Consider the following 144,179-nt stretch of genomic DNA (forward strand, 5'->3'; position numbering starts at 1 on the left):
GAATTTAATTTTAAAAAATGAGCATTCACTACAGCAAGACTTTATTGTGTTTCCCAATCCAGCTCTATTAAAAGATTTTTGGGGTGTGTGTATTTGTGTGTGTTGTTGTTGTTGTTGTTATTGTTTATCTTTTTGAGACAAGGCCTCCCTATGCAGTCCAAGCTACCCTTGAGCTCATTTTGCAGCCCAGGCTGGTCTCGAACTCACTGCAGTCCTCTTGCCTCAACCTCCCAAGTGCTGGGATTACAAGTGTGCACCACCAAAAGTATCTTGTAGACCTAAGAGGTATTCAGTGAGGATCTACTGTATATAAGATGGTGTGCTAGCTCAGCATAACACCAAAACGGGCAGTTAACAAAATAACAACTCATACTTCCGGCATATTAGATTGGTCACATGGTACTGATTCATTCAAAAATCAAATTTACTGAATCAACACATTGCTCTGGGATCTGATAAACAAAATCACAACAATGCAATCGGCACATAGCTCACCAAATTGTCTTTCAGGCATTTTTTAAAATACAACCCATGTATATCAGGGATCCCCAAAAGAGAAAGCTATCTACTAAGCTCTCTTTTACCTCCCATCAAATTTGCTTTTGGTTTTATTTTATACTGTTTTTTATAAAGCTCCTTCTTTTATTTATTTCTAAGCTTTTGATTGGGGGGGGCCAGGGATTGAACTCATGACCTCATGATTACCAAGCAAGTGCTTAAACCACTGAACTGAATCCCTAGCCCCTTCCTTACATTTATATTAAAATATTGGAACTTGATTTTAAGGTCAAATGTTAGATGTTTAAAAGAGGGAGTTACACTTTCATAAAAGTCCCAGTGTTTAAGAATGACCAATTGGCAGTATCCAGTATAGCAAGACAGCCACGCAGGGTCTTACGGGGAATGTCCATTCCTGGAACTGTTTTTTCAATGCCATCATTTCTGATTGCACTGCCAAACGATGTTCAGTATCTGCTCATCATTCAGTGAAACAGAATCTCTTTGAGTGTCTGCCACATCCAAGATTGTGAAACACTTGAGAATGCCAGAGAACTAGGACTCTTGGAGGATATGACACAGACACTGAAATATGGGGTGACAGAAACCCAGCTCTCCAGATAGTGCTGAAATGTCGTGGGTGCCTCTGCCCACTGAGAAGGAACTCCCTGAAAAACACAAACAGAAGTAACTACATTTTTTCTTATATTCGTCACCTGATTTCAGGAGAGAATATTTTAAATTTGTGCCCCGCAGGAAACATTTTAGGAGAGGGCTGCCAATCTTTGTTAATTGCAAAGTAAACAGAGCTTTCCAGCAGAACTGGGGCCTGCCCTGGTGTTATGTGCTCCTCTTCTGAGCATGCACATTCGCTCTGGTCTCCAGGCTGAGCTTAAACTGGAGAGAGAAATGCAAGATGAGGTGGAAAGGGAGAAAGTGGCCAGGCGTCAACTGAAAACATGCACTTCATTCTAGGCAGGAAAACAGGCTTCAGTAATGTTTAGTGTGTAGAAAGCAGACCACGATGTAATTGAATTAGAAGTCAGCAGCAAAGAGGTGTTTTTAAAGTAACCACCTAGAAAATACCTATTAGAAATTAAGCACATTTTCTGTATAATACAGATTTTTTTTAAAAGGAAGGAACAATTGGGGAACTAGAAAATCTTTCAACCTTAAAAATACAAGCTTAACATGTCAAAAAATTGTAGGATGCAATTGATACATTCCTGGCAGAGAAACAAATTCCCTTCAATGGCCTACTACAATACAAAAACAGCCAGAGATACAGCTCAGTGGCACAGGGCCTGCCCGGCAAGCATGAGATCGTGAGTTTGATTCCCAGCACACACACACACACAAACACACAAAGTTTACAAAAAAGAAAAAGAAAAAATGTTTAAACTCAATTATCCCAGCTTGTATCTTATCAAGCTAGAGTAAGAAGAGCAAATGAAACCCACAGTAGAAAGAAAGAACATAAATACACATAAAAATAGAAATCAAAGAAATAAAAAATAAACAATTAGAAAATAACAAAGCCAATTGTTGGTGGTTTGAAAAGCTTAATTTAAGAAAAATAAAAAGCACTCACACATTTATACATATATTAGACATTCTATTCTTATGCTTGTTAGAAAATAAATTACTTTAAGAAAATTTGAAGCCACTAACACTTATTCCATCAACAAGTTAGAAAAGAATACATTTATGCATGAGGTAGACATTGTCTTCATGTGTCTGGTCAGAGTGGTCACCCAAGAAGGCCTGACCGTAGTTCAAATCATGCAACAGAGACATGACGTGGGAATTTTCCAAAAGCATTGCTACTTTTATTATTAGAAAACATAAAACCCAAACAGCTTTTTAAAAATCAGACAATTATTAGTTCGTTTCTGTGTTAGTTTGCTGCATCGCTGCAACAGAGCTGTTTAGAGCCATTTGCAAGCTGCCCCAGCCATCCCAGCATGGACCTCACACTGCATCAGTTTTTGGTGAAATGCGGCTGCCTAACTATAAATGCTTCCGGCCTCTGCTCTGCCCATGGCCTCTTTGTTGTGCATAATGAATGCGTTTAATGCTATATATGTAAATTTAAAACCTAGACTGTGCAAGCTCCTTAGAATTCACTGATGGAACGCTGCCCGAATCCACTCCTGGGAACAAGAGATCTCATCCCTGGGGCTTTCCAAAAACGCAATCTAACTGCAGGCCAGTAGCAATTGCTCAGCTCCATGGGAGGTCACTGTCATCACTGTAAGCTGGCTGGATGCCCAGGGCAGGCAGAAAGACAGAGGAGGAGGGACAAGAGTTCTGAGGAGTTGGGCCACTGATGAATCATGAGAGAATGGGTACCCTGGAGCCCAGGCCCTGCTACACTCCCACTACTCAGTTCAAAGAATCAGGCAATGCTACGGCACAGAAGGCTGCAGAGAGATAAAACACCCAGGGGCCAGAGCAACCAGGGACACGTTCCCAGGCCAAAGTGAGCCTAGAACTTGCTGCTGGATTGCTTGACATGAGCAGGAGCATCCAGATTTGTATTGGTAATCCCAAATTTAGGATAGAAAAGCCATTAGCTGAAAAGGTTGTGCGCCACTTTCCATGAGACAGCAGGTTTACTTAAAGTTGTGCCCAATAAATTCCCATTTACGTTTATTTATTCATTCAACAAATATTTATTGACGGTCTACACATACCAGCTTCTACACCAGGCATGGAGATAATTAAGACAAGCTTGCATGAAGTTTACGTTTTCCTGTTGGAGACAGACAACAGACAACAGATTAAAGGGAGACTTCCAGACTGTAGCATTGCTCCGAGGGACACAAAATGGGGCAGGGTAATAGGGTATGACTTGTGCAAGGTGACAGGAGGGGACCCCTTTGGAGACAGGGGTTATATCAGATCCTGAGACAGAGCTGGCTTCATAGGAGTGCAGCCAGTGTGATCACATAAGGCTCTGTGCTCTAAAGGGGTCTTGCCCTTGGAGATGAATGCTTTGAATTTGTTACCATTTTCTTTTAATGTGTGTTTTACAAGCGGCATCTGATGGAACAGTGGAGCCCGCTCCCGGATGCTCAGGACGAGCGCTTGGCCACCTGCTGCATGTTCTTGCCAGCACTTGCTCCTGTCTTGAGCTGACCAAGGCTTCAATGCCAGCGCAGGAGGAGTGCGGTCCCAGGAGTTTATGAACATCAACATTTGCCCCGAACTTTCCTGTGCGCTCATTAGCAAGGCAAAAATCACCTTCACAGGCCAGAGAGAGACTGCAGAAGGAAAGAACCAGCTGCTGCTTAAACAGGGGATTCCATTTTTACTTTGCACAGTGTCCCACAAGTGACCCAGAAGGTTTCGCTCTGAGAGGGTGGCCTTTAGAGAAGAAGCCAGAGCATTCCAGGCAGGAGGACTCCAAGTGTAAAGGCCCTAGGCTGGAATTGAGTTTGGTCTGTTTAGAGAGCAGAAAAAAAGACCTCAGAGGAAGTTAATGAGCAGAGCCCAGTTTGGAGCAAAATGGAGAGCAGAGAGAGAAGAGCCGGGGAGTGGGGGGGTGTAGACGTGTCCTTGGAACCCCAGAGCAATGTACATGAACAGGATGATTTAGGTGTTGGCGCAGAGGAGAAAAGTGAAGGCACAAGCCTGAGGGGGCAGAGGAATGGGATTGGGGAGGAACACGGGTGAAGATTCACCCACTTCCCTCCCCAAGTTTCCCTTCAGTCCTGGAGCTCCCACACGTCTGAGGTCTACCACACCCCGGCTCACTCCTGAAGCTGGAGTTCCTTACTCTACCCCCAGGCCACCTCGAGCTGTGGGTGTCTGATCTCCCACCTCTGTCGCCCTGGAACACACACGAGATGGTTTGCTTACGCGTCTGCATTCGAGCAGGTTTGCATCTCACTTGGGCTTCTCCTCAGGTGTCCTTCCAGCCTTGCAGGAATTCTTTCCATCCTCACTCAGGCCCACAGCCCTCTTATCTTGGGCATCCTTCTGCCCAACTAACTCTGCTCCCCTCTCAAAACTCTGCAATGAACATCCCTTCCTCTATGTCTGTGTCCAAACCCAGATGAGCTTTGGTGTCCCCACCACTGGGCCACTTGGTTCCAATGGCATATTTCTTTGTCTGGCCTGTTGGTTAGTATCTATCTTGCTGAATGGACAGTGAGATCTTGGAAGGCAGGGGACAGGTGTCTTCAGCTTAGTGGTGTCCTTCTCACCTACCCAGGGCCTGACACAGGTCAGACTCACAGTCAGCAAGAGCAAGGGGCATGCGGGCAAGAGAGGCACAAGGCCTAGCCCAGAGCAGGCGAGGCCCAAGCTGGACCTTCCGAAGTGCAGGCTGTAGTCTTAGGCATGAAGAAGCCCTGCTGAGTATAGACTTTTCTGCCATGTGGAGGCAGAGGGAGGGAAGTGAGGAACAAGGAAAGTCCTCATGGCAGTTGGGATCACCGAGTATGAGAAGAAGCTACCAACTGGGGCCAGCTGTGTGCCCTCCTCCCCTGCATCCACACCCACCAAGAGCTCATCTCAAGAGGATTTCTGTTATCATCTTGTATTACCATCAAAGATAGACTACTAAGTCTCTACTCTGAGCATTGGAGTACAATTCAGCACTCTAGGCTGTTCTGAGAAAAGTTAGTAAAAAGTTGCTTGTTAAATATTGTTTCATTCTGATAAGAGCACAAATGAAGAAGGAAATAATAGTGTCAAAAGCAGACTCCAAGATGAACTTCCTAGTTTCCACTTGTAAGTATCCACATCCTTGTGTCATCTCCTCCCCCCGAATATGGAGCAAATTTGGTTACTTGCTTCTGAAAAAGTAGCTTCTGTCAGAGGGATGAGGGGTTAAGTTATAAAAAGACTGTGGCGCCTGCTCTAGGCACACACTTTCTTTCTCTTGGATGGCTCACTCCGGGTCTGGAGAGACCGCCGTGGCAATGGCCCGAGGTTTGCCAGCAACCATGCGACTGAGCCTGGAAACAAACTGAGAGCCTAAGTTGAGCCTTGACATGATACCACAGACCCAAGTGGTCTGTGATGGAACCTCGCAAAGACTTTAAATCAGAGACAACCAGTTCAATCAAACCCAGATTCCTGATCCACTGAAACTGTGAGACAGGAAGTGCAAAGTCATTAAATATGGGAAGAGTTTGTTATCCAAAACAGACCATGTACACCATCACATGCTGTTTTCCAACTCTACACCTGTACTGAGATTTGACACTTGAGCAACGGCAATATGGCAGACACATTGGCAACAGCACGGTATGCAGCTGGAATTCCCACCCAGTAGGGCTTAATAAATAACAAAAACAAACAAAAGAAACATCTTGCTGTGAAGTTTTTATAGCACAATTCTTCTTTCCTTTCCTTTCCTTTTCCTTTTTTTTTAAAGCAACATTTATAAATTCATAATCACCACCAATGTCCCCTTCCTTAAAAAGAAACTCATGTAAAAAAAGTTATTTGGGAGTTTTGATTCCTTTCAAAGCCTATATTGAAGCATGTGCCTACAATATGTAAGCCAAATTGATGTGACCAGCTCTTTCTCAACCCTTTTTCAAAAACTGTTAGTAAAACATTAGATGTATACAGTCTGAGGATTCTTTCTTCCTCACGTCTATTTCTTTCATCTTTATTTCTGTCTTTCGTTTCTCTCTTTCTTTCTTTTTTCTTCCTCCCTTTCTTCATTTCTTTTTTTCCTCCCTTTTTTCCTCTCTTCCTTAATTTACCTTTGTCCATTGAACAATGGACTCCAAAGCATGGCAGTCCTACAGTTACTTTTCCAACTTAGGGATCATTCTTAACCCAAATATACAGAAAATGTTTAAGAAAAACACTGACCTTGAATCTATGTTGAACTTAGTGCTAAGTCTACTATGCAACTTATTAATTTCATGATACAGTGTTTTTCCAATTTTAATTATACAAATCTTAGAAACTTATTGAATGTATATTCTGATTTAGTAGAGCAGGGAAGACCCAAGATATTGCACATCTAAAAAGCTCCCGTTCTTCAAGGAGAAAGGCCTGAGATGGAATTACTTCTTATTTATGGCTCTAAGCATATGGCAAAGTGAAATTTGGATTCACTGATCTCTAAAATTGCACAATATCACAAGCTTCCCCTCAATTCTGCTTTTTACTTCTCCTCTTCTGTATTCCCTGCTTCAGTATAGGCATCACCATCTACCCCAGTTTTCTTATAAAAATCTTCAAGTTGCTTTCTCCCATCTGCTCCCCACTAGCACCCTCACATCAGACCCACTTGCAGGCTTTGTCACCATTCATGTGACATCGCCCATCTCCGTCCTTTTACAGCTGTTGCCCTGGACTTCCAGCCTCCATGCCGGGCCAAGTTCTGTTGCTGTTCTCAAACCAATGTCACCAACCTCCAGGCCCCTTGACAACGCAAAGTCAACTGCTTCATTTCTCTAACTAAATGCTTCAGTGAGTCCTCAAGGAATCATGCTTGCACATCTTTCCTTTTCTTAAAAATTGCAAGGTATTTCTCACCTTAAAAACCACCTTAGCAGACTTGGTGGCACCTAACTATAATCCCAGCATTGGGAAGCAAAAGCAGGAGGATTGACATGAGTTTGAGGCCACCCTGGGCTACATAGAAATCTCAAGTTCAGCTAGAACTACATGCTAAGAACCTGTCTCAAAAGCAAGCAAAATATCTCCTGGGCAATCCAGTCAGTCCAAAAATGCTGATCTCCAAGCTTGTCACCCTGTGGACACGACTTGCCTTTAAAAGCCTGACTTAACTAGCAGAGTAGGTTAGATATTTTTATTATGTATCTTTTCCTTCACTGCACTGATTACAATGGGTTAATTAAATTTTATTGCAAGTGTTTGGTTTATGCTGAGTTGACAATTTATTTTTGGTCATCAATATATGCTCAGTGTCCAGTGTGAGGGAGGCATGTTCAGTCACTCAATAAAGATCTTATGAATGAATGAATGAATGCTTTTTCCCCTTCATTCAAAATTCTTCATAGATTTCTCTACATTGTATCTGCAAGATTTTAATGGAAACTAAGGTCTTTAAGACTTAAGGTTGTCTCCTTATAAGTGACCCACAGTGTCATGTCATCCTATAATTATTGTAGCAATTTCCTTGCTAGGAAGACTTGTTGTTAAGTGTGATAATAATTACCGGATTGATGCAAGAGACGTATGGCTCATGCAGTGAAGTTCCAGATGATCAACACTGGAATTCTAAATATTGACATGAATAGCACATAGAGAACACGTGGTTTCCAGACCTACCCCTCACAACTTTAATTTGCTTCAGCATCTTTTAAAAACAACGAATTTAAAAAGTAAAATCTTCTCTATCAAAACCTGGACCAATCTTAGAAACACAAAATTCACGCCCTTATGTGTCTATCTAGGAAGTGGGAATGGAAGGTTGAGGGCCTTAAACCTACAATGCCTTCTTAGTCATTTGAATGCCACCCAAAGAAAAATATTTCCCTAGAACTGGGAAGGCTGTGTTAAAATACAAATGCCCTTTGGTCAGCTGATCCATCCAAGATTTAAGAAACACCCTGTACTCAAATCAGGATATGTGTGTGTGTGTGCAGTCAAAGAAAAAATAAGGGTATTTTCTTAAGGTATCATTTTTTTCTATAATAATTATCTTTAACATAATTTATGTTTTAAGCAAATATATAAATATTATAGAATAGTTTCAAATTTCACATGAACCTTCAAATGAAAAAAGAGATCCTAGAAAAAACTATGATTGTGGAAGGTATTCTCTAGGCGTATGAATTCAGTCTTGTTTTAAGGCTTCCTCTCTGGAATATTTAAAAAACACAGTTGTAGTGTGTTTCTAACTGAGCCACGCAGCCTATGGGGTTATTGGAAAGCAGTATGCATTTGCTGAATGATGTGTTGTAAGAACTGCTTTTTATGGACTTTCCTCTTTCAGAGAAATAAAATTATTCATTTTAACCTTTGTCCATCACAGTTGTGACTGAGACTATATTCTCCAGCCTCCCTTGCAGCTAGATGTAGTCCTGTGACTAAACTATGCCTAAGGTGATATAAGTTAAAATGTGATACGCAATTCATGGAAATTTTCTTATAATACAGCTGGAGCACAAATAATCATATTAATAGATGCATAGGAAGAATTCAACAAAATCCAGCACCCATTCATAATTTTTTTAAAAAAAAATTATCAGTAAACTAGGAATGGAGGAAATACCCTTAACTCAATGAAGAATATCTACAGAAACCTACAGTGAACATTGTGCTTAGCGATGAGAGACTTAAAGCTCTCTCACAAGATTAGGAAAGAAGCATGTCCCTTCTTACCACTGCTTTTAAATACTGTACTAAAAGTCCTAGGTAATGCAATGACATAAAGAGGGAAAATAAAAGTATACAGACTAGGGAGGAAGAAATAAATCCATCATTGGTTGCATATGGTATGACTGTCTTTGTAAAAAAAAAAATGTCTGAAAGAATCATTTTTTAAAAACTTCCAGGAACTGAGAAACAAAGTATGGGGGTGCAAGGTAATATGTAACACATCCCCTTTTAATATACCATTAGTGAATGAGTGGAATTTTAAATTAAAAGCACAATACTATTTACATTATCACCACAAAGGTGAAGTATTTAAGTATAAATCTAGCATGTACAATATCTACGTGATGAAAACTTCAAAACCTGAATGAAAGAAATCAGAGAACTAAATTAATGGAGGGATATTCATGTCCACAAATAAAAAGACTCAACATTATCAAGATATCAGTTCTTACCCAAGTTTATTTGTGGGTTCAATTCAATTCCAGTCAAAATTCTAGCAAGTTATTTTGTGTAAACTGAGACACTAATTCTAAAGTTTATGAAGAAAAACAACTGGGAACTAGTCTAGTTCCCAGACTAGCAAACAAAATATTAAAGAATGAAGTTGGTCAGCTAATATCTCCTGACATCCAGACTTAGTGTAAAGCTACAGTAATCAAAAATATGATACTGACAAAAGAATTGACAAATATGTCCATAGGATATTGAAACTAGAAACAGACACATACAAATGCAGTCAACTGATCTTTGACAAGTAGGAAAGGCAATAGGTAGAGAAGGTAGTTATTTCAACAAATGATCTTGGAACTACCACTTTCACATTCAAAAGCAAGAAAGAAAACAAACAAAAACCAAATTTAAACATAGACCTTACACCTTTCGCAAAAATTTATCACAAACCTAAATATAAAACAGAAAACTGTGGTGCAACATAAGGGGAAATCTAGATGAGCTTGGGTGTGGTGAAGACTTTTTGCTGCTGTAAAAAAGGTAGGGTCCATGAAAGAAAAACTGGGCTTCACTAAAATTAAAGTGCTCTTTTCTGAAAGTTACTGTCAGCAGAGCAGAAAGCCACAGACTAGGAGAAAATATTTCAAAGTGCCTGTCTGATATGAGTGTATTATCCAAAAATATATAAAACTCAACAATAAGAAACCAAGGCAGCTATAAAGTGAGCCAGACAGATTTCCAAAGAAGATATATGAATGACAAATAGCCATGTGAAAAATGCATGTCATCAGAGCAAGGCAAGTAGTAGTCCTCATTACCTAACTGTTAAAATGGTCAAAATCCAAAACACTGCAAATTGCAAATACAAGAATATGGAGCTAGAGGAACTCTCATCTGTTGTTAGTGGGATGTAAAATGGTATGATCACTTGGGAAGACAGTCTGTCCATGTTTCCCAAAACTAAATGAACTCTTACTAAATGATCTAGCTGTCACACTCTAGGATATTTATCCAGGAGAGTTGAAAGTTTATGTTCACACAAAAACCTGAACAGGGATGTTTATAGTTTATTTATAACTGCCCTAACTCAGAAATGACCAAGAGATCTTCAGAAGGGGAGTGCATAGAAAAATCTGTGGTATAATCAGTCACTGGAATAGTATTCAGAGCTTTAAAAAATGAACTATCAAACCATGCAAAGACATTGAGGAAAGTTAAATATATAATAAAAAGAACGCAGTCTTAAAAGGTTATATACTGTATGAGTCCAACTACCTGACATTCTGGGAAAAGGGACACTACAGAGTAAGTATAAAGATCAGAGGTTACCAATGATTAGAGGGAGGGGAGAATGAATAGATGGAATCCTAGAAAGAGAAAGACATACTAGACAGAGAAAAATTACCACAATTTGCAGAACAACAGCAGACAAAAACCACCAGGCAGGACAAGCAATTAAGGGGAAAAATCAGTGAACCAAAAACAGGAAAATAACACGACAAAGTTAACCCAATACATATTTGTTTTAACCTTCAATGTAAAGGGGCTCAATCGATCAATTAAAAGAAATACACTGTCAGAATGGATCAAGAAACAGGATCCAACAATATGCTGTATACAAGAAACACATCTGACTTGAAAGGAAGCTCATAGGCTGAAAGTCAAATGATATAAAACAATACTCTATGCATCAGGAACCCAGAAAAAAATAGGAGTAGCTATTCTATTTGCAAACAATATGAACTTCAAGCTAAGACTGATCAAAAGGGACAAAGAGGTCACTACATACTTGTTAAGGAAAAATTCCAAGAGGAAGAAACAACTATAAATACTTATAAACCAACCACTGCTGCACTGTACCCAACTACATAGAACAAATATTAACAGATATAACAAATAAAATAAGCACTAACAATTGTAATAGAGGACTTTAATATTCTGCTATCACAATTAGATAGATCAACTAGAAAATAACTCAATGAAGAAATATCAGAACTAAGCCAAACCTGTGAACAATGGACTTAATAGATGTCTATAGAATGTTCTACACTACAACATCATAATACACATTCTTCTTGGCTGCATATGAGATATTCTTCAAAATAAACCATATACTAGCCCATTGGACATGCTTCAGTAAATTCAGAGAAATTGAAATTATCTTATGTACATTATCTGATCATAATGCAATGACAATGGAAACCTACAACAAAAGGAATCTACATAAAGCACGTGGAAATTAAACAATTCCCTCTTGAACAACCAATGGGTCACTGAAGAAATTTTAAAAAGAAGTTAAACAGTATCTACCATTAAACAATAATGCTGATACAATGAAAGCAGTCCTATAAGGGAAATTTATAGTGGTGGAGTCTCACATTAGGGAAACAGAATGAGTTCAATTAAACAATTTAATGTTCCATCTCAAACTTTTAGAAAAAGAAAAACAAATCAAACCCAAACCTTGCACAAGAGAAAAAATTGTAAGAGCAGAAATTAATAAATTGAGACTAAGAAAGCAATACAAAGAATCAAGAAATCAAAGAGTTGATTCTTTGAAAGATTAAATAAAATTGATAAACCCTTAGCCAATCTTATCAAAAAATGAAAAAGACTCTAAGCCAAGCAATTAGGAAAAAAAAGGTTGAGATCATAATGGACCCTCCAGAAGTCCAGAAGGTCATCAATCCCTACTTGAGGAACCTGAACTCTATTAGATGGAACACAGAAGAAATGAAACACATAAAAATTGTCAAAACTGAATCAATAATATATAAAACTCTAACCTAGTATCAGTCAATGAAATTGAAAATATAATTAAAAGCTTACCAACAAAGAAAAGTCCATGCATGTCCTGATGGATTAACTCTTGAATTCTACAAAAAAAAAAAAAAAAAAAGAAAGAAAGAAAAATCTAATGTCACTAATGCTGAAATTCTTCAATGAGATTGAAAGGAAAGCAGTACTTCCAAAATCATTCCTGGAGGTATTACCCAGATACCAAAAGCAGAGAAAGATCTAACAAAAAAAAAACTACAAACAATTTCCTTAATGAAAACAGACACACATATCTTCAATAAGATACTGGCAAACAGATGGTAGCAAATAATCAAGAAGATTATTCACCATGACCATGTAGGAGTCATCCCAAGCATGCAGAGATGGTTTAACATACACAAATCTATAAATGTAATATACTAGATTAACAGAGTCAAAGACAAAAATCACATGATCCTTTCAATAGTGCAGAAAATCATTTGACAAAGTCCAACATCCATTCGAGATTTAAAAAAAAAATACTCTACAAAAAGTTGGACTGGATGGTCTTTACCTCAGTCTGATGAAAGCCATCTATGACAAACCAACAGCCAACATTTTACTAAATGGTCAAGAACTGAAAGCTTTCACTTTAAAATCTGGAACAAAGAAAGGATGCCCACTGTCTCCATTCAACATAGTTCTGGAAACATTAGCCAGAGCAATTAGACAACAAAAAGAAATACGAGGAATAACGATAGGAAAGGAAGAAGTTCAATTATCATTATTTGCAGACAACATGATAGGCTACATAGAAGACCCCCAATACTCCACCAACAGACTCACAGATTAATAACCAAATTCGGTAGTGTAGTTGTATACAAAATCTCACTCAAAAATCAATAGCATTCCTGTACCCAGACAACAAACTCACTGAGAGAGAAATTCAGGAAACCATACCTTTCATAATAGCATTGCAAAAAGCGAAGTACTTAGGAATTGATCTAAGAAAGGAAGTAAAAGATCTATACATTGAAAATTATAGTATGTAAAGGAGACAAAGAAGAAATCAGAAAAAGGAAAATACTCCTTGCTCTTGGAGTAGGAAGAACCAATATAGTAAATGACCATACTCCCAAAATTGTTGTACAGATTTAACACAATCCCAATCAAAATACCATTAAGTATATCTCCAGAAGCAGAGAAAACTTTCCTGAAATTCATTTGGAATCAGAAGAAATCTAGAAGAGTAAAAGAATTCTTGGCAGCAAAGGCAACTCAGGAGGCATCACAATCCCTGATTTGAAATTATATTACAGAGCTATTGTGATAAAAAACAGCATGTACTGGCAAAATAAAACAGATCTGAAGATCCATTTAACAGACTACAAGATGCCGAAACACCTGCAAACACACTCAGCTACCTTATCTTTAACAAAGGAGTCAAATATGTTTACGCAAGAAAGACAGCCTCTTTGATAAATGGTGTTAGAAAAAAATGCCTTTCCATATGTCAAAAACTAAAACTAGACCTATGTCTATCACCAGGCACTAAATTAAAATCAAAGTGGACCAAAGATCTAAATATTTAAAAATGTGCTAGAAGAGAGTATAGGCAGAACTCTTTAGGGCATAGATACAGGCAAGGTTGTATGCAAAGATTTCATGAACAAAACCCTGAACGTATAGGCAATCGGGTCTCATCTTTTTAAAAAGCTTCTGCACAGAAAAAAAATTACAAATAGAGTGAAAAGACAACCCACAGAATGGAAAAAAATTTTAGCCAATTGTCAGGTAAAGGACTTATATCTAAATCATATAAAGAAGAATATCATACCTGCCTAAATTAAAGACCCAGTCCAAAAATGGGTATCTGAAATAGATACACACACCTCAGATGAGGAAATACAAATGACAAATAAATATATGAAAAAATGTTCAACATCACTGGTTATTTGGAAGATGTAAATTAAATCAAGTTTTTTTGAGAACCTAAAACTACTCCAGAGGCCAGATATAAGGCTCAGCAGCACAGTGCCTGACTGGCAGTGAGCTTGTGAGTTTAATTCCTGGTACCAAAAGATAAATAAATAAAACTACTCTAAAAAACAAAGTCTATTGTAAAAAAAAAAAAAAAGGTAATAATAACTGGTAATAGAACCTTAGTCTGTTCTTTTGTTCCTGTCTTCTTTCCTACTGACTGCAAATTTTCTGAAATATCACTGAATGTTTGACATGTAGCTGTGGCTTAACCATCTACCAACTGCAGATCAAAAATATTCAGAAAAAATAGAGACTTTTTTTTCTAGTCATTGTTCCCTAAACCATACAGCAGAGCAACTATTGATATAGCATTTACATTGTATGAGTTATTAAATGCAATATAGAGAGTATTTAATGTGTATGGGAGGCTGTGCATAGATTATATGTAAATAGTTTGCCATTTTATGTGTAGAACCTCAGCATCTATGGATGTGGGCATCCTTGAGCGGGTGTCTTAGAGCCAATTCCCTTACACATACCAAGAACAACTCTAAGCAGCCACAGGTTTGCCCTGTATAATGAATAATAAATATGACCACATTTTTCAGACTCAACAGATTAGCTCCCCCTCTGTTTCTTCCCTATACTTCACATACGGTTAACAATTTCCCATGCTGTCTTGGACACTGAAGATGGAAAGCCAGGATGGTCATGCATCTTGCAACCTCAGCAGACTGTAGTCCTTTGGACTGCAAAGGCCATATGGTCCCCAGGACACATCATCAAATGCTTCTCCTGCTCAAAATCAAAAGGCGCTATCTTTACTACTTGGCTTCTGAGACCATTGTGCATTAATTGATAGGAACCCAACATGTGTTTTATGAAAAGGAGGTGTTATTCCTACATCTGGAAAAGGTCAGGAAAAGAGGCTTGTTCTTATTTTTCAGATCTAAATAAGGGGATTTTTGAAAGATATGGTGAATGTTAAATTTTTAAGAAATTATTATAGCAAAGATATATTGCCAAGAACAGTGTGCTCCAAGTAAGGGCAAGTATTTTGAGGGGGATCAATGATAAGGTGTCTTTTACTGCAATAAATATCTTAATCCAAACATTCACCATATAGTTAACATACCCCATTGATCCAATGTTTACAGCAATTTCTGTCAAGTAAAAACAATGTAATGTGTCTTGTATTCACTGAGTCCAGCACTGTGTGACTTCCGGCTCTTCTGCAAAGTCAAAGGGACCATGAAAGGCAACGGGTTGAATCAATTCAGGACATTAAAGCAGTCACAAAATGTAACTGAGGACCCTCATGAAAGAAGACGTCCAGAACTGCTTCAGAAAGTAGAAAGAATGATGAATAAGTATTCCAAAACCATGGGCATTTTTAGGTAAGTTAATGACAATATGTTTTTTATCTGTGATACATATTTTTTAAAAATTCTAACCATTAACCATGTATTTTTAATCACATTGCATGTGTGTTAAAGTAGGTGTGTTATTTTCTAATTATGTGTGTCACATTCTACCTGGTAAGACCCTATTAGAAGCAGGAAATATGAAGCAGACCATACCATACCCAGATCATTTTAAGACAACCATTAATAAAATCTAGGACCTCAGTGTAACAAAATTATAATGAAACTATCCAGGGTGAGCAAGAATTTTATACCCTGCATAAGGGAAAAGATAAAAAAAAATTGGACCTGCTCATTTTAAAATGAATCCTAAAAGGAAATATCAAAATTGTCCTTTTCTATAAGTCTCTTACCATGCACAAATTTTTTCACATACTAATTTTTCAAGAATTTTAATGTTCTACCAAATGAACTCCAACAGTTACCTAAAACATTTCAAATCTCACTATTAATTTTGTATTGCATTTCCTTCATCTTTGCATTTGAGCTAATAATACCACATTGAATACCACATTAATTATTGAAAAATCATATACATTGGTCATCAAACCTAGAAAATAAATACATTATAGAAGTTGCTTCCTCAGAAAACAACAGAAATGAAAGTAATTTTGAACACAGGGTAAACTGTAAAGTGAGGCTACTTCTGGAAATAATTCAATAGACGTTGGATAGGGTGCAAGATTTGCTGATTTACTTTGTTGAAGATGGACAATGGTGATTGGAGAGCTAGTGGGGTGAGTTCTGCTGCACAAGGGAATGTAAAACAAAACTTTCTAGAAACATCCTAATTTATAACTCTGCCTTTGAAATAGTTAACCAAGTCCAGTTGTCAAATTGCTTTGACAAATTATTTCTCAGGATTAGGTTCAAGGTGACCTAACTGACTTGCTTTTGCATCAGATGGACTGAAATGCAAAAAAAACTGGAGTGTTCTGTGTAATGAAACTGCATTAAACTGTATCATGTGTGTCTGCAAGCTTTCTGCACTGCCTACAGAAAGCACACATTAAAATCCTCTGGCCAGCTCTTCACAGCACTATGGTTTGGATTCTGAGACCTCTCTGTTAGACTTGGCCTCCACTCTGGTGCTGTTGGGAGGTGGTGCAAAGTTGCTGGGTGTGGCCTGTTTTTGAATCACTGAGGTTGTTCCCTCAAAAAAGATTTCCTTTGTTTTCTTCCTTTTTCTCTTTTCTTTTCATTCATTCTTTTTTTTCCTTTCCTGGCCGTTAGTTAAATAGTTTTGCCCCACCATGCACTGCTACCGTGATATGCTGCCTCATCAAAGGCCCCAAAGCAATGAGGCCAACTCACCATGGACCAGTCCTCCAAAACCGTGAGCCAAAATAAACCTGCACTCTTTGTAAGCGGACTTTCTTGGGTGTTTGTTACAGTAACTGGAAGCAGAGGCACATAACGAGTTACACCCTCTCCCAGCTTCCCATCTCTTCTCTCCTTAGCCCCACCACACCACAAAAGTTGCTCCTCTGATCTGCACCTCAGAGCTCCTCTATTCTACACCTGCGAGCTTCCCTATCTCTAAGGCCCTTCTTTATTTGTACCCTGATGGTTAACTCCCCCTTGACCTTTATAAAGATCTAGGCTATGGCATACTTCACCTCAAAAACGGCTTCACGTGCCTTTTGTCCATCTCAGCCTTCCCTGGCAGTGACCTGTATCTCCAGGCCTTCTCTGCATCCTGTGGCCTGTGGTGTGGCCCTGTTCACAGCCTGTATCACATAGTATTAGGTGGTGATCTTGCCTGTCACTCCTAAACTGGCAGGAAAACATCAGGACTGGGACCCTGAAACCAAACACAAGAGTCTTGTCTAACATAGAAACACACAGGCAGTGTTTGGTAGATGGAAGAATTTTAACCATGACTCTGACCCAGCTTCAAATGTATTCCAGCTCAAAGAACTGGTCATATTTTATCCCAAGAATCACCTATCATTTAACCTTCAGGGTCAGATTTCATCAATGCCTGAGGCTGCACCTGGTAATTTACACTCTAGTTTAAACAATGGTTTTACGCACAGTGCCCGAGATTCTTACCAATGAACCAGTATCATCTACTAGTGAGGAATCAGTACACCTAGCTCCTGCCTTTCCGTTGCCTTTTAATGTATTTGAAACGCGGTCACCTGGGAAAGTGGAATGAGAGAAATTTTCCTTCCTTTTCAGCAGCTGTCTCTGACTGCTGTGTGTTATTGTAACAGGAGACAATGAAAGATGAGACTACACGCTAAAGCTACACTCTTCTGATCTGAAATTGTGCATAGACGTTGGTGTTTCTGGATGACACAGAACCCACCTACATGAGGCTGAGGAATGGATGCTTGCACACAAAGGAAAATTTGTTTCTCTGCAGACCACAATGGAAAACAAAAACTTTACAACTCATCCGTAAGAACACAAATCAGATATCAGGCTTTGACTGCAATAAAGGGATGTATGAGCACGCAGAACAAAACTAGAAGATTCCTACTCCCACCCATAAGCAAAAGAAAGCACAAAAACAAAGCCCAAGAGTCGTTTTTCCTCATACGTCATATCCTGGTAAAAATTCTCAGCTCGTAAGAGGAAACCTCTAAGACCACATAAAAAAAAAAAATTTTTTTTTTTAAATTTCACTCGTTTTTCAATGAGTCCGAACTAAAACAGAGATTCTGTGACTCTCTCAGTCTGCCATGTGGATTCCCACTTCTGACGAATGTCAGGAATCCCTGTGGCTATGTTAGATGTTCAACTCACTTTTTAAGAAGAATGAAAGAGAACAGTGCCAGTTCAGAAATCAGCAGTAACCACCGCTTCATACACAGCCAGAAGAAGGCTTCTTGGCACTGAGGTGGGCCATTTCAGGAATTCCACAATCCTTTCAACGCCCTGTACAATTTAACAGCAGTGTTTTCTATGGCAAGAGATTCCACAGCGCTGCAAATACAGGGGAAAGGATTCCCTCCAGATAACCGTAGTATGTTGAAAGTGAAAACTAAAACCGAACAGAGAGGAGCTGCTCTCAGAAAAGGATCATCGGGCCTCTAGGTAAGAGGGAGAAGAACTTGGGCCTACATTTTGAAGAATACATGCTTATCGATTTTGTATTTAGTTGGTGTAGGACTTCTGGTGGAGAAGGAGATCGTGCTCTGAGTCTGATTTGATGATCAGGCAAGGAGAAGATTATCTCTTGATATGTGTGAGCTAAAGGTTGAATGTTGCTCGAATGCCTTTGGGTGAAGAAAAGAAGAGGAAAAAATAGAAATAAGGTACTATGATTGGCTCTCAGAGGAGGAAATACAGATGGGGGAAACACCAGGGATGGAGCCATGCATCCATCTAGAAATCTACTCATTGGGTCCATTACAGTGCCTGAAACATATTCTTACATGAAACAAAAGGCTCATTTGGCTAAAAGTAAGACATCTTTTGAAACATGTGTGCATAAACCAGTGCAAGCCAAATGAAGACTGAATTGATGGTATTATACTATGCAGGCATGTAGCTCAGTGATAGAGCACTTGCTAGCATGCATGAAGCCCCGAAATCCATCCCAGCACCACTAAAGAAAAACAATGAATATGGTATCCATGTCAGTTTCCAGAGCTTGACAGCACACTATGGTTACATAAGAATCATCATGGAGGAAGTATGGGAACTCTCTGTATTATTTTTTGAAACTTTCAAAAATCTTAAGCTCTTTTAAAAATAAACATTGATCACTTAAAAAGAGAAAGGTGAGGTGCACTCTTGACATGCCGCAGGTTGATAGAAACTGTCAGCCTGGATTGAGAAGAGCCCAGACGAGGATTCTCCAGCCTGTTCAGCTGACCAGGAGAGCCACGCGGGTGAGAAATACGTGTGGCTGCCATGCAGCTGTCATTTCGTGCTGGGGTATCCAGTTACCACAGCCTCACTGACCCAGACTAATGGGGTCCCACTCACTTTTCTTCCACTAGTCCACCAGGGACCTTCATTAAGTAGTTTGAGAACTTCTTTAACAAAACTATCAATGAGTTATACGAAGAGACGAAAGGTATCGAGTTTTCAAATGAATTAAGCTTGCAATTTAAATGGCTGCCTCTAGTTAAGCTCAAGTGGTAGGTGCTAGAATCAGTGAAAATTTAGCTAGAAAAACTACAACTAAAAAGTTTGCTTTAAACTAAAGGTAGTAGCACGTGCCTATAATTCCAGCATTCTGGGAGGTAAGAGGGTTTTGAGTTTGAGCCCAGCGTGGACAATTTTAGTGCCTTAACAAGACCCCATTTTGAGCTAATATGAAGAAGGGGTAGGGATGTAGTGCAGAGGCCCTGGATTCAATCCCCAGGACTGAAAGAAAATTCTTTCATGTAGAGACAGAAGGACCTTTAAAACAAGAAAGACTGGCTGCCATGCAAATTTAACAACTCTTATTTCTTTGACCTGAGAGAGAGATCCCTGGGGCCTTTGTGGCCTGATAGAGACTGCCTTTCATCACCTGGTTTTAGAGCCAAGGAAAGTTAAAAAGCTTCAGTGGGTGACCAAGGAGCCTGCCATTAGGAAAGCGATAAAGGCAGACTCACTTTTCATAGTTTTCACATTGCAGGGACCACCTTCCTGGATTTAGCATGCTCCCGCTGGGATCTGCAGTCCTAAACAGCAGCAAGACCCACAAAGGAGAACCCTACCGGAGGGAAGTGGGGTATGGCTGGTGGCCTGGTCTCACATCTGGGTTTGGACGATCTTAAGAGGAGTTCTCTGTCAGGGTTCAATCAATGTAGCTAAGCCTAGACTTCACCTCTCACCCAGCCACGCTGACACTCATTGGCAGATGACTATGGGACAGTATGTGACTCAGGACTGTGACTGGGGGCTCTTACTTTGGAATCTGGGGATGGAGAACAGTACATAAGGAGCTGCAGGGTGACCCCTATCTTGGAGAGAGCAGACCAGCAGAAGCATCATCACAGTCATGGAAAGAGCCATGCAGGATTTACAAGTGAATAAATCTGATTCTCTGACATTGTCTACACCAAACAAGAGTAACGCCCTTGAAATTTGTAAAAGTATGGAAACCTTTAAAAACTGACATGGGAGAGGTGAGATGGGGAGCTGTTTCAGAGAACCTGTATGTCCTGTTAATTTAATATTCATTTGACTTTTTAAAATAGCCATGATGGGGCCAGGGATATTGCTCAGTGCCTGCCTGGCAAGCATAAGGTCCTAGTTCGATTCCCAGTACCAAAGGGGGAAAAAAACAAAATGAAAATAGCCACGATCACTGTTTTACCTCCAAGCTATAGAGCGGACCATAGCAACTTTCCTGGGAAAACACGAAAGGAAACGAGACTCACACCATGAAAATGCAAAACTGGTGGGTGGCAAAAAGCAAGCAGAAAACTTATATCTTCTTTTTGAAAGATATGGATATGTGAGTTTTTAAAGGGTGAAATGAATATTAGTGAGAAGATCCAACTGGACCCTGATATAGAGATAAGATTAGCACGTAGAAGGATGTAAATGGGTTTTAATGAGAGACTGCTGTAAGTGTAAACATGTTACACCCAAGGCCAACAACCCTACTCGGGAACTCAAAGGGTGAGGCAGAGTGGGAGAGAAGACTAAAGACAAGAGATGAGTAGATGCTGTTTCAATTTGGGGGGAAAAGGGAAGGGCAGCTTCTGAAAACCATACTATTTTAATCTCAGGCAAATTTCCAGCCTACAGGGCTAGGGATTGTGATGAGCACTGCTGGGCTCTCAGGACCCGGGCTCTGTGTATTATCGGCCTCATTGCTTGTTAGCTTAGCAGCTCAGAGAAGCAAGTCGATGGAGCAAACGTTGATATCAAATAAATATTGGACAAAATCGTGATTGATAAAACACAAGAAGGATGGAGGAGTTCACTAGGACCGAATCCAACAGGTGATTCAGTTCCACGTTTTCTAATGATGTAAATGCAAATACCAGTTATGTGTTTAGTAAGATTTCACAGAGGGTCAGAATCAAAAATCATCTTAAGTTGGACCAGAGAACTAGCACCAGGGAGGTTAAAAAAAAAAGAAAAAAACAGAACAGCAAAGCCATCCTTCCCCTTAACAGTTAAGCTGTCATCATCTTTAGCATCACTTTTCCTTCCTAATAACCAGAGCCAAGGCTGAAAACTCAAACTATTTTGTCAACTTAATGAATCATTTCCAAATTACTCTGGAAAGGATGCATTTCAGACAGCACAACTATACATGATCGGAAATCACATTCTTTTTAAAAAGCCAGTGGGTTCCTAAATCTTTTCAAATTCAGGGCACATCTGATTTTTTGTTTGTTTGTTTGTTCGTTTTGTTTTGTTTTAGCAACTTATACAAGTGAAAACAACCTGTGTTTGCTTTTTCTAGTTCCTCTCAGCAGAAGAGACTTTTGTGTTAAACCACCATTTCCAACCTGGATAATTCATGGAACCCTGGTCCTGAGCGTTAATAGCATGGCAGGATGAATACTCTCAAGAAGACTGACAAACCCCATGTCCAACTCAGCTGCTGACTTCACTTCTGCAGGGCTTCTTAAAGTCTCCAAGAACCTTCCAGTGCTCCAACCTGGGAGGGACACGCACAGAAGGCTACTGCAGGGGGCCAAGCTACGCCTCCTCTTCCAGCCAATAAGCTTTGTGGGGAACACACTCATCCTTTGCACTGCGACTGAGAATCCTCCCGCCTTGAAGCAAGCCAGCTCCTGCTTTTCCAGGCTCTGCGGTTAGGGGGCTGAGTGAAGCCCTCAGAAACCTCAGGGCTGGCCCTGACGGACCCCTCCAGCATCCCCACTCAGCTCTCCCAGGACTCTGCTGTGCAGTGACCACCTCAAGCCTGCCTGTCACTCCTTCATCACCCTCCTGCTGAGCACCATTCTTCCCAGTCCTCAGAGATCAGGCCCAGCAGAGGGGAGCTCCTAGGGCTGCCTCCCACTCTCCTAACTCCCAGTGTGTCTCTAGCTCGGCCCCTCTGCCTCCACAGAGGCTGCAGCTCTGGAGGGGATGAACCACACTACACCTTCTCTACTGTCCCCACCCATCCAGGTCTCCGTGACCAGTGTCAGCATCAGTGAGCAATGCCCCTGGAAAAGAGGACAGCCATGCAGGTGTCTGTCCCCAAACACCCAACCAGGTTCCTCCACTGGTGTCTGCCTGTGCTGTGGGAAGGGATAAGAGATGGATAGGTCTGCAGAGGAGGAGCTGGGCAGATCTGGGGTGCCCTCACCGGCCTCTCTGCGTGTCTGGAGGACTCTGGATATCTCCGCCCAGACTGCTGGAGTTCACCCAGACTTCCAGGTGCAGTAAAGGGGAGAGGTGGGTTTGAGGCTTCCACATCAGCCTCCCCATTCCGCCTTCACTTGGAGACCTGCTGAGCTGCCTGTGGATGGGCGGGCCCACACTATCAGCCTAGCCCAGCCTGTTTAGCTGCCGCACCTGGCCATAGGTCTGCAGAGGAGGAGCTGGGCAGATCTGGGGTGCCCTCACCGGCCTCTCTGCATGTCTGGAGGACTCTGGATATCTCTGCAACCAGGGAGGGTCCACAGGTTCCTGAAGCACTGCGGCCTGTGGTGAGTATCCTAACCCGGCTGCGATTGAAGAACTGTGGAGCTTCCAAGGGGCAGGTGGGCGCACAGTGTCCCTGAGGCCCAGCTTGTCTGGAACTGCGGAGTTCTGAGGAGGCAGAGGAGAGACACCGGTTCTGTAGGCCCAATGACTTGGGGTAGCGCGGTGCCAGAGTCTCAGTAGCTCCAAACATAGAAGGGGATTTTCAACAGATCCTGAGGAAGCTTTCAAATAACACTTGAAACACAGAAATATAGGAAAATGACAAAACGAAAGACCAAATTACAACCTCAAACCTCCAGCCCATCTCAAGAAACCCTAGGAGCGAGGTATATAGAAGAAAATATATCCCATCCACCTCATATATTGGACATAATAGCCACTGAAATTGACAAGCAACTCCAGGAAGCTTTAAAGAAATTCAAACTCGAAATAATCTCCCAGATAAAAGAAGAAATGATAAAAGAAATGAAAGAGATTCTAAATATATCTAAAGAAAACACAGATAAAAAATTGGAGGAACTAAACAAAAAGATAGAATCCCTAGACGAGCAATATAAGAAACAAACAGAATACATAATGCAGATGCACAGAGATATACAGGAAATAAAAAACTCCACTGAAAGTTGTAAAAACCGCCTTAATGAAAGTGAAGATAGAATTTCAGACCTTGAAGACAGGATTGCAGCTAGTGAACAGGAAAGGAAAGATCTTTTGAAAATAACAAGGAATCAGGAAACAACAATTCAACAACTGCAAGACGATGCAAAGTAGAATAACATAAGAATGATAGGGATTAATGAAAGAGAGGGAGACAACATGAAGGATGCGAGGAGGATATTTAGAGAAGTAATAGCTGAAAATTTCCCAAGCATGAGATCAGAAACTGACATCAGGATCAGTGAAGCATATAGAACTCCAAACAGTCATAACCAAAATAAAACTACACCCAGACATATAATAATCACCATCCCAGAAATCCAACACAAGAATAGATTATTAAAAGCTTTCAGGGAGAAAAGACAGGTCACTTATAAAGGAAAACCTATCAGAATCACAGCAGACTTCTCAGCACAAACGATAAAGTCAAGAAGAGCATGGAGTGAAGTATTCCAGATCCTAAAGCAAAATGATTTCCAACCGAGACTGATATATCCTGCAAAACTATCATTCAAAATAGATGGTGCAATACGATACTTCCATGACAAAGAACAGCTGAAGAACTTCATGAACACCAAACCAACCCTGCAAAAAATATTGAAAGACAGTTTAGATACACAAAGGAAAAAACCACTAAGCAAAGCAAATAATTAAACAGAACAGAAAGATAAAGATGCAACAGCAGAGAGATAACATTCCTACAATTAACCAGCATTTAACGGTAATAACCATTAATGTAAATGGTCTCAATGCACCAATCAAAAGAAACAGACTAGCAGAATGGATCAAGAAACAAAATCCAACCATATGCTGTTTACAGGAAACCCATCTAACCCAGAAGGATACTCACAGACTGAAAGTCAAAGGATGGAAAACAATTCTCCATGCAGCAGGAATCCAAAAAAAGGCAGGAGTAGCCATTCTGTTTGCAGACAACGTGAACTTTAAACCAACAATGACCATAAAGGACAAAGAAGGTCACTACATACTCGTAAGGGGAAAACTCCAAGAGGAAGAGATAACTATCTTAAATATATACGCACCAAACTCCAGAGCACCCAGTTATATAAAACAATTATTAACAGAAATGAAAACTCAAATTATCAGTAACACAATTGTAACAGGAGACCTTAATACACCACTGACACCAAGGGACAGATCAACCAGACAGAAAATGAGCAAAGAAATAACAGAACTGAATCACACCTGTGAACAAATGGGTTTGATAGACATATACAGAATGTTCCACCCAACAACATCAGAATACACATTCTTCTCAGCAGTACATGGATCATTTTCTAAAATAGACCATATATTAGCTCACAGAACATATTTAAGCAAATGCAAAAAAGTTGAAATCATCCCTTGCATATTATCGGATCATAGCGCTCTGAAATTAGAAATTAATGACAAAAGATACTGCAAAAATTCCACAAACACATGGAAACTAAATAACACACTCTTGAGTAATCAGTGGGTCACAGAAGAAATTAAAGAAGAAATTAAACAATACCTAAAAGAAAATGAAAATGCAGATACAACTTACCGGAATCTGTGGGATGCAATGAAAGCCGTTCTGAGAGGAAAATTTATTGCACTGAGTTCCCACATCAGGAAAATAGAACGAATACAAATAAATAACTTGATGCTACACCTCAAACAGCTAGAAAAAGAAGAGCAAGTCAAGCCCAAAGCCAAAAGAAGAGAGGAAATTATAAAAATCAGAGCAGAAATCAATGCAATAGAGACTAAGAAAACAATCCAAAGAATCAACGAATCAAAGAGTTGGTTCTTTGAAAGAATAAATAAAATCGATAAGCCCCTAGCCAACCTTATTAAAAAAAGGGAAGAAAAAGCTCAAATTCATGCAATAAGAAATGAAAAAGGAGAAATCACTACAGACCCAATAGAAATACAGAGGATCATCAACACCTATTTTGAAAACCTCTACTCTCAAAAGTTTGATAACACAGAAGAAATAGACAGATTCTTAGAAGCATATGAAGTACCAAAGCTAGATCAAGAGGATATAAAACTGTTGAATAACCCAATCTCTGCTAATGAACTTGAAAATGTAATGAAGGCCTTACCCACCAAGCAGAGCCCAGGCCCAGATGGATTCACTGCAGAATTCTACAAGAAATATAAAGAAGACCTAATGCCGACACTCCTCAAACTATTCAATGAAATTGAAAGGGAAGCAATCCTTCCTAAGTCATTCCTGGAAGCAAATATTACTCTAGTACCAAAACCTGAGAAAGACCCAACTATAAAAGAGAACTATAGACCGATCTCCCTAATGAACACAGATGCAAAAATCCTCAATAAAATATTGGCAAATAGGATCCAGCAAATCATCAAGAAGATTATACACCATGACCAAGTGGGATTCATCCCAGGAATGCAAGGATGGTTCAACATACGCAAATCAATAAATGTAATCCACCATATCAATAAAGCCAAAAATAAGAATCACATGATCATTTCTATAGATGCAGAAAAAGCCTTCGATAAGGTCCAACACTTATTCATGATAAGAACTTTACAGAAAATTGGAATAAATGGTCTTTACCTCAATATAATAAAGGCCATTTATGACAAACCAACAGCCAGCATCATACTAAATGGCCAAAAATTGAAAGCCTTTACTTTAAAATCGGGCACAAGACAAGGATGTCCTTTATCACCACTCCTATTTAATATAGTACTGGAAGTACTAGCCAGAGCAATTAGGCAAGAAAGAGAAATAAAAGGGGTAAAGATAGGAAAAGAAGAAGTTAAATTATCATTGTTTGCAGATGACATGATACTCTACATAGAAGACCCCCTAAACTCCATTGAAATACTCTTAGATACAATAAATAAATTCAGTAATGTGGCTGGATACAAAATCAATACTCAGAAATCAATAGCATTCCTATACACGAACAACAAAATTACAGAGAGGGAAATAAGAGAAACTGGACTATTCACATTAGCAAGCAAAAAAATGAAATATTTAGGAATTACTCTTACGAAAGAAGTGAAAGACTTATACAGTGAAAATTATAATACACTGAAAAAGGAAATTGAAGATGATCTTAGAAAATGGAAAGACATCCCTTGCTCATAGATAGGAAGAACAAACATTGTGAAAATGGCCATTCTCCCAAAACTGTTATACAGATTCAATGCAATCCCAATAGAAATTCCATCAACATACCTTATAGATCTAGAGAAATCACTCCTAAATTTCATCTGGAACCAGAAGAGACCTAGAATCGCAAAGGCAATTCTAAGCAGCAAAGACAAAGCAGGAGGCATCACAATCCCTGACTTGAAGTTATACTACAAAGCAACAGTAGTAAAATCAACATGGTATTGGAATCAAAACAGAGCCGAAGATCAGTGGAATAGATTAGAAGATACAACCACAACTACGAACACACTCAACCACCTTATCTTTGATAAAGGAGCCAAGCAGGTTCACTGGAAGAACGACAGTCTCTTTAATAAATGGTGCTGGTAAAACTGGCTCTCCATTTGTCGAAAACTAAAGCTAGACCCATGTCTATCACCATGTACTAAATTAAAATCTAAATGGGTCAAAGATCTGAATATTAAAACAGAAACACTAAATCTATTGGAAGACAAATTAGGTAGGAACCTTGGAGACATAGGAGTAGGTAAAGAATTCATGAACAGGACTCAAACCGCACGGGAAATACTTCCCAGAATCAATAACTGGGACCACTTCTTATTAAAAAGTTTCTGCATGTCAAAAGAAATCTCCAGCATAGTGAAAAGAAAACCCACAAACTGGGAAAAGATTTTAGTGAACTCTCTCTCAGACAAGGGCCTCTTGTCTAAAACATATAAAGAATTAAAGAAACTCAGACCTCCAAAATTCAAAGATCCAATCCAAAAATGGGCATCTGAGATGAATACGCAATTCTCAGATGAAGAAATGCAAATGGCAAATAAATACATGAAAAAATGCTCATCATCATTGGTCATTAGAGAAATGCAAATTAAAACCACACTGAGATACCATCTCACTCCTGAAAGAATGGCCAGGATCAAGAAAACCGACAACAAATGCTGGAGAGGCTGTGGGGAAAAAGGAACTCTCCTGCACTGCTGGTGGGAGTGTAGACTGGTACAGCCTTTGTGGAGATCTGTCTGGAGATTTCTCAAAAAGTTGGGACTGGAAATCCCATTTATTCCAGCTATTCCACTTCTAGGCATATTCCCAGAAGAACTGAAAGCATCATACCACAGTGATATATGTGCACCTATGTTTATAGCAGCACAATTTGTAATCGCCAGATCTTGGAAACAACCCAAGTGTCCATCAACTGAGGAATGGATAAAAAAGTTGTGGTATTTCTATACAATGGAGTATTATTCAGCTATAAAGAAGGATCACATTGAGATATTTATCAATAAATGGGTGCAGCTTGAGACCATACTCATAAGTGAAATAAATCAATCTCGCATGTGTGAATACCGAATAGTTTCCCTAATGTAAGTAATGAATCAAATATATAAAAATATGTGGTAATCATGATTCCCCATTAGGTGGCCTTGGAGCCTTATAAAGTTTTCACTCATTAATTAGAAAGGCTTTATTCTGGGCTTCTTGATTTGAAAATATTTGAAGCTAGAGTATATGAAGTTTTATCCAAATATTTCAAGGAAAAAGACACTATGGTAACTACTATTAAGTCAGGTTATATGGTGGTGAAGTACTAGGTTGTTGAAACAGTCATGCTGGGACCTCTATTGTTATATTGTTATGTCCTGTTTTATCTCAATCTCCCCCTTATTGTTTTAAAAAAAATTATTTAGTCATTTCTTATGTTTGTCTTAATTAAAGAAAAAATTCAAAAAATTAGGATATATAAATAGTAACTCTTTTTGATTTCCTATTAACTTGTTTTGAAGTCCTGTAGTACTCCCACAATCTTGTTTTGACTGATTAGACTCTGTTCCATTCTATATGGTAGTATCAAGTTTGAAGACATAGGCAACTACTTTGAAGACAATAAGATTCACTAAGATACCCATTCTGGTTTGACTATTGTCTTCTTTGGAAGTCCTGTAATGTTTACAATGCCTAAGTTTTATTGGTCTTGTTCTCTACTGTTTTGTCCAACTTTATAATATCTAATGAGATAGACAATTCTTTTTAAGGAAACAAGGGACAACGTTGATAACCATTGTTGATAAACTTGTACTCTGTTCTACACCATGTGCTATGTCTATCCTTGGTATTGACTGACAGCTTTGTTTTGCCATATTTGACTGTATTCTTCCCCCCCCCCAAAAAAAAGTAATAAGCACTAAGGAGTAATGAAATCTAAAGTGTGTGAATTTTGTTGTAAAAAAGAGAGGGAAAAAAAAAAGAGCTCTAACGGATATAACAGCAAGTGTGTTTAGGGGTGTTAAATAGCTGACTGTATCAATGTTTTTGGATCATTGAACACAGCTGTTTGCAGTCTACCTGTTTGAATGTCCACCTTGTATTCTTTGATACTGTGATTTGAGGAACTATTTTCAAGATGATAATATGTAATATACTAACAGGTGATTTCTTACTGTTATGTTTTTTTTTGGTTGTTTGTTTTGTTTTTTTTGTTTGTTTGTTTTGTTTTGTTTTGTAGTTCTGTATTACGTGTACCCTTACACCGCTTTGGTTTGTTTTGTGTATTTCTCTTTTTCCTCTTAAATAAAAAAAAAAAAAAAAAAAAAAAAGGGATAAGAGATGACCACCCAGCAACCATTTCACAGGTGTTTAGAGAGGCTGGATAAGAATAAGGAGCCTTCAACCTGGCGTGTAATCCCAGCACTCAGGAGGCTGAGGCAGGAGGATCATTGCAAGTTTGAGACCAGCCTGGACCACAAAGTGCTCAAGGCCAGCCTGAACTGCGCAATGAAACCTTGTGTCAAAAAGACAAAAAACAAATAATAAAGCACCTTCCCATCTCTAGCCTTGAGGATGGAATATTACACTCCACTGTGTGTAGCCCTTTTGGGGCATCCTGAATCCAAGCCTCCCACCAACACACACACACACACACACACACACACACACACATACACATACACACACACACACACATATGTCTAAAGCACTATACTAAACTCCCTGGCAGCCAGCAATGCCATGTGAGCCGTGAGAAGCAAGTAGATATCCCTGAAATCGTCTTCTCTCCTCTTCCGCAATAAAATGCCAAGGCCTTGTAAGGAAACAGCATTTGCTCACCCACCTTTCCAAATCCCTGTAACCAGGAGGGTGAGAGCAGCACAGCAGGCAGAGCAGGACAGCCCTCGTCGCCCTCTTTCATCACACTCAACACCAGCCAGTGGCCAGCTACCCACAGACTTCGAGTCAGAGAAGGAAACAACCCCTTGCTTGTTATGGTTAGTCAGCTGCCCTTCGCATCTGTAACTTACACCCAAATTTCCAGATTCACCCTGCGATGAATGAAGTGTATTCAAGAGGAAAACTGTCCCTGCTGAGCACATAGACCATTTTTCCTATCATTATTCCCTGAGCAATGTAGCATAACAACTACTTACACAGCATTTCCGTTATAAGTAATGCAGAGATGATTGGAAATGTATAGGAGGATGTGCCAAGATTATTTTGCAAATACGACACTATTTTATATAAGGGACCAGAGCACACAAGGACTCTGTACCTGGTTAAGGATCTCTTTCAATCAGTCCATCACAGATGAGTACATTTCTAACTGAGTCTCTGATGTAACAATTTGCACTCAAATGCATGCTGACATCCCATCCTCAGCTGTCACTGAGAGATCCTCTGCGGAACTAACTGTCACAGTGTTACTACGTCATATTTGTTGCACAGTCCTACGGCTGACCTCCTTATACCCGGCCTTGGCCCTCCCCGCCGGTCTCCATCCTGCAGCCAGGATGGTCTTCTTTTAACATTCTGCTGACAGCTGAGATAACCAGAGGCCCCCTATGCATGCCCTTTTCCTGAGTGGGGTTACTGCTGTGAAGCAGGTGTCCAGTCAGGGACTATATTTCCAACTCACTGTTTCTAGGCAGGGCACAGTGACAACTGCTGGCCAGTGGGTTCTGTGGAAACCATGTAAGTCATTCTGGTCATTACTCATGTTAGGGCAGCCTGATGTGAGTACGAACCACTTAGCAGATTGGTAAAGTTCTAGACGCGTCTATGGACAGGGGCACTTCCGTCCAGTTCACGCCCATCTCCGCATCATTAGCACAGTGCCAGACATGTAGAAGGCAACCAGGGAACATCTGTGGGGTGAAGGAATAAGCTGAGATTGTAAAATAATCTTGTACCCCTGGTTAGGGAACTATCGCTCATGCTGTAGGGAGTCGTAGCATTTCGTCTCAAAATTTTATTAACAGAGTTATTCTTCCACAATTATCTTTGTCTCTCTGCTTCTTCCACTGGGAAAATTTCAGGCAGAGTCACAGCTCCTCTTTGAGACCAGCACAGTATCTGAGAACATGTCTTTTAGACATTCTCTTACCTCCACTGAATAATTCAGCCCTCCCTCTCTCATCTTCCTGAGCTTCTTATTCTTCGTCTTTAATCTGTACAAGAATTTTTATGAGATTCTCAATCCTCTTACATACAGAGTGGCACAGCAAAGCTTTAAAATTTCATTCTTAATACGAAATCTGGCCTATAATTCCTCATGCCTATATTAACTTTCAAATAGTTAAAATTCATCTCTTTTTCATTTTGCTTTTAAATATTGATCTTCTTTGATGCAGCTCATGGACAGCTGCTTATAATTTATGGCAAAAGTCACTATGAATTGAAGATAGGTATTTAAAAAAATATTCTTTATCAAAATGAGAAAATTTATAACTTGAAATCCAGCCTGGGCAAACCTAGGAAGATCCTATGTTTAAATAAAAAATAAGATAGGGCTGGGGATATAGATGAGACCAAAAGTTCAGGGTGTAGTCCGCAGTTGCAGAAGACGGGAACCAGAGGGAGGAGAGTGAGAGAGGGAGACAGAGACAGAGATAGAGAGAGACAAAGACAGGGAGAAAACAAAAGAGGGAACCAAAGAGAGAATTTAAAGAGCTAAAAAAGAGTTGGGAGATCATAGCACCTAATTCTTTCACATCACAGATGAGGAAAGCTAAAAGCCAAAGAGGTAAAACAACTCTCCCAGAACCATGACACTACTGCTGGAGCTGGACCTCCAATTTAGGTGTCTGCTCCTAAACCAATGTTCTTTACAAAGAGCCCTCTTGTTGCTTTATACCAGGTTGTAGTAAGATGGATAATGAACTCTCTCCCCATTTGCATCCCAGTCTCTGGAACCTATAAATGTTACCTCTTATGACAAAAGGAGCCTCACAGATGTGATTAAATTAAGGTCTTAGGAGGGGAAGGTGATTCTCAATTGGGTAGATGCTCAGTGTAACCACAAGTGTCCTTATAGGACAGAAGCAGAAGGAAATCTGGTTATGGAGGAGATGGCAGTGTAATTACAGAAGCGGAGAGTGTAGAGAGTGGCCACAAGCCAAGGAGTGCCGGCAACCTTAAAACCTAAAAGAGACATATTATTTCCTGGAACTTCCACAGGGCATGCAGCCTGCAGATAACTAGATTTTACCCTAGAGTCATGATTTCAGATTTCTATACTTCTATGCTCCTGGACTGTGAGGAAATACATCTATACCACTAATCTAAGCAACCAATGTGTGATCATTTGTAACAGCGACTACAGAAAACTGACAAAGATTGGTAAACTGTAGCCCATGACAGTGTGTGGCCCACTGCCTGTTTTTGTAAATGAAAATTTATTGGAATACAGTCCCGCTCCTTGCTCTATGCAACACTGTGGCTGCCTTTGCATGACCTTGGCAGAGCTGAGTGATGCAGCTGAGCAACTGCCATACAGACCATATGGCCTGCAAAGCTGAGATTATTTACAGTCTGGCCCTTTGCAGAAAAAAAAAATCTGCTGACCTTGCTTCAAGCTGTGAATTAATTCCACCCTTTGTCACATTCTTTCATTGTCTTTTCAGACTAAAAATAATACATGTTCATTACATAAAATTGAAACATTACAAGATGACATTACCTAGAAAACATCCCCTACAACTATTGTTTAAAATTTTGAATATGTTCACCAATTGGTTCTTTGTCCTCTTATAAATATGATCACATTTACTCTTGTGATTGTCATTAACCTATGTTTATTAAGTATCTAGGTATTCATTACAAAGGACAAATACTTCAGGAAGACAATACATTTGGGACTCTTTAGTCAGTGAATAAGGGCAAAGAGGGTAGTGTGAAACTCAAGGGTCCATGGTAACACCAAGGCCAGCGGGGGGTGCAGGGGGCGAACTGTGTGTCCAACGCCTGAGCATCCTCTGGGCTCCGTCCAACCACTTTCTTTGGAACAATTGTTCTTAGTCTCTCTGGGCACCAGTTCCTTGCCTGTCAAATGGGGACAAGAAGACACACAGAACAAAGTTATGGAGCAACAATTTCCAGAGATGACCGTGTGACGAGTTCCATACAGTGCCTGGTACCATAGTCCAAACAGACAGAAAACGGTTGCCCTCATTTTTAATCCAACAGAAATTTTGGTTTAAAGTGTCTAGAAAAATGATTTTTTAAATAAATGCACAAAAATTTAAGTTCTTTTTTTCTAATATAAAAACAATGCCTGGCGATTATGGATAATGTGGATGTAATTGAAATCACAAATTAAAAAATTAAAACTACCTTTTAATCTTACCACCTCGAAATTGCCTTGTTTGCTATTGTTGTATATGTCTTTCCAATCTCTTTTTTATATGCAAATTTATGTGCTCATTTATAATAAAAGTTAAATCTTATTATGTGCCAAGTTTGTGTCTCTCTTATGTAAAGCCATATATCTCTTGCCATTAACATTAAATTTTTTTGGAACATGCATTAACACTTATATATATTGCAAGCATTTACTTCCACAAATACACCTCAGGCATCTATACTCATGAGATACTCTGGTTGACACTTAAAAGGTGAAAGACAATTAAATATTTCCCCGCCATCCAGGAGCTCATAATTTTGTAAGGAAAAAAATGGCAAGTATATTTGTAGTTTGTAATACATTTATAGTTCATGAGACTCCAATAAGCATTGCTCTTCAAAACTGCAGTGAGCTAAGGAATGCATATGAAATTGTTTTTCTCCCATTGCTTTGAATTTTCTGCTCTCTAGTTCCTTAATAAAATTTCCAAATGTTATCATTTGAAAGGTAACAGAGATAGCAAGGAACATACTTTGCTAAGGAAGGAAAACTCTTTTCTGAGTGTGCCCTCCCTGGGAGGTACTATTTAAACACCACACGTACCTTTAAAGAGACTAGAAATGAGGTGCTTGTGTGTCTGCCTCACCTTAGATAGTTCTGGGTTGGCATCAGAACTGGGAACCACGTTCTAGGAAAATCTCTCTAAAATTTCCACAAGGTGATCCAATTAAGATATGCCTGGCAGCCATATAAAACTTCAGTACTGCCAAACCACAGAGAAATTTTAGATGTAGAAACACAAGAAATATCTTGCTGGATAACCAAATATTTTTTAAAAGGGCCATATAGCATAGTCTTAAACTTCCAAGACATCCTGGATTATTTTTCTTGCCCTGCTGCCAAAGATAACCTAAAACAAGGGAAAACACTGGCTATCCCACGAAAGCCAGACAAGTCAACAGAAATTTGCAATGAATCTTTCTTAGCCTCAGCGAAGGCCAAGCCTAAAATCCATCTTCAGCACACTGGAGTGGAATCTCTTAGGTCAACTAACAAGACCCTCCTCGCAGGGTGCTGACACCAAACCAATCCTGAATCTCCCGTGATATGTGGTCCGCTCAAAGCACTGTGTAAGTGGAGCCCCTGACAGTGGTTTGAGTGTCTCTAAAGGCTACCAGCTCCCCTGATCTCAGAGAACTGGCTCCCATTCGAACTGCCGCTGGCCCTGTGTATGGGGGAGCCAGCAGGACTAGGCCCAGTGTACTGTAGGTCACAGCCTTATGAGGCCAAAGGAAGAAGTCATCAGGTATAACCTGCAAGGCTTAAATGAGAGCCCTGAAACAGTCAGGCTTCTCCTGACTCCTTTCTATTATTAAATAAGTATATGGAAGATCAAGGTAAGTGGGATACCCTGGGAACCTTGAAAATTTCCCAAAATAGGCTATTCAAATTGATAGCATAATCAAACCTCTTCTTAAAAGACATCACTGTTTACAACATTTCCATTGTATTCTCAAACTTGCTCCTTCAGTTGGAGTGCCATGGAGCAGAATTAAAGTTTTCTGGAATGAGATTATGGTATTACTAAACCAGGGACACGTAGTATGTACTCTCTACCCAGGACCTCCTCAAGAATTGCTGGTGTTGGTCCTTTCAAGTTGGTGTATAATTGTTTCTTATTATTACTTTCCTTGATGATGAACGATGTTGAACATATTTTCATATGGTTAGTAACCACTCATTTATTTGTTTGTTAAATTGTCTTCTCTTTTACCCACTTTTTAAAAACTGGTTTCTTTTTATTATTAAGTTACTGGAGTTCCTTGTGTGTTACTGACACGAGTCCAGTTCAGATATATGGCTTGTGAATATTTTTTCCCTAGTCTATAGCCTGTCCATTTCTTTGTCTTGACCATCTTATTTTTTTACAAGCAGAAATTTAAAGTTTTAAGGAAGTTCAACTTAACGTTCTTTCTTTAACTTACATTATCTTCTTTTATGATTTGTGTTTTCCGTGCTCTGTATAAATTGTTAATCTTCTCAAAATTCATAAAAATATTCCCCTAGATTTTCTTCTAGTAGTTTTATTGTTCTAGATAATATACCAATCTTGAATTATTTTTTGTACCAAGAATCAACTCAGGAGCTCCTGCTTACCAAGCAGGTGCTGCATTACCGTGCCTTAAGTTTTTATACATAACATAAACTAAGGCTTGAGATTAAATAGACACACAAACAGATAACGAATATATGGATAATGCTTTGTTCCATAACCATGTAATAAAGAGATTTGGCCTATCTGTAGAATATTTTTTCATGTGTGTGTGTGCCTGTGTGTGTCCTGGACATTCTGTTCTGTTCCATTAACGTACAGGACCTTTGGTAATGTGGCACTGACCTCATTAGAAGAGTTAAATCAAGCACTATGAGTCTAGCAAGCTTGATCATTTTTTTAAAGATTGTTCAGGCTGTTCTTGGTCCTTGGCTTCCCCAATAAGCTTTTAAACTGAATTATTAATTTCTGGATACAAAAAAAAAAAACCACTGCATTAAAGGTGATGGAATAAGATTTTGCCACAGAAAACGTGTCAGAGACACTGAGACCACCATCCTGACAGGAGCGTACCAGGAAGAGAACCAAGGGAGATAAGCCAGTATGGTCCCGGCCCCAGGCTGGCTTACAGCCCTCCAGAGGCACAGTGCCAACACCCAGAGTGACAGTGTTTGGGTCAGTGTGGGGAGATGGAGCTCCGGGAGGTGACCAGCTTTAGAGAGGTCATGAGGAAGGGGCTTTCAGGATACAATTTGTGCCCTTGAAGTAAGAGACCAGAAAGCTGGCCTCCTCTGTCTCTCCTCACCACCATATGACCATACAGCAAGCCAAGAAAAGAGCCCTCATCGGGAATTGAGGGTAACAGCTGGCACCTTGATCTTGAACTTTCCGTCTTCCAGAGCTGTAAGAACTAAGTTCCTGCTGTTTAAACCACCGAGCCTGTGGTATGTGGTCATGGCAGCCCATGTAGCCAACACAGAGTCTCTAAGCATGAAAGGGAAATTGTCATGGACCTTAAAGCTGACAATTTAATTTGATTCAAGGGGCCATTAGAACCTACCAATGGCAGATTAATCGTATGCATTTATCTCCATTCCTCTTCAAAATCCCTCTAAAATGACAGTAAAGGAAAAATATTAAACTCATAAATCCTAAGGAAATGGAAGTAGAGATACATCAATCAACTTCTTGAAAGTAGAAAGCAGATGGGGAGTTGATAGCTGCCCTCAACTGAACAGGGAAAGTTAAAACCAATAAGAAGTAAGCAATTTGTCCCGCTGAGCCCAAGAAGGATCGGAAAGGAGAGGCAGCACCTCCAACAGACAGGCAGGCCTGCACCAAGAGCTGCGGGGCTGCAGGAGCTCGGCCCTACGGCCAAAGTGGAGCAGCCCCATCAGACAAAAGTACGATGTATGTGATTCAGAGTTCCCAGTGGCCACAATAAGAAAGGTAAAATCAATTTTAATAGACAATATATAAATGCCTCATATAAAATGCCACAGTATATGTGTGTGCCTTTGTGTGTCTTCTTGTATACCTTACATCACTTTAAATCTCTTATCAAACATTCATAAGCATGAATCACATAGAATCAATACTATAACAGTTGAATGCACCGGTATGGAACCCATGAATAAAAGGCGGATTGCATGTCCAATATATTATCATTTTTACATGTAATCCCATTTTAAAAAATACTAATAGGTACTTCACCTTTTAATGTAGTCTTCACAGACCAGTATTTCCTATCCATAGCAAGTCTCCATTCTGATTAGCCACCTTCCAAATACTCAATGATTCCAGCATGAGGGGCTTTGGGACTAGACCACGTGAGCCAGGGGCAACAGAACTGGGGAGACACTGAACACAAGGAAGCTCAGACACAGGGAAGACAGAACTGAAAACAGGGGTACGTAAATCCCGCATGCTAACAATGAAACCTACCTCTTCCTGTCGCCCCAAAACCCGAACCAGCCCTCGTTGGCCCTCAGTTCAGGAGGCTAAGCTCTTTTCAGGACTCCAAAGTGGGAAAAGCCACTGAGAGGGAGATGAAATCTTCAGAAATCCTTAACTCCAGAGAACTAATAGAAGTATTGTACCCATAAAACAACGTCAGGATATCCTAACCATGAAGGCATTTTGAAAATTTAAAATATCATAGCTAAGTAAAGATGTCAAGAGAGGATTGGGTAATAAAGACAAAGTAATCCTTCAGTCAGGCAAAAGGATCCAGAATGACAAAAAAGATAGAAGGTAAGCAATTAGAGGCTCGATCTGGGAGATGTCACCTGTAAAGAAGTTTAAGAAAAAGAATACAAAAAGTCATTTGTAGGAAAATGAATGCACCTTGAGACTATAATGTTAAGTGAAAGACCTCAGGCACCTAAGCTTCCATATGATATGAGAAGTCCAACATATAAATAATTTAGAGAGCAGAATAAAAGACAGACAGTAGGAAAGAGAGATGATCTTTGGCAAATGGAAAGAGGATCTGTAGATGATTGAAGGGGGAAGAGAAGGAGAAATAAAAATCATTAAGATGTGTTATGTATATGTACCAACTCCCCACAATAAATGTGGTTGTTATGTATTGCAAGTATATATTTAAAAAAATAAATTATAAAGATGAGTCAAGAAACTTTCTAGGGGGCCGGGGATTTAGCTCAGCGGCATAAGTACCTGCCTTGCAAGCAGGCGGTCGTGAGTTCGATCCCCGGTACCGATAAAAATGAAAAAGACCAAAAAAAAAAAAAAAAGAAACTTTCTAGGAGATGCTACTAAAAAGTATCTTTAGGGCAACTTTTTTGTCAATAGTATTGTGCTATTCAATTTTTAAATACGCTATATGTACATATATTACCTGATAAAATTGCAATTTGCTCAAAAGTAAAAACTGTCCTGAAAAGGGAGAAAAGAAAGCATTAGATTTTGCCTAGATATCTGAGTATAAGCATGACGGGGTTTTCAGTCATTCTTGATGAGCATAACTTCTGTTTCTGATAAGCAGAAGTGGGCCAGAGTTACTAAAGCCTTTCCCTCCCCTACACTTCATGTATATCATTGGTTTAGTGCAAACAACAAAAGCTTCTGGGCTTCACAGGGTGGAAAATCATGTTTGCATTTCAAGACATTTTTGTTTAAATTCAGAATGTGCGGTCTAGACATTTCTTTGGCACCTGTCACCATGGCCCCAGATAAATGAAAGGAAAGAGGGGAAATGCTTTAGAAGAATCTCTTGAAAGAGACTCTGCAGATACGGCCACTGCAGGCAGGGCTGCTCCTATACTGGCAGTGCAGGCTGGGACAGGCACAGTGTGAGCAAGGTTCCAGGGAAGGGAGATGGCTTCTCCACCTCCACAACAAGGAGAAGCAGAGAGAGAGTCCATGAGGGCCATAAATGGATCTCTGTGTTCGTCTGTTTTCGGTTATTGTAACAGAATACCCAAGACAGTAATCTATAGAGAAAAGAGGTACATCCATTGGTTCTGGAGGCTAGGAAGACACTGTTTCTGGTGAGGGCCTGGCACAGCTTCAATTCACAGCAAAAAGTAGATGAGCAAAAGGATGCTTGAGAAAGAACGGGAGGCCACGCCTGCACAATCACTAACCCATTCCTACAAGGAAAGCACCAACCCATTTCTAGGGCTCTGCTGCCACGACCCCCAATGCCTCTTAAAGTCCCCCTACTCCAGTTCTCAATACCGCTGTATTTGGGACTGTATTTTGGTGGCAACAATTTGCAAACCATAGGTCAGTCTTTTTGCTTCAAGAACCCAGGGCCACATCAGAGGATGCAGCATATGTTGTTAATTGGATTCCTGGGCCCCCTTCAGACTTGCTGTTTTGGAGGTGAAGAACTGGCACCCACATTTTAAGGAGAGCCCCACCCCCAACAAAAATGGGAAAACCACTGAGACCCATGGCAGTGCTGCTCCAGTGGAACCACTGTGGGATTTTTAACAGGTACAGAAGTCTGGGAATCACCCTCAAATATTCTGAATCAAAATAGAAGAGAGTTTTGAAAGTGAATTTTTTTTTTGGTACTAGGGATCAAACCTGGGGTGCTGTATCACTGTGCTACATTCCTAGGCCTTTCTTATTCTTTGTTTTGAAATAGGTCTTGCTGAGTTTCCTGGGTTGGGCTCAAATTTGTGATCCTGCTGCCTCAGTCTCTGGAGTAGGTGGGATCACAGGATGCACCACTGTGCCTGTCCCAGCCTGTACAGCCAAGGGCCCAGCTTGAGGGTGATTTTACTTCATAACCTTTAGACAAACAGTTCTCAAATGTATATGTGTTTTTAAATCTCCTGGGAAGCGTTGTGATAATGCAAATTCTTGGGTTTGTTGCTTCTAGGATCTAGTCTGAGGCCTAGGTATCTGCACTTTGACTGGCTCCACAGGGCACCCAGAGGGTTCACCGTGGAATAAACTGTCACTAGCCCTTAGATTGACCTCAAGCTCCATGTCTATGAGACCCCTCTGGTGGAAGCCATCCTACTTCATGAGCTGGAAGAAATCCTCACATGGGAATCCACGTTCAAATATCCAGATATTTCCTAAGCAAACACTCATCCATTGTGTCTACACTCACAAGTTTAAAAAAAACTATGTCTGGAATGGGGTTTGCCTTGGGCTTAACACTCAACTCTTGATTTTTTAAATCCCATTTCTTCTTGGTGAGTGACCTTGAACATGTGCAGCCGGGAGAGGCTGTATTTATTTTATTCATGTATTTAAACCATCTCTGTTGCAAAAGCAGGCTCATCGCATGCTTGGGACCTTGGTGCTATGCCGGTGGGTGGCATAGCCATGTGTGTGCTACACAATGCCTCTAGGCTGGAGGACTCAGGCCTGGCCCTGGGCCAGGGACAAATAGTGATGAGACATTTAACAAAGATCACGCTTTGCCCACTCATTTGAAGTGCACATTAACAGAGAGTTAAGGAAAAGGATCCAAGCACCAGTTCCCCAGAAACATGTTGGGGACAGTTCTAGCCTGTGTGGAGGCAAATATCATTCACATTTCCAACCACTGGTGACCAGATGACAGGGGCCAGTGTGACACCATAGCTTCAGGCGCAAAGAAAGGAGCCATCTCCGGGCCTTCTGAGGCCAGCACAGAAAATGCAGCTCTCCCTCAAGGCAAGCATCCCCTGGGACACTCTCACTAACAGCAATTGTAAAAGTGACTAAATGAGGCTGTTCCCTGGTCCTCCGGACAAGACAGGGCTGCCTGTGCCCACCATGCCTGACTGTCCTTCTTCCTCCAAAAACTGGGCTCTGAATTAATCCTCATGTCTATGGTACTCTCAATGTGAAGAGCTGGCAAGCACCACGGAGAAGTAGTCACACACAGGACATCTGTGGGCTCTGCCACACGCAGGAAGAACTCAGGAGCTGGCACTGTCCAGGTCCATGTGCACGTGGCCTGTAAGGAAGGCTGTAGAGAGAAGGGGAGGGGTCCAGGAGAAGAAGAAAACATCCCTGCTAAGGTGATCTGGCACCTGGGGGTCAGCATAAAACTCTCCAAGACAGAAGGGACGCAGCAATGTGAAAAACTCACCCCACCCAACTAGGATTTTGCACTGCACCTAGGACATCATGTAGCAAGATGATGCTGATAATGATGTGACAAGGACATGCCCACCCTTCTATCCTTCCCTGAATATTTACTTAGGGGGAAGCCCTGAGCATTTTACGTAAGTTCATTTCACTTATCCTTAAAAAATATTTTACTGATGTGGAAGAGGAGGGCCAGAGAGGTTACTTGTTGGAGGCCACGTGACTAACAATTAGAACTCAAGACCACCTCACCATCAAAGCTTTCCACTGCCAGTCAGTCAATGGGATGGACAGTCTAAAATTTCTCAGTTCTGTTCTTTCTGGAAGAAAATGGGAATAAAAATGGGAAGGGTAAGGATAACTTCAAAGAAAACATGAGAAGGATTTCTAGCCTGAAGCAAATGTAATAAGTGAGCTAGACGGTTCTAAAGAACACGACTCTTGCAAGCCTTGTCTTCCCGGTAAAGGAAATACTGCCCAGGAGCCCTCAGGGTACTCAGCACAGCCAGAGGACCCTTCCCTCTGGGGTCCCACCTGCACTGGGGCATCACCACAGACCTCAAGACAGGTTTACCGTGCAGCAGACTCACCAGGACCAACACAGTGGGTGGAAATCCCCTCCACACATGGAGGCAGGTGCTTGTCAGCCCTGTAAGCTGTCAGCAAAGGTAGGGATCCCCTTTCCTGGGGGTCATTTTGGGGTGTTGACTGATGACTCTGTGCTGGCCCTTCCTGATCATTTTTTTTACAAGACATCAATTTAAATATTATGGAAGTGTATGATATTCCATATGAGGAGAAGCCACACACCCGTCTAGGGGTTGCTGGTAACAACAAATGCAAAACAGCCTCTTCCTTCAGGGACCCTACATTTATGTTTCTGAGACAGGATCAGCTCCCATCAAACTAGAGAACAAATAAGGAGCATCTGTTTTAGCCTCTAGGACTCCGCACAAACTTAAAGCGGTGAGGCTGACCAGCACAGAGGAAGGCAATGCACTGGGAATAAGAGGGCCTCATGTCAGGGCTGCAGAAGGGCTAGGGAGGGACCATCGTCCACTGAAAGGGACAACCACATTTCCGTCGGAAGGGGCAACCGTGGCCTTGTTTGGCCGGTTACTGCCTTGCTGGAATACAGACTTAAGGTCGTTCCAAATTTTGATTTTTCAACAGTTGGCAGAAGTCTGGATTTTTATGTGAAATCTCCAGGTATTTTAATGTTGGCTCCTAACTCGCATTTTCTTCAAAATATTGTGTGGACTAACAAACCAGAAGCCAATCAAAATCCATACGGGTCCTGGAGCTGGCCCCACAGGCCTGCAGCCTACAACCCTGCCCTTATGTTTTCATCCTGAGTTCAACCTCCCTTTGATTATTTCTCCCAAATTCCCTATGATTTTTATTATTTCCTCTTCATGCATTCAAGCTCTTTTCTTGGTTCTTGGAAATTAGAACCAGGAGATGGATGGACAGAGAACAATATCTTTTTCCCATGCATTGAATTTAGAGCTTCATTACTGATCCACATTACAACTGAGTCAGGCAGGCTTTCTTTTTTTCTCCTCATCTTCTTTCTTCAACTTGCTTCTGTTCTAAATCAGAGCACAAAGAACAAAATTCCAGGGTCACCCACCAGATGACAGAGCTACCCGATGGAAATCACCCACATTGTTTGTGAGCAGAAAAGCCCCAAGCATAAATCTGAACAGAATATTAAAAGGCAAATGGACCAGCACTGAGCTAACAGAAACCTTCCCAGTGAACATGGGATTTCCAGGAAGATTTCCTCTGTGTTTGGCCCTTCTAAGTGTGCTGTCTGTTGGAGCCAGGGCTGAGCCCTGGGGCTGTGTGTGGGCTCTGTGTGGGATTCAGCCCTCAATACCGCTGTCTGCACATTACTCACCTAAATCTCAGAGTCCTGGACATTAGCAAAATTCTAGTGTCACCCACTCAAAGTTTATCTTTTTGCCTAAAAGTAGCTTTAAAAATTTCCTTTGTTCTTCTTCGAGTGTTCAGTCTGCCTGACATCGTACATTCCTGAGGAAGAGAACACTTCTCTCTCTTTTGTGCTTTACTTTCACCCTAGTATTTTTAAAAGGTTCAAACCTTCCCCATAAGACTTTGCAGAACACCCTGAGCTCACTGATCCCTGGAGCTTCCTTGCTATGGCCCAGATGCCTTTGCGGTAAAGCTGACCACATGACTGGCTTTAGCCAAGGGAGTAGCACTTCTGCTTGAAGCTCTTTTGTATCCAGTGCCTCTTTGGCCCTCTCCCTTTGGTCCACAAGACTAGAGGCATTTGGCTCTGATGGACAGGCCACACAGTGGTCCTCAGGTCACTGCGGAGAGGAGAACTGTGAGTACAGATGTTTAGCTCTCAGCTAAGTTTCCACAGATGACAAACTTGTATTAAGTCACTGGAATTTGGAGGACATTTGTTACAGCAGCTTGCATTAATTACTATGACTAAGACAAAAGAGAAATTGGAAAAACTAGTAAAAGCATATCTATAGACCTTTCCGTGGCCACTAGGTCCAATTACAGGAAGTGGAAGTTGTTACGATTTCAACAGCTCAGGCACGGGCAGGTGCTGAGATAACAACCACCTATTCCCTGGCATCACATGGCCCAGAAGTCCAGCTCTTAGGGACCCATCTGCAGCCCTCACCCTCTACTGAAGAACCCACGTGGTTGTCACAGTTTCCTTTGTTGTTAGCACTGTAACAGGTAAGTCCTGTTTGGGAAATATAGCTCACCTCAAGGTTGCCTGTGAGCTCAGCAGTGAAAAGTTGTCCTGAAAGGAAACGTGTCTTACTGAAGACCAGTGGAACATAAGAAGACTTGTGCCTGCTTGCAAAGAAACCCACTTTGGCTGCTACTAGGGAGGAAGAAAGAGAGAGGCACTGTGACATTTGCCCTTGGCTTGTTAAACCTTGGAGGCGCAAGTTCAGTTCCGAAGAAGCTGTCTCAGAACTGACAAACTCAATTTCAGACTTCAGTTATGGACCCAGAATGTCTGGTCATCCAGCCACAAAGAATGAAGACACAGATTCAGTAAGAGATGCAGATTTAACCAGTCTCTATCCAACAAAGGGCCCTCTTTTTTCCACTGTAAGAAAGAAAACCAAAAGAAAAAGAAACTGGAGGTGTAGCTTAGCAGTAGAAAACATGCTTAGTATGCCTGAGGCCCTGGACTCCATTCCAGCCCCAAAAGAAGGACGAGGAGGAAGATAAGGAGGAAGAGGAGGAGGAAGATGATATTGACAGGAAGAGATAGAAGACATGAAGTGATGCAGGTTCATCTTTACTTGGCACAGACACACAAAGATGCGCAGTATATGCTTGGCCATCCTGGACTACAGTGTTTTATTATTTGCAAAGAGTTGTTAGAGCATTTCTAAGTTCCATTCTCACTCGGTATTCATGGATTAATTTCTTATCCCCAGAGTGACGTTAGGCACCCTGTGGTTTGACCTCTGTGTTCACCAGCTCAGGTAGGCGAGAAGAAATTTATTTCCTGCTCATTTGGCAGTAGACTGGTAGGAAACATTAACTTCAATCTTTCTTGGAGCTGCCACTGTCCCAGGTCAGAAGACACCAGATGACGGGGGGGGGGGGGGTGTCTTGCTGCAGGCCTGAGGTGACTGTATCCTGCATCCTGAGGCTGCTCCAGGGGGGAATCCAGTGGCCTGCTTTGGTAGCGTGCCCACGGCTTGGCCAGGAGAGTGCGGTGCCTTGACTGACAATCTACCCTGAGGGTGAGCTAATTCCCTGGAATGCACAGAACAGGGATGAGGTAATTTCCTGGAAAGGAAATGGGGTGCTATTAGCATGAATGGGGAGTAGCAAAATCAACAAATGGCCACTCCAACTCCTCCCTAAGTTCATATATTTGATTTTAACTCAAGACTTCTGGAGACAGACACCTTAATTCAAAGGACTGACATCCATATTAAGGCCAAAAAGCGTCCCTTGGTCCAGTCGTAAAGAGAGAGCACCATTCCATAAAACATCCCGACAGTGGAAACTTACAGTGGGCCCAAATGTAACGTTTCCTCCTGAGAAGTCATTTCTCTCTTATTTCAGAAGTGAGGAAAGAGAATCAGAGATGACAATACTGCCCAAGGTCATCACTGAGCAGATGGCCAACCTCGCACCAAGGGATTCTGTCCAGCTTCCATCACCTGACTCTGGGCATTTCTCTCAACCTCCTTCCCTTGCTGACAGGCAGGTTTGGAGGGGCGCCCCTTGCCGCCACTGGAACCCCTTCTCACAGTGCACATCATCCAAGTCTGAGGCCTTTTCACTGGCTACTCCTGCCCTGGGTGGAGACGAGGAGGGGAAGGAACCCCAGCAGCCGGATCTCAAAGGTGAAAATATTTCCCTGCAAATACACCGTCTGTGTGCCATAGGTGTCGGTATAACTGGCCTTCTGTCTTGAGCTGGAGTTGGGAATGAATTTTTTATAGGAAAACGGAAATGCATGGGTGTGGAGCTGCCAGCAGCATAGGAAGTTCCCAGGCGACGTGTCACTGTGCAATTTATAGACCCAGGTCTCAGAAGGGCTAGAGTGAGCTGGGGAGGGGGTGTGATTTGCCGGTGGGAGAGCCTGGCACCTGGCCCCTGGCCCTGACTTAGCTCCCCGTGTGCAGTCCATGGGACCTAGGGCCCCCTCAGCCTGATCAGGGCAGCTGAGATGAAGAGAGCAGGAAGCAAACATGCTCATCCAGAAAGGGAAATACAAACAGTAATTGTGGGGAAAGGGAGCCAGAGGAAAGGGCTGGAGGTTGACCGGCCTCCAGGGCTCTCTCAGACACAGCTTGAAGCTGCTAATTGAACCTTGCCATCCACCCAAAGGATGCTATGGAGCTTGTTCTTTGGAACTGAAGACAGGTCCCACTTAGCTGTTAGGCTAGGTCACCCAAGAAATGGACAAATGGACTTTAAGCAATGGAACTAAAGAACTTCTCTCCCATTGCCATTCCTGAAAGCTTTCCCCTCCCACAAACAAGAGGGACCAGAAAGAAGCAGCCCTCACTCACCCTCAGCGAGAGCCAATTAGGCAGTAAGGCATGACAGTCAACACGGCGTCCTGGGGGCGAGGACCACAGCGCTGTTTACAGAGCCCGGCAGCCGCTGCCAGAGCTAACAACCCACACGCACGGTCCATCTGGGCAGGCTGGAAAAAGTAAACTATTTTCCTCTGGATCTCGGTGGCTGCGGCTCAGAACATTCTGCACAGCCACATTTGCTTCCCTCCTCCCAGATCCCCTCCAGAAAACCCACACATCTGGATACACATTTGAAAATAAATATGCATAACAGCGGAATCCACACTGAAGGTGGGGGGCAGGCACCCCTCTCCCCCAAGGTCTTATCTGGATGGACACTGCCCAGAAGCTGCCTTGGGACAGCCCACCCTTGATGCGGGCACCCAATGTGGCATTTTCGAGAAGTCCAAGAACTCTTTCAGAGCACCCGTGATTGCTTTGTGGCTCCCCGTACAACACAAACACAGTTCTGAGGTCTGTAGCTCACATTCTCTTCCCCAAAGACATCTACAGACTTTTGAACTCAGAAGCCCAGAGGGTGAAAAGGCCTGAGTTGCTTTTCAAGTTCGCTGGAAACTGCTACCCAAGACTGCATCCTCACCTGACCCGCCCACCCCAACCTTACCAAAGACTTTCTTTCTCGCTAAGATGACAGAAAACAAAGACTGCTTCTGCTCGTCCCAAATTTATTCCTGTCCATTTTCCAGCTCCAATCTCATAGTATTGACTCCATGGGTTACAGGGATGGAAAATGCCAGGCCAACTTCTGGGAAGCTGAGAATGAACAGGCTGTGCTGTTCTCCTAGGCCCTGAGATTGTAATTGGGGGCAAAGGAGGGGAGCGGGGTTTGGAGCCAAGCTAATTCAGGATGCGGCGGGATAATGACAGAGGTGCTACGGACTTGGCCGACAGGAGGAGAAAGCAGAGAGTAATTCACAGAGCATAGCCGTGGTCAGCAAATGGCCAGGTCATCTTAAAGCAGACTGCTGAGGTCCTGCTGCATTGCTCCCTTGCCCAGGTCCCATGGTGTCAGTTGCCACATGCATGAGGTTCAAGGTTATGATAATGAGCATGCCAGGGAGTGCCAGCACCTAGCCTTGGTCCTAAAGCATCAGCCTCCCCAGGCTGGCAGCAGCAAGGGCTCCCTTCACCTGGCAGACACCTTCCTGCATCTGTCAAGGTGCGGCTCAGTCACCTCCTCTGGAAGCTGTACCCACCCAGCAGAGTCAGTCGCCCTCCTGGAGTCCCCTGTCAGTGGCCTCTAATATTTTTGGTGTGTTTGCCTCTAAAAGTAGTTCCAAAATTCATAGACCCATTGCACCATGTTCAGGATGACATTAAAAACAAATTCATTGTAATTGTAAATAGTTGCAGAAGATACCACTAATATTGCAAGTATTAGCATTAGAGCATTCTCCTAAATGTTCCAGTGGAAACAAAGTAACAGAGCGATTTTGCAGCGTTGTATGCATCACTATCAATTTTTAAAATTGTGTAGGGTAGTTGGGGGTATAGCTCAGTGTAAGATTACTTGCTAGCGTATGTGAGGCCCTGGGTTCAATCCCAGCACTCCTCCAAAAATAACAAAAAGCATTAAAATACTTCTTTATTAACTAATTATTCCATTTCTTTCTGAGTTCATATTTTCATTCTATCTGGGATTTTTTTTTTACTTCTTAGTAACATAAACGGTCATCACTACATACAAACAAAGTGAAATTTTAATTTATTATCACTATAAGCCTACAAACTTTAAACAGCTTTTACTAGGCCAACTTATAATTTTGATAATTATCAGAATATAATTGTTCAAAATAATACAGATATACATTTTTATAAATAATTGAAAAGGTACTTTTTCATTGATAAAAAATTATAGGGCTGAAAATCAATTCTTCTACTCCTACTTGACATATCAAGAGAGAAAACTGTAAGAAACTTTGTTCTCTCAAAATGCAAAATGGGAAGGAAAGAAGTACCACCACGCCAAAATTCATGTAGTAATTTATTATCAAAAATTGGTAATGGCCAACCAGCTGGCAAATCAATTTGGCACTCCTTCCGTTTTATCAAAAGGAAAAAAAATGGAAACCATGAGACATGAAATCCTATGTGTTACCAAGTCATATAGTCATTCTCTGTCCTGTTTCTGGGAAATGCACCAAAAAAGACTGTACCAAACTTCTCAGATGACTGGTAATCAGACCTGCTACCCATTTACTGAGAGACCCCTCCTTTAAACTGAAAGGGTTGGGAAGGTTTAAATGTCTTCTACTTTTAATATGACTTTACCAATATATGTTTTTTTACTTTCCACATTGAAATGCAATTCACATACAATAAAAGTCATTCATTTACAGTGTACAGTTTACTGGGTGTTAGTATTTTTATAAAGTTGTGCAACCATCGCCAACACTATCTAATTGCAGAACATTTTCAACACTGTCATAAGAAATCCTGCATCCATTAGCAGTAACTCCTCACTTGCCCTTCCAGCTAACACAATTTTTAATAAAACTATTTTATATCATCACATGTTTCAAATGTATTCTCATCAAAACCTTGGCCTTTGAGCTAAAGATCATTCGGTTCAGAAAAATGTCTGCCATGTAACCCATTTGGCTGGACAGCCAACATTGTCAAGACAAGTAGCCAAACCAGATCTAGTTTCAATTAGGGTGGGGGAAAAACTGGCTTCATCGTATCTTTCCCCAGTAATCTTACTTTTGAATTCTAATCCCAAAATGAGAGATTGACATGTAGACCAGTAGTGAGTAGACCAGCTGTCCGTCTTCGAGGTAAACTGAGAATTCACAGCACTGGGTTGTGCGTTAGTTGACTCTAGAATGAAGAAGTCTTTATTCTTGCTTAGAAATGCCCTCTTTTCTTTGGGAGACTGCTTTTTGTAGGAGGCACGCAATCTTTGACATTATGTGAGAGATAAAACCAGAGAGGTTGGTGAACAGAAATTCTTGATTTATAAAACATCTTGAATTCATAACACCTCAATGCAGGGCAAAATAGGTCGTTTCTGAACACTGCATTTCACTCTCAGCAGACCCATGTACTGTACAGGACACGGGATGGTGGAGAAATGCACCACATGGATCCCCTTCAAGGAAACTTTTACTCCCCAGCTGTGGGCATGATATCTATAGATACAACTGTCCACATCCAGGGTCAGCCTCAGCAGCTGTGGGGCCAGCTTGTCTGCTCTTCTGCCCTATGAGGACAACTCCAGGGGGCAGGACTTGCTCCAGTGCTTCCCACAGGCCAGCTATGCCTTTGTAGGGTCTGCACTGTGGCTTAACTTCTCCCCAACTATGCTTCCTCCCTTTTCCCTTGACAGGTGTTGATCTCCAATACATATCTGGCACCCCAAATTCTGAGTCACCTTCTGCTTCTAGAGAACCCAGCCTCTAACAGAAAGACATTAGTTTCTGATGTCCATTTACAGAGGTTCGCCAGCACAGATGTGTCAAAACCACAACTTTTTGCTCCAAACACCAGCAGGGCAAGCTTCCACGGTGAGACACAGAATGAGCAGGAGGTGCTGTGACTTTCCCTGGCCAACTGAGGGCAAGGAACAAAGGGTGCTCTGGATGAACAATCTTAGGTAGCTCTTCTCAGGGAGAGAGTCAGTGTGGGACTTGAGCACTGGAATTTGACTCTCGTAAAATCAGCTCAGCCCATGTCCCCTTAGGGAGCCTCCAAGGACTTCTTAGAGGGTTCACATCCGATTCAAAACTCCTGCCTGCACATAGTCTTATCAGACACAGTAATGCCACACTGTGTCTTCACTGATCAGTGTGATTGCTCGCCTTCTCCGTCTCCCTAGGGCTCTTCTTTCAAGAAAGGCGAGTTTCATTCAGGTATTCACCCCTCAGTAGGTAGGACATCAGTGACATTTCTTTCAACAAGCCCTGAATGCTCACTGCATACTAAGGTACAGGGATGAGCAGGACCTGACCTCTGCCCTCAACAAGTTCCCAGTCTTACAAGACAAACAGGAGGGAGCTGGAATGGCAAAAAGGAGTCAAAGACAGTGAATACTCAGAAAGACCCAGCCTCAGCCACGCTGGAGAAGAAAGCCATCTATCTGTTCTAATTTATCTCTGTTGAAATCTCCTTGAGGCAGAGTACCAGCTGCAGTCTGGTAATTAAATAAAACTTTATTCTAGTAACATAATAGTAGAAAAATAGTGACACAGCTGAGATTTGCCCCTTTAATTTTTGTGTTTTCAAGGGCAGCTCTAACAAATAGTATATTTACATTGAACAATCGAGAACTTTGGTCTTTGTAAGTTGGTAAAATGTGGCATTTATTGGACTCAAATTCCAACTAGTTAATGGCACTATTCTTGGCCAGGTTTTACTCCAAACCTCAATGTGTAGAATTTTTTTTTTTTTTTTTTTTTTTTTTTTGTCTTTTTCATTTTTATCGGTACCGGGGATCGAACTCACGACCGCCTGCTTACAAGGCAGGTACTTATGCCACTGAGCTAAATCCCCAGCCCCAATGTGTAGAATTCTGAAGATAACAACAAATAACAGCAGCTGTAACAACCTGATATCTATTGAGCACTTACTCAGGGTAGACACTCAGCTAAGAGCTTTTAATTTACATTACTATTTGAAATAATCCCACGACTAAAATACTGGTACTGTCTTAACTTTATAGATGTTTGGGGCATTCCAGGAACTGCCTTTGCCAGCAGGTTACAGAGTACAGAATGGAACCAAGACCTGGCTATGACTCACTGATCAAGCCCCCTGTGTCCCATGACACTGCCTGCAATTTCAGATGACAGAATCCCTGGGACCTTCAAAGCCACCTGGAGCGCCATGCTGCCCCAGTAGAATTAAAAGCTTCAAGCCGGCATCACCAGCAAAGTCCCAGCCCAGAAGCAACCACATCTACGCACAGATGATTAAAAGTAGATTTTTAAAATAGTTGTAGCTCTCTCGAGACAAAGCCATCTGTAACATAATGGAAAAGATTCTGCTGTGTGATCTCAGCACTGGAGGCTCTAGGCTGATTTTCTAGTCTGTTATTCCTAGGATGTCTGTATGTCCAATGCTTCCTTTTGGCAGAGTAACAAATACCTGAGATAATCCATTTAAGAGGAGAAAAGGTTGATGTGGTTCAGTTTCAGAGGTTTCTGTGCATGGCCTTGTTGCTTTGGGCCTGTGGCAGCACAGTAGATCATGACCAGAGCGTATGGCAGAAACCTGATCGCTTCAAGGCAGGCAGGAGAGAGAGAAAGAGAGAGCGCCAGCCAGGGTCGCAATAGCCCCCTTGTCGCCGCCTAACTTCTTCCCCACCAGGTCCCGATTCCAGTAGCACCACAGGCTGGTGACCAAGCTTTTAGCACATGGGTCTTTGGGAGACATTCAAGACCCAAACTGTAACAGGGCTCACGCTATTCCACCTCTGGCTGGACCTCATCCCTAGACTCTGGCTCAGTATATCCGCTTTTTATACCCCCGCTCGAGTGATTTACAGGCTTCTCACATTACACACGCTCCGAAGGGTGTTCCTGAGTGTACCCTACTCAAAGCCCCATCAACAAAGTCTTCCCTGTTTTGATTAATGGGAATTTCCTCCTTCTAGTCCCTTCAAAGAAAGTTGAGCGCCTGGTCCCAGCCACTATGTCTCTGTGCCAGACCAAGACCCAGTTTCCTGTCTCCCTTTTCTTCCCATTCCTGCCTCTCTCTGTTCTCAAACACTCAGCCAGAAGGGCCACATTAAACCATGAGCCTGAATATATGACTTCACTTCTCAGGGCCTCGATGGCTTCACGTGGCTCAGAAAAGCAGCCACACTGCTCACAGTTGGTCACTGAGCTCTAAGCAATAAACATCACCTTCCCCCTGGACTCCTGGGACCTCACCCGCTGCCCCAGCCAAGTGGGCTCCTTGCTGTCTTTTAAGGCACTCACTGGCTGCAACAGCTTCTCTCGGGTACCTGCCTGGCTCACCCCTCACACGGCACCTCCCAGGGGATCCCCTTTCTGGCCACACTGTTGAGGTTCAAATCTAAAATGACCCCCAAGCTTCCTGTGTTTACAGGGGCTTGTTGTGGAGAGGTGGTGTCTCCTCAGAAGAAATGGGCCACAGGGGGCACAAGCGGGAAAGGTGCCTCTCCCTGCCCGGCTGGTCTCCTTATTTGCTCTGCTTCTGGGCTTCCAGGAAGTGAGCAGCTTTGCTCCCCAAGACCCTTCCACTGTGCCTCTTCCGCTCTGTAACTAATGAACTATAACTGAAATCTCTAAAAACAAAAAAGTAGGAGCCGCAAGAAACTTTCTCTCCTTTAATTTGTCGGTGTCAGGCATTGAGCCTGGGCAGTGAGGAAGTAACTGAGAGTCGCGCAGTCCAAAATGCCAACGTCTGCTCTTCCCTGTTCTTCCTGGTGTCTCCCACAGCACTTGCTGCTCTCAAACCACCCATGCTCCTACTCACCCGTCCTCTTCCCTGACCCATGTGAATGTCCACTGCAGGAGAATAACGCTACTCTAAATACTTAGACTGACTACGTAAGAAATAAAGTGGCAGGAGAGTTTGAGAAGATTCAGGGAGAAAGCCACGTGCCATGGTCTAAGTTTTGGGATTTGTTCCCCAAGCCAGCACACCTTGGGCTGACACATGTGTGTTGAGTTTGTGGTCCCTGAGAGCTGCGCAAGCCAATTCCTTACCCTTGGGATGGACCTATCACAACGGGTGCTCAAAATGCGACACTGTTTTTCAAGTAGTCACAATTCCCTAGCAATATAAACGATAAAGGAGATGAGAATTGGGTGCTCAAAAAGATAGTCAGACCTTTGGGTTGATGCCAAATCTCTCTGCACTTTGCTCTCGCCATATAGTAATAATTGAAAATACATCACAACAGAGAGAGAGACAGAGAGACTGCAACAGAGTCACAGACCAAGAGACCTGCCTAACTCGTTTATCCCAAGAGGTATTATGGGGTCAGCAGAGCCAGGTCTATAAACACATTCAGCAAGCTGGGCGTGGTGGTGCACACCTGTAATCCCCGGACTGCAGGGAGGTGACAGGAGGATCACAAGTTCAAGCCCAGTCTGGACAACATAGAGACTCAGTGAAACCCTGTCTCGAAATTTTTAAAAAGTGCTGGGGATGTGGCTCAGTGTGAGGGCCCTGGGTTCCAACCTCAGGACTACAGAACAAAGCAAAAAACATTCAACAAGTTTCCCTCACTATCTGCAGTGCTCCCCGTACCTTCAGTATGTGGTTTCTCCAACTTTGAGTCCTGGAAATGAGAGGACTCACCAAATACTTTAGGAAGCTATGACTTTGTCATCCCAATGTTATGTGTCCCCACAAATAAGGCAGGGGAAAACCACTGCAGTTCATTCATTAACTGCAAAGAAATTCATGTCTCCCCCTCAATGCACACATGCACACACACTCCAGAAGACCAAAGAGAAATGGTATTCTGCACCCTTGTTTTCTTTCCTGATATGCTCTCATTCCAACCCTGTCTGCAGAAATGCCCTAGTGGGCTTCTCCCAGGGGAAAGCATCTCCCAGGGAGTCCTCCTTCAACTGGACGAAGCAACCAGGACGGGTCAGGTTAGCATCCTCCTTGCCTGGGGTGTCCCTGGGCAGCCTGCCCCCACACAGGCCACCCCATCCCTCCACTCCTAACTCTGCCAGCAGGAGAAGTGACAAGAAGCAGAGCCCAGAGATGCTGATTCTAGACCCCCTGCCCCTCCCGTCACCAGCTCTTACTTTTCCTCCAGCAATTTCTTCGCCAGGCACCTTCTTGTGGCTACAGCTCTCAGGGTGCATACCCACACACAGAGCATCCTGCTTTTGCCTTTCTCTCCTGTTAAATGTGTCCAAATATCAGGAGGTCTGTAATCCTTCTCGTTTAGGTTGGTGGCTTTCATAGGAGTATGTGTGGGATCTCTATATAAAAAGTATTTAGGTTGGCACAGTTGCAAGTGGTATGCCAGAAATCTGGGCTGTAGAGTCAGCTCTCCCCTTTTGGGTGGTAAGAGGGTCCCTGAGTTCAGAGATACTGCTTTCATGCACTGGACAGCAGTCCCTGCTCCCCTGTGACCTGCCACCCACTCATCTGACAGGATAATCAGAGTGGGAGAGGGACCCTGCACCTGGATAGTAAAAGAGAGAAGAGAAAAGACTTGATAAAGACTGGCGGGGGCAGTTGGTGGGAGGTTGGCCAAAACTTACATTTCATTTAAGGAGGAGAAATAGATTTAGGTGGCCTATTATACAACACGATGACTATATTAACAGCACTGGAAAGCCGTCCTGTGGTATCCACAGGGGAATGGTTCTAAGCAATCTCATGGTTAATCAGACCCAAGAATGCTCAAGTTCTTTAAATAAAATAATGTAGTGTTTGCATCAAACCTGCAACATCCTCCCCTTACTCTAAATCATCCTTACTTATAATATGTAATAAATTATAACAACAAGTTGTGTAATTATTAGAGCACATTGTTTAGGGAATATTAGCATGAAAATTCTGTGCACGGTCAGAACAAACACAGGTTTTAAAAGTTTCTTAAAGCCACAGGCACAGAAAGCCAAGACAAAGATCACACTTGAAAATAACTAAGGGAGACTTTAAGTGAACTCACCACCAAAAAATGACAAGCATGTGCAGCAATACATATTTTAATTCGCTAGATTTAAGATCCCAAAATGCATATGTATTTCAAAGCATCACATTGGACACTGTAACTGTACACAACATTTGGCAACTGAAAGATTCATTTTTATAAAGACTGATGTCAGAGATGCACGGAGAAGACTAGAGGGGCCCCCCAGGTCACCACTAACCTGGTAGGGGGTTCTTTGGTCCCACCTCTTCTGAACTAAGCCTTTTTTAAAAATTTTATTTAAGGAGAAAAAAGAAAAAAAAAGGGTACAAGTTATACAGAATTTCAGAAAAAATAAACAGTAGGAAATCACTAGTTAATTACATATTGTCATCTTAGAAATTGTTGTTGAAGTTACAAAATTAAAGCATATAGAGGGGACTTTCAAACAGTGAGACTGCAAACAGTTCTGTTCAATGATCCAACAAAACTCAGTACTATGGTTATCTATCTTATATACTTATATATGCAGTTATATCTTTTAGAGAACTTTCTTTTCCTTTCTTTTGTACAATGACAATTACACATTTTGGGTTTTATTGCTCCCACAGTTCTTATTACTTTTTTTTTTGAAGAAAGTAAAACCAAAGGTGACATACCAGGACAGAGTCAGTCAAATCAAAAGGATGGACATAATACATAATGTAAAAACAAAATACAAGGTGATCAACAATGGTTACCATAATGCCTCTTGTTATCTTAAAAAAAAATTGCCTATATCATCAGTTATAATAAAATTGAGCAAAACAGTAAAGAATAAGACCAATAAAACCAAAACATTGGAGACATTAGAGGACTTCAAAAGAAGATAATAGTCAACCAGAATGGGCATCACAATGAATCTTATTGTTTTCATAGTTGTTGCCTAGACTTTCAAACTTGGTACTATCAAGCATAACAGAATAGAGGAAAATCAGTCAAAACAAGATAGTGAAAGCAATACAGAGTTTCAAATCAAGTTAATAAAAAATCAAAGTGGGTTACTATAACATATCCTGCTATTTTTTATTTATTTTTCCTTTAATCAAAAGGATAAAAATTTAAAAGTAGATAATAAAAAGGAGATTGAGATAAAAAAAAAAAAGGGCATAACAACAAAACAGCACAGGTCAAAACATAGCCATTTAAGCAAAATAGTGTTTCACCACAAGATAATCTCAACATAATAGTAGTTACCATAGTGTCTCTTCCCTTAAAATCTTTGGGTATAACTTTGTATACTGTAGCATCAAACATATCAAGACAATGTAAAACTGTTCAAGAGAATGACAGTATTACAGGGTATTTAGAATCAACTAACAGAAAATGAACAATGGTTTCTGTATAATCTCCTTGTCTATAAAAGTTTTTGTTTATATTATCACATATAATAAAATCCAATAAGATACAACACGTTAAAACTGATGGAGACAAAAGAACAAAAGCTTGATGGGACTTCAAAACAAGAGGATATTAAATCAGCACTACCTATTATGATGTCTTGTTTTCTCCAAAATGGCTGTTCCTACCATCTGAACTAAACCTTAAGATGACCCAAGTCCCCTGCCTCAAGCACAGGGTCAGAGGATGGGGAGACTTAGCAGAAAAGCGTGTCCCTGTCCAGGAAGGACTTCATGTTTTCCAGAAACAGAGAGGTCATAGCCAAGAGAGCAAAAACACCTGACTAAACCCAGAGCAGCAGCTGTGTCATAGAGAAATTAGTCCCCAATGGCCCCAGAACTCCAGGTCCACGCTCTAGCCTGGACAATCCTCTACTGTCTGGGTTGCCTTTCTTTCAATCAAGAGATAAGGAAAGTATTTTTAAAAATTTTTTTAAATAGTGAAAAGGCACAAACAAATGTGCCAATGATAAAAGTACACAGAGTGGAGGAAGCAGGCTCAGAGACTGTCACAAATCCCAGTCCACATGATCGTGAGGGATCGGATACAGTGGCAGAACCATGCTGAGCACCGAGCTCCCATCAGCTGGGAGAAGTGGGAAGCCTTGTCTTACAGTGTTTTGCTAATGAGCTATGATCCATTTCTTGTAAGAAATGCTAAAAGTGCAGAGCGCGATGGGTAGGGAGAATGAAACCTGCGACACCTTCTATCCAACTCCTAGAGCAAGCCGCGAAATCCAGCACACCCAGCTCAAGGGAGGTTGGGAAGCAGGAAAGCCAGGGAACAGAGGTGCATTCATTAGAAGGCAGGTCACCCCTCTGCACTGAGTCCCGAGTCAGTAGCCAGCAACTGGGAGAAGGTGAGTACTCTGCTAAAAAATGTTTGTGAGAACATTTTAGGAGATCCAAAACATGCTATGAAATTCTGTAGCTCGTCTTTTGAAGCTGTGAAAAGAAATTCTTTGCCTATTTGAACCCCCAAATCAGATTCATTCTGCTAAGAAAATGCCCACCAACCCAATCACACCCTTCCAAGCCCATTTGAATACACTCCTTTTCATGAAGGGAGATAAGCTTCCGAGATGCTTAGTATCCTTTTCTGAATCTTCCATAGCACTTTGCACATCTTCCATAGCGTCTGCATTCTGCTTTGTACTGGCTAATTGTGGACTTGATGCTCTTCGATATCCTTTGGGTGGGTCTGCCCCCCCCCCATTCAAAACATGCTGCTTAGAAAGTCACTGGTGAAGACAGCAAATCAAATCCATTGATGGCAAAGTAATCTTCTGATATTTTAGGAAGTTCCACCCTCAAAGGTACCCAATTGATAAACAATGAGTATCAAATGTCTTAGGGAAATATACCTTAAAGCAGGTTGGGGATATGAGGTGTCTACTAAGTCCCCTCCCTCCCCACACTGATCATAAGAGTTGAAAACCTTTTCTAGAATGCACTCTACTTTTGAAATTCCAATTTGACTAATCCCATGGTAATTTAGGACAAATGATATTCTTGCGTGCCTGTTAGAAAGTACGTATTTACTCAGTCACTTCTTTGTATTTCTGAAAAACTACAAAATCAGAAGACTTAAAAGCAGCTAAAGAAATTAATAGCAAGGGGCTAGAGATATAACTCAGCGGTATGGTGTGTATGCTTAGGGTGTCCAAGGCTCTGGGCTCAATCGCCAGCACACGGGGAAGAGGAAAAGCAAGAGGGGGAGGGGAGGAAGAGGAGAAATTGATGGCAGCTTTTACTGATCAATAGTCTTATAATCTTTCAAGATTGCTCAACTTACATAATCAATTAAAGACATGCCCTAGTCCTAGTCATGACAGTATATTGATTTTGCCTGCGTAAAGTATGCCTCCTTCTAATAATAGCACCTAAACCACATTTCCTTAGGATTCTGATAATTCTCTCCTTCATTCACATGGAGTTCACCTCAGTCTCTGGTTGAAAGAATAGACATAAAACCAACACATGACCTTAATATACCAATTCTCAGACATAATGATAGTCTTAGGGACAAAAAGATGCTCTTAACACTTAAACATTTCCAATTAGCCTAATCTAATCATTTGCTTCAGCTGTTGGCAAATGTATCCTTTTTTTCTCTTAGGATTGTTCAACAGAATTATGGTTCAGTTGGGAGCACCTACACTAAAGCATGCCTAAGGTTCCCAGACTTTCTGTTACATAAAAGAATAAATTCCCTTTTATTATTAAATCTTATTCTAATTGGGTTTTCCTTACTTGTAACTATGGCTCCTGACTGATGTAGCATGACTATTAGTATAATGGTAGTTGCCATTTACTGAGCACCCAGTGTATGCCAAATCAATCGATATCTACATCATCTATATCTATATGTAGTTTCTTAACTTCATAACTATGGAGACACTTATTATAGGCTGACTTTTCTGGTGAGCAAAGCAAGGCTCAAACAGAGGACTGTTTTCTCCAAGGAAGTGGCAGAGCTGAGATTTGAACTCCCATCATCCAGCCTCTGGAATGTACATCCTGGTCTCGGTACTGGGCTGTCTTGTCAAAGAAGGGTTATCTGCTACCTATTTATACCAGGAAATAAAGAGTCTTCCCAGGCATGCCTGGATTGTCATCAATTATATCAAAATAAAATGTCATTCTCTCCAAAGGAACCATCCTTTTAATCTTCCAACTTCTTCCTCAAACTTGTCCAGCAGGTTGGTTTATCACCAAATCCTCGGCTGAGTTACGTGACTTTGGTGTCTGGGAAGGAAGTCACATAAGGAAGGAATAAGGAAGTCTGGGCTTCCTTGACACTCCAGTGGGAGATCAAGAAGGAAAGTGACAAGTGACATGCTCTGATGGCTGTGTGGACTGGTACCCTTGGAATACGGGGGTCAAGGTTCTATCACATGGCCGAGAGAGACAAGGATTACCTTCTGATATCAGGCCCATGCAGCAGGTCAGGAGCTCCATGCAGACTCTGGAGCTGACATCCAAGGAGACTGTGCTCAGGCAAACACCTGGCTGCCGGAGTAGGGGTAAGTGTGAGTCAGCCTCATTGCAGATTTGGCTATGTTCAGCAGGGAGATTATCAGGGATTACTGGAGATTATGGTAAAGGGAAAACACAGTGTCTTTAATCCCATGTCTCATGAATGAGAAGCAGTGCCCTGTTAGAAAGATCCACCTGCTTTGCAAGATTGAGCACAACTTACAAAACAGTCTACCACTGCCTTGGGGCAGTGCACAGTGGAAGCAGGTGGCAGGAGCAGAGGCTAAAGGCGTCCCGCTCTCTAGACTGTCAACCTTATTCTCTGGTCAAATTCAGATGGGTCTGGAGTGAAGAAGCTCCAAGGCTTTGCTGCTCTGGCTTGCTGCCTCAGAAGTAGTGGATTAAAGAGATATAAAAGAAAGAGATCACCAGCCCTGACTCAAAATCAAGGGCATTGGGAACTTAGCAGAGCTTCCACCTGTGCTGCTCCTGAAAATCAAGTCCCAGAGCTGCTGGGAGAAGCCCTGAACCTCGGGTATTCAGAGGATATAAATGTGATTTGTCAAACGGCAACCCTCAGGGGGCTGTATAGAAATAAATGGCCTTTACTTTTGTAACTGTCAGGTTGTTTGTTATTTAATTGCAATAATCACCTCAAAATCTATTTTGTTTGGAGATGGAGATGCAGCTCAGTGACAGAGTGCCTGACCAGCATAGTCAAATCCCCGATTCTGTCCCCAGCACTACCAAAAAGTGAAAATATATGAATGAAAATATATTTGCATCAGGCCCAAGTGTTCCTTGGTCAAGTCCGGTTCCACCTTCCCAAGTAGCCCCAGGGAGGCGCTTCATCTTCCAGACGTGTATGTGCCCCTAAATGCCCATGGGGACTTTATGGTGCTTTAGGGTGAATATTCTGCTTCATATACATGGTATGCTATCGGCTGATGAATTGTCTTTTTCATTTAAAAATGACATCTTGGGATGAAAAATTGCTCCACATCTTTAGTCATCTGGGAAATGCAAATCAAAAGTACGCTGAGATTCCATCTCACCCCAGTCAGAATGGCTATCATCAAGAGTACAAAACCAGTGAATGCTGGCAAGGAGACAGGGGAAAGGAACTCTTCTGCACTGTTGGTGGGAATGTAAATTAGTACGGCCACTATGCAAATCATGCACTAATTTAAAAATAAAGACATTTCAGGGATCCGTTCATGTGAAAGAACTCTGATACCTTCCTCCTGAGCCTTCTGAAATAGAATCATGGAGAGGGCTTGTCCTCAGTACTCACATTTTTAAACAACCTTGGATCAAAAAAAAAATTTTAAATTGCATTTAAGGACTGGAGGTGTAGCTCAAGAGCAGAAAGCTTGCCTAATATGTGCAAAGCCCCTGAGTTGAAGTCCTGAGCTGAAGCCTTAGTGAAACAAAACAAAACAAAACAAAAAAATCGCATCTCTATGGAGCTGGTATGTAGCTTAGTGGTAGAATGCTCACCTCGTAGGTTTAAGATCCTGGATTCAATCCCAAATTTGAAAAAAAAAAATGCACCTGCACTGAATTTGTGCAGATCTTTGTTCTTGTCATTATTCCCTAAACAATATAAATAAAATAAGTATTTACATTACATTTATACAGCATTCGGTATTGTAAGCAATCTATACATGATTTAAAGAGCAGGATGGGATTGCGTAAGTTATATATAAATACTGCAGAGCTATTTCATACAAGGAATCTGAGTGTCTTCATATTTTGTTATCCTTCTGACTGACCGGGTCCTGGAACAGACCTCCACACTCTTCCACAGACACCAGGGGGTGACGGGTCATGAAACTGAGCAGCACTGGGCAGGCTTTCCACCCACCTATCCAGTTTCTGCACTAGCTTTCTCCCCCGGATAGACCGGCATTCCTTCACCAGGCTGGGTCCTCCAGGAGGTGCCAGCTGTAGACTTAGGTAGAGATAGAGGAACATGCCTGCGGTGGCCCATCAGTGCCCACTCCCTAGCACCTATCAAAATCCCCCAGCCTCGCTGTCAGGTGGCCCGGGGTAAAGACATATTCAAGACCACAACCACTCGTCAGGGACTTCTCTCCCCACCAACACCAGAGGCTGGCGGCCCTGTCTGCACCTCCTGAGAAGACAGCACAGAGCGGTGAATTGGATGTGGAGCTTAGAGCTAGCTGACTTAGATTCAGCCCAAAACACTTATTTCCTGTGTATCTTTGGGCACGTTCCTGAACCTCTTTTTTTTTTCTTTCTTTCTTTCTTTGCTTCCTTTCTTCTTTCTTCTTTCTCTTTCTTTCTTCCTTCTCTCTCTCTCTCTCTCTCTCTCTCTCTCTCTCTCTCTGTCTCTCTGTGTCCCTGTCTGTCTATCTCTCTCTCACTCTCTCCCCTACGGAAATAGAACTCAGGAACTTGGGCTTGCCAAGTAGGCCCTTGTGCCAGCAAGCTATATTCTTGGGTCCTCCCGAGCCTTTTTAAGCCTCAGTTTCCACTCAGGAAACATTTCTCTCATGTTAGCGATCTCCCAGAGTGCCCACGTATGCAAGGAGCTAAAAAGGATACTTGGTCTCAGGATGACATCCTGAGCTATTGCCCTAGCAGGACGGTTCAAGGTTAAGCAGCTGAGGGGTCACCCCTGAGGGTGATTCAGACAGAGGCAATCCAAGACAGAGGGATGTGAGCCAGTACAGCCCCCTGAGGTCAGGGCAGGGGGAAGAGTTCAGAAAATCCATACTGGGATGACCCCAGGAACACTCTCTGTCTCTGTCTCTGTCTCTGTCTCTGTCTCTGTCTCTGTCTCTCTGTCTCTCTGTCTCTCTCTCTCTGTCTCTCTGTCTCTCTCTCTGTCTCTCTCTGTCTCTCTCTGTCTCTCTCTCTCTGTCTCTCTCTCTCTCTCTCTCTCTCTCTCTCTCTCTCTCTCTCTCTGGGCTCCTAACAGCCACACTGCAGGCTAACGATGCTGGGCTGAGGGCACCTCACACTCTTTTTTCCTGTTTCTATCTCAAGGCTCCCCTCTCCTCTGCCCTCTTTCCTCCAGTCTTTGGATATATCACACTGTTGTGCTTTGAAGGATAGGAAAGCAGAAAAAAATGAAAAATAATCAAAGCTCCAGTGAGAAAAGAGAAAGAAGGTCCTTTTTCCAAATTTAGAATTTTTCAAATTAGCGCTAGATCTTAATTTTTGATTGAGGGGAGAGTGATACATCAGAGTGGCTATGAAAGCTGGCTTTGGAGGCTACAGAACTTTGAGGGCAAGCAGTGCAGGTTCCCTTCTCAGCCTCAGTTTCCGCACATGTCACACCTCCTCGGGCAATGGTTCTGACGGGCACACATTAAGGGCTTCACAAACAGATCCTGCTATGATTTTTCTCTGACCATCCCTGTTGTCTATTCAGCATGCCAATCTGTGATTTGCCTCAACAGCCAATTTCTTAAACTCACTCTTTCTTTCTGTCTTTCTTTCTTTCTTTTGAGTGAAAGGAACAAAAGAAGCAAAATGACCCATAACCATGTTAGTATGATTTGAATGTGAGCATTCAAAGTTTATTTAATTCCCAATTTTTTTGTTTTAATTCACTTTCATTTTAATTTTTCACTTCAATTCATCCAATCCCCAAAGCTCATATTACTGTTATTTGGTGGTCAGGCCTTTGGAGATAATTGGGGTTAGATGAGGTCCTAAAGGTAGAGTCTTCTTGGTGGCATTGCTGGCTTTATAAGAAGAGGAAGAGAGACTCAAGCTGGCAGGCTCGCTCTGGGTCACGGATGACATCTGTCTTTCATGATGCAGCAAGAGGCCTCCATCAGATGCCAGGCTGGGCTCTGGGCTCTTCCCAGTCTCCAGAGCCAGGAGCTATACAACCATCTATACTTTGTAGATTACCCAGCCTGTGGCATTCAGTTTTAGCAACAGAAAATGAACAGACGCACACCATAGGCTACAAACAGCATAAGCAGTTTGCAGTTAAGCAAAAATCACCAAGGCCTATGGAACATCTGCAGTCAGCATGAGCAGTAGTTTCACTGTCGCAGTACCTTCTAATATCCTCCCTGACTCTCTAGGAATACTAGAAAGTAACAACGACTCTAGGACATACAACTCTCCACATAAGCCTATTAGACTGAATACAACACTACTTCCATTTAATGCACAGGGAAATGGGTGCTGACTCAATGTTTAGACCTCAAGCTCTCAACCTCTGTTCTAGGATTTTTTTCCCCATATGCATGTACTCTGCTGATTATAGGATGGAGACAACGCTTTCATAATGGAAACAGAGATAGATAACTTGGTGGCATAAACAGGAAATGGCTCATCATCCCTATGCCACCCTTGAGCCATAGGTAAATCAGCATTCTGGACCCCTTTTCTTAATTTGTGAAATGGGGCAAACCACACCCCACTGAGCCAGAAAGCAGGTAACGTGATGTATGTAAATTATAAGCCATCCCACAAACAACACAATGCACGTAAATTGTAAACACTCCATACATATGAGACTTGCCAAACCCCTCGGCAAAAGAGTGAAACAAGAAAATTGGATACCATGAAGTATCTCAGTGAACGCCTGCTGAATCCACAAAAGAAATCCACACTTACAACAGTGATGCTTCTGGATCTCAAAGTCGGGACCAGGGTGAAGCATTGAAACCTGAGCTGCTCCCACAGGCTGCCTGTGACCAGCAGCAATGTTTCAGTGCTTGTTAAAATCATAGACCCCTGGACCTCAATGCCCGTAGTCCCTCGGTGTGGGGCTTGGGTATCTACCTATTAATGAGGACTCAAGGTGACGGGGACATGCACAGTTAGATCTGAGCAGAGTGCTTCTCAGGTGACCCAATCCAGTATACTGAGTCATAACTGCTGCTTTGGGTCACTGCTGCCAGGTAACTTAGCATCACAACTATTACAGGCCCAAAAGTGTCTTGGAGTCCAAATCTGACCCAGTGTGAAAGTGAGACATTGCTAAGTATGCGACCAGACACTATGGTTAGGACACATGTCCTCTCAAAGGCCCACATGGGGAAGGTGTGATGGCCAGACTCTGATGCTTTAAGAGGTGGGAGCTTAGTAGGAGGGAGGTAAGCCCCTGGGGAGCGTCTTTGGAAAGATATCAGAGATGTTAGGCCTTTCCTGTCTTTGCTTCCTGCCTGCCATGCAGCAAGCAGCTTCCTCCACCACATGCTCCACCATGATTTGCTGCCTCACTGCAGGCCCAAAGCAACAGAGTATGTACTGAAACTTTCAAAACTGTGATCTAAAACAAACCTTTCCTTTCTTTAAGTTGATTGTCTCAGCTATTTTGCTGTAGTTGTAGAAAGCTGGCTAGTCCACTAGGGCAGTTGGGTTGGAGGTCATGTACTATTAGACACTGGACTGAGCTTAGCTGAGCAGTGGGGGGAAGTGGGGACAGCTAGTGGGAGACACTGATTCACTGTTAGAACAGCTGTGACTGGGCCCTTAGCTGATGACACATGGCTAAAGATCATACTGAGAGTTGAGCAAGATCACACACATAAAACACACAGTAAGTGGTCAATTAGCCTCTGTGACCACCATCATTACCTTTATCATAGCCTCCAGGTGTCCAGGTTGGGCTAGATACACACATATCTGTATGAGTGAACTTCTCTTCCCCTTCCTGTCTCCCCACGTTGAGCAAGAGGTCAGGAAGGGGCATTTAAATGTTTTAAAACAAGCCCTTTGATTACTCATAGAAAATTCCTATAGTCAATAGGGAACCTCAGAGGAAAATTGGGGTACTGTTTTGTGCCTTCCAGGCCTCTGCTAATGCTGACCCCATCATCAAAGGGGTCGTGGTAAACCAACTGCAAACCGAATGAAATCAGTTTCTAAAATGAGAAGTGATTCAGAGTGCATAGCAGCTCATTAAAAAAAAAAAAAAAAAAAAAAAAGCATTTGCTAATGAGTGCAGAAAATTCCAGTAAATAAGAGAGACTCGCTCTGTGACAGTCCCGGAGTCACACATTTGCAGCTCCCACAAATTTGCAGCAGCGAGCAGCGAGAGAATAAAAATGTCCAGAGCTGGTTGTTCCCTGATGCACAGACAGGATAATCTCGAAGAAACATTTTACGGTGCATCGCTTGAAGAAAAGTGCATTAGTCTTTCCTGAAAAAAAAATTTGGTTGACCTTGAAAATAAAAAGCATTCATGAGAAGTATGAGCAGAAGTTTTCATTATTCCTTAAGCCCTCACTTCAGAGAGACAAAAAAAAAAAAAAAAAAAAAAAAAATCCCACCCTCCACTGCAGCTCCACAATGCCAAGTTGCCAAGCAGCTGATCTTTTATGGCGGGTCACCATGGAGACTGATGTAAACAAAATCATAAATCCCATTACCCTGCTAAATACTGGGTCTGGGTTAGAAAGAGAGCAAAAAAGCTGCTTTTCAGGTTAAAAGAGATAATATAGAATGGTGAGTGGCAGGATTTTAAGCAGAGTAACTTGTCATGGGTGAGACTATAATTAATGTACCTCTTCTTTTTTTATTTTCTTCCTCTCTCTTTCAGTGGATGGTGGCCTTGGTTCTCCTGTATCAAGGAAAGCAATGCTAGGTGGAAGAATCATTTCCGACTGAAAACTTCACTTCAGTGCCTCAGGGCCCTGGCTCAGCAACCCAAGCAAGACCCTTCCCATTTTGCTGCCAAGTGGACTTCTGCTAGCACCCGTTCAGCTACTCTAGTCAAGGTCACACAGGACACAGAGCCTAGAAGGAGGCACTGGGAAACAACTTTCCTTACTTACATGCATTTGAGACAAAAGAGAAAGATGATCTTTGGGGGACCCATCTCTACTGGACCCAGGATGAGGATACCTTATTCAGTGTCGCACAGTTAAGAAATGGAAAAATTAAATGGATTAAGACACAGTATAGTTCCCACCAGGATGGACCGGTGGCCTGTAAGACCCCCTCTTCAAAGTAGATGACAAATCTCATGTCAGGGACGTTGACAGCTCCCATCCCGGTGTGCGGGGAGTTTAGCAATGGGTTGTACAGGCCTATTCCTCCTGGCTGTCGACAACAGAGGCACACCACGACTCTCCAGAGGGTGCCAGCCAGCCCATGAGCCAACTCCAGACCTGTAAAATGAGAATTCCTGGGGCCCAAGTCTTGGTCATTCTAAAAAGCAGGCCAGGGATTGAGAATCGCTGGACTCAAAACTTTATATCCAGACACCTGTCAACCTTTTTGACTTTGTCCTGGTAAGAAAGTAGTAAGTATGACCATTGGAAAGGCACTGTGGGTCCTTCCTGAGTGTGGGCAGCCAGCCGGTCTGAAACCCTGGCCCCAATACCAGCAATATCTTACCCGACTCTTATTCCTTCCAGTAAATCCAACATACTGGTCATTATCTTTGCCCCAGTTCCAGGGTTCCAACAGGCAGATCTAGCACATCACAAAACCTAATGCCCACCGGTCCCATCGTGACAAGGAAGCAAGGAAAGCCAGGTGAATGGAGACCAGGACACACAGGCCCCATCCAAAGGGGCAGAAGCTCTCCATTTGGATAGATGCACCCTGTGAGAAAGGGTGGCTGCCAGCACTGCCACGCATCTGCAGCGCCTACATCCAGATCCTTTCCTTCATCCCTTGCCCCACACTCCTCCTCAGGCACCTGTGGAATGTGACACCATTCTGACAATGGTACCACAGATCCACATGTCCACCCCACCCCCGGGGAGCTTTCATCCATCCACAGACCTGAACAAGGGAGGGAACCTCTTCTAGCTCCTGGAAGATCTTAAACAAGCATTCCATGGCCTTGCTTCACTAGGGAAGGAATTCCAAGAAATAACCAGTGTGGGGTGTAAAGACAGAAGGGAAGGCAATGAAGGAGGGTTTCCAAAACAGTTGTTTCAGAGGACGGCCCCAGTGCAGCAGGAAGTCACCCAGCCAAGAGGCCCCAAGATGAGCCAGTTACCTAACCCTCAGTCCATCATGGGGGAGGGGGGCCTGCTCTGGGACTTTGACCCTAGAGCCTTTCTGGCTGGCTCAGGAGTCAGGTCAAGTGTCTTCCAGACTAGAAAGACTCTCACTGGGGTTTGCAAGGGGCATCCTCACTGACACAGAGGACACTGCTAGAGAGATGTGGGCAGGGAACCAAAACACCAGTGCCCAAACCAGAAAGCCAAGTAAGTAGCTCTCCACAGGAGACACAGCTTAGGGAGCTTCGGGTAGTACAGGATGGAGGACAAGTCAAAACAACAGAGGAGTTGGAATTGGTGGGGTCAGCAGTCAAAATGTGTGTGGCCTCCCCAGGCTGACTGATGGTTCAAGCTTCTAAACTCGCCTTTCTCTGGCTTCTTGGGTGGGCTTCCCCAGGGGCCCAGGATGCTGCACCTGAGAGAAGAGAGGGGAAAACTGACAAACAGCCAAATGTGTCTCTGTCTCTGTCTCTCTCTCTCTCTCTTTCTCTCTCTCTCTGTGTGTCTTTCTGTCTCTGTCTCTGTCTCTGTCTGTCTCTGTCTCTCTCTCTCTCTATCTCTCTCTCTCTGTCTCTATTTCTATCTCTCTGCTTTCTACTCCCTACCCACAACCTTTGAAAAAGCCAATTCCTCTTCCCAGAATGCTCCAGCTAGGGCAGGAGCCAGAATGGCCAGAGGTAGCCACAAGTCATTAGTGCAGGAGCAGCGGGGACCCCCTAGGAGACTGCAAACTCGAAGCAAGAAGTGCATGGTAAGACAGGACGAAACATGTAAGGATTTTATTAGGAGAAATGCCTGACTGGAGACAGGAGGAAAGCTGGAGGAGGCTGGGGAGCCGGCAGAGGGGAAGCTGCTCTGACCCCAAGCCAGGGCAGAATAGGGAGGAGGGCTGGGTGACATTGTCATGCCGCGGAGAGAGGCTCGGCCAGGCTGCTAGGAGTCCTCAAGCCAGAGTCAGCTCTCAGGTGCTCTGGCACCGAGGGTGGCAGCCCAGAGCCATTGGCTGGAAGCTCGTCCTCGGCACAGATGCTGTAACTGTACCATCACTGATCAGCTGATTTAGAGTCCAGCAGAGGAGGCCTTTGGTCAGTTATGCTTGCCTTCACCCCAGTGGCCAATGATTAGAAATATTGAAAAGGCACTTGGACCCCCATCATCTGGGGAGTGAGGGGGTCACATCATTTTAATGCAGAATTAAAGGGAAGAAGAAAGGATAATTTGGTGCACTATGGGACGAGTAACAATTTTTTTCCTTAACCTTTTGTGTAATGTTGAGTTCCTTTCTAATGAGCATCAGTTGCTTCTATAACTGGAGGCAGGGAGTCGGGTAACTACCATGCACACCCTATTCCATGGTGACTGTGAAGCCAGTGGGTCCAACACCAAGGGCCCACCCTGAGTGGGACCCCCATGCGCAGCCTGAATGTTTCCACATCCCCAGCCACATGGAGTGGGCCCGCATCATGGTATGATTCAAGATCCAGGCCCCCTCAGGGTCAATGGGAGGCCACCCCTGGCCTCCCTCCCTCTGCTTCCCCTGGGAACACCAACTTCATAAACCCCTTGCACGAAAATCCTTGGCTTGGGCTCAACTTCCAGAAAACCCAACCTAGGACAAGGAGAGTTTTTTCATTCTTGCAGACTATCGAGACATTATTCTCAGGTTTATTGCCCTTGGTCTGCTCTACAGTTTATTTGTGCAATGAAGCAACTGCTTAACTTTCACATTCCCATGCCTACTTCTTGAAATCAAAGTTCGCTTTGTGTTAAGAGTGGCAAATTCAAATTTTCCTGGAATAAGACAATTAACTTCCTTATGGGAGGCCAACCTGGTATAGACCAAAGTAACCCAGGAACAAGCACCTCATCTAAAAAGGAGTGGCATTTTTAGAACATCCTCAAAATTCAGATTTTCTTATGAGATCTCCCAAGTTTTAGATGTTGGCTCAGATTTTGCTAAAAACGCTGCCTGGGCCAAGCAAAACATGTCTGTGAGTGAATTTGGCCCAGGGGTTGCCATTTCTAGGCTTTTGTTTTCTTGAACAACTTGATAAAAAGAAAAAAAAAATGATTCCCTCTTCCACCAGCTCCCACATGCATGCTGATAAAGGAGATCCTTCTTTGTCATTGTCTCTTCCCGCCCCAAAAGTGACTAAAAACTTTGGGGGACACGGACAGCCTGATCCTCATGAGAGGGATCCAAGGTAAAACTCCATCTCCTTTCCAAGGTGGGTTGAGGGTCACGCTGACCCCAAGATTGAACTCTTTTTTTAACCACAGTGCTACAGATTGGGTATGATTTGGGTATGGTATAGTATGGTATGTCCCCAAGAACTCCATGTGCTGGAATAAGGGTCCCAGTGGTGTGTTTGGGTGGTGGAATTTTGAACAGTGTGAGCATAAAAGGTTAATTAGGTTATGGGATCACAGGGGCCCCACCCTCAGATGGGATTAATGCCAATCTTTTGAGCAAACTCCCACCAAAACGAGACATTAGGAGGGAGCATGGCCTTTCCACTTGAGTCTCAGTTCTGCACATGACAACTTGCTCATGACAATTCTCACTTTCCTCTGCCACAGTGATGCTGTCTGCTACAAGGTCCCCAGCAGAGTTGAGCAACACTGGTGTTATGGTCCAGAATTTGCAGAACTATAAACTGATTACAACTGTTTTCTTTATAAAGCACTAAGCCTCAGACATTTTGTTGTAGCAATAGAAAACAGACTAGCACATACACTGTGGACCGATGAAGGTTGTTCTTATGGACTCAAAGTAGCCCAGGACTCGATACCAGTCTTCCAGGTGAGAGGATCTGCCTCTTGCCGTGAGTAGAGATGTGACCTGGGCTTTCAGAAAAGAAGTGGACACCAGCCTTGTGCCGGCTGTGGGGGTGGCTGGGTTCTTCTTGGAAAATGAATCAGTTAACAGGCTGCAAACCAGGGGAGAAAATTCACAAGACATTCTTTCCCTGGGCCATTTGGCTCTTTGAATCATTTGACAGTTATTCGTGGAGCATCTTCCTTACTGGAAATACCATTTTTAAAAATCATTCTTTTTTATGCAGTGCAGTATGATATTTCAGTTATGCATACATTATGTACTAATTCATCAGGGTAATCAGCATATCCGTCTCACCTTAATAACTTACCATTTCTCTGTAGTGAGATCAAAGTCCTCTCTTCTTGGACAGAGGGGAGATGGAGGGCTTGGGGAGGGAAAATAAAAAAAGAATTGTTATATATATGGACCAACTCCCCACGATGAATATAACCACTGTGTACTACAAATATGTATTAATTAATAAACATTTTTAGAAATGTTTTTTAAAATCCTCTCTTCTAGCTATTCTGAAATATGAGCTACAGTACTATCAAGTATTGTCTCCCTGCTGTGCAGCTGAATGCTAAGGCTCACTTCTGCACTCTGACAAGCCCTTTGGACCTACTGACCAGTCTCTCCTGTCTCCCTTCCCCTCTTTCCTCCCTGACTTCTGAAAGCCACCATGCTGCTCTCCACTCCTGTGAGGTCAACACCTTAAGCGGCCACATGTGAGTCAGCTCACACTCATCTTCCTGTGTGTATGGCTGATTGCACTAAACAGATGCCCTCTTGTTCACCCTCATTGTCACAAGCAACAGGATTTCGGTCTTTTTATGGCTACATAGTTGGAATATGATTTCTGCATGAAGATCTGGAAAGAGAAGGGAGTGAGCCATCCTGAGCCTTTGGGAGAAAGCCTATTCCACAAAGGGGAGGAGGCACAGAGTTGAGGATCTCCTGGATACCTCAGGGGCCCAGGGCTCCAGAGAGCCACAGGAGGTGAGCAGAAGGACCTCCAGCCTGGGTGCTGCATGCATGTCGGAGCAGGATCTTGTCTGACTGGTGGGGCACATCTAATAAACATTCTAACTGCTGCGTTCTGGCCACTTATAGGGAACAGAGGAAGAGGGTCAAGTTTAAACAGAAAGATCTCTTAGGAAGTTACTTAGGAGAACTGCCTTTGGCAGCACATATACTAAAAACTGGAAGCTACTGAAAAGCCCCAGGGAGACGTGGTGGCCTGAGCTGGTGATGTCACTCTGTGGGAGCTTGTCGCCTTCTCTTAAGTGCATAGTGAGTACAGACCAGGTGATTTTCTGAAAGACTGAGCACAGAGAAAAAGACTAGGAGATATCAGAATGACTCTGGAGTCTGGCCTGAAAAATAGAAGTGATAGAGTTTCTATTTATCAAGGTGCAAAGGAGGAATTGTTGGGAGGGGTAAGCGTCAGTACAATTTCAGACAAGTGTATTAGGTGGTAACTACTGAGGTGACCACTGGGTAAGAAATCAGAGTTTGAGGACCAGTGTGAGCTCAGCATGTGCGGGACCCCCGGTTCGAACCCCAGCAGGGGAGAATCAGAGACAGAAACAGCCCAGGAGAAACCCTGACTGGAGACAGATACATTCTCAGTCTTCAGGATCAAGAGGAGATCTGCAGACAGATGGAATCAGCTGAAAAGTAAGTGAACAAAAAAAGATGTGTGAAAGGTCCGAGAGGAAAGGCCAGATGCAAGGTCTCAAGGCAGCTCCGAAAAGTTGCACACACACCAGCTTGCAATACCCTCTGTCTTCCTGAAAGTAAGACCTAGCAAGAAAATAAGCCACCTGGAAAATGAGAGATCAGAAACACTAGCCCTGGCTGGCTGTCCTTGCCTTACCTGGCTTACAGAGAAGCCACAGAGCAGAACAGTGACCACTGGTGAGGCAAGGACAGGCTGAAAGGGTTGGCATTTTTTTAAAATCGGTACCAGGGATTGAACTCACAACTGTGTGCTTGCAAGGCAGGCGTTTATGCCGCTGAGCTAAATCCCCAGTCCCAGGGTTAGCATTTTTGATCTCCAGTTTTGGGGGCTGATTATTTTCCAGTGAGGTCTTGTTTTCAGGGGAACACGGTCCTTTCTAACGAATCCACAGCCAGGGTGTCCAACACACAATGTCCTATCTTCCCATCCCCACCCACAATAGTTATTTCACGGTTTACATGAACCGTGAACTGCACACTCGTGTTCCTGGTGGCTTCGTTTCATCCCTCCCCTCCCTGCCAAGCAAATATTCTTCCATGGCAGCTGCTCAGCCTCAGAAATTATTCATAAATTCTTTATACACAACTCCATCATATGGGTTCTTCAAGAAAAACTCTATGGTAGATGTACTTAGGTTAACTGGGGACTCCTCAAGACGGTCTGGCTCCAAAGGGGTACAGAGCATCATTCCTTTCGTGAATTGAGCTAACAGAACAAAGGGCATGAACGTCACTAGACTACACCCGTGAGATTTTGTAGCAATATTGCCACAAAACATAACATCCCCCAAGTCGGCATTTATAACAATAAACAATTATTTTGAGCTCACGCGTGCGCATTGGCTGGCTTCAGACAGGGCGTAGCTCTAGGCACAGGTCTAATTCAGATCTGCTGCTCATCTTTCCTTTTTTTTTTTTTTTTTTTTTTTTCCTTCTGAGAGGAACAGATGATCCAAAACCTGTTCTCAGGGTGGTCCACATAGTTTGTGAGACAGAACGCGTAGACGGCTTTTGCCTTGAGCCTGACTTAAAGCGCCAAGAACCTTTGTGCTGTTGAATGTTTCCAGATAAGCGCGGGAGGTCAGAGGTGCCCAGCTTTCTGCGGAGAGAGTTGGATTTCTGCGAAGTGCTGTAGACTGCTAGGCTGGGATAAGTGAAATAGGAAAACCACTCAGGGTATCCTTTCCTTGTTATTAATATAATTTTTTCTCACCCAGGTTCTACAAACAGAGACCTTAATGAAATTGGCTCTGGACATTTCGCACCCGAGCGTTTTGCTGATTTGACCCTGTAACGGCAGGATTAGAAGGACCCATTTATTCTGGCCAGTTCTGCAAATTCTTCCGGTTTCATAATTCAATCAAAGATCATAGTCAATGGAATGAAAGGCTGCTCAGGGAAAAGCCAAAGGCAAAGGGCAACAGAAAATAAGGGGAACCAAAGACTGAAATTTTATGTATGCCGTGTATCGGTTTGGCAGGGAACCAAACAGGAGAGAAAAAAAACTTTCCTTTCTGAGCTGGTGTATTTTTATATCACCAAAGCATTGCATGGTCAGCCCCAGCTCCGCAGATTCTTTTCATAGAAGATCCAGACTAAGGGGAAGCCAGGGTGCAAGTTGCATGCACCAGAAACAGCTGTGGAGGAAAAGTAGTCAGTGGCTTACTGACCCGGGGGATGTCCACCTCCTCAGATGTCCCCCAGATACCTCCAGTCGTTAATCCAGAGGAGAACAGCATTCTTCTTGTCAAGGTCTCTGGGCAAACATGATCATTTGGAGCATGTGTTTCGGAGAAATCAGGGTTGAAATTCTGAAACTGCTGCTTACTACCTGTGTGGCCTTGGACACATTATATAACCTCTCTGAGCCCCAGAGCATACAATGTGAGACATATGACACTTTCCTCTTAGCGGTGTGGGGCAGATTAAAGGAATGGTGGTGGGGTGGACAGAATTTACATAATGCTCAGCATATCCTGAAGGCTCTAGTAGAGTTTATTATGACTAGAAGATTCTGAAGGAAACATTATACAACTATACAAATTCCTCTAGTCTCCAGCCTCCCCCTGCACATTGGAACTAAAACACAGCATGCATTTGCTATCTTCACAAATACCAAGCGATCTATTCTACCTACCTGTCTGAACCTAGCCACATCTGCCCAAAGGATGCCCCCAAGGCTGGTGGAAATGATCCACCTACAGTCAGGCTGGACAGGGGTACAGACACCTGCCTGCTCATTGAACCTGAAAAACAGCAGCCTGTGGACTGGGTCCCCCATTGTATTAGTCAGGTTTTACTAGAGAAACAGATATAAGATATTAAAATATATAAGAAATTACACGTTACAGATTGGCATCCGATGGTCAGCCACAGAGTCAGATGAGGAAGCGTGCAGAGGGGATCTGCATGCTGGAGGCTGAAGCATTCAGCCTGAGGTCTGGAGTTCACTGCAGTGTTCCATCCAAGTCTGTATCAGGAGGCTGACGGGTCTGTGATGGAAGGCAGAAGCCAAAGAGTCTGCACAGGAAGCCAGGAAACAACATCCAAGCTGAAGGCGAAGACTGCAGCTCCTCCAAAGAACAGAACCCTGTCTGTCCTTTCTCCTTCCCTTTGATACCACCCAGGCAATGAGCCACCCTAGGGTGGGTCTTCTACACCCTAGGTTGTGGAATTGCTAAATTTAGGTAAGCTTGTAAGTTAAGCTCCTCAAATTGACAAAATTAATCAACCACTACACCCACCAAATGCATGTTTAGAACATCCTCTCTGGCTTTCCCCTGGCCACTGAAGTCTCCTCACCATAGAGGGGAAAGTCTACCAGCCCAAGATGGGTCCATCAAGAACTCAGAGACTTGATTCAGACCCCTCTCTAGGTGTCTGGGACTCCAGGTTTCCCTGTCCAAAAGCCCACATGGCATATGAAGCCCCTTTTCTTGATCTCTAAAGGAGGACACCCAGTAAGATGCCAGGAAGGTATTTACCAAACAATTAGTTGTTGGAGTCTGTCGATTAGAAATATTGAGACATAGGCAAGTGGATCACTTGTTTATTCTTGCTTCAAGTTCTCCAAATACGAGCAGCAGATCTGTCACCTAATAAATCCCAGGATCTCAGTGAACATTGACTGGACCCTGGCATTTCTCCCCCTCATTCTCTTCGAAGTCTATGGGTGCAGAAACTACAGCTTGCTTAAGCTCCCAAAAACCGAAGTCCCCAGAAGTCCCCAGAGGGACAGTGCCAGACCCTCTTTGGTGCACTAATTCCATTGACTACTGATGTCAGCGGGCCCGGGAAGAACCCCAGAGTTCCCAGAAACTTTGGGTTACTGCTTCACCCTCCACACCAGGGCCCAGTCAGGAGACTGGCAGATTCTATTTCCCCAAGACACCTTCTACTACATTTCCCTTCTCTCATACTCTCCCTGAGCCTTGTTATTTCATCAAGAGGCAGCATTCAACTGGGTGTGGGAATTCCTTCCTGTCAGCCCCTCTTCTCTGTGAACCAGGATGAGGACCTCATTGAATTCCCACTCAGGTCCCATGGATTTCTCCAGCAAGCAAATGCCACCACCCTTTGGCCCCACACCAGGCTCCAAGACAGGCTACACACAGGGCTGGCCTACTGTGTCTTCGAGGGTTTCAGGCTTGGTCAGGCAAGTCCAAGACTGATCATGCAGGAAGGAGCCCGGATCAAAACCCCGGGCCCTCCTAGACTTGCAGACAGCTAGAAGGAGGAACGTACATCAAAACACTGGCAGGAGCTTTCAGCCCTCTCACTCAAGTCAAGCGAGTGCAGGACGTGGTTCTGTGGGGGAAAACGGGTTGGATTCCTGGATGCCTTGTTTCCCTTTGTGCCTCTCTAACAGGTCCCATCAGCCTGGCCATCACCTATTTACGCTGGACTAGAAGTGGTGTGGCCTCAGGCGCAAATCACAGCAGCAAACGCCTGCCAAGACCCAGGCAGAGATGTGACGGACTGGCTGGAAGGCTGCTGAGGAGCTGGAACTCGGGGCCCTGCTACAGGACAATGGCCAGCTCCTTGACACTAAGGGAGAAATGTCAACTGATTTTGCCAAGTGTTTTCACCACCTCACCAAGAAAGCAGCAATTCACATTTTTGCATAGAGACTTCTAGCTTTACAATACTGACAGCCAGCTGGGCATGGTGGCACAAACCTATAATCCCAGCACTCGGGAGGCTGAGACAAGAGGATCACTATGGATGCAAGACAAGACTGAACCATGTAGCAAGACCCTATCTCAAAAATACCAAGAATATAATTAGCCAAAGTAAGACAATGGATGCCACATACAGATTCTGGAATCTTACTGCTTCTGCTTCTGCAGGCTGACTTTCAGCTGCCAGCAGTTGCTTCTCTGACCTTGGGAAGGCCTCTCTGCCTATGTGCAGCCTGGGATTTCCAGGGCAGGAGCATCTCCCAAGAGAGGTCCTCAGTGCAGCCTGGGATTTCCAGGGCAGGAGCATCTCCCAAGAGAGGTCCTCAGTACTGGATACATCGATGCCCCAGGACCCTCGGCCAGGCTGAGGCAATGCTGAGATGCATGCTCCACTTCGCTTCTCAGCTCTTTCCACTCGACAAAGCACCTTCACCCCTAGCTTTGACCCTCAGCCTTTCGTCCTTCTCCCTCTCGAACACCCATCCATCCTCCTTAACTAGCGTTTCATAGATGTCTGGCCTTGATTTGGAGGATTGCACTGTCTGCTCATTGCCATCAAAGCCAATCCTCACTGCCTCTTGCCCTATCAATGGCATTTTCCAGAGTGAGTTCAACAACTTTTCATCACTGTCATCAAAATAACGGGGTGGGGGAGGTTTCTGTCCATCGTCACCTAGCTCGGTGGCTTCTGGGCCTATGGGAAGGCGGAGCACCATGGCAGGGACCACGTGGTGGACCCTTGGTGGATGGGAGGCAGAGAGAGTCATGGGAGAGGGAAGGCCATAGCACCTGAGGTCATGCTCCCGTGTCCTGATCCCTTTTACCAGGCCCTACTTGGTAAGTTTCCGTCCCTTCCCAAGATGTCATTGGATTGTGATCTTATTGGTAGATGAGTCCACCGAATCCGCAGGTGAAGTTACAGCTCTCACGATCCAGCCACCTCCCCAAATCCCCACCTCTCAAGGCACAAGGCTGGGGGCGGGGGGTTGATTTAAACTGTAGCACAGTTCACTTATATTCTCACAATCTCAGCAAAGTGGCAAGTTAATTCCTTTACACTTAAATTTATATGATGGACCATAGCAAAATAATGGCCCAATAAAGAGGTCTTTATGTTATGCAGCAAATATTTATTGAACACTGGCTCTGTTCTGGGTGCTCAGGAACTCAAGAATGAGCCCCACAGATAAGACTCCCTGCCCTGCTGACAGTCACACTCCAGGCAATGGGGTCTATGGCATAGCAAGCAAGTGGGCAGTCAATCAATGAAAAGCATTATTTATTTTAAATAACTTTATTGGGGTATAAGGTGTAGCCCAGAAAACTCATTCTCTCCGAGACCACATTTTGACTGTTTTTATCATATTCAGAGTTGTATAGCCATCATTTCTGTTGTCTCAAGAAGAAAACACATAGGCATTGGCAGTCACCCCAGTGCATTCATTCCTCTCACCGCAGCCCCTAGTGACCGCTGATCTGCTGTCTGACTCTGTGGACTTCTCTGTTTAGGACATTTCATGAGAGTGGAGTGACACACTTTGTATGATACTTTCATATGCTTCATTTATATGTGGCACATATCATTTCATGCCTTTTGACTACCAAATAATAGTCCGGTGTATCTATCTACCATACATTTTATTTATTCTTTCATCTTTTGGCAATCATGAAGAGTACAGCTAGGAATATTCATGTTTCTGTATGTGTTTGAGTACCTGTTTTCCGTCTTTCTAGGCATTTACCTAGGTGTAGAATTGCTAGGTAATATGGTAACCCTATGTTTGACTTTTTGATGAATTCTTAAATTATTTTCCAAGGGGATTGTACTGTTTTACATTTCCATCAGCAATGTACATGGATACCCATTTTTCTATATTTTCATTAATATTGGTTATTTTCCTTTATTATGATTATAGCTGGAGGGTAGGAAATAGTATCTCAATTGAGATTTAATTTGCATTTTGCTGATGTCTGCTGACCTTGGACATCTTATCATGTGGTGATTGGCCATTTGTGTATCTTCTTTGAACAAGCACCTGCTCACTTCCTTTGCCCGTTTCTAAGTCAGGTTGTCTTTGTTGTGGATGTGAAAGAGTTCTTTATATATTTTGTGTACTAAAGCCTTATCAGACACATGATTTGCAAATATTTTTTGCAAATCATCAAAAAGAATACAATACTTTAAATAAATTGAACAAGAGAGGTGTGAGACTTACCCCATCCTGAGGCCATATTTTCCATTCTCAATGATATCATTTGCAACTGTTTCAGTTTTGATAAAGTTCATTTAGATTTTCTTTCATCACTTGCACTCTTGTTGTCCTATGTAAGTAATTTTTGCCCAACACAAAACAAGAAAGAGTTACTGCTATGTTTTCTTCTATGAGTTCAATAGTTGTACAATTAAGTCTACGGTTCTGTCTGAGTTAATTTTTGTATATGGTATGAGTTAAAGGCCCAGCTTCATTCTTCTGTGTGTGACTATGCAGGTACCCCAGCAGCAAAGCTTTGTGTTTGTTACATCACTGACTGCTTAGGTGCCCTTGGTGAAAATCCATTGAGCATAAATGTAAAGGTCTATTTCTAGACTGTGAATTCTGTTCCATTAATTGATATGTTTATCCTCATATCAGCAACACATTCTTTTGGTTACTGTAGTTTTGTAAATTTTGAAATTTAAAAGTGTAAGTGCTCTGATTTTTGTTCTTTTTCAAGATTGCCTAAGCAATTTGTGAAGTGGTGGCATCCTAACCACACTTGAGTATGATAAGGACATGATACTGAATAACTTTCCCTTCTGTTTCTTCCCATGATGTTTTCAGGTGTTCACTGTGTGAGTCTCACACTTCTCTTTCTCAATTTATTTTAAGTATTTTATTCTTTTTGATGTTATTTTACATAGGTTTTCTCATTTTATTTCAGCCCGTACAGGGATCTGAGAACCAAGAGGAGATCAGCAGAAGGTGTGATGGGCACTGCCCTCCAAATGTCAGGTCCAGGGCTGTGTGGTGACAAAAGCTAGCATCACACACCAGTTTGAGGTTTGAGGGCCCACATTCATCACTAAACAAAAAAATCAAGTAAAAAAGTACAAACTCCTTGATGAAGCTCTTTGACAACACCCTTTAAAAACTGTAAACCCTAATCCTATTATGCAAAACAGAAAGCTTTGCCATATAAACCACCTCCTTCCTTATCTCTTATCTAACTCAGAGATTTGATGGTCCTTGTAAGCACCACAACTCAGTGGAAAACTCTGGAATGCAGAGACTAATTCTTGTTATGACATAGCCTTGATCACCTTGCTGGCAGGCAGGAATAATACCTTTTCAGTGTGATAATTCTGTTAAAAATAAAGAAAATAAGTCATATAGTCATCACTGCGCTTGAGGTTTTATAAGCTCAAGTTCTGCGAGCTACCATCTGTGTGCCTTGGAGAAGGACACTTGACCTCTCTGTGGTTGCCAGAGGGCCGTGCTGGCTGACATCACACCAGGGGTAAAGATACTGAGCAGGGTGGCACGCCACTGACCCACCATGGGAGGTTATCATTAAGGCTGTTATTTTACGAAACTCTGATAACTAGCCTGTGTGGAATGCAGCAATTCAATCAGCTAATACAGAAAATAGCATGGGCCATCTCTAGCTCATGGTAAGGATTCAGTAAATGGGGATTATCTATCATCATTGCTAATAATTTTACACTGCAAACTATAATGATGGAGGAATTTGTGTGTGTGCATTTTTGTGTACTCTAGGAAGTCACGATCATTCTCCAAAACAGTCCTCAGGACTCCTCCTCTTGCCATCCTTCCTGAACTGACCATATCTGATTTCAGTACTTCAAATATAGCTATGGTTTACCTGAATGGGAAGAATTAGCAGTGCTGTGTGTCTATGTGGCCCAGAAAGTTAAACTCTAGTCTTAGCCCTTTTCCAGCTGTGCCCTCTTTTCTCTCAACTGCTTGTGACAACCTGGACAGTTGGGTTAGAGGGTGTTCTTTTTTCAGGTGTCCCCAGTACCTACAGCACCGCACCCTGGATGCACAGGTACATTGTCCCCAACGCAGTATCTGGGAAGTAACTCCAGTCATGTGGCCAGGTGGTGAGCAGCAAGGACAGAAGGCTGTGGGGAGGAGAGGAGGAGACAAGCTAGAGGAAGGAGCAGAGCAGCCTCTTTGCTTGCAGTGGAACTTACAGAGGGGCAGAGGAGGTCAGTAGCAACTGTTCCCACAAAAGACCACCCATGAGGTCAGTCAGCTGAGTGGTAGAAATTCAAATGTGACTCTGTGCTGGAGGGGACACATCATCCTGGGAGAAGCATTTGCAAATGCAATGGGCCCCAAACTGGGGCAGCATTTTGATTTGTCAGCACAGCTGTAAGGAGCAGCAGAGCTTAGGAGAGTTAACCTAACCCATCCTCAGTTTCTCAGTTGTCATAACTAACACTCCTATGTACCAAGCTCCATTTTTAGTATTTTCCATCTTCTGGGGAGTGAAAGGGGCTTATTCCATTACAAGAGGTGGACACAGGTCTGAGGGGAAGTCTTGAAGCCATAAGGCCTTGTGATTTAACCTTCCAGGAGAAGGTGGTAAGGATCCCAACCCTGAGGGCCCCCAAGGGCAGCCTCCCATCCATCCACACTGGTGTGAAGCAGCCTCTTGCTGCAGTCACCTCAGTTGGAATTACATCTTCAGAAACTACACTGAGGTCTAGCAACCTGATGCTGTCTTCTTCCTCTGGGGTCAGTTCTGTTTTTCAGAGGCCTCCTGGACCCTGCAAAGAAAAAACTTCTAACCATCTCCAGAGAGGCCAGGCTCCGAAGGGAACCAATCTGACAGAGGCCATGAATGGTCCCCAGAAGGTCCTGGCAGTCTCCTGTCACTTCCACATAGCACCAATGTTCCTGTTTGTGCAGAGAGAATTTTCTAAGGGTAACGAGCACAGAGGAAACAGCTCCCTCCAACTTTCCTCTCTCCCAGGGGAGAAAGATGACAGCCATGACTCCCTGGTGGCTGGGCTTCTCTGAGGAGGGTGAGTCCCAGAAGTTTCATTTCTTTGCTCAGTTTGGAGACATTTTTCCTCAAATCATTCTGTCCAGTCCATCTTCAGCCATGAACTGGCAGGAACTAGAATGCTGATTCTTCCTCCTCGCTTAAGAATCTGGCTTCCTAATTTTTTCCAATTCCAAATATAAAACAAACCAAAAAAGTATTAAAATAATTTGGACTTCAAAGCCTCTTTCTAATTCCTACTGGCCGCAGTGAAATTAAATAAAAATCTCTCTCTCTCTCTCTCTCTCTCTCTCTCTGTCTCTGTCTCTCTCTCTCTCTCCCTCCCTCCCTCCCTCTCCCTCTCCCTCTCCCTTCTTAAGAAGAAAATAAAGCAAAGAGGACACAGGACCCACGCAGCTCAGGAAATGCATCCACAAAGCTTATTTACCTTCTAACTAACATTTGTAACCGGGGATTAGCAGAGCAACCCCCTGTAATTACCCCTGTTGCCCCATTTGTGGCTGGCTATCTTGTGAGGCCAGTAAATCTTGAAATTACAGGCTGACCACCCGGGAGTACTGAGACAGAGGCAGCCACATCTCTCAAAGGGCTTCCCCTGGGGCGATTCCCAGCCCCCTGAGATGACTGGAGAGGCCCTGCCTGGGAGTGGCTCCCAGACCTCACTGTGGCTTTGAGGTAAATAAAACCAGGGTGGCCCAGGACGCCCTGCCTCCATGAGAGCAGAGTGGAGGCAGCTGGCTCAGATGGCCACTGTTCCTTCCACCTTCTGTCTTCCCACCCAGCCAGGATTCCTGGGGCTCAAAGACGGGCAGAAGACAGTCGGGGAGTCCAGAAGGAGTACAAACGCCCCGCAGAGGACATCTTTGCCTCTTAAAACACTATTGTGTTCTACTGAGGGGCAGAACGCTTCCTACAGAGGATTTCAATGTTCCTGCAGCTCATTTTGGTGTAAATGGAGCTCACAAATTGACTTCAGACTTGTGATGACCTTTACCTTTCTTTATGGAACTTAAGGATGAGCTTTTACAATGCATCTTTAGAACATACACCTATTCCAGATTTCTGGAAATTATCAAAGCATTTGAAATCAAATAGCAAATATTGCCCCGGATGCCAACCTGGGATGGCGTTGAGATGAGACTCTTGACTGGCTCCTCACTGTTACTTTCATAAGGACAAAGACTCCACTAAGGACATTTGCTGTTTTCTCTCTGCAACTCCCTTAAATGGGACTCTTTTGTTATTCTCCTGCCTGGTCTGAGAAGTTAAACATCATTCAAATGCATGAAGACTAGGAGGCGGCTGAGTTCTCCCAATGCCAAAGGACTGTGAGGATAAAGTCCTCAGGGTCCTCTGCACCTCACGTGGCTTCCTTGAGTTTGTCTTCACCTAACGCATTTCATCTTAGTATTTTGAGTTTGGCTATGGATACCTATAAAATCTGCTTTACTGCTTGTACATCTTTTCATTGATTCTGCTACTCACAAAAGCTCAGCAACATACAATTTTGCAGTTAATTGATATAAGTAACATACCTGGGTCATGCATTGAAATAATATTCCCAGAGCCACTTCACACCGGTCATCAGCCTACTGTGCCCTGTCCCATGGCCCCTCCATCAACCCCTGCACTGATCCTTCCTGCTTCCCACACATGAGGGAACCACAGGCTCCGGGCAGATCTCCCCTCCCCCCTTCCTCTCCATCTCTTTTCATTCAAAACTCCAACTGATCCCAATCTACATAAGTAGAATTACTAGAGTTTAAGGAATGCGTCTCAATTTTTTCTAAAAGAATGGCACAGAGCATCAGTCAACTCCCAAAACCACAAAACAAAACAACAACAAAACCTCCAAATGAGCCTCTCCTTCTGTTTGCTCTGCTGGTCTACCAATCTCTGTACATTTTTCCTGCAGCTCACCACCCCAAGCACGAGAGTCCTGTGAGCTCCTCGAGGACATGGGTGCTTTCGCATTTCCAGTTCAGGGAAAGTGAGAGCCATCCGTCAACCAAGCCAGTCGCCACACTATGAAGAGCTTTCTATGCTAAGGCACTGGGAAATCCTACATGATAATTCCCATTAAAAATTTAATAAAACCCAGAAAAGAAATGAATGGCAGAGAAAGAAAGGAAGAAGAAATGGAAAGAGGTAGAAGGAAAAGGAACAGAAAGAGAGAAAAAAGGGGGAAAAGAGAACTGTAAATCAGTACACATGGTACACCTGTGTTGATTATCATAGTTGTTCCTAATAAACATGTACAAGTATTATGTATCGATTAATATAATGAAGAAGCAAGAGAGAGAGAATCACAAGGAAAAGCATGAAAAGTCGGTTTTGCAAAGAGGGCACCCTTTTGTTGCTCTAGCAGCTGTTGGAAAGGAAACCTTTGGACTCTGGGAATTCCCTCACCTGTGGGTGGTAGTGAGTTTGGGGTGCAGCTTCTGTGCTGCCGACTCCACTGCACCAGATCCCTTCACCATTCCTGCCCTACAACCACAGCGAGGCTAGAGGTTACAACCAAGGTCCAGTGGGGAAACTGAGGAACGAAAAGCAGAACTGAGAAAAAGGAACTGGAAAAGAAACTGAGAATATTATGGACAGCTAATTTAGGTAGGAACATGGACAGTTAGACAGGGCTAGCCCTCAAGAGAGTTCTCATCCTGTGGCTGTGCCTGTGGCTGGGGGCATAGCTATTGAAGGGCAGGCCTTTAGATAAAGATGTGGTGGCCAGGCCTACATGCCTAAAATGAATGACCAGGACCTCCGGATCCATCCTTGCCTAAGGTCTTTGTTCTTTCCATGTACCCTTGCTGCATGACCTGATTCCCCTCTGGTTCAATGTTACCTAACTGACTATCCTTACATTATTACTGGTTGATCATAGTTTTGTTCCCCATTGTACCCACCTCTTAATTTTGCTCTGTGAAACTTTTGGAGCATCAAAACCAGTGTCGCTGGACTACTCACAGAGTTCTCCTGAGTCCCCAGACAGAGTCTCTGGTGAATAATAAAACCCAGTAGTCTCAGGCCCCTTCTATTCCAGGAGGCAGTCTTAGTAGCCACTTAGATACTGGCTCCTGAATGCCAAGGGCTGGGCGCCCTCCCAGCCTCACGCTCCCGAAAGGCCCCCAGATATCTGCATTCATTCGATGCCTGGATTCCCCTCTCCATCTCTTAAGGAAAGGAGGCTGCTGGAAACCCAGACACCCCGTGGAGGGGACTGGTGCCAAGTCGTCTGGGGCCCCTTCCCCTGGGAACCAGGAAGCTCAGCCAGCCTTGTCACCGTGCCTCAAAGTAGGATGGATGGCTCCGGTAAACCGATCCTTGCTAATTTAACCATAGGTGCTATTTCATATAAATACATTCACCCAGACATTTCCCATCAGTGCAGCGTCTTTCCCATGAGGCCTGGCTCTCTGCAGCCTCAAGCCCCGGGGCTCAGTGACATAGTCAGGGTGAGGACTCGGGCGTGTTAAGTATCTTCGCCATGGCATATGTGGGGGCCCCCCAGGCTTTTCTTTTCTTCATTTATCATTTTCTATAATGTACCTACTACATCCCCTGCTTCTCTCATCTTTGCCAAACTAAACAGCCGTGGTCTTGCTAATCTCTCCTAGGATGGAGGCGAGGGCCATAAATCTAATCACCGCAGCAGAAGGCCTCCCGACCATGCCGTGGGCACTCAGCACTGTGCATATTATAAACCGGGCAGCAGAGCGTGCGGAAGCAGTCACAGGGTGAGTTATAAAACGCAGATGTTGTTACAACAATGCGCCTGTTGTGAAGCTTAAACTGTAAATTAGCCCGCTTGCTAAAGGAATAACGGGGATTTAATTTGCTCATCAGCCCCACTCCCTCTCTCCTCTCTCTGCTTTGTATCTATTGGTCCCCTGGCTTTGAATGACATTTGGGGTGGAAACTAGAAATGAAGAACCCGGCACTGTCTTTGCCAGACTAACATGAAGTTAAATCCCATTAGTTTCTTGAACCAATTTTAACAAGTAAAAGGACTTCACGGCTTCAGTTAAACATGCTGTCTATATGCATTTTTTTAAAGCAATAAGACATCTCAGTACCCTGACTTAACACCCGCGCCCATAATTTGCCTTTTGTCTCTTTCTCCCACTCTCTCAATGACAATTTCTTAACATCTTTTTTTCAACAAATGCTAACATGGTGTGCTGCTTTCATAAAATGAGAGGCTAAATTTCTCTTAGCACAGCTACAGAATTTGAATAAGGTCTTTGAGAAAGTGAGAAATGCGGACAGTATACCATGGACCACCTTGGCAAGAAAGCCAACTAATGCCCCCCACCAACCACACACACCTTCCTCTAGTAGGTGTCCTGGGGATTGAACCCAGGACCTCCTGCAAACATCCTGCCACTGAGCCACATCCACAGCCCTTTTATTAAATAGAGTCTTGCTAGGTTCCTCTCCATGGCCTTCCAACTGTCATATCCTGCCTCAGCCTCCCAAGTAGCTGGGATTATGAATATGTACCACTATCCCTCTCTTTTCTCCACCACCCTCCAAAGCAGAGAACAGTTTTAAGAGACAGGAGATACTGAAAAGAGGAAATATTAAGACTATTATTACTTCTTTTACTTCAAATCTGTGCTGAATCAAAGAGCTGGGTTTGAGATTTGGCAGAGAAATCAGTTAAGCACCCATACCTGTGACCAAGGGACAATGTTCCTGCCTCAGCTCTTCCCAGGCTGGGTCACATTACAATCCAGAAATTCAATTTCTGGAATTTGAGAAATCCCAAAACTGGGTCCTGCCTAGCTCTCCTCAAATAGGAATCCCAGGAAAGACCTAAGTTACCTGGTGTGTGACTCGGGGCTCTCCACATTAGTAGGACTAAGAGGATATTTACACAGAAAGAATTTTAACAGGAGATCTTAAATACAAAGGGACTAATGCAATTGATTATGATCAACAAGTCCCAATATATACACAAGCCGGATGCTCAGGAAAGCCAGTGGTATAATCAAAAGACCTGGAGGAGGAGAGGATCAGTATAAACCCAGGAGTTTGAAGACCTGGAATCCAGGAGTGCCAGTGTCTAAGGACAGGAGAAAAATGGATGTTCCAGCAGACAGAGAGAGAGAGAGAACTAGAGAGAGAATTATTGGCTCCTCATGAGCACATTATCTGGACCCTCGTGAAATTGGGTGCTACTACCCATATCGGAGAGGATAGATCTCTACTGGGTCTACTGATCCAAATGCAAACCTCTTCCCAAAACACCTTCAGACACATCCAGAAATCACCTATCTGGGTGCCCTTAACCCAATCAAGTTAACATAGGACATTAATTATCACACCTGGTAACACATGCTTCTCTAATCGGTCAAGGTGACACACTGGAGGACCTAATAAGAAGTCAATTCCAAAGGTAAGCGTGGGTCATCTTAGTGAGCTGTCAATTTTACCCCATGGTAAGCAGCTGAAAACATGAAGCACTTAAGCATTTTTTAAAGAATATTTTCTTTTGCATGCATGCAAAAATTCACATAAACTTTCAGATGTGAAAGCAGTGCAAGAAATTTTGAGCAGCAAGCAACTTCAGAAATCCCAGAGACCTCTGTAGATACATTTCCCTCATCTGCAAGTCAATTAGAAAGCTACAGCCCAACCCCTACGGGTGCAGATGGGGCAGGGAGGGGGTGAACAGGAGTCCTGAAGAACTGAATTAATGACAGGATGGCAGATACGTGTTGGGGGAGCAGTGGAACTCCTGAAGAAGCTGCTCTAAAGACTACAGGACATATATCGGAGTCCAGATTTCCCAGAGCCATTATCAGAAGGTTTGGGAGCCAGGATAAGATAAATACCAGGAAGTCTCATCCTTCTTGTCATACAGCAAGTTTTCCTTTCTCTCTTTGCTTGGGTTCCCCCAGAAGCAGACCCCAAGAACAGAATTCAAGTGTAAATAATTCACTCAGAAGAAGATCTCAGCATGGGAAGAGGAAGTAAAGCAGATGGACAGTCAATTAAGGATTCATTATCCAGTGAGTTACAGAGTGGACACCTGGAGCTTAATCCCTCTTGGGATCTCCGGAAGCTACCATCAGACCTAGTGTCAGACACATCTCACTGCAGGGGCGAGGGGCCGGGGTATTACGCATCTGCGCCCCATACTCATTTGTTGAGGACAGCTGAGGGGAAAGTGCGGTCTTGAATTCCTTGGCAATTTACTGGCCTTAAGTAGATTTCCTCTAGTAGACAAAGAGAGCTCCTGGGCAAAGAGGTACAGGGGCTAGTGGTTGAAACTCTGTGGGCATTGGAAGGATGGAGGCCAGGCACACACAGCAACTGCAAGAAGTTTCTCTTCCTCATCACCATGAGTCAAGTTCCTGACATGGCAGCAGATCTCACACTTTCGAGGAAGACGGTATACTACCACCACCAAACACTTACACAGCAGGTCACGTGCTGGGTATCCAAACGGTAGGCATTGTGATTAGATAAGGAAATTGACCATTGATGTTTGAGGAGCTCTTGCTCAGTCCAACCTCTGGTACACCTGGAGTGTCAACCTGTAGTCCCTCGCACGACCTCTGCCCTGAAGCAAGTATGGAATTCCTGCCATTCTGTATGCACGATGGACAGCTTTCTATCATTTGACAGAATAATACTTCAAAGGAGCAGAGCTCTGTTTTGGCTCATAGATTCAGAGGTTTCAGTTCCTAGTTTCTTGCTTCCTTCACCTGCCCTGTAGCAGCACAGTACATCATGGTAGGAGTGTGTGACGGAAAAGGTGGAAACAAAGGAGACAGAAAAGGTCAGGGTCAAGGACACACCACCAATGACTGGACTTCCTTCCACCAGACTCCATCTTCCAGAGGGTTCACCAGCTCCCAACTGCACCAAAGCCCAATGATCAAACCCTAAAGCATATAGGTATTTGGGGGCATTTAAAATCCAAATGTAACAGTCCTGCTAGGAAGCATAGTGAGGATCTTAAACATGTGATCAAGCTATGCCACCTAGCCTCAACCAGTTTTCTTACCCAAAGATCAGTATGGGCTGGCATGAAAAGATGAAATCAGGTTCCCATCCTAGGGACAGGAGGTAGTGACCGAGGCAGTCAGCAAAGTGAACTGAGGAGATATGGGTGAGGGCAGAGTTTGCCTTCCCAGGAAACATGGTCTTCCTCCCAGTCTCTTCACTTCCTCATTTTTAAAAAAATTACCTTCCCTATTGCAGGCAATCTTGGTGACACTGTAAATCAGCATGTCAGCGTATGGTCTTCACTGCCTAAGAGGCCAGTTACCCATTCTAGGATAACTGGAATCCCTTGCTCTGAGGGGTTTGACTCTTGGGCAGGCAACTGTTTTGGGATCAAGGCTCCGAAGTAATCACTCACTCTTTTTGCCACCTAGACCCTTTAGAAGTCTCTGCTGAGAGCTGGATATTATCTCTCATTGCCCCGAAGCAATGATGTGGTATCCTGCTCCCACCCTAGCACCCACTGTCCCTGGTTTTCTGGTGTGCATAACAAATCATCCCAAGATTTATCAGGCAGAACAATTTGTTGTTGGCTCTCATGGTTCTGGGGATAGATGAGGCAGCCTGATGATTCTCCCTTGGGGCACTTCATTACAGTCACAGTCATTTTATGTCTGAGATCTTTGCTCACCTGCATGTTTTCTGGTTTGGAATCACTGGAACACCTTGGGGCTGGTAGAGCATCTTCCTCTTCCACAGCCCTCTGTGTGACCTCTTTTTATGGGTGATTTAGGCTTCTTCACATCATGGAGGTCTTAGAGTAGTTGGATTTCTCCTAGAGAGAGTATCCCCAGGGACTCAGGCATCAACTCTCAGGCATAATCTGCACTGCATGCCATTTCAGCCCCAGAGCAAGCCAGGGAGAGGAGCAGACCATTCCTTAGTGGGAAGACAGCTTATTCATACAAGGATGGAAAGGATTGATGGGTGGCAGCTATCTTGGAGAGTGAGTACCATATATGCATTGGCTGTATTCTTCAAGTATGTTTGGTGCTGTCTGTGGACATTTTCTGGTTGAAAAACAAGAATTCAGAAGAGTTAACATCTCAGATGTTAAAAATGAAAGGGAACTGAAGCTAAATGGCCTAACTCCCATTGGTTTGGGTTAACTGAGAGGCAGAGTCTTTGTATTTTGTGGAAGCTGCTCTCCTCACCCCTTGTGGTGGTTGCCTTATTCTCTCCGACTCACTTGATTGCCCCTCTACCTGCGCCTTCCCAGATCTCTTCTCAAAAGAACAACCTCTACTCCAATCTTTTTCCTCAAAGCCTGACTCTGAAACACCCACTGAATCCCAAACTCTTCTCAAATATTCATTGCTTGAGTAAGTAAACCAGAGTTGGTCTCTGTTGCTTATAACCAAAGGTTAATAAGGAACAAAATGTATAAAAAGACCAAAGAGAGAGCAGGGAAACCACAGTGTCTGAGTGTCAGGTGACATCATGGAAGAATGTGACAGTGAGCCACAAAGGAGGCTGCTCTGGGAAAGAGACTGAGGTGAACTCAGAAGAAGAGAGACCTGCTTGTGGACTGGGAGTGTCACTAAGGGATTCTTCTTTCTGCTAAGAACATATCTGTCTTCATTCCCTAAGATCAAGCCATCCATGAGTTCCCGCGTAGCCATGAAGGTAACTTCTCTTCACAGGCCAAAGTATCCACAGAAACCTCTCTCTCCACCTCTTCTCTCACTCTCTGCCCCCCATGGGGATTTGGACATCCTGTGAGTTCTGTGACTCAAATGGCCTATGAGATGTCCCCACACCAAAGGATCTCCTTGAGCAAGAAGATTCATGGAAACAAGGGCATTTGGTTGCTTCCCCAAAGCTCCGGGAATGACAGTAAAATTGAGAACATCTGACACTTGATGAATATAATGAGAGATTTAGTGAGGAACACAACAGATTGTGTGAACCTAGAGGACAACCTGGGACAGAAAAGACAGTACCTGAGAAGGACAGAGAAGCGGAAGGGGGAAGGTGCCAAGAACAAGTTTCCCTGCTTGGGAATTTGGTTTCAGTAGGTGCTAACATTTCTCCCTCCTTTGAGATAAATCAGAAAACTACACTTTGGAGGAAGTCACAATGTATAGAATTTCGGGTTAGAACTAAATGGTAAAGAATTGATTGCATGGACACCCAACCAATGCTTTGTGTCTCCACTAGGTATTTATACCAGGAGAACTGAAGACACTAAAAACACAACCAGTCATCCCCTCTTACCGTCAAATCAAAAAGCAGAAACATCTGGAATGGAAAGGTTCAATGACTTATCTAAATAAACCCATCAAAATATGACCCTTTTTAGAGTAGGCTCAGAGTAGAGTATCCAGGTAATTCATCATCTAATCTGGGACACTTTAGAGAGCGAAGTGGGATGCTATTAATAACCAAGTCAGAGCAGGAGGTATAAACCAGGATGCTCCAAGCAGAGTGATGAGACCCAGGACATGTTCTGTCTCCCTGCTAAGGGGATGTCTGGCCAGTGAGTGAGAGTCTATGATCTGAACCTAAATAAAAGGTGTCATGGCCATATTCTCTGTTAATATGGAATAGTGGGAAATTTCCTAATCACAGAGTTAAAGATAGGAAGTCTTCTCCAGTCCACTGCCTCCTGCCAAAGGGAACTTGAGCAGGCAACTGACCTCAGTCAGGCCAATTTCCTCTTCTGCAAAGTGGGCACAACTCTATTCCATTCACAGCATTGTCCTGAAGATTAAAGATTGCTATATATGAAAGTACCCGACAGGTGCTTGTTCAACAAACACACGCTATTATTTTCCCATTCTGCAATAAAATCTGGACAAGCTCAGTGCATAAAAAAAAAAAAAAAAGCTTACACCTGATACATAAGCTCTTGAAAGCTGTGAAAAGAATTATCTATGTTTTTATTCTGGCCCCAAATGAATAAATTCTGTTTGTTTCTTCTCGGGATATATCTTTCATAGGCTATGTCCTCTCCTTCCTTTTGCAAAGTGGGAGGCAGCTTTTGACCCCTGCACTTTTACAACCTTTCTCATTGGATAGAAAGAACAGCTGAACAATTAAACAAAAAGTCGTGTGTATATTCCTCAACTCTTCCCCACACCGCTCGGCTTCACCAAGAACAGGCAATCTGTGCTGAGCGCTCAGATGTCTCAGTGGCCAGCTTGATGGGTAACATGGAAAAACTTATAGGGCATGAGAAGAAGAATATGGGGTTTTCAACTGTAAGAGAAAGACCACACACAGGATCCCATGTGGATTGCACCCTGGACCATCTTCAAAAACATAGAAGTTGCATTCTCTCCAGCCATGCGTAGGCCTGGTTTAATTAAATGTAGGCCGCAAGCGGGCTGGCAGACAGGATGCTGAAATACTGTCGATTTCTGTGGGAGAATTTCCCAGAGCTCCGTGCACCCTGATAAGATAGCACATGGGGAGAGCACAACCTGAGTGTGTGGCAGACAGTTCCATCTGTTTTGACATCATTTCATGGGAAACCCCCAAGATGTGTTTTGACACAAGCACGCTTTTTTCCTTCCCTACATTTTGAAATGGCTGTGTTTGGAGGCTAATTAAATTCATATGCTTCTGATTCATTTACACTTAACTCATCAGAATGCTGTTTTGTAATAGCCATTTGAAGTCCAAAGCGCCTCTCTTGAGCCTTTCTTTTTCTAAAAACCAGGAAGTTAGGGTTTGCCAGCCAAAAGCAGGGTTCATGTACCAAAAGGTTCAAATGTGGTTCAAGACCAGATCCTAGACCCAAGGGGTTGTCATGGTTAGAAATTGTCCTAATGCATCACTACAAGTGCGAGCAGTGACACCGGATCTTCTGTTATTGTTCAAAGACGCTCGCTGTTCAGAATGGCAGAAAAAGATCCATAAGGGAAAAAATTTAGTTTAAATGGAGATTGAGGAGTTCTGTTTTTAGAGGATAGCTCTCATTAAGCCTAACTGAAGAACTCATGCTGCCCCTATCCAGAATAGATGTCATGAGGCCATAGTTTTCACTATGGGATTTGTTGTTGTTGTTGTTTGTAATTGTTGTAGTTTGTACCTGGACCATCCTCCAAGGGTTCGTGTACAGAAGGCTTGCTCTCCAGGATGGCACCATTGGGATGTGGTGGAAATTTTGGTGGGTGGGACCTAGTGGGAGGTCTTCAGGGCATGAGGGGGTATGACTATAAAGGACCTGGCCCCTTCCTGTCTCTCTTTTCTCCCTGGCTGCCATTAGGTAAACGGACCACCTCTGTTTCACACTGCTACCATAATGTACAGTGCTGCCACACGCCCAGAGCAACAGCCCCAAGTCACGGTGGACTGACAGTGGGAGCACAATAATACTTCCTGCTTCTTAAGACGATTGTCTTAGGCGTTTTGTTACAGTGATAGAAAGCTGACACAATCCATCACTTGGATTAAAAATATGATTCCTACCCTTTCAATACCCTACTAAAGCATTGTCTAAGGGCCCACCTTAAAGATCACCTGGTTTTCTGCCTTTGTAAGCTTTATAAAACGTATTGTTTACTAATGTTTAGGATTTGTGCTCTATAAAGTAAAAGTTTTAAACGCAGAAGTTGAAAATTATTTTTGTCCACTAGAAAAGCAAATTATTTCTATCCAGGAAAAAAGATAGCTTCAAAGGTTGCAGTTTTAGGAAATCGAGCAATTTTATACCTACCTTAGCAATAGTTGAGCATTTTTTTCTTTGCCTATGTAAAGCAGTCTTTTCCCAAATCAGTTTTACCTCTTGTTTACATCAACAATCAGTAAATCTTTGATTAAAACTCACTAAATATGTGTCTGAGGCTCACTTTTTCAACATTTTGAAAATTATACTTTAAAATTTCAGTAGCCTCAAGCCCAGCTTATCTAATTATCTCTTCCATTTGAGTGCTCAAGAATGTAAGGCAAATAAGTACTCAAAGGGTTTAAAACTACATCAATGAACAACTGGAAAAGGCCCAAAAACTCATCCAGGGAGACAGAATGGGGAAACTTTTGAATATTTATTGAGTCTGCAGACGTGGGAGAGGAAGGAAGATTAGGACGCTTCCTCAAAGTCACCAAGCAGGGATTGAAAAGAGAGTTGTCAGATTCCACACCCATGTGCTCTTCCCGCATTACCTCCCTCTTCACTGCAGAGAGCTGCAGGAGAAAACCCAAGGAGTAGGAATGAGGAACCCCCAGAGAAGTTCATCAACTCTGCTCACACTGCTGCAAAATGGGCAGACAATTTCCTGGGATAGGTCAATGGCTCTGAATAAATGCTTTAAAGGTCGTGCAAACCTAAGCACTAAGCTAAATTACTGCTATTGAATCCCATACATAAGTACAGGCATAAAAGCTGAGATAGGTGGGTGAATGCATGCATTCCCTGTCCCAGGGTCCCGAGTGCATCCCAAGAGTCCTGGAATTGCCCGGCTTTACACCAGGAACCCCAGGGAGGAGGAACATCTGCTAGCCAGGGCAGATGGGAGGTGCAAAACCCACATGTACAAGGACTGAGCAGAAGATAAGTGGATACGGAAAGTAAAGAGAAAAATATTACAGTAAAGACATTATCAGAGTGATCAGATACATGTTTTGAAGCAGCTCATTTTGTTGTGTATCTTAAATGTATACATTATTTACTTATCAATTGCAGCTTGATAAAGCTGGGCTTTCTTTTTGTTACTAATGAATACAATTAAAAGTGTTAGATGAAATTAATTTTAATAATATATTTTATTTAACCTAATATGTCCAAAATAATATTTCAGCAGGTAGTGACTACCAAAAAACTACTAACAACGTATTTTATGTGTTTTTTTCTAAGCCTCCAAAATCTAGTGTGGTCCATACTTGAAGCACGACTGTCTACTAGTCAAAAGAAAAGTACTCTGAGTACTTTGAAGGGGATTCATGGCAATGGCTTTTACTATAATAACTTTTTAATTTAAATATTCACTGTATTTTATGATCTACCATTATCAGTAATTTCTGTAAAATAAAACCATTGCAGTATGCCCTCCTTTACCTGATTTACCAGATCTAGCCCTGGGGGACTTCTGGTTCTTCCCCAAAATGAAAATGACCATGAAAAGTAAAGGTTGTGAGTCTATTCAGGACACCGAGCCATCCAGGACAGCAAAGCCAAAGACATACAAGAAAGACTTCCAGAGCTGCCTCAGAAAGTGGCGAGAACAGAGGGCTGAGTGTGCTCTAAGTGACAGGGAGTATATGAGAGGGCTTTAGGGCAATGTGTCTTTTCCTGTAGTGAATGTTTTCAAATGTGCTTTGTGCTATAGAAGTGCAGCACAAATCTACAAATTACATGTAAGCAAAACTCCAAACGTAATAGAATTCTCCTGATCACGCCTTCCCACCACTCCCTCCCTTTCCCTTCACACTGATCTGAAACCTTCCTTTACAAGATGCATCTTGGTGTCATTCTGCTTCATTTGGAATATGGCCATCATTACTCAAGTCTTCTCTCGTTATATCAAGGCAATTGAAATATTTGTACTTGGCACAAATAAGATTCTAAACACAGATGCAGGTGCAGGCCAATCCATAGGGAGTAATTACTGAGTTATATGATATATATTTAGATGAGTGTTTCTTAATTTTTCCATTATTATTCAACTTTTTAAGATATTTTTCCTAATCTCTGCCCCTATGAATGTCTTTGTTTGGTTTTTGACTTTTGTTTTATTTTGCTTTTTAGAGACAGATTCTCCCCATGTAATCCAGACACCACCACAGCCAGCCCCTATGAAATTTTAACGGTGCAAGTATTTTGTATATCTGTTTATATACCATGCGTTAGATGAACATTATGTATAAAAACACCACCACTGCCAAGAGCCAATTCTTGCCCACTAAGGAGCATTCTCTTTGAGAATGTGTGATCTACCCCAGTGCTGTCCAACAAAAATATAATGTGAGGGCCGAGAGGGTAGGTTAACTGTAAAGCAAATGGCTAGCATGCATAAGGTCCCGGGCTGAGTCCCCACAATGGTGGGGAGAAAAGAGAAAAGGAAGGAAGGAAGGAAGGAAGGAAGGAAGGAAGGAAGGAAGGAAGGAAGGAAGGAAGAAAGGAAGAAAAGGAAGGAAGGACAGGAGGGAGAGATGGTGTGAGCCATATATGTAATTTTAAATTTTCTAACAGCTAATTTTGTTGGGTATCTTAAATGTATACATTATTTACTTATCAACTGCAGCTTGATAAAGCTGGGCTTTCTTTTTTTTACTAATGAATACAATTAAAAGTGTTAGATGAAATTAATTTTAGTAATATATTTTATTTAACCCAATATGTCCAAAATAATATTTCAGCAGGTAGTGACTACAAAAAAACTACTAATAAGGTATTTTATGTGTTTTTTTCTAAGCCTCCAAAATCTAGTGTGCTCCATACTTGAAGCATGACTGTCTACTAATCAAATTCCAAGTCTCAGTAGTCACCTATGGCCAGGGGTTACAGTATTGGACCAAACCCAGTGTAAATCATCCAGAACACAAAACCAGGGTGATTCTCAGAAAACTTGCAAATTGCAGGAAACATGTCTGTGGGCCCCTAGAGATCTATAGGTTCTAGTTGGAGAAGCACCCATTAGGGGATTTCACACATAACCACAATCGCCTCCTCCAATGGGAATTCACTACCTCTCCAAACCTCACTGAGAAATGGAATCCAGCCTCTTGCCAGTCATTCAAGCAGCCCCGATGGCTTCTGGGACCTCTCTCAGGCATAGTAATCCCCTCTTATCCCCAGAGCATCCATTTCAAGACCAGCAATGGGTCCCGAGACCACAAGAAGTGATGGGCCCCCAGACACAAGCGCTGTGATACTGTGACAGCCAGTCTGGTAACTGAGATGGCTACTAAGGTTTACAGTAGTTCAGGACAAAGATGAAAGATTTCGTCATGCTATTCGGAATGCTCTGCAATTGAAAACTTATTCTTTCTAGAATTTTCCACCTAACATTCTGAAACCATGGCTGCTACGTGCTATTGTTCATCCTCCATACCCTCCTGTCCGTAGCTGCTGCTGCTTTGTGGCTTCTCACCCAGCCCGTATTCCTAGACGTGTACTATTTGGCTCTGTCCACCCATTAACTGCTTCTTTTTTCTACATCCCTCCCTTCTCCTGTCCCAGCTCCCAGGGAATGAGGTCTGGCTGGCTGGGTGGCCTTCCCTCCTGCTGATGGCATCTCTGAGGTGGAGCCTGCTCTCCAGCACCTGGGCCCTGGGCATCTGGGTAGAGCCAGCCCCAGTCCGCAGGGTGAAGCCAGTGAGGAAGGGGAAGAAGCGCTCTTCCCCACAAAGGCTGAGTTCAGAATCGGTCTCCTGCCACCTGATGCCACCTCTGTTCTGAGCCTGCTGTGGCCCTCCTGAATTCTTCATCTCTCCATCAGCCACACTAGGAAGAGCCAGGAGGGAAGAAAAAGAACAATGAAAAGAACCTTCTCTTTCCGAAGTTGCAACTGAAGACTGTACCTGCTCCACAGAGGTCATGATCTTGAGGGTTCCCCATCGCCCTCCGTCTGTTCTCAGAATCCCTCTTTCTTAGCATGGACCTAGGTGGAAGGAGCGATAAGAGAGGCCTGGAATCTTCCCTAGAAACAGAAAAATGCTCATCACACACACACACACACACACACACACACACACACACACGACCAGTTTTTTTTTGTTGTTGTTGTTTGTTTGTTTTTTATCGGTATGGGGGATTGAACTCACAACTGCCTGCTTGTAAGGCAGGTGCTTATGCCGCTGAGCTAAATCCCCAGCCCCACACAACCAGTTTTTGTGATGTGTTCTCTCCACACATCCACACGTGCCTGCCTCCCCCCACCCCATCTCTGTGCTTGGACTAATTTTAAAAGCAGTTTGCATTCTTTTAAGGCAGCAGTTCTGAACCAGGGGTGATTCTCCCGTTCCCCTAGGTAACTGTGCTATCTGGAGACATTTCTGGTTGTCATAGCTGGGACGCAGCGAGCTACTAGCATCTTGTGGGTAAAAGCCAGGCATCGTGCCAAATACCCTACAATGCGAGGGACAGCCCCACACCCACAACAAAGGATTACCCAGCCTGAGATGTCAATAATGTCTGGAAATCCTGAGCTTTAAAGGAAAAGATATTTTCCCTCCACTGGTGTTGGGAGGTGTGGAGCTGAAGGCAGGAGGGAGAAGAGTGAGCAGGTGAGGCGATTTAGGGGAATGTTGGGTGATGCAAAATGGCCCCTGCAGCCGGTCAGGGTGGCCTGTAATCCCAGCATACTGTGAGGCAGATGCAGGAGGATTGCAAGTTCAAGCCCAGCCTGGGCAACTTGGCCATTTAACTAGAGGTTGTCTCAAAATAAGAAATTCTAAAAAGACTGAGGATGTAGCTCAGTGTCAAAGCCCTGGGTTCAAGCTCCAGTACTGCAAGAAGAAAAGGGAAAAGAAAAGAGTAGAGGAAAAGAAGAGAGGGGAGGAGAGAGCAAGAGAGAAGAGAAGACAGGAAGGGGGGGGAAAAGAGAGGAGAGGAGAGGAGAGGAGAGGAGAGGAGAGGAGAGGAGAGGGAATGCCTGAGATGGCCAAGTGGTCTGCACCAAGTCTTGGGAGGACTTACTGTCGGGTCACTGCAAGAGGGAAGCCATGCATTGCTCTGACAACATTTAAGACAGAGAGAGAATGAGATAGAAGTCCCTGAGGGTCCAGGTGCCACACTGAGGCCAGAGTCCAGGGCAATTGCAAGATGAGAGCTGATTCGCAGTGCTCTGAGGTGCTTCCAGGAAACAGACAGAGAGGGGGAAAAGCTGCATCTGTGGATTCAACCACAGGTTCGGAAGAAGAAAACAGTCTGCACTGAACATGTACAGACTTTCTTTTGTCATTACCCCTAAACAATACAATACAGCAACTAGTAACCTGGCATTTATATTGCATTAGATACCACAAGTGATCTAGAGGTGTTTAAAAGTATGTGGGAGGCTCGTGCAAGTTCTGTGCAAAAACTGGACCATTTTTGTAGAAGGAGCCTATGCATCTGCAGAGCTTGTTATCTGCTGGGATCCTGGAACCGGTGCCTGATGGATACCAAGAGACAATTGCCCTGCAATTAAGGAGCAGCTTATACAAAGTCGCTTTTATCAGACTTCTTCATCAGTCACCTGTGGCCAAACAGTTCTTTCCTCCACTTCCAGGGCTGGTTTGCCTGCCTCTTTGAGGTGGCTGGTTATTTGCCCCTGTGTTCTGCTTGGGGCTCAGCCTCTTCCAAGCATGACGAGAAGGCCTGTCATCCTCAATCTGCAGGCAGGAAAATCTAAGGCACAAAGAAGTTAAGTAAGCAGCCCGCGTCCTTGCAGCTGGTAAGGTGTACAAGAAGATTTGTACTAGGTCATGAGGCTGACTAGAGAACCTCTGCCTTGGACTTTCTGGCATGACTGCTTGTCATGGAGATCCAAGTAATGGAGGCTGACACTTCCAGAGGATGAAAGCCCAGACATGCAGATGTTCCAGTCTACCAGGCATCTTCCTGCCTTCCTTTTCATGACCCTGAGAAAGCACGGAAAGCAACCAGGTTCCCAAAGCCTGTTCTTCCCCCCTACCTCCCCCCTCTCCCCACCATGTGAGCTCCCTTGAGCCCCCTGACACCAAGCAAATTTAAAGACACAGGAGGCAGATGGTGTCCCAGGACTCTGGTCGTAGCTGCACGGGCAACTGAAAACCTGCAGTGAATCGCAGCCCTCCGGGGCTGGCACTACAGGGAGCCCTCCTGCTCAGGGGAGATGAGGTCACTTCCTGAGGAAATGACTTCAGGGGGTGTCTACAAGGGCCAGCCAGGCTTGGTTTGAAACATCTAAAATAGCCCATGGGGTAATCAGGCGCGGATATTGATCCAAATAAATTATGTATATTTATATACTTGTTTATTATTCTATGAACGTGCTCCCTCTGTGTAGTTAGTCTGGGCAACCCGTGGGTCTTGTCAGTTCTTGGATGCCATTTAAACCAGTGAGCTGCTTTGAAATAGTCAGTGGCCGAAGAAAAATCCAAGCCACTAGTAAAAATTATAGGCAAAATTACAGCAAAATTCTCCCCTCTGGAGGGGCCTTGGGCACAAATCATCGGGGCCAGAGTCTGTCACTGTGTGTTAGCCTTTCATGAGCATGTGGAAGAGCGGGTATGGACGGCTGCAGAGCGTTCTAGCAATTATCATTTTAACAAATAGGGCTCTTTTCTAAAATGCGCATTCCTTTCGCATGGCCTCATGAAAACACAAACATTCACTCCATCCTCAAAAAATGCAGGCGTTCTGGGAGGGAAGGGCTACCCGCTCAGGCCCCAAGCCTGGCCGCTGGACTGGGCACTGGTATAAGTTCCTGGCTGCTGGTCCTGACTCAGTTGATAGACTGCCCAAGCTCGGGCTTTGCAATGTCTGAGGCCCTGGTATCCCCACAGTTCTTAGCCACCAAAGACTGTCCTTCCAGCAGGCTGGGCCAGATCTGCCCATGGATAGACCTTGTTCCTCAAGACGCACATCTGGAGAGGGAAGGAGGTCACCTGAAGCCCAATCGGTAGAGAACTGAGGTCACAGTGTCTTTCCATCTCCACCCATCTCCTGCAGTCATCCTTACCCCATTACAAACCTCAGAGAGAAATGGAGTGAAGGGCTTGGATTCCCCCCATGCATAACACACAGGGCCCATGCATTGATCTTAATGTACTGAAGAGCCATTAAAATAACTTCAGTACACTGTTTTGACTTTGGTCATCATCCAGAGTCTCAGGCTCTGGAAACTGCAATTACCACTTATGAATGTGTAAATTAATATGCGAATTTACCTGACTCCTTGTTGTGAAGGGTCAGGGAGGGGAGGTGTCACAGGTGAGCTATGCTGTGGGCTATTTTCAAATATATTGTCAAATGTATATATTCAGAGAAATGAAAAGAGTAGATAAAAACCCAAGAAAAACAAAGTCATCTCTGAGATAAACACATAAAAGGAATTTTCACTTCCTATATTACATGTTCCTACAATTATTTTAAATTTTATTTTAAAGAGGATAAAACTAAACACAGCAAAACAGAACAAAGCAGATTAGAAGAAAACAATGTAAGAGACATAGATTTTAATGCAAGACAATAGATCTTCACTATCTATCATATTGCCTCTTGTTTTCTTCCAAGTAGTTGTCCATATCTTCACACACAATGAATTCATACAAACCAAAATAGTACCAAACTGATCTGAACAGGATGATGAAGACATTTTAGGTCTTCAAAACCAGACAATAGGGAAGTCAACAATGGCTGTCATAGTGTCTCTCATTCTCTTCAAAATAGCTGTCCAAACCTTCATATATGTTAAAATTTTTTTAAAAAATGACTAAAATCACTCTGCATGTTCCTACAACTTTTTTAAACAATGAGGTGGTTTATTTATATCACATGGAAAAATAGTTTAAACAAAGGGAAATACAGGGCTGGGGACAGAGCTTAGAGGCACAGTGCTTTGCCTGTCAGGCATGAGGTTGTAAGTTCAATCCCCAGTACCAAAATTAAAAAAAAAAAAAAAAAAAAAAAGAGGCGGGTGGGAGGGAAATACAGCAATATATAGAATGTAAACACTTACATTCTCAGGGAAAATAAATGGTGTACTAGGGAGGGAAGGAAAGAAGGATTTAAATATTATGTGACCATAACTCCAAAGTACTCTTCTTGGTGGCCTTTCACAGAGAAAACTCAGCATTCTGGCATCATAAAAGCTCGACCTTGAAGTATCTTGAAAGCCCTGGACTGGAGCCATCTTTGGGTAATCACCTTGAGTAGCAGACCGTAGACTTGTCCAGCCTCAACATACTGAGTACTCATGACCAAAGCGGACACCAACGGACAGAAAAAAACTGCTTCTGGGAAACTCAGGATGCTAATGGAAGAGAAAATTTTAACTCTACATCAAGTTAAGAAAAAAACAACATTGGGCTCATTACAATAGAGTAGATCCCTGTAATAACAAGAAACAGAGCAGCCAATGGGCCTTTAAAGGTTATAAAAAGACTCATCACTAACAGGTAAAACCACCGGTGAAGCTCAATGATGGGCCTCGTGTTGAAGAGCATTCCCCTACAGACGCCTCCAAGACAGACATCTCCACCAAGTTCTCCCCTGAAGGCGATCCCAAGGTTGCGGTGCCATGTGCCTTCCTCACGGGAATTAGCCTTACAAGGGTGAGGACCCGGGGATGCCTGGGAACAAGGCTCCCTCCTGTGCCCTTCCCTGGGCAAACCTCCCTCCCCCGGTCTCCTTCCTTCACAGAGAGCAGGCACATGGGTGTCCGGATCCACGCATGCCCATACTACATTACACACACACACACACACACACACACACACACACACCATGGAACCTGACACTCCCATTCCACACCAAAAACATACATACCCGGCACCTCACACATCTGCCACACACACACACCATGCTGCTGGTATTACACACACTGCAACGCTGCACACCCTCCATGCCACAGGCCCTCCTACACACATACCACACCACCGTGTGACACATACATGCATGACACTTATTGTACTGCACATACCCGCCATCCTGTGCCACCTGTCAGACACGGGTGATGACCCCTGTGCTAGTGAGGCAGGCTCTCTGAAGGACAAACAGGCGGAAATGGGTGCTGGCTGGGAGACCATTATGCAACTGGGTAGCAAGTGTGACAACAGCCTCTCTGCCGGGAGGGGAAAGTGAGGGGACACAATTGTGAGTGGCTAATTGTACCAGAACAAAGTGGCCTGCTTTCCATATTCCAGAAAAGACCAACAGCTAACCATATGAGTGCACGAAAGGGAACAGTGACTCTGACACAGAAGGAATGCTCTTGTTTGGGGCATTTTGCTAAAACAAATAATAGTAACAATTTAAAAAAAAAAACAAAAGTAAAAAAGCTTCCGTTCGCAAGCTTTTCTGAGGAAAACCCACATTCCCACCCCACCACAAAGGAAAGAGTTAATGAGCAGTACCTACTGCAAAGCTCTCAGATAGAATAAGGCTGATCTGTTTGCAGCCAGGAAAAAGATCTCCACGATGTGGGATCTGTTGTGAGGAAAGATCAAATAGCAACAATGCACAGAGTGTGTCATTTGTGTGCGAAGAGAACTTCATTCCCCCACCATCTGTGTGTATGAATACACAGAGAAGGGGCTTGAGTGATCCCCGCCAAACTCCTCACAATTGTTATCTCTGAGGGAAACAATGGGATTGCCTGACATGGAAAAGCAGGCTGTTAAGCAGCCTTTGATCGTTTACTTCATGTATTCTAATTTGTTTATTTCTCTGAGAATGAAAAATGTACTTTGGTATTAATTGCATAAGTTAAAAACAATACCACCACTAACGCCAACAACAAAAACACAAGAGGGGAAGAAATTGAATTTATACCCAAATAAATAAGAACCATAATTTTTTTTAACATGCATGCCTCCATCAGCAGAACACCCTGGCTTGGGGTTTGCTTTTTTGTTTTGTTTTTGAGTCAAAGATGCTTTTCAGACTCCCAGTAGAGAGCAGGAGGACTTCTAAAAAAAATCTGCAAGCTGCATTCTCCAAAGCTGCAGAGCAGAGTAACCCAGGGGCAGTGGTGTCACCACAGGCACAGAGGTTTCCAGCGTGGGTCTGGGACCACACAGTCTGGTTCAGACTCTGCCTCCACCACTTGGCCTCTGTCTGTGCGGTCATTCACAACTCAAGTCTCAGTCTCCTGTCTGCAAGCACAGTATCTTTGTCTCTCAGTACTAGGACATTGGCTCTGGATCCCCATGGATGTCCTTTGTGTAAAATGGCATAATGTCTCCATGTAACCCAGGCATAGCCCTTTGTACCCTTTAAATCATTGCTAGATTTCTTATACTACCTCACACAATGTAATACATTGTAGACCGTGTGAGAGTACGTGACAAGGAAAAATGTGTGTGCAGGTTTGTTACAGATACAATTTTTAAAAATAGTCTGATTGGGTGAATCCATGGATGTAGAACCTGAGAATTTGGAAGGGTGAGGGTGTCTGTCTAGCTAGTCAAAAAGAACACTGAGATACAAACAGATTGCTTTGAAGACCTTAGTGGAATATTGACATATACATAATTTTCCTAGAAATATTGGTTATTGTTATTATTAAAGCACCATTCAAAAGTCCCAGAAGAGTGCATAAGATTATCCCAAATCCAGAATGCACAAGAAGATTCCACTAGCCAGAGTCAAGTTTCATTCAATGTTGGACAGGTACTTATTGGGCATGCCCTGTGTGCTGGGCACTAACGGACCTCTGGGAGTGGGCACTGGTTGCCTTGAGAGGATGTGAAATCTTCCAGATACAACTTGGGAGCCGCTTAGGCAAGAACAGGAGTGTGGCAAGTGCCAGCAATGCAGCTGTGGAAGGGTAATGCTGGACTGGGAGGTCTTGGGGAAGGTTGATATCTGCCGATCATGAAAAATACCCTCAAGGATCCATTAACATTGTTGTGCAAACCACAGGCATGTGAGAGGGGTCTAAAACCTAAGTACTGTGAAATTCTCATCATACTGCCCTGTTGCAGACTTTGAAAGGCCAAGATCACCCTGAGCCTGGATTTTCTAGTGCAGCAAATTCAGCCAAGTCTGCTGTGGGAGGAAGAGGGAAAGGGGACACAGAGCAAAGGACCTGCACAGCCTGGCCCTGGAAGGTCACCAACCAATGGGGAGAAGAAAAGAGAATGATCTCAATTTCAAGCTTGGCCAGGTGATTCCAAGGACAGTGAATTCTTGATCCTAGAATGATGCCCGGTGAAGCCGGTTACCAAAATGATCTTCAGACAATCATAACTTATACTTCACTCTTTGAGTCCTGAAATGTTCAGTTATATTGACAAGTTATTGTTTGCCATCTAGTTTCTCTTTCAGTCACAAAAAAATAATTCAAGGGTCATCATTATGGATTAAACTCAAAGAGGTCATGGATTAAGGAATGTCAGTCCCTGGCAGGCCCTCCCACAAACCTTTCTGCCTTCAAAGACCAAGCAATGCTATACTAAAGATTCCACCGCATCCCTGCCCAACAGATAGGACTGAGGGGCAGCTTCTACATGGACAGGCTACATGGGAAGACCCTGCACTGATGAGGCTTCCTTGAGACAGAATCAAACTGTGGAAACCTGGATCAAAGGGATGTAGAAAGAGCTAAAGCTATAAAGCTATATAAGCTAAAGGCTATAAACTAAAGTTGTAAGTCATACAGTGATGAAGAATCAGCAAGAAGAACAGAGAAAACTCAGGAAATCATTAAATGAGAGGCAAGAAGACCCAGACCAAAGAAAAGGCTCAGAGAGAGGTCAAGCCCATTGGAGCTGGAAAGTCCAAGAGAAGAAGGTTATGCTCTCAGGGTTCAGGGGAACCCCAGTTCTGAATCCCAGCCAGAGGCCAGCTCCTGCACAGGCCTGGGGACTCCCTCATCTGCCTGGGCCAGTCTCAGTACACCTCCGTTCCATGGGATCCAAGTAGCCCTGGAAAACAGTCAGAGCTCAGCAGAAAAGTGTGTCCCCTCCAGCCTGAGAAAACATTGCTATTCAGCCCACCAAGCCTCTGCCACTGATTCCTGAGGAGCTGCAAATTGTAGGAGAGGTACAGGAAATGCAAACATGGGAGAAAAGAAAAGTGGACAGGATGTGGACACCACGCCCTGCGAACTGTGACCTTGTAGCCTACAGAAGTCTACAACAGAGCAAGTATCTTCGTTAAAACTGACATTCTTCACTTTTGCATCAGTGGAAGTCTTTCTTTAAAATACAGACTTTAAAAAAATCCATTAAAAGAGACAGCAAACTAGGGGTTATGAAACAAAACTTTCTTCTCAGGTGTCAGCATTGTCTTCTTTGGCTTTTGCTTTCTCCATTGATAATATGTGATTTGCCTATTTTTCTAAATTCTTCCCTCCAGATTACTACTTTCTGTTAGGGAGACAAAACCAAGACAAATATCTCCCTTAGTGAGCCACAACAGTGTCACCAGAGTGTTAGGGATTCTTTTCTCCCTTCTTCTCTGCTTTCTCTTTCTTGTTTCTAATCTATCTACAGTTTATTTCTTGATGTCAAAAAGGCAACACAGAAGGTACCTGACTTAAAAGATTCTTTAACTTTACAACAGTGCCAAACATTCAGCTGAACCTTTACTTCAAATTTTAATGCTCTCTTTTCCCAGGCTAATGAAATGCAATCCAATTCTCTCTTCAAATGCTGGATAGTGAGATGGAGCCACAGCTTCTGTCAGCCACCAGGTGAAACCCGGACACCCTCCCGTGTACCGTACAGCTAAGGGAGCTTGCCCAGCAGGTTAGGTATAGCAAATGCATTTCCACTTTTGATATTTTCAACTCTATATAAATTTATCAAGGTGAAATCCTGTGATCAGTCAGAAGCTTCTATATGGAGATTTTCAACTCCAATCCCCAGAATTCCTTGCTCCCCTCAGCAGGAAGAGACAGCAATTCACATCTCCTCCTCCGTGGTCTTCCCAGGTATTGACAGCCAGTAGCATCTCCAATTTTACATCAGTTCCTGCTGCAGTGCCTTAGCGAAACTAAGAAGGGCTGTCAGAGCCTAGGTCGGTACAAGGCTGAACGATAAGGAGGGCATCAAACTCAGTCAAACTGCCAGAGCTCCTTCTATCTTAGGGGCTGGGATCTTCACTGGTTCCGTTGTTCTTGATGCTGGAGCACGCCCTTCTAAACCAGATCCAGAATTTCTACTGCTCATCCTGGGCCCAGTCCCAGCACTGTGAGATGAGCCAATACAAACTTGAGCATGTTCCTGGTCCACAAAGATGTGATTAATTAGACATCATTGCTTGCCTCTCATCTACCTCAGGGAATCCAATTTCTGGTACAGTGTGAGGACATGTGGTAAGATTGTCAAACGCATTGTCACACTCCTACTGGAGGAAAACAAGAAAGGATTAGAATTTTCGCCATCGAGATCTTCCCTGGTTGGAAGCCAGTTGGAATCGATCGCTATCTACACTGTGTTCTCTGCCTCTCAGGGAATGATTGTACTCTTTGAGTAACTACATCCTCAGAGGCAGCCTTGGGACATACGAAGTAATAAACCGTAGCCTCTGCTACCATCTTTGACTTAAGGTATTTTTAAAAAACCACTGTCTTCACCTCTATCCTGTGAAACAAAAGTAAGTAGCACCATCACTATCCAAAACCCAGGTTAGCTTAGGAGCAAAACACTAAAGACAGGAAATGCAATCTATCCCTGATTTGAGCTGAACCAGAAGAGGCCTAACAGAAATCAGGGAAATGGAAGCACTGAGTTCAGGAGAGATCGATGACTGTCTGGTGTCCAAAGACTTGTGTGGGACAATAGGACTCCTCAGAGAGACTGTTGGCTCTAAATGGTTGTGTTCTGTGCATAATGACACTGATCTGGTCTGAAAGAGGAAGTGCTCAAAAAGGGAACATTGGATAAATAGAACCAAGACGCCAGTACATACTTCTTTGGTGCAAACTTAGTGCTGGGACCAGGAGACTAGTGATTGGAGAAATGGTTTCTTTGGGTGATTCTGTTCATTGTCTGTAGTAGGCGCTGTCAATCATTTCTAATATCATCTCAGTGTCATCTAAGGTGCTTATCTGCTCTGTGGAGGCTCAGAAGGTAAAAGCCATGCTTCCCAGACTCCCTCACAGGAAGCACTTATTGGACCCTGGTAGGGACTGGCCACGGTCTGCTTTCTTACAAGAGAAGGCAAGTATTCACCAAACAGATGGACTTGTCTAAGTCTTGATAAATGAAAGTGATCCAGGAAGGAGCCAGAGAAGGGAGGTGGGACCATCCAGAGGTGCAAGCGTTCGTTCTGCTGGGGCAGCCATGGCCAAGATCTTACTCTCTGGCCCCGGCAGCATGTAGGCTGAGTAGTTGCAAGCAGGAACCATCAAGGTTCTGCTGGGAAAGTCATTGTAGGTTGACTGTGTCTTCGGTTGCTTATTCTTGACTGAAATATCCACACTTAGCTCCATGGTCCGCCTGCAAATTCTATACTAATTCTGCTTAGATTAGCTGAGTGGATCCGGCTGTCTACAGTTAAGAATACCTTGACCCTTCCTCCTCCAAGCAATGAGGTGGCAGGTGGACAGCCACATAAAGCCACTATGTAGCTTCTTACTTTTTCTGCTGTGTTTGCATTTGATCAAACCAGACTTCAAGGTCCTGAAAAATGACACTGATAGATTTGCTAATTTTATACCAGATTTTAAAAATGCACTGCACAGTTATGAATTCCCTCACAAACGCTACCCTAAAACACTTCTTTATGTTCAAAGGATCATATCTGGAAGAAATTGATCATATCCTATATTTTTGTACACAAGAAATTTTCTGAATTAGCCTCAAAAGAATGAAAAATTCTTAGCCATAAAAAAATTAAATATCACGTAATTCATTAATCAAAAGCAGTTCTGCTGCCCTATATGGTAGCACACACCTGTGATTCCAGCACTCAGGAGGCTAGGGCAGAAGGGCCACTCTGAGTTTGAGGCCACCTAGGACTACAAAGTGAGTTCAAGGCCAGCCTGAACTACATAATGAAACCCTTTCTCAAAAAGACCAAAAGTAAATAAATAAATAAATAAATAAATAAATAAATAAATAAATACTAGAAGCAAATTTTTAACTGTTCTTTCTTTCACATTATTGACTTCAGAATTCTTATTAGGTTTTAACATAATATTTCATTTTTTAACATAATGTTTCAATATTTCATAAAGCTTTCCTCAAAAACTTTTTTCTTTTGTTTTTTGTGCTGGCAATCAAACCCAGGTCCTCATACATGCTAGGCCTTGTTCTGCCACTGAGCCACACCCCAGCCCCAAAAGATCATCTTTTTTTTTTGAAAGTATACAACAGAACAAGTCAGAATAAAGCCAACTAAGATCGTACAGTGAAATTGGTACAGAACTTCACAGCAGGTTACCAGGATAACAGTAATAGGTATCACAGTATATTTTGGTATCTTTATAATAGTTGTTCTTTCAATCACGTATATCAAAATGAGATGAAATATAGAACACTATAGAACTTATCAGAACAGAATATTGAATAGAACAATACCATTAAAAAAGATCATCTTTTAAGAACTGCATTTGCATTTACTCTCGGAACCATATCTACACCTGCTATCTTGTATATCAGAGGAATGTATCTTTACTTAAAATTGAAAGATTGTCTTGCCTCTATTGGTGTGCAGTATAAAGAACTCACACATCAATTTACAAGTTCAAACTTTGATCCAGATACACCAGACAATTTAAACTAGTAGCTTAGTGAATAAATAAGAAGAAGGTAAAAGAATGTTTGTTAACAAAAAAACTAGGAAGTTACTTTTATTTTGAAATTGAGTGGAGAGGGTGTTGGAATTATTGGAGGATGGAGGCAAAGTGAACTTTAAAAGCTATGAAAAAGGTCCAGCACTCAGAAGGCTGAGGCAGGAGGATACTGAGTTGGAAGGCCAGCCTGGGCTACACAGTGGATTCAAGGCCAGCCTCCACTACACAGCAAGACTATGAATTAAACACAATAAAACAAAGCACCATGAAAGGAATTTAATGTCCCTGGAAAAGCTTCTCCCGTCTTACTAAATGTCAACTCCCTTTGCCTGTTATTCCAACCAGAAATCCTGGAGTCATTCTTTCCAGGTCCCTTCTCTGCTCTTTGTATCAGAGACGTCACCAGGCTCCTCAGTTCCAGCTCTTCGTGTTTCTTGAATTTCAGTGGTGTCTTTCCAAACCTACTGGCAACCTCCGCCTCCAGCTGAGCAGGGCGCAACGCCTGGATGACTGCAGTTGCTTCCCTGGCCCCTCTGTCTCCTCACTTGGCATCCAACACTCCGTTCTCCTCATGGTAGCCAGAGCTCTCTTTTGACCCCCGCCCATGAGATCACACCCAGGACACCGTGACCTCGCCAGGGCCAAGCAGACTCCACGCCTGGTGCTGCTACTCTCAGCAGCTTCACCTCACGCCACCCTCCGCTCCTTGTTCCCCACATCCTCCTTGAGGGTCCACTCGAGGGACCATCACGTCTGTCTGGAGCAGTCTGCAGCTGGTTCTTCACAAGTGTCTTCCAGGCTGGAGCTGCCTGTTCCAGCTCTCACCAAGCTCTCCCCTCACAGCTCTGTATCTTGGCAGTGCCGTCTGTCCCACAGCCCTTCACCCTCCCCACCACATTCTACTCTTCTCCTACTCAGAGCACTTCACAATTTGTAATTACACATGGTCAGTCCTCCGAATCAACTGGTTTCAACAGTCTCAGGTCAAAAATATTTAAGAAAAAAATTGCATCTGTACCAAACAGGTCCAGACTCTTTCTGGTCATTATTCCCTAAATAGTATGGTACAAGAACTATTTCTATAGCATTATAAGGCATAAGATATTATAAGTAATCTAGAGATGAGTTACAGTATATAGGAGGATGTGCAAAAGTTATACACAAATACTACACCATGTACAAAGGACTTGAGCATCCACAAGTCTTGGTACCCACAGGGTCCTGGAAAAGATCAGCTTCTGCAGATACAAAGGACTGTATTACTTGTGTCTCACTCCCGTAAAACTAAACCCACAAAGGCCACCTCTTCCCTGCTTGTTGAGTGTAATGTCCCTTGAGCCCAGCTCTGTACATGGCAGGTAACAAACTCTTCTGCATATCAATTTTAATTTCTGGCCAGGTCAAGAAGTTGCTTAGGACATTAGACCAAGAAGATTTCACAATAACCAACCAAGGGGAAATTAAATTTAGCAATGGAAATCTAGTTGAAAACAAACCTGGCCAGTTGCTCCATCAGTTTGGGAGAGGAGTGGGATGGAATAATCAGTCACCTGCATGCTTACTCTGACTGCACCTACCTGTTAACCCACAAAAATACAGAGATTCTTGAAATTGGGCTGGCAGTAACAAGTCTATAAAACAGTTTGCATTATCACCGGCATCAAGATAAGCATGACCAGCAAAATTAGAGACTAGAACAATGCATTTTAATTTAGTCATAAAAGGTACTACAATCGCAACTAGATCTGGCAATGTGAATGAATCCCACAATGAATTTTGGAAGGAAGGATGGAAGAAAGGAAGGAAGTAATAAAGGAAGGAAGGGAGGAAGAAAGAAAAGGAAGGAAGGAGGGAAAGGGAAGGAAGGAGAAAGAAAGAAAGAAAGAAAGAAAGAAAGAAAGAAAGAAAGAAAGAAAGAAAGAAAGAAAAGGGCCCATGTCAAGCTATGTTATATGGTTCTGCTTTTATAGAACTCAAAATACATAACTAAATAAATAACTAAGACAAAACTGTGTAATTTCACCCCCTCATACCTATGGTTTCACTGTCATAGTTTCAATTATCTGTAGTCAGCCCTGACCTTGACACATTCCTGCACGATAGGATATTCTGAGAGAGAAAATGTTCATGACTTTTACCACAGTGTATTGTGTAATTGTGCCATTTTTAAATTAAATTAGGCACTGCTGTTGCTGTCTGCTATGTTAACTTTATGAATTAAGTTTTATCACAGGTATGTTTATATAGGAAAAATACATGAGTCTATATAGGATCCCATACTCCGGGCCATTTCAGGCATCCACTGGGGAACTCAAAGTATTCCCCGAATCTAAGGAAAGGCTGCTGTACCATGCTACATGCTCAGATGGACCCCCAGGTTTAAATGCATCTACCCTGAGGAGGCGATTGCGTAAAACCAGTCACCTTTGGGAAGGGGAGACATGAGAGGTTCTCTGCTGTTAATAAAGACTGACCGATTGATGATTCATTGATTTGCAAGACTGGAAGTTGAAAACAGGACCTTCATGCTGAGCTACATCCCTGGCACTTTCTGTTTGCTTCATTTTGAGACAGAATCTCTGTAAGTCACTAAACTACTCAGCCTGGACTCAAACTCGCCATCTCCTTCCTTAGAGTTCTGGGATTACAGGCCTGCGCCACCCCTCTGGCTTAAAGTTCTGTTTCTTGGCAGGGAAATGGTGATGCTATTGCTCTCTCTCTCCCTGACAGTCACTTAACTGCCTTCTAGTAAACTAAATACGTGTAATAAGCAGGTAGAGAAAACACCGATTCTTAGGCCCAAGTCCCAGATAGTATGAGGGAAGCACAGGCCTAATTTCTGCACTTCTATCAATGAACCTCAGAAGCAAGTGGGCCAGGCTCGGGGACGCAGTGACTGGGCCCTCACTGCTGGACAGCACATTCTCCCTGACACCTGGCTCATGTCTGCTACGGCCAGACCAGCACGCACTCTGCAGTCTCATCCCCTTCACCCGCTGATGTAGGCGAAGGAGACAAAGATGCAGGGCGGCAGGATGTTTGGAACATCTTCCGCCCAGCAAGGGTTTAAACAAACTTTGAAACAAAGAGAGGGTCACATGCAGAAATGCACAGCAGCGACTCTAAAGTCAGAGGCCTGGGTCTCCTGAGACGGCAGGCCACTGCTTTAGCTGGACTTGACCACTTTCTTAGCTGTTCTGAGAGCAGCTGTACAGCCATCACCAGATTCCCTGCTGTGACAGTCACATGCCAAAGGCCATCTCTGCACGGTGGAAAGTGGCCCTGTCTTGACGCAAACACGGAATCCACAGTGCTTGTGTCCAGCACAGCTGAGTCTGCCGAAAAGGCTCCGGCTGTCTGGGTAGTCACAGCTGCAAGGTGCAAGGGGATGACGCACAGACCCTACACCAGTTCTGCCAGGGCTTCCTCTCACTGGTGGGCAGCGCCTGGGCCCCAGGCTTCTCTGAGGAGGCCTCCCCTGCAGGGCTCTGCGCTTGGCTGGCCAGTGAAGAAACAGAGTGACATCAGGGGTTGAAACGGGCTTTGCCGAGCGCAGATGTCCCCATTGAAAACCACTCAGCCCCACTGGCTAAATATACCCATGCAGCAGAGCAACTTCCATTAGGAAGTGAAGACCGAAGGCTAATACCTTGTATTTGGTATGGAGGGAAGTGGGATGGAGTGGTCTGGTGCAATCTGGTGTGATCTGGTGTGGTCTGGTGTTTTATCCCTGCTCCCCTGGAGGCTTTTGGTATCTGCATGCAGCAAGATCTCCACTTTCTACTTTTCGTCTTCTCTCCCTCTTGGATTTTACACATCTTGAAGAACCTCTGCATGTTTGCTAGAGATTCATTCAATGTTGACTGAAACCAGACATGTTTGGGGAACATCTGGAAACCCTATCTTTTCTCTTCATGGACCCAGGAGGCAGCTTTTGCTGAAAACTCCCTGCTCTCATGATTCCACCTGCCACCTGGTGTTCCCCACCTACCAGTTGCAGGCCCCTCACTTCCCATCCAGTTTCTTCTGACAAGGTTCTTCTATGTGAGGACCCCACCCAGCTGCAGCTTCCTGGCTGGCACTAGCTGGCTCCTAAGCCAGAGCATTAAACAAGGGTGGGCTCGGGGGACACTAATCCAGGGCACTTTCCTCTTGTCCTTGTGTTGAATTTGGGATGTCTGTGGGGGAAAACGAATTATACATACGCAGGCATAACTTCTTTGTACACTTTCTAAGGCCCTCAAATGAAAAATTTTTCATACACAGAGAGGAAGCGCAGCAGCTTTGTGGGTGGTATTATGAAAAAAGCTTTCTGCCGACTGGGAGAAGAGAGAAAAAGATCTCCATCCCATTGTCCCTGCCAATAAATTGTTCTGAGCCTTAGGCAAATTGCTTGGTGTTCAGTTTTCCTTCTTTCTGTAAGGAAGTATTTGCATTTACCAACCCTGGGTTCCTGCTCAACAACTCTATAAACCTGTAGATACATATTATCCATATAATATGACAAGTAAGGACCCCATGGGCAAAATCTTGACCTCAGAATGTGACAGTGCTATTTGTCTCCACCCTCTGTTTTCCTTTCTGTCCCAGGTAACACTGAATTTCTCAAGTGCCTGGTGGATCCAGAGAGCCACCAATTTATCCTGGGACTGCAATCTGTCAAGAAATTTCACCTTCTTTCTGCCCAGCTATTCATCTGCATCCTTTGTGATTAGCTGCCTTTTCTTCTGCTTCATCCTTGGACTATAAGGAGAGTGAACACTACAACATAACATCATGTAACAGGCACAAACAATGAGGGTGGGACAAATGTGCGTGAGCCAGGAAAAATCACAGCCAGAGAGAAAGGTGTCCAACAAAGTTGCTATTGGTCAGACTCAAATTTAGCCCCAAATTTCCCAGAATCCGGAGGGAAGGATGCTCAGACACACAATGAACTCCTTGCGACAGAAGCGTCACAAAGACAAGAACCAGAGCCTGAAGGGACAGACAGCTTCTCTGTACCCAGTTTCCAAAAAAGACACATCTAACAGGGATCTGCCTGCGGGGGCAACAAATGACAGATGGGCGGAGCTCAGTGATGTTTGTGAACTGCAGTTAGCAGGAGTAAACCTCTGGCTCATTTCTGTACCATTGGGACGCCTGGATACCTGCCTGCCTGCCTGCTGTTTGTCTGTGGAGAGAAAGCTGGTGACCGTCAGTGACACAGAGGAGAGGAGGCAGAGGGAGGGATGTGGCAGGTGACAGGGTTGTGCAGATGTGCTGTTTGTAGAGGAGTCTTTTCTCAATAGGCGTCATTTGAATAGCAATTTCTCCAGGACCCACCATTCAACCCATTCCAGTAGCCAAAGGAAATCTCTGGAGAAAATGACTGCCCACAATAACTGGTGGGTGAGGAGAAGCAAAGATGAAGCTGTTATAAGCTTAAAAACCCAAATTTTCTACCCCTATCAGAAGCCATCAAAATCAGGAAGAAGCACTGAGCCAGAAAGCAATCGGTTAGCTGGGGGCTCATGAAGCCACAGGAAAAGGTAAGCCAGAGAACGTGGCTCACAGAAGGAAGGGAACAGCCCGGTGCACCCCATAGTCTGTCTGGCTGCCCATTCGAGCCACCTGGGAACTTCGCAAAACACATTAATGGCTAGGCTCCTCCCTCTGAGATGCTGATTTAATTGAGTTGGGTGGGTGGGAGGCATTCATTAGTACTTTTTGGCAGGTCCCCAAGGGATTCTAATGTGCCACTAAGGTGGAGAAACAGTAATTGGTGAACAGGACTGCCAAAAGCAGTGAGTGCCCTGGGTTCTCCTTCAGGGCCTGGTGCTCACGTTGGACTAGGGAATTCTTCTCTGTGAGTGTGCATGTGTGTGTGCAAGCGTGTGTGTGCATGCATGGACACACGGAGGTGTGGGTAGAGGTGGTCGGGGTGAGGTCCAACGTTTTTCTTTATTGAGCTGGTTTTCCATGCAAACCAGTCTCACTGTTGCTGCCAGGAGCATCCGGCCAGCTTCAGCAAGTGTGTGCTGCTTTCATTTTTGTTATCTGCTTTTACATGACTTCAATGATTTGCTCAGACTCAAGGATAAGTAGTTGTTCAAATTATTCCAAGGTCCTGGCAATTTAAGCATCTCATGTTGGTTCCTCAGCTGAGCCCTGAGTCATCTAGCTCTGAAGTTTCAGGAGATCCGCACTCTTCCGTGGCACCCGCCCAACTCTGTCCCGGGGTTATCCTAACCACCGCTTTATCAGATACGCCACGGTTCTCTTGTCCTCTGCTCGGCATGCTCTCTTCTGATGCCTGCACTCTGCTGGAAGAACTTCTTTCCTCCGCTTCTATTTTCTGAAAGAAAGATGACACAAATGCCTGTGCGTGTTGTTCTGCTTCCACTATCCCCTTTGGGCCTTAGGGTTCCCTTACCCACTTAAAAGTGTTGGGGGGGGGCTATTAGTACCTTGAAGTACTGAGCTAAATGCTTTTGAAAATCCTCTCTTTTACTCTTTTCTTTTCCTCCCCATGCAGGCAGCTCTCTCTGTGTCATTGCCATGAGCAAGCCTGGGTACCATCAGTGAGTAGTCGTATGGGAACTGCTGAGCCAGAAACAGTCTTGTGTGAGGATCCACAGAGGGCTTTTCAAGCAGGGCACAGCCTCTGAGGTGCCCTGTTCTCCACAGGAAACTGGCACACAGTAACATCCAGCATCCTCAACTCTGAGGCTGTCTGTTGAGTGAGGTCAAGAAGGCTGTCTACTAAAAAATAGCCTTGCCATCCACTACCAAACGTTCACTGAAAAACTCAGTTACATTGGGATGGAGGTTAACAAACCATCAGGGATTGAGAATTTACCGAAAACAAAAAGCAAGAGGCTGTAGTTTGGATCTTAAATCCCCCAAAGGCCCTTGCATCTCCCATGGCACTACTGGGAGGTGGTGCAGTCCTTCAGAAGTGGAGCCCAGTGCAAAGAAGTTAGGTCACTGGGGGCGTGAGCCTGAGGTGACAGTAGGACCCAGCTCCTTCTCTTTCTGTCTTTTGCTTTGCTCCACCATTGACTCCCCACCACAGTGGACCTCATCCTGGGTCAAAATATAAAAGGACTGGAAGCTCCAAAATTCCAGGCCAAATCCTTTCTCTTTATAAATTGATTATCCAGGTATTTGTTAAAGTCACAAAACTAACACATGAAGAATAAGTGAGTACTTCTTGGGATAGAGAAGTGATATGGTCAGGTATAAGGCTTGGGTAACATTTTTAAAAGCATCCTAAGACCCCATAGTGAATCTCTACGTGAAAAAGAATGCTAAGCCCTCCAGGGAAAGCAAGTTACACAGACAGAAAGCAAACGTATCTCATAATTAATGTGCAATGGTAAGAAAGCATTGGAGTAGGGATTGGAATAACTGGGTTTCAGTGCAAATTTCACTATTAAACTAGGCATATGACAATGGGGTCAAACATATAATATTTCCAGGGCCCACATTTTCTCATCTATAAATGAGGAAGTTGGATTGAAAGATTTTCTGACAGCTTTCTATATAAACCATAATCTACATCCTTGGGATAGAGCTTTAAATTAGATTATTTATTCCAGGCATTGAGCTGTGTGTTTGAGTTATCTCAACAAATTTTCATAAAGTAATGGCATTTAGGTAGATTCCCCTCCCCTCCTTTACTTATCCTATAGTCGAGAATATTAAGGCTCTTCCAGCTAAATAATTTTTCCTAGAGCAATACAAGTAATAAAATGTGAATTCATCCAGGTTTATTTGACTCTATAGCTCATTAAAACATGATTCTTCTATGCATGCAATTTATTTATGAGCTGTAGCATTAGTTGGAAAGTAAGACAAATTGCAAAGAGGTAGGTGCTCAGCAGAAATTTTGTGAATGAGTGACTGTTGAATCTATAGTTAATTATCAAAGGTAAGTATAAGAGATGATATCTTTGTCAATTTGTCTAACTACAGTAATCATCGCACTATGTACATGTGCATCAAGATAGGTATCAAGATGGTCAGTATGTCCATGTAAACAAGAGGGCCAAAGTCAAACATTGTGTTCCTAACCAGCCAGCAGGGTGGCCACTGATCACCATGGCGCATGGCTGTCCTTGGAAGGCTTTGCCTCCCTTTGCTTTCTGTACCTGTGGAGGGAGGTGAAGAACCAGAGGAAATTCAGAATGGAAAGGACTTTTGTCCTTAGTACTTTTGAGGAGCTGTCAAAGTGTTTTCCAAACAGGTTCCACCACCTTAAAATCCCTTCTATTGCGTATGAGGAGGCCATTTCTCCGCATCCTTGTCATTATTTGTTAACAGAATTTTCTGATTACAGTCATCTCAGTGAGTGTCAAGTAGAATCCAGTACCTGCCACCATTTTAGCTTGCATTTCCTTAATGACTAATGATGCTGAACATGTTTACATGTACTTACTGCTCATTTGTATGGCACCTTTAGAGGAATGTCGATTGACATCCCTGGGCAATTGGGTTGGCTTTTTATTGTTGTGTTGTAATCACCTTTCATGTACTCTGGATATAAATCCCTGTCTTAGTTACTTTTTACTCATCAAGACAAAATACCTGATGCACCAAACTGGGAAAGGAAAGGTTTATTTCTTACAGTTTTTAGAGGTTTCAGACTCTTACAGTTTTCGAGGTTTCACACTCAGTTGGCTCCAAGGCAGGGTGCATGGTGGGGCCGCAGTTCATGGCGGCTGCAAACAGCAAGGCAGAAACAGGCAAGAGAGTGAGACACACCTTCTTCCTGCCATTACATCACATCCTGGCTACACCCCTAGGCAGGTGTAGCACTGACACCATCAATCCAAACGCTAGACAATGAACCAATCACAAATGCATAATGCAAATGCATGAGGCCTGGAGGCCACCGACATAAACCATGGCAATCCCTTATCAGGTATCTGTTCTGCAAATATTTCCTCTCTGTCTAAGGATCACCTTTTCATTTTATCAATGGTGTCAAGGATATCAATAATTGATGGTGGCAGCTTTTGGTGATACACAAAAGTTCTAATTCTAATAATGTTCAATTTCCCTATTTTTTTCTTATATTGCTTATACTCCCAGAGCCATTTTTCAGACATCTCATATGGTTCTGAATTTGTAATGGTTCAACTCAGTATTTTCACTTTGCAATAGGTTTACCAGGCCACATCCCCACTGGAAGTGAAGAGCATATGAATTTATAATGGTTGAACTTAGCCATTTTTTATCTTTTGCTGACTTTATTGGGGTGTTAAACGCATTTTTTTCTTATGATGTCTTTATCAGAATGTAAGTCATATAGAACATTATAGGTCAAATAGAACAAACCACTATTTTCTTTGAGGAATTTCATATTTTTAGCTCCTATGCTAGGATAATGATTCAGCTTTAGTTTATTTTTAGGCACGGTTTGAGAAGAGGTCCAAATTCAATCTTTGGTGTGCAGCTACCCAATTGACCCAGCACGGCTGGCTGAAAAGGCCAGATGTGGTATTTTATTTCATGTGTCAATTGGAGTGGGCCACAGGGTGCCCACATATTTAGTTAAAATTATCCTGGGTTTGTCTGTAAGCATGAGATTCTGGATTTGAACTGATGGACTGAGTAAGGCAGACTCCCCTGCCAGTGTGGGTAGCCTGGTCCAGTCAGCTGGAGGCCCAGCGGGAATGAAAGGTGGGACAAGGGAGAATCGGCTCTCTGTGCCTGAGTGGTCCCACGCTGACAGGCTGACCTTCTGCATTCAGACTGAAACTTATACCACTGGCTCTCCTGGCTTCCGGGCCTTTGGATTTGGGCTTGGATTTGGATAACATTCACTCTCATAGATCTGCAGCTTTCAGACTACAGGTCATGGAACCTCTCAGTCTCCGTAGTTACTAGCACTAATTCCTTATTTTAAATATATCTCTTTATTCTATTGTTCCTATTGGTTGTGTTTCTCTGAAGAACCCTGCTGATTATACCAGCCTTTCCTCTGGACTGCTTCATTGTTGAATTCCCTACATCCCAGAAAAGAAACTGGCATGTTGATTTATATAAATGGGATGTGTTTGAAGGACGACTCACAGTGGCCACCCAAGGGAGAGGAAGAGAGGAAAGGTGGCACAGGGGGTCCTGTGGCTGGAATGGCCCTTCAAAGTTGCCCCAAGGCCAGGATAGTAAGCTGAGTTTTTGTGAAGCACCCCCTTTTGTACAGGGGCAAGAAAAGGGAAGGTTTCTCAGCTGAGGCCCATTCCCCAGAAGTGGCTCGGCTGAACTGTCACCAGCCCACACTGTCGGCAGCTTGGAGTGTCCCCTGGGGGATTTGGGCCACCCAGTGCAGCATCCACCACACCTTTCATGTCTGCCCTAGTCAACTGAAATTTGGGGGAATTCTTTACTAAATCAATCAAGAGATCAAGTGAGCCTCTTTGGTCTGCGGGGAGGTCTTCCTTAAATGTCTAAGAACGTCAGCAAGCAAAGCTCAGTAAGAAAAAAGAAAATCACCCTCAGGAGTGATGAAAGAATTTTGCAGCCACTGGTAAAAACACTGAGAAGCTAGTGTTTAGATGTGTGAATGAAACCTCCAAGGCACATATACAAAACAGTGGTGTTCAAAATGAAGACATTCACGCACACAGACCAACGACCGACAGGCTGGGAGGGAGAATCACGGTTCTCACAGCAAATACTGTAGGTTAGAGCAGCTCTTGGCTTGTTTATTTTCCCATTAGGTACAGCCTTCAAAGGCCCCTCACGTGGTACACTGAAGATCAAAGTCCGCTTCTTCAAAGTGGGAAAAAAATACAGAAAGAACTATTCCAAATATACATATGTTGTAAGTAGTGAATATTTTCCATCCTTTGTTGTAGGAAAATAAGTTGAAGGCAGGAAATAACTAGGTGATAGAATCAATTGTGTATATATCATTGTCAAGAGAAAAATCCAAGTTCAACACAGCACTAGCCTGTCTCTAAACAGAAGCTTTTAGAATCTAAAATAAAAGTGACTACCTCACTGGGAATAGCTTTTGCTGTGATTTCATTGAACACATTCATAAAAGACCACTTTCTCGAAGAGTTTTACAACATACTGAGCAGACTTATAGATGCCAAAGCATTTTTGTAATGAGTCTCACATCTTACACATTTTCCTCTGAAGATAACAGACTCTATAAAAAGAGCTGTTTCTCCTCTCCTATCCCATTGCAAGTAGAGCTCGGATTAAAGCACTTCTGCTACCTTATCCTCAAGCTTACAGAAAAGCAAAACTCATATGCTTGTGTTCTTAAAATTCCTCCAACAGAACAGTGTTCCAAAGTTGAGCATATTCACCGGCTTGGTTCCACATGCATTGGTTGGTGGCCTTTTTGTGGCACATACTGTAGCAGGCATTGAGGGTATACATGCAACTAAGACATAGCTCTGACTTAGGAAGTGCATAGAAGACAGATGAATCCAGTGCCAAGAAGGAACTCCCAAGACAACATGTAAAAGAGATGTTCACACAGTGCTTTGGAAACCACCTGCCCATGGAGGGAGTTAGAGAATGGCAGCTTTGGCTCATGAGCCTTGTCTTAGAGAACGAGGAGTGGGCGTGTGTCTTAGTTACTTTTTACTCATCACTGAGACAAAATACTTGATGACCAAAGTTGGGAAAGGAAAGATTTGTTTCTTACAGTATTTGGAGGTTTCAGTCCCTACTCAGTTGGCTCCAAGGCAGGGTGGCATGGTGGGGCCACAGTTCATGGCAGCTGCAAACAGCAAGCCAGAAACCAGCAAAAGAGAGACACACACATTTTTCCTGCCATTACATTACATCCTGGCTCCACCCCTAGGCCAGTGTAGCACTGACACCATCAATCCAAACACTAGACATGAGCCAATCACAAATGCACAAGGCAAATGCATGAGGCCTGGGGGCCACCGACATAAACCATGACAACGTGGATGGGCGAAAGGTCCTGGGAGGGGCCTTCCTGGCTTGGGGAATGGTACCTGCATTGTTAGATATGAAGGATTATTATGAAGAATAGATATGAAGATATGAAGAATCATTGTTAGATATGAAGAAGAGAATAGAAAAGGAGAAATGGAACTGGAGAGGAAGAGAGGCACAAACAGAGTGGTAATCAGTTCTCCATCGCTGTAGCAAATACTTGAGATAAACAACTTATTTAGCTTTATTTTGGCTAGTGGTTTCAGAGAGTTCAGCCCATGACCACCAACCCTCCCCTCTCACACACACACATACACACACACACACACACACACATTTTGGGCTTGTTACCAAGGAAGATAGTAGGGAGCACATGGAGAAGCAAAACTTAACTCATAGCTGGGAAATGAAAAGGAGGAAGAAGCATAAAGATTGGAGTCCCCTTAAACACGTTTTAGGGTACGACTCTCAGTGATCTGAAGACCACCCACTAGGTCCAACTTCCTAAAGTTTCCACCACTTCCTAGGAGCTCCACGCTGAGCCGAGCCATTAACGTAGGAGCCTCTGGGCTCATTCCACACTCAAACTACAGCAGAGGGCTTTAGATGGCATGGTCAGGAGCTTAGGCTCATTGAAGAGCAACGTGGCCAGATTTGTGGGGGTTTTTTGTTGTTGTTGTTTGTCTTTTTCTTTTTTATTGGTACCGGGGATTGAGCTCATGACTGCCTGCTTGCAAGGCAGGAGCTTATGCCGCTGAGCTAAATCCCCAGCCCCAAGATTTGTGTTTTAAACCAGTTGTTCTGGCCTCTCTATGAAGGAGAGGTTTACACAAGATGCTACAAAACTAGGGAGAACAGTACACTGTTTTGCATAGCAGTGCAGGCAACAGATGGCGAGAACCAACTTCTTCAATAGGAACATTTGGGAATTAGCTGAGAGGTCAACAGTGTGGAGGACGCTCCTTGAAAGAAAAACGATTATCTCCATTTTGGTTAAATTTGGTCCTATTTCCTCATACTGATATGTAAAGAGCTGGCCAGGACTATTTCCTATCCCCTCAACCGGCTTTAAGCAATGCAAATCAGTCTAGCTGAGGTGGTTAAATGCAGTCTTTGAAGCAAGGAGACAGGGGAGTGTTCCCCACCCTGTAGCTCCCAAGAAGCATGTGGGAGCCGGCAGGAAGGAGAATCACGCTCCATGCTGCTAACTGGGCTGGAGCCTCGAGAAAGAGGCCATGACATCTCAGGGCATAAAAAATTACACTTCAGAGCAGAAGCACGAACCCCAAAACGTTAGACACTTTCTCGAATTGTGTTACATAGATTACTCTTCCTGCATCTCTCTCTTTCTCTCTCTCTCTCTCTGCATGTTACAGAGATGATATCAGGCCTCCTAGCCCAGCTCATGGCACACATGCACTTCCCACCTACCACAGTTACAGTCACTCATCCCAAAGCCACTCCTCTTCTTAAGGAAATCAGTGAAACCTGGGTCATGGCCTTTGCTCTGGTCAGCTGTCATCCTAGGTGGACTTAGGACCCCTTGGCTCCCCACAACTACAGATAAGCCTCAGTGTCTTTATTCTCTCCATGGGTTGCACTGGAAGTGGTAGACTGGAATTAATTTCCTGGAATTCCAATCACTTTTCTGTGGAATTACAAACAATATACTTTTCAGACCATGAAGAAGACTGGGTAGGGCTCTCTGTAAAATGTGAGACCTAGTTTAGAAAGAACAGGAGGACAGGGTTACTGGCACACTTGAGAGGGGCTGGGGATTTAGCTCAGCAGCATAAGCACCTGCCTTGCAAGCAGGCAATTGTGAGTTCAATCCTCGGTACCGATAAAAAAAAAAAAAAAAAAAAAAAAAGATCCCACCGACACACTTGAGAGTGAAGGGGAGGGAGAAATGAAGTATGGTCCAGGAGAAATTAAATATGAACCAGGTGATAGCTAAGGAAAAGGCTGCAGAAAGGAAGGAGGGTTTACCTTGGTGCTTAATCTCTGGGCCTAGATCCATCTTCTGAATTTAACATTAGCCCAGGATATGTATGCCCAGGTCTAAATACAATCGGAGAAAGTAACTAAGCAAATATATGTCACCTTATGCATCCACCTAGGAGTCTTCAGCAACCCTTGTGATTTCCATCTTAATTATCATGTCATTATGTCACTATGCATATTTGACACTCCCACCCTGTGGGTTCAGGGTGTCAGGACAGATCCTCAAAGGGCCGTTAAAGATCAAAACCTCTACCACCCGATGGAAGGGGTGAGCCAAACAGCTCGTGGCAGGAGTGGAACCCCAGGCCACTGGCTCAATCCCACTGGAAACCTGATGCTTACAACCCTCAACACCAAGCTCCTTGCCACCCACGCTCGTCTCACAGGCCTGCTCCCACACCGAGGATTGTTCTATGTTTTCAAATAAATCTTTGATCTTGCTGCCGCTCAATCCTTTGTTCAGGACTTTAAGAACCTGTACAACACCTCCCAGTCTGGTAACAGTTCCAGATTCTCTGGATTGGACAACTGGATGAGTGGATAGATGGATACATGCACAGATAGTTAGAGAAACTGATTTCAGGAGACCTGGTCTGTCATGAAAGGAAACAGGAGTTTGATTTTAAATATCTAGAGTTTTAGAGACCCAAGGAATAGTTAAATGTAAATATGTGAATCTAAATCTCTGAAGAGAGGTCTAAGCCAAACATCACTTAGAAATAATACATTTACTCAACCATCACAAAGATGTAGGTTCCTATAATCTCAGCACTCAGGAGGCTGAGACAAGAGGATCCCTGTGAGTTCAAGGCCAACATGGGCTACGTGAGCGAGTTTAAGACCAGCCTGCAATGAATGCATCGAGAGACCCTATCTCAAAAAAAGTAGGTTTTTGTTTTTATGTATGTTATCCACCATTAGTACCTAGAACCATAAACTCTATAAATATCTGGTAAGCAGAGTAATTTCTTCCACTTATGAGTGAAACAAATTGTTCCAGTATAGCAAGGCAAGTGATGCATGCCTATAATTCCAAAACTTGGGAGACTGAAGCAGTAGGATTGAAATGAGTTCAGGCTGGGCTACATAGTAAGTTCAAAACCAGCCTGAACCACATAGTAAGACACTGTCTTAACAACCCCCTCAAAACAAAGAAAAAAGAAAACAAAAGAAAAAGAGAAGAAAAAATTGTCCATGTAGACACATAGGATGAGAAAAGGAAGTGGTCAAAGACACAGAAATAGATAACTTCTTAAGTATGCTCACTGAGATTACTGCTAGCATCAGGTTGATGAAATCATGTCATTTGCAGGAAAACGAATGGAACTAGAGATTACCATGTTAGAATAAGCCAGACTCAGGAAGACAAGTGTAACTTGTTTGCTGTCATACATGGAGTCCAGGGAGAGAAAAAGACATGAAAGCAACACAAAAGCAGACGAGAGACTTAGGAAAGTGACAGGGGGAGGGAGTCAAGAGGGTAAGGGAGCACTGGATATGACCAAAGTATGTTATGTACACGTTGAAAATGCCACAATAGAATTAACCACTCATTTTAGAAAATTATAAAGTAACACCCAGTTGGTCGCACATCATAATTTCAGAACTTACCTCCATGCAATGATTTGCAGAGTCATAAGGAAAAAAGAAGATAGTTTTCTTAATCTGTGGTAGAAAAGTCCACTGTGTACATTTTTGACTGATTTTTATGGGCTTAAATGAATATTGTAATAGGATAAGAAAGTACTTGCACACACAGTTGAATATTTTTTCAGAATTTGGAAAGAACAAATAATAGAGCAATAAAAGATCACCTCATGGCCCTTGTCCCTTGGTCTGGTGCCTCCTCAACATCTCCACGGGACTGGTTCAGAAACATTTCAAAATGATTTTACTGACAAGCAAACAGGACCTTCCTCCTGACTGTGCAGAGATGCAGGCCAGAAAACCACGACTCATCCCTGACTTTGTCCCTCATCTTCCCGGACTCTGCCATCCTCAGGTCCTCTGTACTCCTGGAATCTAGTCCCTTTCTCTCCCTAGCCCAAGGAAATGCCCTCTTTTTCCTGGACCTCTACAATAGCCTAGTAATTCTCCACCCTTCCCCTTATCCTCGCTGGTCCTCCAAATGCCAGTCTGAGTTTTGTCTTTTAGGTTTTCAGGGGTTTGTTTTGTTTTTATTCTTTTCCAAATGCAAACCCAATCATGTTTCGCTTCCATATGAAGTTCTTGACATGTTTTCTGTGAAAGATGGATAAAAGCCGTTCTCTTTACATAGCCCATGAAGCCTTCACAACACGACCTCCTCCACTCTCCCCAGCGTCATCTGGCCCCACTTTCTCCAGCTCTCCCTGTCCTTGACCTTATTATGCTGTCTCCCTCCACCCCAGGGTTCTTGCATTTGCCATTTCCTCCACTGACCCAGTCTCCCCATGGGCCCCCCAAGTCCAAGCCAACCCATGTGTCATAGTCAGCTCCACTCTGACCACCCCCTCCAGAGCAGATGCCACTGTTAGGTGAGTGCATGGAACAGCACCGCTGTCCCTCAGGGCACATGATCTCGCTTCACAAGCATGCACAGTCTTTCTTGTAGACACTCATTTGTGTAATCAAACAAATAGAATCTTTTTCCTTCCCACTGGACCATGCCCCCATATCCATTTTGTGATCATTATTGTACACTGATATCAGTTCTGCGCCTGATACCTGTAAGGGTTCAGTAAATATTTGTTGCAGTAATGAAGGAATAAATGAGCGCTTTTCTCTCTGCACTGTCTGTTTCCCAGAACTTTGGAATTATTAACCAAAACAATCTCCAAGAAGCAATACCAAATATTTGCTCCCACCTCTTGATTATTATACAAGATGAAGCAAGGTATGCTCGTACATACTCTTTGATAAGATATTTAATTATTGTATTTGCATCCCATTTAAGTTGAATTGAAAAAAATGGAACACTAGGGGCTGGGGATTTAGCTCAGTGGCATAAGCGCCTGCCTTGCAAGCAGGCAGTCGTGAGTTCGATCCCCGGTACCAATAAAAAGGAAAAAGACAAAAAAAAAAAAAAAAAAAAAAATGGAACACTATTCATGTAAAAATTCCAGTGAGTCTGCTCCTGTAGACACACGTCCACTAAAAGAAGAAATCAATGAGAAACAGCAAATCAAAGCCAGTTTCCTGTTATCTTTTACCTTGGCATATAATAAAGGCACTCTGTGATAAAATAAAGCAAAAGAAGTTTCAAAAATATTACTTTTAGCAATCCATATGTTACATAAAGTTATTCAGGATATTGCTGATTAAATATTATAGAATTTCAAAAAGCCAAGGAGAGCTTTGTAAGTATCTTTTATATAATTTATGGCTGTATTTTACCTAGCTCTTTCATCAATCAGACCATAGAGAGAAGGTTTTATTGATCTTGTTGCCAAGGCACAAGCCCAAGTTCTTGCCACCCAATAGTAATAAATTCTCCTCAAATAATTGCCAGCTTCAAACCTTTCATTAAGTATTTCTTCTTCTTTCAAAACTAAGGGGGAAAAAAAAAAACCCTCCAGTTTAAAACCAGCCAAGAGATTGAACCTCCAGTGTTTATAGATATTATTGCTTCTGTTTTTCTTCAAAAGAGAGATTTACGTTTAAAGAGAGAGTTTTGATGTTCTCACACGACTCCTAAGATTAACTCTAGATAACAACAGCATCTTCCCTGGTTGAAAGGTGAGGAAAGACAAGTAAGGCATCTGGAGTTCCTGCTGCAGAAGAAATCTAGGCAAACATTTAATCTTTTATTGCAGCAGTTTCTGAACAAGTGGTCTTCAGACGTGTTGTACTGATTAAGAAAAATATCGTGTAGGACCCAGCTGGTTAAAAGGCCTCCCATCTTGCTTGCAGGAAGATTTCTTATAATAATGTCAGGAACAGGATTCACATAAAAAGGCACATCTGCATTCAGCACTCATAAGGAAAATTCTTTCCCTGCAGCTTAAGTGATTGTTTTGAGGTAAGTTTCCCCAAGAACAGACCCCGAGAAAGCATCTGAGCGCACATAGCTGTTAATTTGGGAGTAGAAAGTGGGCAAGTTCAGCCAGGAAGGAAGAAAAGGAAGGGAACGCAGTTGGTAAAAGCTCGTTATCATTAACACTATCTGGTGGGTAACAGGAGCTCAGTCCCACTGACGGGATGTCAGGGCACCAGAGTCAGAGGTACCCCAGTCAGGAGGCAGGAGAGCTGGGGTATTTACAAACCAACCAGTTTTCCCAACAGCTCCCTCCAGCACTGTTCCTTCCCTAGCTTTTCCAGCCTGCTTCATGATGGTCAGAGAAAGCCCTCAGCAAGGAGACACAGATGCTGACAGCTGGAAGTCAGGCTGGGTGTTCTGAACATGTTAGGGAAAGGTCTTAGAGAGCCACCAGTAGTGTCTGCCACAAAGCTGTACAAAAATAATCCCAGTGTATCCAGTACTCGCTCTGTGAACGGCCTTTCCCATTTATGACTTCATTTTCTAATTCCCAACGACCCTTTGAGGAGGCACTATTTATTAGGCTCTTATAGCTAAAGAGGTCTCTGAGGTCACACACTAGCGCACAACGCAACAGACCTGGCTGCCGTGTCTCAGTGCTGAACCACAGCCCTGTGCTGGAAAGGCTCTCCCTGCCCCTCAATAAATGCACACAGACTCCCCCACCCCGCCACGCACCCCATTCCACGCAAGATCAACGCGTCCTTCCCGACTCTCGGGTGCTGCGCTCACTGCCTTCCCTGGTCCTTTCACATTGGCATCGAAAGCTGTGCCAATTATTCAACAGTCAGTTGACCAAATACAGGACAACTTTGTGCAGACTAGAAGGGCACTGTGAGCCTTTGACTGGAACTTCCAAATGAACATTCCATGTGGGCCAGGGCTCAGTGAGAAAGGAGGTTTAATGAATCTCCCTGGTGTATGACGAAAGGCAGGCTTGAACCACCCGAGCTTGAACACAATTTTAAGAGGGTCGTCCCAGTCCTTCGGGGCACAAAGTAGCTGTTATCTGAAGTCGGAAAGGAATTTCCTGCAAAGGCTGGTAATTGTACAATGAAGCACGTCGTAAAGGCTTGCTATTCCCTCCGCCCTAGTCCTGGTTCTCAAAGACAAAGTTGGACTGGTTAGGGCATTGATTTAGACCATGAAATCATTTCCAGAGGCTTTTCCTCCAAAAGAGAAAAACCCACCTACTTAAAATAAGCCCCCTTTAATAGACTTGCTGTAATAAAGGGCTTGATTTCATGATATTTGCCTTATATATATACTCAGAATGAAATTGGACCAACCAAATACCCATCCTTCAGAGCAAGTATAGTAATGACCCCCTATATGTTCATGCATTTAAGTCACAGCCTTTTAATTTGGTCTCAAAAAGAAAACCCAAAAAACCCTGAAGTCTTTGAAGGTTGCAGTGGTCCTCATGCTTCTCTTTTGTAATTGTCCAAAGTCTCTCCCTAGGTTCTTTGATTTAATGAGAAGTCCACTGCTAAGGAGGGAAAAAAAAATCATCTGCCCTGTAATCATTTTGAAAACTATTAAAAGATCTTCAAGAGACAATCAGAGCACATGCAGGGTCCAGCCTTCAGGCAGGGGAGGTGGAGGTTCAGCAGACACGAGTCCTGCTGTTTGTGTCCGATGCTGGTTAACCACGTCTGCCATGCAGGTTTCCTGCCGCAGTTTACGTCCTGCAGAAAATAATTTGTATGAGCAGACTGCACTGTCTCAGCGATTAATTAAAAGGACTATTGCTGCCGATAGACATCTGGAACAGCTCGGAAATCAAATCAGAGCAAGAGACCTCGGGGTCTTCTATACTATGGAGCCCGAGCTCCCTGACACCACTTCTTATGGAGGGAATTTTGGTTTCTTGTGCCCTTAATGTAGACATTATAAAAGGGCGGGTTTATAGTAGGATGAAAGAACTTTTAAAGTATTACTGAGAGGAAACCACAAAAAAGTGGTCCAGGGAATGATGAGTTTGGGGGACTTCTCCAAATCGCTTCCCCTTTTTTCCAGATTTGCTCAGACATGCTTTTCTGAAGACTGACTCAAACATGCAAGGGTTCCTGCTCCTGTTTACAGGATGCTCTTCCTCCACTAGCAACGTTCTCATCATCAGCGCACTGGGACAGCTGTAATTATGAGATGAACTAGACAGAGCTAATATTAAATAATAATTAAGTGATGGGGTGGGAGTGGAGCTCTGTGGCAGAGTATTTGCTAAGCATGTGAGAGGGCCTGAGATCCATCCCCGCCACCAACAAATAAAACTAGTAATATTAACTTCTGAGTCATGAAAACAGCATATGTAGACCTGCATAATACATTTGGGCTATGAGGCAAAGAGCCAAAGTATTACAGCCAGCCTTGTCCACATTACAATCTTGCTTGTAGGTTGTAAGCCACCAAGCTACAGCTCCTGCTCAAATCAGCCAGATTAGACGATAAAGACATTTATGACCTGAAAACAAACGGGCAGGTGTTTAGCTGTGGTTTATGTCACACCTCTCCCTGACTCCAATCTTGCATACACTGATAAATGATAATGCAAAGCAATTAGAAATATGGAAAGGCTGCAGCCAATTAAGCCAACTGGGTGCCTTTGCTGGTGGGTGCCCAGTGTGCATGGCTGCAGACAGCAACCTCCAAGCAAACTCCTCGGTGGTGTAGGCAGCCTGGTGCTTGTACAGCCTGCCTTAAAGGACCCTGGAGACTCTGCTTCCAGTAGATGTTCACGTATCTGACTGCCTGCCACACCCAGTCCAGGCTTCAGATGGGTATATGGGTGCCTTTGGGAAGTCCCAGGGCACAGTGGCAAATGTTCACATTGGACAGGTCACTGTGTCTACCTGTGCCAAGCCGCAGACCAAGGGGCATGTGGTCAAGACCCTATGCAGGGCTACGTTCGAGTTTCCGAGGTGCCAGAAGATCCACATCTCCAAGAAGTGGGGCTTTACCAAGTTCAATGCAGATGAATTTGAAGACATGGTGGCCAAGAAGCGCCTCATCCCTGATGGTTTCGGAGTGAAATACATCCTGAATCATGGTCCCCTGGACACGTGGCAGGCGGTTGCACTCCTGAAGGCTTCCACTAAGCCAACCCCTCCTTAACAAGTTCATCCATAAAACTTATCTCGGCCCTAAAATAAAATGAAAAGAAAAAGAAATAAATACGAAAAGGTATTTTTAAAATTTAAAAAATCTGGTGATGCAGCAGAAGTTTTGCTATGCTGCCTTTTATTTAAAGATAGGGGCACCTATGCATATAAACCTAATTGTATGTAAAGTGATCTTAACAAAATCCCCCAAAATGATCCTACACTGGAAAATGTTAAAGGTATCGTATCACAGTGACACATGCGTACCCATGCATATAGCAGCAAGAATCCATCCGTGGATGAACGGATGAAGAAACTATGGCACATAGATATGATGGAGTACTATTCAGCCACAAAGAACGTTGAAGTGGAGTCATTTGCAGGAATATGGACACATTCTGAGACCATAATGCTAGCTAAGTGAAATAAACCAGACAAAGAAGGGTAAATGCCAGGTCACATGATTTCTCTTAGATGAGAAACCCAAAGTACAAACAATTTAAAGAGAAAAATAAAAGACAGATGATAGGAAACAGACAGGTAAACTCTTTGGAGAGGAGAAGGGGACCTAGGGATGGGGAGAATAAAAAGATCGAGACTTGCTATATATGTGTACTAATCCCCCACGGTGAACATACTCCCCTGCATCACAAACACGCACTTATAAAAAGCAAACACACACCCATTCAAAAGGTTAGACATGAATATTCAGAGCAGTATTGTTCATCCTAGCCCAGAAGAAGTTTAATGCCGGCACATCTTGATCATCCTACACCCTTTTGCACCCAATGGCTCTTTACCACGGATATGGATTCTCCTTTTGAACAAAGTGCTGACTAGAGGAAATGGATGGCCTGTCTGCATGTAGCAGCCAAGAAGCAAGGGATCCAGGGTTCAGAGCGTGTGGTGCACAGATAGATGGGCGAGTCCGGGAGGGCAGAGTGAGACTGAATCCTGTAGGAAGATACTGAGTAGCAGTGTAGCAGATCAGCCTCCAGCTATGGGACTGGGGTGTTCATGCACCAATTCCCAAGCCTCCACCATCTGCAGCAATTAGACTCCATGGACAGCCGCTGGGTGAGAAGGATTATTGATTCCTAGCGCTTCGAGGCAGGGGGACTTGGTCTGTTGGGAGGGACAAGAGTCCTCAGGCCTGAGAAACAGACAAAGAGGTTGGAGACTGGCAGCGCACACAGCATGCCGAGGCCCCTATGCCCCCTGGCCATGAGTGTCTTCACATAGGATTATCCCTGCCTCAGTGACTCTGGCAGGTCCCCTTGAGATGGTCCCTGTGTTCCTGCACCAGGATGAGTCGAGTTAGGTGGAATTTTGCCTGTACATTTATGAAGTATGATCGCATGTAATCGATTGCAATGTGATCGTATGATGTGGGAGGCCCTTAGAATGTAGCAAAGCAAAGGAAAGGGATGGGGAAGAGGGTGGACACTGAGCCTCAGTCAGTGGTGACAAACCTGAGCTCCATGTGCTGTCACTCACTTGGTCGCTTCACACTCTCTTGTGATCTGACCTGGCTCTGAATCCTCTTCCACCTGAAATGATTGGCAGAAGCGTTCTGCCTGTCAGAATTAGCTCTTGAAACGACACCTGCTTCTCATGTTTTTATTAAAGGGTGAAAATGGTTCGGTTAGACTGGGGCATATGAATAGTATCTTGGTTGACCATAGCGGTACATGTCTACAATCTCAGAATTTAGGCGGCTGAGGCAGGAGGATTGCTGCAAATTCAAGGCCAGCCCGGGCTACATAGTGAGTTCTGGACCATCCTGAATTACACAGCAAGACCCTTGTCTCAAACAATTTTTTTTAAGTCTTAAAAACTAGTTTTCTTTCCAGGCTTTGGTGTGCAGTCTTGAGGAACAGAGGGGAAAGTGGGTAAGGAAAAGCAAGCCCTCAGATGAGTTTCTTGTTGCCATCACAGAGGACCCCAAACTTGGCTTAAATAGACCAAAGTAGACTTACCATCTCCAGCATGGCAATGCAAAAGCTCAAGGCACGTCTCACTGAACTAAAGCCAAAGCGTCATTAGGTTCTTATGCAAACATTAGATTTCCCTGCAAACTCCAGGGAAAATCATTTCCTCCCTTTTTCCAGCATCCAGAGGCTGCCATAACCCTCGGCTTGTGGCCTCTTCCTCCCTCTTCAAAGCCATCCAACAGAGGGCCAAGTCCTCTTCACACCCCACAGTCCTGACCTCTTCTTCTGCCTCCCCTTGGCTTTATCTCACGTTGAGCTGGATCACATAACGCAAAGCAATCATCCATTCTGTAAACTGCACTGGGAAGGACCCTACTTGCAAGTTCTAGGGATTAGGATATGAATCTTTGGTGACCATTATTTCTACCTCCCACAGGCCCCTAAAAATACTTTCATCGATCTCTTAACTTTTCCTAAAATAAATCCTGATGCTATACTACCTCTGGTATTCTTTTTAATCAGTAGTCTTTAGAACTCCCACACAGTCATACATGACTTGTAGCTCATTTGGCCACTTAATATTTTATCAGATTTATTCCTCATTTGAGTTTTGATAATTTTTAGAGCATCACTGTGGACTTCCACAGGAACCAGCATAATCAATAGTCTATCCCCAAGCAGCTGGAAAGTAGGTAAAAAAGAAAGCAAATATTTAGCAAATTTATAACAAATTCAATACTTCTGGAAAATAAAAGCTAAGAAATGTGAAGAATGTAGCTGTTTTCCAGAGCTGGCCAGTGGCAGAGCAGAGATTTGACTCCCAAGTTTCCAGAGCTTTTGCTGTGGCGTAGTATTATCTCTGGACAGCTCTTCTACTTAGAAAACAGTACTATTACTTCCCTAGTTCAGGTAAATATCCTACATCTCATCTCCTTCCTGCAGCTCTTCTTTCTCATAACAAAGCCATGAACTTATTACGGGTAGCCATGTACCCAACTAAATAGCTGAACCTCTCAGACTTGGAGCAGGTAAGTGAGGACATGTGGCCCATCTGTTGTGGCTTGTATCTAGATGTCCCCCCAGAGCCTCACGCAGTCATAGGTGGGCTTTCTCAGAGGTGGCTGGATCAAGGGTGACTGATGCTGGAATTAAGGGTACCTGACTCTAGGTGTAGGTGGCACTAATCAGTGAGCTTACAGCCTGGATAGAATACAAAGGGAAAAAAAGAAGCTAGGGCTGCTGCGGCTGCTTCTGCTTCTGCTTGCTGCCTGCCCTTCTTTGCCATGTGCTGTTTTTCTTTCTTGATGCTCCCCAACCTGCCTTGGAGTCAGCCCACTATGGACTGAAATCTCTACAAGCTATAAAGGGGGAAAAACCCATCTCTTCCTTTAACTTTGGGTGTTGGGGATTTTCTCAGCATCGAGAAAAGTAACTAACACCATGCTAGCCAAAATGTGACCCACTGTAGTCACTGAGAAGGAAACAGAAATACTTTGGGTGCAGCTTCTAGGAAGGCCATTGTTTTCTTATATAAAGAAACAAACTAAAGCTGCAAGCACATCTTGCCCTTCTTCCTGTCTGGAACATGACTGTGATGTCCAGAGATGCCACTGCTTTTAAAGCATAAGGACACCATGTGCTAAGGGTGGCAGAGCAGAAAGGGACAAGGGCCAGGAGGTTGGAGACTACATCATGGGACCTCTGCACCTGTCATGGGCCATCTATCACCAGACTTCTGGTGACATAAAGAAAAGAAGCCCTTCCTTGCATTAGCTAGCCCTGGAGGGTTCCGTCAATGGAGCTAAATGCAATCTTAATTGATGAGGTCACATCCACAAAGACTGATGTGTCTTTGTGACACCTCAGATATGTGAGATGTTTTTCAATTTACGATGGGAGTAGGTTCCAATAAACCCTTGATAAGTTGAGACTATTAAGTCAAAAATATGTTTATTGCACTTAGCTTAGTAAAGGTCACAATTTTGCAATACAGTACGCTGTGTGGTACATCAGCGGTTTCCCCTCAGAACCGTGTGACCAGCCAGAGGAGATCTTAGCATTTCCTACTACCCAGGGAAAGCTTCCAAATTCAAAACTTCAAGGATAGTTTCTACTGACTGCATATCGCTTTTGCATGGCAGGAGAAGATCCCACATATTCTGCTATCCCAGGAAAGGTTCAAAATTCTAGATGTGGGTATGATTCTTCTGGATGCATATTGTTTTTATACTATCATAAAGTTGGAAATTGTAAGTCAACCCATGGTACATGGGGACAGTCTGTATAGGAATGTCTTTAACCAGAAAAGGGCAAATTTATGGCTTGAATTGTCCTTTAACAACTATTCTCAGCCATTATCTTTCCAGGAGAATAACCCAACTCTCTGGTAAGATGTTGATTTCATACACTTGATTACACATACTTTGCTTCCACATTTCTGCCTTGATTTTTAACTTTCTAGGGAGGCATGGGATTGTTAACTTTTTTGCAGTACTTACATATCTGTGGATTTTAGACCAAAGAGCAACATTTTCCCAGCAAGATTTCAATCTCATTATGTTCAATAAAAACTGACTTTGTGTATAACACTTCCCTAGCTTCAGCTACTTCCAAATTCTATGCTCACAAAAATATTGCAAAAAATACTGTAAGAAATTCATATGTTGGGTGCTGTCAATAGAAGTTTTTCCATGTATGTTTTTAATTTTTGTTTTGTGAAGACAAGTGATTTTTAAAAGATATGATCATCACTTGCACACAGGGCAATAAATAAGCATAAGTCAATGTTGTTTTTAATTTAAATAATTTAAATAATGATTAAATAATATTATTTAATTTAAATAATGTAAGATGTTACAACTTAGTTAAGGAAGCATTGAGAGACCTTATAGATAAGCTGATAAGGAGTGCTGAATTTACAAATAGATGCAAAAACTAGCTAAACTGGTCACTCTCTACAAGGTAATAATAAAAATAGTATTTCGTCTGAATATTTTGAAGTCTATAGATAATAATCATTTAACTACTGTCAGTTTTCTAATATTTACAGAGTTGAAAATAGCTCAATGGAACAAGAATATAGAGCACCCCTTGAATCATATGTCTCAGAAGCACCCACTAAACAAAATCTTGTTCAAAAACTTGAAGATACCCAATAATCTTATGGTCAATTTCAGAGTGTTCCACATTGTTTCTCTACAGTATATTCATTTTCCTATATTAGGGATCTAAGGACTCAGCCAATACCATCTTCTCAAAAATAGAGAACATATCTAGGTAATTAAAGCAGACAAATCTTTTCAAGCACCCATATATAGGCAACTAATGCAAAATAAGGACTCTATTTTCATTTTATTGACCTGGTTTTTTGCCTCTGTCTGCATATTTGCTGAGTAGACCAGAATATACTGTGTCTCACCTGGACCTCCATGCTATGGTTCTAGATTTCTAAGTGCTACAAAATTCATGAAATGACATAAGATTTTTATCAAAACTATTTCTGGGTGACTAAGCAGAAGTAACCTAAAGGTTTGATTTTTGAAAGTAGATCCAATTCCCTTGACTATGGAGATCAGGTCAGAATCTCTCTGCTAAAAATTAGATTTACCACGAGGGTGCTGGGTCCACTATATACTGCCTGGCAAAGACTAACATTTAGGAGCACATAAAATATCTTTGCACCTACAAGGGGATATTTATAGCTCCATGTTCATGGCACCATTAGTCAAGATAACCTACAGAAGGAAGTGATCCACCAGAGTGTGAATGGATAAAACAACGCAGCACATACTCATCAGTCTTAGAAGGAAGGAAATTCTGACCCATCCTTCAGTACAGACATGGGTGAACCTCAAGGATGTTACACTACATGAGGAAGAGAGCAAGAAAACAAGGACAGAAGCTGAATGTGGATGTGGTGGCACTGTCTGTAATCCTGGCATTTCTGGGAGTCTAAGGCAAAAATGTTGCAGGTCTGAGCCCATCTTGGGCAACTTAGGCAACTCTGTCTCAAAATACAAAATTGTATAAAGGACTGGAATGTGGTTCACTGTGAAGACCAAGGGTTCAATCTCCAGTACCACAAAAGAAGGAGGAGGAGGAGGTGGGGGGAGGAGAGGGAGGAGAAGGAGAAGGAGAAGGAGGAGGAGGAGGAGGAGGAGGAGGAGAAGGAGAAGGAGAAGAAGAAGAAGAAGAAGAAGAAGAAGAAGAAGAAGAAGAAGAAGAAGAAGAAGAAGGAGAAGAGGAGAAGAGGAATGAGGAAAAAAAAAGAAGAAAGAAGAGTTCTTGAAAGAAATACCAGTAATTGACTAATTATTGCATTGAAAACCCTTTGAACAACATGTTTTACAACAGTCATGGAGATAAACAAGATGATCCCTGTCATCAGGGAATTTGTAGGCTAATAAGGGAGATACAGATATATTTTCAGATAGCAGATGTCAGGAAGCCTACTTCGAACTGACTTCAACACAAGTGGAAATGTGCAGGGTCATCCAAATATAAAGTTAAAAATAAGGGGCTGGGGATTTAGCTCAGCGGCATAATTGCCTGCCTTGCAAGCAGGCAGTCGTGAGTTCGATCCCCGGTACCGATAAAAAGGAAAAAGACAAATAAATAAATAAATAAATAAATAAATATATACAAACATGCCAAGTCAAGTCAGGCATGATGGTCATGCCTTCAGCAAGTTGAGGCAAGAGGGTCACTGTGAGTTCGAGGCCAGCCTAGGCGACAAAGTGAGTTCAAGCTTGACCTGAACTACATGGCAAATCCTGTCTCAATACATACACACTTCCATACATACATACTTACATATGTACACACATACAGAGCCAATGCCTGATTCAGGGACTGAAACCATAATCAGGGCAGAAGTCTTCTCCGTTTCTCGGCTTTGCCTCTCACAATGTTAGTCTTAATTTATTATCAGTCTATGTTGTTTCTAGCAGCTCCAGACCTAGTAATTTTTGTGCCTAGGGAATCTCAGTAGAGAAGGAAGAGCACTTCTTTCTCACGTATCCTATGAGTTTCAGTGTGTTTCATTAACTCTCATTGGCTCCCATGCCCATTTTAGGACCAGCCAGGAGTTCAGAGAATCAGTTTCTCTGATTGGCCCGGGCAGTCCCATGAGCTGAATACCAGTGATAAGTTAAAGTCAGCTCATCCCGAAGCCCATTGTTCTGTGGTCTAAATATGTCCTCCAAAACTCTTATGTTAAAATATAACAACAAGAGCAGGACCTGAACAGGCCACAGACCAGCTGCTTAGGGGGCTGAAACAAAAAGCACCTATGAAGGCAGAGTCATGATGGCCGAGATGAATGTTTCTGGCATATGAGGACACAGCATTTCTCCTACCCAGAGGACACAGAAAATGGTGTCATCTGGGAGGCAGAGACTCACCAGGCACTGAACCTGCCAGCACCTTGACTTGGACTTGCAAGCTTTCAGGAAGATAGGAAATATCTTTCTGTTATTTTACACATTTCCCTCACCTGTGGCTATTGTTATACAGCACAAAGAGGCTACACCAGATGGGGCAGTGAACAGAGAGCCACCAGGAGGAAGCAGATGTGCTCCAGCAGTTCCGTAAACAGAAGAAGGGTCAGTGGATGCTGGGTGTCAGCACTAACCACTGTCTGCTACGTCACATATTAGGAAAGTCCTTAAATAGAGCTATTTCAGCCAGGGATCAAGGACAAGGTAGGGGGAAGGCTAGAGAGGGGAATGGAGATAGGAGGCCCCAGATGGAGGAAGTAGTGAGAGCACAGGTGAGAGAGTGAGGAGACATGGAGTGGTCAGAGCGCCTCAGCAGGTTGCTCCCCAGGGTGTGACCAGCTGGTGGTGTTGCCCAGAGGAGCTGGCAGCCAGGCTGGGCTTTGCCCTTCAGTCATTCAGTCCTGGGGGAGCACTGAAGGTCATTGGCCAGATGCAGCCTGCAAGGAGCTGTGCCTTGGGAGTGATGAGACTCTGGCATTCCTATCTGAATGGGACAAAGGGAGTGAGGAGGAGGTTGCGCTCCTTTGGAAACCATTACCACGTGTCCATGTGAGCAGTCTTGAATCCCAGGGGCCCAGCTGCAGATGAGGATGGCAGAGCAAAGGAATGTGGGACAACACAGAGAAAAGATGGGACAGAGCCAGATGACTGGGTACACAGTGGATAGGAGGGAGCTGGCCAAGGGCAAGTGGGAGGCCTGGAATTGATGTCACTGTGCTGGTGCCTCTGTGCATGAGCGTGTGTGTGTGTGTGTGTGTGTGTGTGTGTGTGTGTGTGTGTGCATGCGCGTCCATGTACGTGCATGTGTATAAGAGAAAGGGTGGGGGAAATACTATTTTCTTTGAAGAGCAGATGGTAGTTTTCATTTGAGGTCTAGAGTACCAGTAGACAAAATCAGTTAAAGATTATAAAACTTTTGAGTTACAGTACAAGAGCCGTGTGTGTGTGTGTATGTGTGTGTGTGTGTGTTACAAGAGATTGACTCCTGAGTCTTCACACCAAGACAATGTACAACATCACCATCTCTTCTTTGTTTTGTTTTTTTAAGTTTTCATTTTTAATTTCTCGGCAACAGGGTCTTGCTAAGGCTAGGCTTGAACTTGCAACTCTCCTGCCTCAACCTCTCAGAGTTCTGGGATTACAGGCTCAAGTGCAGAGACTGGAAGACCTGGCCACACTGCTCACACCTGTGTGTGATGAGAACTACACTGCCCACAGTGCCCACTGCACCCTAGTGTTCACTGACAGGAAGCTTGTATTTGTCTCTTTGCCTGGTTTACCATATGTGTTATCACTCAAAATGTTTAATTATTAGATTAACAGGCTTTTTTTCCTTTATACATTTTGAATTCCCAAGCTGTTTTAAAAAGTTTTCCCCAAAGCATAAGTCATATTTTATGTCTCTTAAGTCATATGATTTTTATTCTTATTTTTACATAGAAATATTTACTTCATCTAGAGCTGATTTTTGAAGATAGTGGTCTGTCTTCAAATAGCATCTTAGTTCAGTACCATTGAATTCTTCATTGATTTTCACACTAACTTAGTCATCTCCTTCGTCAGACATTAAGCTTTTGTATTAATAGTCTATTTCCACATTCCCTATTTATTTTTGGCTAAATTATCTGCCTTACCTTGTGACTAAAGGCAGAGGATAAGCATGAATCCAAAATCTATCTAGAGAACCCTTCCCTATGTCCTTAGAGGAAGGTGCGTTGAATGAAAGAGGGTCAGGCATGAGCTAATTGCATGATGTGAGGAAACACAAGCCCATTTACAAGCACTGACTTTTGAATTCTTGGGAAGTAGCATATGGTGCTGGCTAGTTTGCCACTTGGTATGAAATCAGGGAAGACAGCTGATCAACAATGAGACTAATAATTTGAAAGAAGAAACTCTCTGGCAGTGAGACAAGAAAAAGGATGGAAAAAATCTGGGCCAGAAACACCAATCCTGACACTGAGATCAGATTTTGTCCCATTGATGGAGCATCTTGTAGCCTTCCTATTGGGGAAGAATCTGCCTCAACTAGGAGTCCAATGAGTAGCCATACTCAGGAGACAAGCAGAGGGGTTCAGGATTTGGTTAAGGGAAGCCCCATTTAGCTGCTTTCAAAGGCCAGATTCATATTGCAATTGCATTTCCCCTTTCTCTTTAAGCCAGAGCTAGACTCAAATTCAAGCTAGACTTTAAGCCAGAGCTAGGTCTTAAATTTTAGCAGGCACAAGAAGCACCTTCAGTTTGGATGTGAAATGTTTCCCAAAATCCTGTGCATTAAAGGCTTGGTTCCCAGTTTGTTGTGACTGAGAACCTTCAAGGACCATCAAGAGATGGAACCTCGTGGGAGCTATTCAGCTTTTCAGAGGCGTGCTCTGGAAGGGACCTCACCCCTGCTCTTCCTCTTTCATTTCCCAGCCATAAGTCAAAGAATTTTGCTCTACTATGCACTCAAAACTGATAGTGGGGCAGGAGCAGTTGATGATGGAAGGAAACCGCCAAAACTGTGAGCCAAAATAAAGGTTCGATCTCTGTAAGGTTTCAGATATTCATTACGGAAACAGAAAGTTGACTAACACAGATGTGTTAAAAATACAGATGATTAGACCCATCCCCAGAAGGTTGGACTCCACAAATCTAGGATGAGGGCTGAGGACTTGCATTTCTAACAAGATCTCAGGGGCTGTTGATGCCCCTAGCCCAGCAGTCACACTCTGAGAACCACTGCTCTAGACCGGAACACCAAAACAACTAACAACATTTAGTAACTGAAAAATCAGGAAATGGCAAATCATGCTGTGCACCTAGGGAAGAATGGCAGGAGGTGAGATGCAGCTGGATGGAGAGAAAAGCAATTCATGGGTTCCAGGGGGAAGAAGCCACAGCAGTAAATTGCACATGGAATGGAGCCTTCAATAGTGTCACTTAATCTCTGGCTAGACAACTTGAGATTGGAGGAGCCAATAGCTGAGACAGAAGAGCAAGTTTGGAGGGCTGACAAGGAGACAGAGAATTCAATCGGAGGAGACAGTCAAGGACCAGCTAAGTTTTAAGCATCCTGGAGTGGTTAGGAGGCAGCTTGATGTAGAGTTTGAAGTTCAAAGCACACTGCCTGGGGAACTGTGAGGGAATTTCTGTTATTTTAAGCCACCTAGTATGTGGTACACTGTTATCTCAGCCCTAGGAAATGAATGCATATGGAAAACTTGAACATTGTATGTTTTACCATATGCCATTTCAATATATTTGAAAAGAAACCTGTTCGATTCTTTGACTATAATGTCAGAGCTGCTTGATTCTTTGAATATAATTTCAATGCATATGAAAGTGGTTTTAAATTTCTATCACCTACTCATGCAATATTTTAAATCATGGTAGCGAGAAAGCATTTGAAGACATCACCATCTCACCATCTTGAAAAGATCATTATTAAAATCTTACTCTGAACCTACATGTAGCCACAGTAGGCACAGAAGTTGACATAAAATTTGATACTCGTGGAGGAAGTTCAGGTTTCTCAATCAAAAACTTGAAAAGATTTTCTTTGGAAGTTGTATAGGAATTTCATATTTAATGATTTCTCTAATGCTTTATATTTTAAACATGATAGGGGTTTTCTACTAAATCTCTCCATAGATAGGTGACTTCGAATCTGTATTCCCAGGTGCCATAGCATTATTACCATTCTTTCTATGTGTATCATGATATAAAAAGTTGGAAAGCCCTAGAAAGGTCAGAAAGTGTCAAAAGTGGAGCCAGACAGAATTATGTGACTGCAGCAGTGGTGGAAGGACAGTACCCTGCGGTGAGGGTGAACTGGTAGGTTTCAAATCAGGAAACCTTAGCAGAAGTTTCACCTGTGCAAGCAAGCAGTGAGCTGCAATTTGGAAGTCACCCCCCCCCCCCCGCCTCCACCTCCTCCAGGACAATGCTCATTTATATTCCTGAAGCCATTTCTCTGTCACTACAACTATACCTAAGTAACTTCATCATCAAACAGCCTGTCAATATGCAAGTTCCACTAGGAAAAAAAGTTAGGGTCACAGTTCTGTGGATTTTTACTACTGTATTCTTCACCTTTGCAATGCATAATAGTGTTTGCAGTAAATAAATAACATCACCTTATCCACAAAAGGACTGCTGAAACGACAGTATGAGAAGATCTCATGGAAAGGTGACTTATACAGTGGAGATGTTTGAAAGGCCAAGTTAGGGGCCATAAAGTAACATTGTATTTGCACGTTTCCTGACTTTGAGCTGGATATGGCCTTGTTCCCTCAGAAAAGATTACATGGTTTTCTAGTCTGTATCAAAGGTGTCACACTGATACAGACTAAGCATGAAAGAAGTAATTTTGAGCTTGCCTCATGGGGGTCCACTGGCCCCATTCTCTCTTCCTTTAGTCTGCTCAACTGTCCCCTGCCCAGGCATACTGGTCCTTGTGTTCTCTGGCACCTCTCTGTGCCTCAGGGGACACACATTAGTCTACAGTTTCCCATTTTCATCAACACCCAACTAGACCATGAGTTGATCCAGGCTGACAGTGGTATCATTTAAAAAAACAAATTGTTATTATGAGATAGGTCACACAAATGAGTTACTATCACTAGTATATACCATTTGGCTGGAAGTGTAGCTCAGTGGTACTGTGTTTACCTCACAAGCTTGAGGCCCTGAGTTTAAACACACACACACCCTCCCAGCACTGCAAATACAAAGCACTGGTATATACCTTCTAAACAATAACAATACAGTGAATTACTGTTGAAGTTCACAAATCTCTTTGCCTCCTGCAGCCCCAGAGGTAACAGCTGCCTCAAATGAGTTTTTAATTCCTAGAAGTCAGCAGTTTTTCACCCAAGGTCATGTTTTCAGTTTCATCCATAAGAGGCTGTGGCTTGCTTGCTCCTTTCTACCTTTTTCTAGAATTCCACGCTATGAACCTTCATCTTTTCTACACAGATGGACATTTTGGTCAAGTCCAGCTTTATGCTGTTACAAACAGCAGCCCTGGGAACATTCATATGCTAGGCCATATGCAGAAGGGTTTCTCTTGCAGATAACACTGCGAATTGGGACTCAACTTCTCTCTATAGTGCCAAATTATCTCCCAAGAGTGAAGCAACCCATACTCCAACCAGCAGGACCCCTGTGGTGGTTAGGGGATGCAAAGAGAACAATTACATATAAGACACAGAATTTATAATATTATTTTATTATGGTCACTCAGAGTTAAATACAAGAAAACGCAGGAAATATTTCCACAACACTAAAGACCTAAAAAATTCAGCCGAGGGCCTGGATCCTACAGTAATGTCCTGCAGAAGTCCAGCTGAAGACCTAGAGCCCATGACAATGATTCATGTACTGGGAAGGTCCTAAAGTCTGCGGTGGAAGCTAGAAAGTCTATTCCAGTGGGGGAAGGATCTGTGCCAGTAGATCAAGGGTTCTGCAAGGGAACCAAGAAGTGACACTCAAAATAAGGACCAGGGCTCTCCTGAAAAGTACCACAGCTGTCCTCAGTGACAATGAGGTCCCGAGCTCCTCCGACAACAAGAACGGTCGAGTTCATATCAGGAAGCCAGCGTGCCAAGCTCCTCTTGGAAACTGACCGACCAGCACACATCTTCCCATCCAGAGCCAGGAACTGATGCTCAGTGTAAGGACCAGAACTCCCCCAAAGTGAACACAGCCACTCTCGGTGACAAGGTCCTGAGCTCCTCCAATGATAATAGCCAAATTCCTATTGGGGAAGCCAGCACAACAAGTGCCTCCTGAAGAACCAGTGACTCAAAACAGCAACACTTAGGAGAACCCACAATGGCCCTCTCTATTCCTCTCCATATCTCCCTTTATGCTGCTAACTTTCCTCAGATGGGCCTGCTATACGCAGCACCATGCTGATTTAATTCAGCTGGTGTAAAGCTGACCACCAGTTTTTAATCCATAACAAACCCAAATTCCTATTTCTTCATTATCTTCTTGCACTCGCTATGCCCAGGCTTCTCAGTTTTGCCAACCTGATGGCTATAAAATGGGACTTAATGGTGTGCTTAAGGATGACAGTTTCTTATCCCCCAAATTCCCAGCCCCAGCAGAGAACCATGGTGTAAGAGAACTTCACTAATCTTTTGTTTGATAAACGAACAGCATGAATGCAGTGTGACAAACAGCATAACAGAGGACAGTCAGTGTGACCAAGATGTTTATAACTTTACCGAATCTTGGTTAATCTTCAAACCTAGTCACACAGCTGAGTCACCTAGACATCCTTTTACTTTCATACTGTCATTTGATTGTGGAAAAACTTCAGACAGAGAGTGTAATTGGACTCTTCAGTGAATACCCATATCTACCTACCCACACTCAGATATGCACTATACTAACATTTTTCTAGGTATTTACTTTAGGGGTATTCTTTTTAAAAAATATTTATGCCCCACAGGTTAAGATCCTGATTGTGTACCTCTGGGATGCGGGCAAAAAAATCTATTTGTTTCTTTGTTTCTGTTTTTAAATTCTCCAGGTGATTCTGATGAACAGCCAGCCTTGGAAACCATTGCCTTAAGGAACTCACTAAATAAATAAAGAAGATAGATCTGTAATTAGGCCAGCAGAGCATTTTTTTTTTCTTTCCTTTTCTTTTTTTTCAGGGAAAAATGTTCTGCTGGGTGCCTAAAGCCATTTTCTTAGACCACCAGCATTCGGAGGAAACGTGTCAGCCAGGGGTAGTTTTGTGGAAGTGTGGACAGGTTCCTGGGAGATGCTGGTGACAAGCAGGGCCCAGCCCCATTGGCCGAGTCTTCCCTCCAAGCACCATGGACTGGAGAGATGGACTGGTCTTTCACATCTGAGCCAGCTTCTTTCAACATCTGTGTGCTTTCGTGGGCTGAAATCACAGGCTGCTGCCCTTAACCCCTAGTAACTCAGAACACAGAGAAGAGTCTCTAAAGAGGTCACTAGGTTAAAATAGGGTCACTGGAGTGGACCCTGGCCCTGTATGATTTTTTTTCCAACACTAGTTAATACATTGCATTTTATTATCTTAGAAGTAGTTGTTCAGGTTACAAAATCTAGGCATAAAAATGATCAAACCATCAAACAGTGACAGCACAAGCTGCCCTTTTTGATGATCTAACAGAGATTAGTAGTATTGTTATCTGTCTGGCACACATATACATACGTACAGTTACACGTGTATACCTACATACACATGATTTTTTTCCTTTCTTCTTTTAAGAAGAGGAAATCTGAGCCCAATGCACATATAGAGAAGACAGGAAAAGATCACCATTACAAGCCAAGCCCTCAGAAGAAGCCAACCCGGCTGACATTTTACTATCATCTTTGACTCCCCAAAACAGCTCTGTACTCACAGTATTGGCAGGGAAGTGATCACTGTCCCCTGTGCCCTCTCTATGGAGGCTGGTAGGACACAGAAACATACCCTTCCCAGGTTCTCCTTCTTGGGAGGAGGGGCTCTCCAGCACAAGCAAAGATGCTGACTGTACACACAGGTCGGTGTCTTCAGAGCCACCAGCTGGGTGGTCACCATGGCACAGGGTACAGAAAGG

At 43.3% G+C, this 144,179-nt stretch overlaps 1 long non-coding RNA gene and 1 pseudogene across 2 annotated transcripts; one reads left to right on the forward strand and one right to left on the reverse strand.

The window, feature by feature from the left end:
- Positions 1 to 32,847: 32,847 nt before the first annotated feature.
- Positions 32,848 to 101,499, reverse strand: LOC134471189 (uncharacterized). Of its 2 annotated transcripts, XR_010040497.1 has the most exons (4): positions 101,376 to 101,491; positions 96,289 to 96,368; positions 70,194 to 70,250; positions 32,848 to 33,111 (listed from the first exon to the last, which is right to left on the reverse strand). It is a non-coding gene; the product is annotated as an uncharacterized LOC134471189 (long non-coding RNA). The 2 variants fall into 2 exon arrangements; XR_010040498.1 differs by lacking the exons at positions 32,848 to 33,111; positions 70,194 to 70,250; positions 96,289 to 96,368 and adding an exon at positions 99,802 to 100,706 and having other exon boundaries at positions 101,376 to 101,499.
- A 27,152-nt stretch (positions 101,500 to 128,651) lies between these two features.
- Positions 128,652 to 128,796, forward strand: LOC111756328 (small nucleolar RNA SNORA70; annotated as a pseudogene).
- The last annotated feature ends 15,383 nt before the right edge of the window (positions 128,797 to 144,179 follow it).

This window comes from Cavia porcellus, unplaced genomic scaffold (assembly GCF_034190915.1).
Source record: "Cavia porcellus strain 051 isolate PalLab524CR breed Dunkin Hartley unplaced genomic scaffold, mCavPor4.1 scaffold_17, whole genome shotgun sequence".
Lineage (NCBI taxonomy): Eukaryota > Metazoa > Chordata > Mammalia > Rodentia > Caviidae > Cavia > Cavia porcellus.